This window comes from Hippoglossus stenolepis, chromosome 8 (genome assembly GCF_022539355.2).
Source record: "Hippoglossus stenolepis isolate QCI-W04-F060 chromosome 8, HSTE1.2, whole genome shotgun sequence".
Lineage (NCBI taxonomy): Eukaryota > Metazoa > Chordata > Actinopteri > Pleuronectiformes > Pleuronectidae > Hippoglossus > Hippoglossus stenolepis.
In genome coordinates, this window is record NC_061490.1 from 11,021,207 (window position 1) to 11,143,102 (window position 121,896).

Below are 121,896 nucleotides of genomic sequence, written 5' to 3' on the forward strand. Positions count from 1 at the left end.
ATTGATATGCTGTTCACCGACAACACAAAGGATGCCACACACATTCCTTCATAAACAATTTAACTGTATCTCCCATATAACATGCTCCTCAGTTATTCCGCACCATATGCTTGTCCCATTTACTTACGGTGGCGCATGCGAGCAGTGCTGTGACTATAATTTAAGAATAATTTGTTCTTGCTGTTTCATATGCCGGGCGTCTTATTGGTACCCATATGGCCGAGCACTGTGGCATTCAGTTTACATCCAGTGCGCTTCTATTTCCAACATCTCCATCAGATAACATTCAGCACAATCACACTGGATATTGGACTGGCTATTCTCTCTCTCATAGCACGATGTTTTCCTGATTACCATCATAGGCGATATGGGGCACAGCAATTCACTTGCAAATGCGGCATGTATAAGGCCGCATTATGCTTTCATTGGCGACTGAAAACATTTCTAATATAAGGGCAGACACAGGGGGAGGAATAAGGAGGCACTGTGCTGGGTGCAGCCTTCAGTAATACAATTTCAGCAATACAAGACTCCCTCCTGTGTCGCACATACACTGCACTGGCCTGTCACGCAGGTTTTTATTATGAGAGACAGAGAGGGGGAGAGTATCTGAGACAGCAACAAAAAATTACAGTATTATTTGGGGTTCGATTATTTCCTGCCACCCTGTGTGTGTGTGTTTATGGGAACATGAAAGCAAGTGTGCGTGTGTGTGCGGTGGCGTTTGTCCTGTGTCTTTTTCCACATATTCTTCTTGGTTCCCTCAGATAACAAACAGGAAATGCTTGTGTTTCCGACAGTATTTCTTCGCAATTGTTTTTTATTTATTATCTATTGGATATTTTGCCTGTATTCTACCGAAGGTGATCTACACTAACTTTGACCCTATTTATCTCTGTATCACATTCATGTGATGTGAAGTCTGAGCCAATGGTGGTGACTATACTCTGTGCTTCAATAATCTAATCTTTGCTAATTGTGTTGGCATTCATTGTAACCATATAGGCCTCGATTTATAAGGGCTTATTCATTCCCACTTAACCTACTTTGAAACATCACTTTTTTGAGTATAATATTATGCCGCAAGTAACAATATAACATCAACACAAATATATAAACTCTATTTTTAAGGTCCCTCAAATAGACCATAGACTTAGAAAAAACTGACCTTTTATATGTGCTTGATTTCAGCTAATGGATTATAATGACAAATATTGAAGTGAAGCCCAGAATTTTACAATAGGAGCAATTGCACTGAAGTAAATATATATATATTTTTCCAATTTGGAATTGGCCTTTAAATTAATGAGGAATTCCCCAGCAAAGTGCCTGTTGGCTGTGGATCAGCCAGGTCCTTTCAGGTCAAGCTAGTCTGGTCAGTGGATTCCTTTTTGTATTGGCTGCCATCAGGGACGTGTTCCAAGAAGCAGAGTTTACTGAGTTGTCTGGTACTTTACTGAGTAAATGCAGGAAGATGGCTTTCCACATCTGTCCATATTCCAGATGTGAGGGGGTTAAAAATTATATTTAGAAAAGTTATTGGGATATCTCGGTACACCTGCTTGTTAGAACAGGCCACAGGTTTTGGAACAACTGCTGAGCTCTGATTGTCACGATCAGTGAGTGATGCTGGAGCGGCTGTCAACAGCGTGTAACTGATTGCTTTGAAACAATAGAACAAGAAGGTGACAGTCACCACCTGCAAGATGAATATAAGAGTTAATATTACCTCCATCGAGGCTCAACATTCCCCTTATGCAACCAAATTGAGATTCACTTGCTCTGTATTTTTCTTTGCATCTGCACAGACTCAGAAAATCAACTATAAGAAATCAACGGAAATGTTGAACAATCTTGCAATGTTAAAGAAAGTGGGGGAAAGAAATCCTTGATTCCCCCACTGATACGTAACCGCACCCACATTTAATGGGTTCTACCTTGGGTTATGGCCCACCACTCCACAAAATGCCATGGAAATCGGTTGAGTGGGATAGATTTTGCGCAATAATGCTCATTTACAAGCAAGCAAACAAACACGGATGAAACCGTCACCTCCTTAGCAAAGGTTATAACGACCTCAACATAGAGGCCCCACTGTCAGAGAGGTTTATGATGTGATCGTGGCCTAAAACCACCTCCAGGATCTAACTGTGCTCTGCAACCTTTAAAAAAAAGACGTGTTAATAGCTACACGCGGTATGCAGTTGTACACAAAATTAGCTTCCCTAATTTGGAACGCTCCCTCAGTGTATCACCATGTTGACAAGGTATTAACGGGGCGGCCTCTACTTTGACAGCGGTGTTAGATGTTATAAGCAGCACAGTTGTTGACACAGAGCTGTGGCTGCTGGTAGGAGAGAGCAGCGAGGGACTGGGAAGGTGCATGGGGCTAATAAGAAATAATGAGCTGCTTCTGATGCCTGTGTGGGAGCTATAAGCTATTTATATCTTTGGATCTTTTCAGGTTAAGATGACCCTGCTTCATATCAATGAAGTTTACCTGGACTTTCTGGACAACAAACAGCAAGGGAACTCTGAAGCATGATTGGCTGTCTGTGTTACTATGCTGACAAGTTTAAAAACACAATGGTTTAAATGGCATAAAAGCAAAACTCCTGTCAAACATGCCACGGTTACTATATTGTGATTATTACTACATATGTGAATATATCACATACTGGATATTCCATTTTTGAGCATTTCCATTTATCAAGGCTATAATAGATAGATAAATGAGCCAAAAACATTAATGTTCCTTAAAGCTAGCGTTGGTAATCCTGGAAAAGCAAGATGAGGCTACACTTTGAAAAAACTGCAACTGATACATCATTCATTCCCATCGGCCCTCTCATCACAGCTATGCCTCCAAAACACATGAACGTGCACTGACTGACACCTGCTAGAAGCCGACTTATCTGCGCCTCGCTCGCTAACTTCTGGTTATCGGCTCTGCTTCAGCGGTGTATGTCTCCCTGGCTGGAGACTCAGACTCTGAGAGCACAGACAGGGTGCGCAGGCAGGCAGGCAGGTCAATTAGTGAGAGACAGGTACGCCAGACAATCGTTTTATTTGGACCAAGTGAAATGATTGGTTTTGTTTATTACAGTCCCAAAAGGGCCACAGACAACGACTAACCCTTTTTATTTCAGACAACTTTATTTATTGATGGCTGGCAGGATGTGAATAGTATTTCAAAAAATAATATGAAACCTGCTTCGGAAATCACTAACAGCCCTGACTTTAATGTCATTTTCATGTACCGGTGCTTAAAGGTGTTTACATGTAGGCTTTATGCATATTTCATTCTCTCATTTGACTTTCTTACAAATGCTTTCCTATTTCTTCATAGTTCCCCCAAAACATCTTTCTCACCTTTATAACAATCCAATGATCACCATGGGTAAAACTGTCAAGCACATTCATGACACTGAAGAGTTCACTATCCCAGATGTAAGTCAATGGGAAGTAATTTGCCGAGCTCCAGACAGTTTTTAGGCTGTGACACGTTGTTGGATATTTTGACTCCCTGCTGTTATTACTTTACTGAATATGAAATGACTCAGTAATTATGAGGTAAGAGACTGGCAGCTTTAATTAAAGGTTATATTCAGTCATATGGAGTGCACAATTAAATAACTACTGTCATTTCATATCCAGGATAATTAAAACATTGAACAATGTGTCACTGTCCAAATACTCAGAATACAGAGAATCACAGAGAATACACTAAAGAATGAGCTTCAATGGGAAATGGCTTCTTTTCCCTGTGAAATTCAGAGTGCCATTAATATTCTGAACTGGTGACATGTTGACTGAGGCTGTGATGCATTACGGCACAAAGTGTAAGTAGTGGTCAAGTCATTATTACATCATTTCAAAGGCCTTTTAAGAAAACCCAGCACAGTCACCACTTCCAGTGATCTTGCATGATTTGATGTGACATGGTATTACATGACACGTCATGTTGATCTGAAGGAAGGCAGCTTACCTTGACAAGAATCAGTGGAACATTAACAAGATAATTGGCTCATCAAAGGATGAAATTAGGTGTGTGAATTGAAGACGACGATAGAGAAAAAAAAGAAAGAAAGAAAGAAATATTGCCCTGCAAAATCCTGACATATAGGGTTACCTTAAGAACGGCTCGAAAGAATCCTTGTAAATTTGGCACATATGTTCACTTGGACTGATTAGATTTGGGTGGTCGAATGTTAAGGTCATGGGGGTCTCACAAAACATGATTTTGACCTCTTGAACATGATATCTCAGGTCTGCCTTTTGGGAATACATCTTTCTCTTCTTCAAATGTTTTCGTCACTTGGACTCAAAAAACTGCTGGATCAAAAATGACTTTGTTCCTTGGTGGCGTGCACCTTTTAATGGAAATATGAACAAAGGCAATGTTTCAATTTCTCCAGTGTTGTGATCACACTAGTAAAATCAATCATTCAATCAGGAATCAAATTTCAAAAGGCTCATTTCTGGCTTTTTGGTTGCTGTTAAACATTGTTTCTTCTACTTTATTCTACTTTCAGAAACAATATGACATTTCAGTTTTATTATAACATATTTGGATTCAACTTCGATTTGAATAGAACAACAAAAATTGCTCTCTCTAACTTTACTACAATACTGTCACTAAGCAGCAGCTGGTTGTTCAGCAGATTAAATACACTGTGCAATCTTCACTCTTGGCCTCCAGCTTCTTCTCCACTCTTTGCAAGAGCTGTCCTGTCATTACTCACTTCTCACTGGTATATTTATAACACCACGTTCTAGCAGATTGGAAGCACACGTATGAAGAGGGCCAAGCGGAGCTGGAGGCGGCCCAGACGGAGGCTGGATCTGTGAGCTCTTGAAAATGAAGAACTCTTATGAGAAGACTGTAGGTCAATTAGAGACATTGAGAAGGGAGAAGAAGAAGACGGGTACATCAAGCATGTTCTTCCAGAGGTTAACACACAAACTGCAATTGCAACATACTTGAATTCAATTCCTGCATCACCCTCTAACTAAACTGACTCAATGGAAGTTGTCAAAGAAACTACATGTGTTCTCTGTTGGTTACTGAGTAATATCAAGTCAGATCAATATATAGAGAAATAATTATCTAGTCATTAAGCAGCAGGATTATGAATCCGGGAATTGGGGGGTTTATCATCTTTTGGACTAAAATGTTTGTATTAATTTGAGTCTGTCTGCTGGGAAATATTAATAAGATGTATATGCTTTATTAAAGCATGACTGCATGAAAATGGTTATTTTACCCTCCATCAGTAACCCACAAATTATAGTTTCCTTTCTATTATTTGGAGAGCAACCATGCAGGACAGAAAGAGAATAAAAAGGTACCCTTGAAAAATGAATTTCATAGTCTTGTCATTTGAGCAAAACATTATGTCGGAGGAAAACACTTTGAACAAGTATCATCACATCGGAACTCCCAGAACTTCTTATGGGAGAAATGGGAATATAGTGGCTTTACAGTAACTGTAACATTTATTGTACTATTACAACTATCAAATCAAATGCATTTAATAAGTACAGTAATAATATTTCACCCGACTTCATCTTCATTTTTGTTAAATTAATAATAGCACATAGTAACATAGCTAAATTCAGTTTCAATCAAATGTCATTGCTAATTTAAGACATGCTAATGCGCTAGTCAACACACTTGTACATCGATGTAGAGCAGAAAGCATATGTGAACATATATCACTGTGTTTACACCAAACTAACGGCCTGTGAGTTTCCTGAATTTTCCTCTGAAGTGAAAATATCAGACTTGATTGAAGCAAGTCCTTAAAAACGCGGAGCCGAGCGATGAGCTCGAAAAGGCTAAAAAGGCAAAGAGTACTGAGTTCCAAGGAGCCAAACCAGGCTGCCCTGCAATTTACAACCAAAAATAACTTTGTATACATATAAAAATGCAGAGAATAATAACATTTGAACTGCATGTACGCTGTGATATCACCTCCCTAATGCATTTCATCCGATCAATTTATCGAATGGGTTTGTGATATTTAAAGTTCCTTAATGAGGCGCACGAGGAGTCACAAATCCTTGGTGTTGAGCTTGAGCATGGAAGTCAAGAGTGAGTCTGACAGGAAGTTGGCAGAGAACGATAAGGAGGATGGAGGATGGAACAAATCAGGAGGAATAGCCAAAGGGTGATTGACTCCATGCAGAGCATCCTGAACTCTGTGGAGAGAAGAGGGAAGGATGCTGTTTGGATCAAGAAGAAGACAGCGGGAGAAGTGAATGAGCCGGAGCTTCAACATGAGCAGAGCCAATCGCCAGGCTGTGAAGGGCCAGGAACAGCTCAGAGATGTCCAGGAACAGCTCAGAGTGGTTCAGAAGAGCCCGAGCCAAAAAGACTGGTCAAGGTATCATACATATTAATGCACTTTCCAATAGAGAAAAGTGATATATGTTATTTTTTTTCTTTTCTGAAGGGCTACCTATCTCTATCGAACCAAATGGATAGTCACTGTATAGTAAATTTCCAGATTCTTACAAGGCCTTTATCTTTGACCACTGAAATCTAATCAGTTAGTCTTTGAGTCCAAGTGACAACTGGTCAAAATTTGAAGAAACTCCCTAAAGGCAAATTTGCAATATCGTGTACGACATGTTTTGTGAGACCACCGTGACCTTGATCGTTCTTAAGATAAACGGTTCACAAGGCAAAAAAGAGTTTGGTGGGGTCAAGTGACTTGACCTTTGACTTTCGACCACCAAAATATTATCAGTTGAACCCCGGAATTAGCATTTATACCAAATTTGGAGAAATTTCCCCAAGGGGTTCTTGAGATATTGTGTTCACAAGAGTAAGATGGATGAACACCCTAAAAAAAACAACTCTGGCCACTGACTCGCCAGCGCAGAGGCATATCAAATGACTGATTGTATTTGTGAATGTCATTAGCAATATTCCTCTGAATAATCAGCTATGAATCTGACTGATCACATTGGCTGTTGACTGCAGATGCCAAATGAACTCTGGAGATTTTAAAAATTACACAACAAAAACAACTCCAAAACACCTTCGACGTGTCGTTATTTCAGGAGGAGCCGGCAGACATTTATGTGTGCAGGTTCAGGGAGGTGCATCCTGAGCTGGAGGCGGTTCAGAAGTTAGCAAACATCACGGGGTCAAAGGTCAACAAGCTGTTGGCCAAAGGTGGAGAGGTGGTGTCCTGGACAAGTACCTTTTAAAATGTTATGCTTTGCCTCCAGGCTCTAAATCCATTAGGCACCAAACAGAGACATGTTCATTTGATGTCATATATCAACATTTACATCCAATTACAATCATTTGGCAGATGATTTGTATAAAGCAACTTGTAAGTACATTTGGACATATGGTTTAAGCAGGTGTGAATCATGTACCAGTGTTTTACCTTGTACCTTCCTTATATCGACAGCTCGTTCTTCGGTTTTTAGTTCCGTTACATTCGGGAGTGAGGCAGATGGATACCGACAGAACACCCAGATGGGCATTTCAACTGTGCTGATAAAATTGCCATTTTATTCACTGTTCTCGTTACTGTGCACTGTGGACAAAGTACTCCCCTGGAGGCAGAGAGGGGATTTTGATGCCAATCTTCTTGTCACACACTGGGTGACCAATGGGCCCAAATCCCCCAAAAAGCAGTGCAATCATCTAATGGTAGTAGAGCTTTTCATTGTTAACAGTGAAATCCGAGCCACAGCGGTGGCACTAAACTGCACAGGCCGATTTTTGGCCTGACTTTGAATTTTCACGACTTCAGCTAAGTGGAGTGATTTACAGGATCTTGACTCTCCAAGCCCAAATTTCTGCATTATGGCAGGAACGAGGCACAATGGACATGTGCAACACAGAGGCAGTGATGGAAATTGCCTTCGGGCTGCGCTGTTGGAGTGAACAACAGAGGAAAGGAACTATTCTGTATGTGCATCAGTGGCAGGTACACAGACACCCACACGTGTACAGTGCACAAAAATACTGACATTGATTTATACACATGCGCAGAGACTCGTGCACACACCGCTCAATAGGTGGTCTGACAGAAGTGGTTTATTGTGCATGAATGCTCCCCAAATTTCACTGTGTTGCATCAGCCAGCCAACTGTGTTTTTGCTAAATTAGCTGCCCTTGTTTCCTAGAACAAATGCAATACCAGAGTGTGCAGTGTAAATGGAACTTAGATCACACATTTAAAATGAAACATTCCCACTCTGTCTTGTTTTGTCTGTTATATTTGTCATAACGTCAGAGCATACCGTATAAGAGCTGCATATATACAACTTGACTAATGGATTGTTAAGGTAGAATTAGAGCACATTTATCACAATGTGCCTAAAAGGACAAATTGTATCTTTTTTGCACAACAGAGTTTATTTGATATGTTGCTCACCGCATTTACAGCTTTTGATAAAAACTGCTGCTATATGACCATAACAATGCACGGTACAGTTTGGACTAATTACTTTATGATTAGATCAGAATTTTATGGCATGTTCATTGAGTCACTTTGTGGTTGATTTTTTTATTTTACTTTTAAAAATGATTTCTCCAGTTACAGGTTCATTTCTTACATTTGTTTTATTGGTATTTTTTTCAATTGCAATATTAACATAAAATACACATTTCAGAACCATCAGCAGACATTTAATTGATTTCGGCAAGAATCCACATTAATGCATACATACATTTAGATTCCCAAAAAAAAAAGTATCTTCATCTGAAATATATATTCTTTATTAATTTAGTACTGATTTGTGATCGTGTCACGAAGTATGGAAAACTTCATTCTGATGAAAATACACGCTGGATGTTTAAAAGTGAGGTGGAACCTTTCAGAAAACAGTCTGATTATGCAGATATGGTGATGAGGCCTCGGAGCACTGTCAGTCTCTGACATTCACTTGGTTTGTTAAACTAATTGAATGATTAATCATTTCATTACTTATTCATTTATTTGTTCATATATTTACTCATTTCATCAGTCATTCACTGAATCACATAATGTGATACAAACACTGTAACACCTTCATACATTAATTATATTGTTCAGGCATAATAACTCAACAGTTAATGTTATGACATTTTGTTATATTTTCATTCTTCATATGTCACCACAGGTTTGTTTGTCAGTGCTCAACCAATAGCACGAGGGATATTGTCTGTCTCTCTCTTTCCCTGATGACAAAAGGTCAGATCTGCAGACAGAGAGAAACATTTATACATTTGACTCGGTCCTTTTAATGGTGCTAAGGCAAAATAAATGTGTTTACAGACGGAAACATGAGTAAACACAAGGGAGGGCCGTGCATACTGGTCGTCTGACATCTTTTATTCAGGTGTGTAAAGGCATCAGAGGCTGCGACAGCATTAGAGATGTGTTCTTGTTTCACCAACGTGTCAAGCAGCCACATCATGAGTGAGCAGTTCAAATGACCCAGCAGGAGAGTAAATGAAAATGTGATTGACAACTGCAATATTCATGATATATTAACTCTCTTGAGCAGTTCCAGTGGAATGCAGCATTCTGTGTACATTTATCTGTATACATCCTGAGGTGTGAAAAATACTAAGTAACATTTAAGCAACACAAAGCAAATAAAACACAAGTAAAGTTTTTTTTTGTGTCTACTGCAGCCGTGTCTTGTAAGTGTTGTGTTTGTATCTGTGTAAGTCATCAAAACGTTCTCATTCTTGGGCGTAGGTGATAACTGACATTGTAAATGTTTCATCATTCTTCCTGCCTCTTTTTTCTCAATACATAAAAAAATATTGTTCTTTTAAAAAAAATTCAGGAAGCGAAAAATCAGCTGCTTGTGTGCGCGCTGTGACACATGAGCAACATGCACAAACATCCAGATGTGCACACACTGCTGTCAGGTCTGGTTTCGGCAGTGAATTTACCAACTTTGTCTTTAATCACAGTGCAGAGAATGGGTGCAGGGCATAGTGACAGTTTCCCCAACACAGCCACTAAATAAACTCGAGGCCTGATGGTATTTTTAGCTATGGGATAAGATTTTTTTTTTTTTTTACATAAAAAACTGATAGTTTGGGTGGTGCTGTTTTCGTATTGTCTTAAATTTAGTTTCACATATTGTACTGAGCGATTTGTCCAAGTCTGGTCTTGTTTGCAATGTTTTGATCTAGATTATTTTCTATTCTATTCTGTTCTACAGCAGCACAAAGGAAAGTATGTACCTCATATCGTTATAGTTACACATCCAGTGCCACAATTCAACCTCCACCCCTTTGTGGATATTTTTAATTCTCTGATAGTTTTTCCAAAACAAACTGTCTCCGACAGAGTGATGGTAACAGTTGTGGCTGTACATTGTGTTGTGTTGTGTTCCACTTGTGTATTATATCTCTGCGTTGTCTATTTTAGGTTTTTATTTTGTATTCCATTTCACCCTGATATGCTCTGCCATGTTCTTCTTCTTTTTCGTGCTCCCCGTTGTACCGCATTTGTCTGTTTCTCTCCTATTCCGTTTTGACCTTCATGCTATCTGATGCATTTTTAGTATCAGGTGCAGTGAGTGACAGTTATTGGTCTGGTGTCAGTGGCTAAGGCTCAGGCGTTACCTCTCTTTAAGGCTGATCTCATTTCCTGCACACTTCCTCTGCGGGGTTAACGGCTGGCAGGCTCATGCACACTCTGGCTGAGGTGCACATAGCAAGGAAAACAAAATAGCAACCATTGCTGTCATGGGAGTTAGCAAGTAGAATATAATATCTGTATACTGACATTTCATCATGTGTTTCCCTCGAAAATCCAATTACTTAAATATATATGTTAGATGTGTCCATATAAACAAGTATGATGATAAAAATGTATTTAGTTTTCCCTCAGAATCTGTCACATCTATATGCAGTATACTCCTAAGCCTTAGCTGAGCACAAGAACGGCAAATAACATAATATTTTCTGGTTGAAAGTTTTTATTTAACCTTACATTCAAGCATCTCATGGAGTGAACTTGTGGAGCAGAGTATTTGAAACTTGAACAGAACAAGTGCATTTTGAGGTAGGTTTTAGAGTCCCAAAATTGATCATTAATCAAATGACTTCCACCAGAAAGTTGAAAACTAGGAACCAAAAAGCCTTATTTTGTTTGCACTGTCTAATGGCTTGAGAGGCCTCAGCCCGTGTCAAATTAGTCTATTGTTATATGTTGTTTTGCACAGTAAATAGCCTGTGTAGTGTAGAAGCAGGGGAAATGAAAGTGAAAAGCATAAGGATGCTGTTTTACCAAGAACGAAAAACATGAAGTAGTGGATGTTATATTTTTCAAAAGCACTTCAGCTCAAAAATATAACTGTATCTTAGATTTAGTGTGTTCTACAAAGAAATATATTCTGTAAGGATCTTTTTTTTTTCTTTTACTCCAGAGAAAAAGTTATAGAAAACATATATTGTGTTAATACACTATTCTGCAACTTATAGTTTGTCCTACTTTGAATGAAGTATTACGTCTTACATGTAATACTTGAAATCATTAATAAGTCAGGAACAGGGGAGCAAGGGGATCTGCAGTCATATCTCAGCATGCATGTTATGTAAATATCTGCTCTTTATTCATTCACAAATAATGATGGTCCTATTTTTTTTCTTGAACCTGATTTTATGTTACATAAACTCTTGTTGGAGATGGATTAAGTAGCAGCTTGTGGAAATAAGGCCAGTTGTTGGACAGAGCTGAAGGCAGAGGTGGTTGTGTTTAATTTGTTACATCGTATGAAACCAGTTTCTCAGTGTCAGACACAGAGTTTGACCAACTGGCCAAGAAATTGAACAAAATTAAAAATTGTATTCCATTTACATCTATACTACACAATGACAAATCAACTACTGTAGATCACAAATGATTAATCAAATGCTTTAAGTTAAATCGCAATCAAATAAAATGCATATACATTCAAGTAAATTCTATTCTCACTCACTTCCAACAATACAATGTGTACTGCACATGTTCCCTCGTGGGGGCCGTTATAGGGAAACTTAGCTCCTGGTTTGTATTCATTTGTGAAACTTCTCAGTTATATATCATCGGCACATTGTACAGACATGAAGCCTTCCCTTTAAGGGTATGTCCCAATGTCCTTGATTTTCCTGTCTGGTAGACTGACTGGGGGCCGAGGCAAAGGAAATGTGATAATTTGTCCATGGAAAACATAGGGGCCCCTATCTGACCACTTTGGCTAGCAACCAGAGACAAAGATGGAAGGAGGCAGATATAAAGAACTGATCCCAGCAGTGTGACAGGGCTAACCTAACTAATTAATAGTAATTTGGATGTCTAACACTTGCTGAAATATGTTTTTCTTACATAAAGAATTTTTTCAATTACAAATTATTTATGACTAATCCAAACAGTTAAAGCCATTAATGAGATTTTCAAACAAAATCAAACATCATTATTAAATGACTTAAGGGTAAAAGTTATTTAAAAAATTGTAAGTTTTGTCATGAATATATTATTACTATATCTTACTGCTGAAAGCTTTCCATCATTACAGGTAAAACAGGAAGATGGAGGATGTAAGTAAATCACGAACATATCGTAGCAGGAGGCTTTATTTCATCTGTGATGCGATGCTTTGGAAGTGCAACATTACAACTCAGCATTACATTACCAAGTTTCTTTACAATATTCATGAATAATCTATGTTGCAGTGATAAAAGTGAAACGCCTTACATGTGCTTTCACATGAGGACACCGCAGTCTGGGCATGTTCCTCCGCGGGGCTTTACATATTGTATGAGTACATGTCCTTAATGTTGTCTTTGCTCCCCTGTGACCGTCATTATTTCCTCACAGACACCGTGCACATACAACTGTAGCAGAAACCGGGTTTGTCAAAGCTCTTGTATCAGTACGACGCCTCAGACGCATGCAATGTTCTGACCACATGTTTTCATGTATGAAAAGCATTAGGGAGACACTGAAGACTAATGTCCTGTAAAGAAGAGCATTTATTATAATGCAGAATCAAATATAGACTGTGAATAAACAGGAGACAGGACAATCTAGGAAACACTATTAAGACAATCCTGAATATTTAATTCATAAAAAACGTCATTAACACCGAATTACATAATTGCTTTGAAAAACATGATCAAACTTTGCGTCAATAGCTGATTTTATTTACATCCCTGCATAAGGATTGTGTAACTTCTTGACAGTCAGCGACATCCTGTGAAAAGTAACACTTGAGAACCACTGGTTGTTGCACATTTAAAACGTATCACTCCTCCTCCAAAGCCACCAGATGTTGCTGTACGCTGAAAATAAAACACTGAAGCTGCGGAGGAAGGAGGTGACAATGGAGATGACAACCATCCGATTCTTTAAGTGACACATATACATTATATACCACTTCCACATACGCAGCAAGAGGCAAATGTCCTAACTTCCCTTTTCTTTTTTTCACCAGGCCGTTGTCCTCTTCAGCTTTCTTCAGAATTTCCATATAGATCACTTTCCACATCTGCATCACACACACAAATAAAGTGTATAAATATAAGCAAACCTTTTTTGAAAGAGAATACAGAAACATATGTATATAAAGGTAATGTATAACCTGGTCTAGCAGAAGTAGACTATGCATAAAGGAATTGTTCATAGTGAACACAAGCTTTCTTCTTTGCTAATTCCATTGCAATGTCTCATATGTTGTGTGATTCATATGTCCACCAAGGTGGTTACGTTTTCACCCCTGTTAGTTTGTTTGTTGGTTGTTGGAAAGTTAACTCAAACACTTCTGGATGAATTTGCATGAAACATGGTGGAAGGATGTGGTTTGATAAGAGCCCATTTCGTTTGGTGCAGTTCGGAATCAGGAGGCCGATCCAAGATTTGTATTACTTTCTGGAACATTGCGACATAGGGCATTGTTTGAGTTTGTATGGACCTTGATGAAGGCATATTAAGAGAACTGATATCTTTGAGTGTGTGTACTTTCACTACTGGTCCTTGGCGAGGGTATGAGTCCCACTGAGTGCTATTGTAGTCTCTCACTTGCAGTCAGTGTTACAATATGTACAAATGACCACGTCTTCATAGTCTATCAAATATATTACAGTTTAATTAGACCTAAAAGCTTTCAACAGAGGGTCTTGACCTTCAACAGGACCACTTGGCCTGTTGGGATTTTGATAACATGGTATCTGTCTCAGGTCCCACATGTCCCCTTCACTGTATGAACACACATTTTAGCCCATTTGCTTTGACCATTATCTATCAACATTCAACTAAATTTTATTCATATAGCAGCTAATCATAACAGAGGTTTAGAGACCGCATAACCTCATTACACGAGGTTCACTCTTGTCAGGAACCCAACATGGGCTCTTCACTCAGCATTTTGGGTGGAATAAACTGAGGCCTTACTCTAAATCATATCTAAAGTGTGTCTATGTGAAAAAAGGGCCTCACAAATCACCACTCTTTAAAATACTATATCATTAAGCAGGAACTGACACATAAATCTTGAGCAGTATATATTATCCCTAGGGGGTATATATATGTATGTTTAGCACTGTCTGGCTGTCTGTCTCCCATCATGTCAGCCTGGCAGACTTCACATCCGGATGACTATTATTATGGAAAACATAACATTTAACAGGGTATCATATGTTAGGCACCATAATATAATATCCTAAATTGAAAGTCACTGTGTTTTCAAGAGAGGCCTAATGTCTACATGTACAGTGTGTTCGTAGATCTGAGAACATACAAGGCACAAGTGTAACAAGGTGGTTATACAATCTATGAATTGACTTGTATCTAAAAACTCTATCAGCCAAGTGAGGAGAACGTATTAAAACTATGTCACCACAGCTTGAACTAAAACAAGCCAATGAACAAATGGACTTGTAAAAGAGGATATTATGGTTATTATGGATTATGCTTAGAACAGCAGATAGATAAAATTACCCAGACTGTCTGTATCGCTCATATGTCAAACATTCAGACAGTCCAACTATATCTGTGTGTCATCTGGGGATCTTCTCAGTTGTGACTCACCGTGACAAATCTGAGCGCGCACACACACACACACACACACACACACACACACACACACACACACACACACACACACACACACACACACACACACACACACAGTTGTACATCTTATTGAAGACACTCATTGGCACAATGCAGTCCCTAGCCCCTTACACTCACATTAACCATCAAAACAAAATGCCTAACCCTAAAACCAAGCCTTAACTCTGAAACAACACACACACACACACACACACACACACTATATATCAGGCAGTGCTAACATAACATTTTTATATTGTAATATATGTTTCATTTCATAATGATGTCATCATGCCATCATTTATACTTTATGATGCCACGTGATTGGTTGATAAACTGTAGCTTTTGTCTCTAATCATGTTGCTTGCAAAAGTTAATGTTACACTACACTGCATGACATCATATCCTGACTTCATAGTGATGTCATTACGATGTCATTCCCACCTATCATAAATTGTGATTCTTTTTATCTACTTTTTTTAACTACATAAGCTTTAGGTGGTGTCTATAATCTCACACAATGCAGAGACACGATGAAAATTTCATTGTTGAATTATGCATGATGTCATTTTCTGGCTCCCTCTCCTGTATGAAGTTGCTTATCATATGACATCATGTGATGGGTAATAATTTCCTGATAGATGTAGATAGTCCTATTATCGGTTGAGATATCTTGGGAAATGTGTATATCTGGCCATTTAATTACCTTGGCCTTTACCCGATCAGCTCTGAGAGTTAAACATCTGCAGTAATAATCCCACCAAGTTTGGGGGAAATCTGCCCATGTGTTATTGAGTTATTTTGTCCACATAAACACACAAATGGGCGAAAACAATACTATGCTTCCAGCTAAGAAGGACACAAATGGACAATCGTCCACAGTACATTGTAATAGCCTTATCTCACCGAATGTATAATCCTCAGCCTTCTCTGAGATGCTAATGTGACACAACAATATGGTGGAGGGAATGTTATTTTCCCGAATTTGCGTGCATGGTCGTCTCTGTACAGTCCGTGTCATCTTCCCGATGGTCACGCAAGACCCGAAAATAGCTTTCTTTCTTTTCTTTATATTGAAAACATGAACACATGGTTTCTTACTCACATGAGACCAAACAAGCCAAAACTAAATTGGTCACCGATCAGCACAACGAACAATTCAGCTCATACAAAGATGATGTTGAGGGAGGAGAGGACAGAAGAAGGGATGGAAAAAAAAGAAGCATTGTAACAGGAGAAAATAGAGAAAAGACCCTAACGAAATTAAATTACATCCCTTTCCTGTCTCCCCCTTCTCACTCTTGTCTTCCTCTGCCTCCTATTTTCCTCTCCCTTGTTCTGCTCTTTCTTTTTCAACTCATTTTGCTGCCTCACTTTCTTGTCAGCCCTCCCCCCCTCCATTCATTGTGTCAGTCTCTGTCTCTCTCTGTCTCTCTCTCTCTCCCTCCCCATGAGCAGACAGGCAGAGACAGGGAGGTTGTTGTTGTGCTTGCAGTCTGACACTATCGGCTCATAAATTTGTGTCAACAGCTTGTATGTCTCCTCTCCTCGCCTCGTCTCTTCTGTCCTCGCCTCTTCTCTCCTTTCCTCTCTCCTCTCTCCCTCCACTGGTGAAGGAGTGCAGGAACCCATTGACCTAGTGAGAGGGTGACTGGCACAAGCAAACTCATAAACACACACCCAAACACGTGTATATATAGACAGACAGACAGACAGAGAGACAGACAGACAGAGAGACAGATAGATAGCCACTCAGCATTTTCAAGCTGCATTTCTATGACACCCCCTTCATCTGTCTCCCTCCCTCTCTCCTTCCCTCCCTGTCTTTCTTTCCCTCTGGCGATTTTTGCCGGCAGACAGTCGTCACTGACAAGCGCTTCCTGTGGTTGGGGGTAAACACCTGGGTAATGAGGCCACAGTGCACAACAACCACAAAAAAATAAAAAAGAAACCCAACCGAGGTTCACAGCCTCACTCCGTGTGGATATATACTGTCGACACTCAACCAGGTCATACCATCTCGTACGGGCACATATAGTCACGTATACAGACACTTGCACACAATCCTGAAGAAAGACAAGCTCCGACAGGCAATGCATGCACCACACACACACACACACACACACACACACACACACACACACACACACACACACACACACACACACACAAATGCATACTGGATGCTTGGCTCAGACTGCTAAACAAGCACCGAGCCAGCCCAGCTACAGTATGTCAGCCAAAACTCAATACCCAGACTCAGTTGAGGTGAGGGGGAACGAACCGAAGTCAGGCTTCTTCTGTTCCTCCACCATAACTAATAGTTTATTCTCCAAACTTGGAAACAAATCCCACTCCGACTGTTGTCAGTGAGAAAGTCGGTTTGAACAATTTGCAGCACGTCCAAAGATGCTGACTGACTGCAGTGCAAAGTTGTGCTCTGGTGAAGTGCCGGGGAGCGACTGCACTGAAGTGTAGAGCTGTCAGTCTGACTGCAGTGTTACTAACACTTCATGTCACTGGTGGAGTTTTTCCTCTGTCGAACTGATGAGCCATTTAACGGGTGTTTCACTGATCAATCTTGCCTTCTGCACATGCCACTCATGACAGTGTTAATCAATGATTGATGGGTCTGATGATCTTGTAAAAAAATAAATAAAGCAATTTGTGCAAAGCTGCTTGCCTCTGCATGCAGTGGCAGGACCAGTTCGTTTTCCAGACCTTGGAACCGTTCAAACTGAACTCATTGTGTAAATAAGAGTTTTGGAAAGTAATAGAAAGTGTATTTCATTGATTGAGCTCCTCTTTGAGGTATATGAAAGGGTAAATACACCCTGGATCTATCTGTGCAATGGAGATGATACCATAAACATATTTTTAAAGTGATTATGGATTCTGGAGAAACACAACAACTCATTTTATCAATCTTGTTCTCTTATTCTTCTTTCATTTTTGGAGAAAACGTTAAAGCTGAGAGTCTCGGCCTGTAAGGCAACTTAAGATAATCACTTTGAGGCAAAAAGAACAAGAGACAAAAAATGCCCAATTTACCCAACAACTGCAACCAATAGTACATTTTCATGCCACTCTCGTTCCATACCATGCACTCTTATCCAAATAGATTTTGTCACAACAGAATTGCATATTTCTGCTTCACCGCCTCATAATATTGAGTACACATCAAAGTCTCAAGGATGTTCCGTGTCAAAAGCGCAAGAGTACAAGTGATTCACTCAAGAATCATCTTATTGTGTTATCTCCGGACAGTATGGCGCTGCCTGCATCTCATGTGTCACTGGAACAACAGGGAAGCCTGCGGTGAATCATCAACTCTGCCAGACGAGCAAAACTGGAAAAGCCTTTGAGCTGTTTTAGTTTCGAGGAGGTTTTGTTGCTCAAAGGACATCATGCAAAGCTTTTGTGTTAAGTGTTGGCACTCTGCATACTGTGTTCAGTATTTGTGCAAACTGTATATACGTGTGTACATGTGGCAGTGACTGGCTCTGCGTGTTTGTGTGTGTGTGTGTGTGTGTTTGTCTGTGTGTGTGTGTGTGGCCATATGTGTCTTTGTGTGCAAAGGAAATGGCTGACAGTGAAAAATGTGACCAATTCTAATTTTAATTGCCAATGAAGAAAGGCCTCAATATTTATGGGTTCTGTCCAAATGAACAGAGGAGTAGGGTTTAAGCATGAAAGCATATTCCTTATCACAATTAAAAAGTGCTTTAACATGACTGCAACCACTTGAAGTTAGATTAGTAGCAGTATTGGAGAGATCGGCCCTGGCTTCCAACAATGGAAACTGAATGGGCAAAAAGGAAATTATTTAACAGAGCCAAAGGTAATGCTTTGTTTCGTCTTTGAATTAGCCTCATGCTATTTTTTTTGATAGATTTCCTTGTGTGGAACCGCTAATTTTTTCTTTCTTTTGAAATAAAATTACGTGCACATGAAAAAAATATGCTTGGAGTGGGACCTAGTGACTTGATTGAAGGGACCACAGAAGAAAAGAAAGGAGTAATAATTTGACGGCACAGTTTGAGATCCTTTTTTTAATCATTACAGCTTGGGCTGACAGTAAAAAAAATAAAAAAAATCTTCCCAGTTATACATAAGTCATAGCTGCAAAAGAAGTGTAATTACAACGACATAACTGACTTGATAGTAAGGATTTGAAACTGGATTGGAGCCTTTTAAACATACACAGAGAAAGATTTACGTCCCCACACAAACACTCGAACAAGCAAGTGTGGACGTCGGAGTTCAAATTCCCATCATTACAGAAAGAGAAATGTAATTCAGCCAGTTCTTACATAAAGAAAGACAAACCCATGGGAAGACACAGGGCTGCAACTGAGATCTGTGTAATTAGAGAGAAAGAGCATAACCCCAGGCAGAGAAACCAAAAGAGAGAGAGAGAGAGAGAGAGAGAGAGAGAGAGAGAGAGAGAGAGAGGGGCAACCAGAGGGACAAGGTTGAGAAAATCATCCCGTGTTAACCTGAAAGAGAAAAGAGCGAGCGGAGCAAGGAGGGCGACGCGGGCAAACAGAGAGCAGCTGCTGAGGATTTACATGCTGTAAATTATTCATGTAATCAGCTGTAGGACGACAGAGGGAGATGAAGACACAGACAACAAGAGAGAACAAATCTGGGCCGCAGAAGAAAGAGAGACTGACAGAAACAGAGAGAGAAGTGCGGAGACACACAGGTATTGTGCACTGTAACAGACAACAAAGAGAGAGTGTAACACTTACCCCAACAGTCCTGTCTAGACGGGACCCGGTCATTCCCTCTGGCACACCTGTGAGATAGAATAACCCTGTTTACATACGTGCCTTATTCTCCACTTGCACTAAACAGCTAAACATTAGGACTTCTGCACGTTGCAAAACAAAGTGAGCCAAAGAAAGAGCATTAATAAGGTATTCACTGTGTATATACATATGCTGATTAAAAGCATCCCTGCAGGCAGTATTCTGAATCTTAACACCAGAGTTGAACTAATACAGAGTTCAAAACCCAACAGCCAACATATTTCATATACAACAGCAAAGTACACCCTGTTTGAGTGGAGTTTTATTTTAGCGTTTATGTTGATTAAATGTGTAGTGAGAAACTCTAGAGACCTGCGTGCGAGTGATAGAATGAAAATAAAAGCAAACAAAATAAATATGCATGATATGCATGTATAATTAATTCAGTGAGATGATGAGTGATTCATAAAATGCCATTCCACAGACACAATTTAATACATTCTGAAAAGATTTTTTTTCCTCCAACATGATGATGGTTATTTAGTGTCGGACTGCCTCTTAAATTATGTCATCTCTTGTCTTCCCCTCTTTCCCCGTCACCCACTGCTATAAAATATGTTACGCAGAATACATCAGAAAATACCACATAAAAAATAATGACCTCTCTGCACTCGCCGCACTCTCTCTCTGTGCTCAGTTACACACTCTCCGACGCCCAGGAGCTTTTTGAGAAGATGCTGATCCACAAATTCCCATGGGGTTTTGGCGGAGTGGACCGGAGCCAGTGGAAATTGCAAACAAACACTGGAGCTGCTGTGTCTGATGCGAGCACAAACAACCTCAAAGCCCTCATTCTCACACGTCACATCTGTGTGTGTGTGTGTGTGTGTGTGTGTGTGTGTGTGTGTGTGTGTGTGTGTGTGTGTGTGTGTGTGTTTATGCGTTCAGTGTACGTGAGGGTACGTGAGAAAAAGTGTGAGAGAGCCACTCTGTGTGTGTGTGTGTGTGTGTGTGTGTGTGTGTGTGTGTGTGTGTGTGTGTGTGTGTGTGTGTGTGGTGCGTGCGTGTGCTTGATCGAAACGTCTAAGAGGAAAATTCGAAGGCATTAGGGCATTAGATTTATGAGGACATTCTCAGTGACACAGGCAATAAAGCAAAGATCCCAGCTCCTGTCAAAAGTTCATATTAGGTCTTATTGTGGCGAGAGAGAACGAGCGCGTGAGAGCGGACGGACGGAGGGCAGAGAGAGAGGTGAGACTGGGGGGACAAGAGAGAAACAGAGTGACTTTGAGAAAAAAGAGCCGGAGAGCAGAGACAACAAAATGGAAAACAATTTCAAAAACAGGGAGAGAGGGAGAAACCTCTCATGACAGGGCCAAAGGCGAGAAAAAGGCCACAGCCAACAATTCAAAGAGCACCCGAGAGAAACAGTCACAAGCACCCCCACCCCACCCCTCCTGTCTCTCCACCCCATGGCTCTGGTGGCCAAGCCCACACCACATTATGGGTCCCTGGGTTTTTTATAATGGCTGGGTGTGTTCTGATCCCGCGCTAAAGTCATCTGCAGTTAAAACCCATTCCTAATTAGTGGTGGGAACCAGAATGAGAAAAAAAAGGGAACAAACAGATTGGTAGAGGAACAATTAAGCTTCGCTGAGGGGAAACAATATTTTCAAACAATATTTCACATCGTGGGGTGTTATGGTGCCACATGAGGCACACAGCATGCAATCATGATGCTATAGATTTCAACAAATGACTGACAATATGTCACACGCACAGATGACACAGCATCGGGAGCAGCTGGGGGTTCCACATCTTGCTCCAAGACAATTTGGAAGAGCAACAGATCAAATCAGGAACCTTTTATTCACTTGTTGGCCGTTTTACCTCTTGATCCGTATGCCCACATACGCTATAGCAATATCGCGTGTACGTCAATGAATGGCGTCAACTGAAAAACAGCTTTGTTTTTCTATACAGCTGTCTAGAGGAAGTTTAGAGGACAACAATTTTAACAACAAAATAAGTAGGGATGTGTGAACAAAAAGCTCTATTTGGCATTTTTTTTATTGAATGGCTTTGCACCAAGAAGGGAATGCCGTTGACCACTTTGTACAGAATGTCCCGTTGAAAACACACTGTTTAATGAGTAAATAAAGACACATATCTGAATTACTGCTAGCGCTGGAAGTAGATCGCTAACACATGTATGTGGTGTGCACTGCGATGTGGAGGTTTAAGTCTAAAACTGCAACGTGCTGAAAACACAATGTAGAATAAAATAATAATATGAGACCATGCAATATATATATATTGTTTGCATGTCGTGATGTCAAATGGGATTCTTGTCAGTTGGTTCTTTGTTCACATTGCACTTTTGCTAAGAGGCATGGGGAACGTCACTGGTTAAATGCCCAGCAGTCAGACAATAGATGGCATCATTGATAGAGCCTTCAAGCTGAATAGAGTTTAAATGCAGCCTCACACTGATCAATCTGATCAACAGCCACCCAGCAACATCAGCCCCCTTGTCCCTCTCCTCTGACCAGGTAAGGAGGGTGCTGAATAGACTCCACCTGACAAAGGCTACTGGTCTTGACGGCATAGCCTCAAGAGAAGAGAACTAAAGGCCTGTGCCCCAATTTGTGTGTCACACTCCAGCACCCCTTTAACCTCGGGCACATCTGAAGAAGAACATTGAGGTGTGGAAGGCCCCCTGTCTGTTTCCTGTACTGAAGAAGGCCCACCCAGGGCCGACAGCCTATAGGCCCTGGAGGGGTGGGGTGGGGTAAGGGTGAAGAAAAGAAGAAAAGACTCCTTTTGTCATTAGGGTTGCGAGAAAGGAGATAGTGTGGGGATTCTACAGGAGAAAGAATACATAGGTGTCCATGGACAGCACATTGAACTGGACCAGGAACTGCAGCTCACTACAATAAGGGCTAGAGTTTGCTCTTTTTCCTGTGGAGGCTCCTGTCCTTCAATGTCCATTTTGTACTCTGTGGTTTGCTTTGGCAGAAGCTTGAGGATGGCGAAAAACCACCAGACCCAAGAACCTGATTCAGAAGGCTGAGTCAGTCCTGGTGAGCTGGACTTGTAGTTGTCTCCATTATGGAACATTTCTCCCATCCTTGACAAAGTGTTATGTCTGACCAGAGGAGCAAGTTCAGCCAGAGACTCTGAATGACTAAGTGCTCTGCTGAACACCACAGGAGGTTCTTCCTTCCTCTGGCCATGCAGATATACAATTCCTCTTTCTGCTGAAGATGAACATTTTTTTATAACTTCCAGAATCTATTCCCACTACTGCTAACTGCTAATTTACTTGTCCACATCTGGACCACAATTGATCCACATTTCACTTTTCATTCAGTTAATGCACATTACGGTTGATTTTAATAAATTTTGTTTAATCTATGTATGTTTAAACTTTCCCACTCTTATGATTTAACCTTAACCTTACTTTTACACTACTTCACATTCCGTACATGTAGTACAATTATTTCTCTTCCCTAACTTCCTGAGTTGAGTAATTGTAGCAGAGACATTTTCCCTGTGGTTATCAATTTGCAGCTTAATAAATTGACATTTGTTCTGGTCAAATGAAAGCACAAATATAAACAATACATTCTTCTGGTTGCACTTTAAGATTTGCCCTCTGAGCCTCAAAGACTAACATCACTCGCAAGGGAAACTCTTTTGACAGCGCGTCTGTGCTCTGTCTATGATACCCCACTTTCTCTGAGTGCTGAGAAGCTTCTCCGACTTTGAGATACAACCCAGACTTGCATATTTCTTTGCGCATTATTTCTTCATAAGCTGCGCTCTATCACTGAAAAATGTCGTCATCCTGTAAATCGAACTTTTAACTTTTGTGGGCTGCATCAACCTATGACAAAAGAGACTTTAAAGCTCATGAAACTCGGTAAAACTGCTGCATGTGTCAACTCAGGAGAATGTTGAACTCCTAAAGTAATGGAAATGTAATTACAGATCACATCACTGCTGTTGCAGGTCAAATGGTTTTGGGATGTGCACGGGATTGATTTGAGCAAGATGCTACAATATTATCTCACTGTTCAGCCCTGTGCCTCCCTCTATACCATGTGTTTCTCTGTAAATGTGTGCAAGAGTTCACTGCGAGGAACAGAAAGCTGCACACGGTGTAAATCTCATGTGACACAATCACAACATTAGGATCTTGTGAAACAGTGCAAAGACTAAGCTAAGATGTGGCAGACTGGTCCATTCAATCCATTATCAGCCTACAGAAAACAGACTTTAACAGGGAGTTAACGTGTTAATGGATCAATGTAAGCGTTCGGCTACATCCAGTAGTTTTAGAGCCGCTCAAACGGAGAAGTTTGAAAACACTGCTGGTCCCCAAGTTTGAGTCTGAACGGGCAGAAACGAGATGTCACTACTTTGCCTTCGCTGACTCTTTGTAAGGCTCCTATCACGTAAGAATAAAACCCCTGAAATTAGTCTCATCAACCTGTGTAGAACTCAACATGGAAACTCAATTCAGAGCATTGCTGACTTTTTTTGTCTTCACTAGCAGCTGTTGTGCATTTCACAATGATACAACTGTTTACATGTTTAGGAGAAGTTAAGTGGTTTTCAGGCATGTTAGTATGGACAGGGATTAAAACTGATAAGGAGGCAAAAAGCTTGTGTGGACAGAGATAATATTATGGATGTAGCCTCAGTTTTAACTGTGATTTACTGTTGTTAGCGCCTAATTTGAATTACACAATTTGAAAAACTTCAAAAACTAAAAAATGTTGTGTAAAGTTTTGTCCGATTCCCATATTTTCACTTTTACCTCTGCCCCAATGCCTCTCTCTCTCTCTCTCTCTCTCTCTCTCTCTCTCTCTCTCCATGAGGTGCTTTTCTAGTCAACAAGGTTGTTTTTTTTTTGTGTCAGTGTTATGTTGGAAGCCAAATGTGCTGACTCGCAGCATGGACATGATGTCAACACACTGGAATGCACCTCCACCTCTCAGGGGGCGGAATGGCGAGTTTATATTTGATTGACAGACGGTGAGTCGGGCCACTGAGTGCGGAATGTGTGCTGAAGGAGATTAAAACTGACTGACTGTACCTACTGAGCAATTAGGAGTGAAATTAATTGGTTCGTTGTCCCTTCATTGGACTGTTATTAGCCAAGGTGCTCCTCACTGGAAACCATTTAAATTTGAGCTAATTGACGTAATTGCTCTGAAGATGACAGAACTCCTGTGGCACGACAGAACGCAGTACGCTGTTCCTCTGTGGGTTAACAATGAACTGAATGGTAATTGACAAAATGTTGCAATTCAGAGAGAGGAGGCAGCTGTGAGAGAGAGAGATGAAAGACGCCAGGAAGGGAGGACGACAGTGTGTGTGTGTGTGTTTGAGTGCGTGTGTGTATCTGTATGTGTGTAAGCGTGTGCGTGTTTTGACAGCATGGAGTTGAGGTCATGGAAACTTAACCGCCTGTGTGCTTTGGCCTGTGGATTAGCCAGGACATGCCTCCACTCTGGCAGGAATGCTTCTTTATCACACAAACACACAGACACAGACTTACTGTACACACACAAACACACACATAGACAAGGTCAGGCTTGGAAATTAGAGCAGTGTTTGACATGACCTTGAAAGGCCACTTCTACAAACTGGTTAAAAAGTTTATACGATGTATAAATTATCTATCTAAAGCATAGATAAAAACACATATCCCATAAGATATTCTCTAAGCTCAGACACATTGTGTATTTATGATCTCACTAACTCATACACTTCAAATGTTGATGTATTTTTTTTTATATTTGAACGAGTGGTAAATGTTTGATTATTTCTGTATAATTAATCCGACACTTACTGCATCATCGTAAAAAGAAAACTTGAGCATGTATTTTTAAACCTCCCTATCTGTATATTTTTAACTTGATAGATCACTTATGCTGCATGTGCAACATGCATATCACTGTAGAAGATCAGGAGGAGTCAGCTTGCAAAATAAGATGTCATCAGCAGCCTTCGGGATTCTGCCCGAGTTTGGAATATCGTTCATTAAAAAGACATCAAATTATGTGACAAAGTGACAGGGAACCATACATTTTTTAAGAGATATGATATAAACCAATTAGGAACAGTGTCTTTCCTCGCATGATCTCCGAGATGATCGGTCTGATAAACAAGTATTCACTTACATCTGCGGCTGAGGAACGTTTCATAGCTTCAAGTGAAGCAGCTTCTGCGCTGTGTTCGCAACCAGCAGCCAGATCTCCAGATGATCTGAAGAAGTGGCTGCATGGGTGCAGATATATGAGGTGTTTTATCTGAGGGGAACCAGAAAAGTGCTAAAATAGAGCTTGTTTGTGTTCAGCTTCATGTTCAGCTCTCACTTCTTGTCACACGGGTCCACAGAACAGGTGCATAGGAAATGAAAAGGCTCGAGTCAAGTTGACTTTACGCTGAGTGTCATATGTCTGTAATTACATGACCCTAAAGCTGCCATATTGTATCAATAAACTGGATTACCAAGTTGAATTATGTCCATGAATGTTTTACATGTTATCACCAAATCCTGTGTTTCATCTTGACCCAATTGGAAATATTTGAATCCGCAAACCAGGATGTTTCTTTTACACAATACATATGTTATTATGTTATAGTAAAAGATTGTATACATTTTCAAAGAAATTCAACCAATGACAGCAAGTGTTTAACTCGAAATTGATGACCGTGCTTCCTGTTGAATACTGTACATTCTCCAGCAAGATAAAAATCCACCCACCACCTGGAAAGTGTTACAGTAAGTCACAGTTGGGGCATATCATTCCCTCGGCGAACAGGAAATGGCTTATTTCTCCTGAGTAGGCCCGTCCCGGCGAGGGAAGTGGCTAACCACATGAAGCTGCAGCGATCCAGTCTGTTTACACACAGTAATTTGCACAGGTGAGAGGATGGGCTGCTGCATGGGATGAACACAGCACAGCCTTGTGAAGTGCTCACCGCGAAAGGAATGGAGGTCATTTGGAGAAGTCATGAATTCATTTCATTCATCAATCCCAGACTAAGATTTGCTCAGGCTTTAGAACACATATGTAGAACAAATATTTTTTTAAACGAGTTTGAGAAATGGTCAAATAGTGTGATTTCAAAGTGGGAGTGTCCCTGCAACATCAGCAATGGGTACGGCGATTAAATAGTGTGATATCTGTATTTAATTCTAATTAACCTGAATAAATAAGTTATAAACACACCGTACAGTGTACACACACACACACACACACACACACACACACACACACACACACACACACACACACACACACACACACACACACACACATACCATACATACATACATACATACATACATACACACACACAGGAGTTGAATCTAACATGGTCCTGGAATCCAAGTGCTAAAAGTGACTTTACAATAACAAACTCGAGGAAAAACACCACACCTACGCAGTTAACACTACTCCCACCTTGTTCTACAAGTGAAACGCTTGAAGTGGCTCAGCTGCTCAGTGGTTGGCATCGTCAGGGAATTTTTTTAAATAAAGTGTATTTTCTTTTCACATGCCTTTTTTTTTTTTTTAACATATGTTTGTGTAGCTTTGAACCAGGTCGCTTTCCTCCAGTTCAAAAAACATATCAGGTGAATTGGACTGGAAAGGAACTTCCGCATAGCAGGCAAGGCTGGGCTCTAGATTTACTTCAAGTGAATAAATCACATGCGCACTTTAAAAAATACCCAGTTTTTGCTTAGGTTTAGGTTTTAAATGAGCCTATTTCAATCTAACATCTGCACTAGCCTGCCCCATTTTCCTGCTTCTCCTCTGGACAAGTGGCCGAGTGTGTTCATCCGGCCTGTTATGTTGACTGCAAGTCTTGTGACATTGTTGTGGAGCTGTCTCTGGCAGGGCAGAGATACAGAAGAGTGTCACTACAGGGCCCATGTGACTCCTCATCACGTGTAAACACTGACATCCCTCCTGCAGTTCTCAATCATTCCTTTACTTACTCTAGCCTCTTTTCCAGCTGACAAAAAACCCCACAAACATCTGGCTTTTGTCTGCAATGAGAATGGAATACAATCGACACTCACACCCGGGTGGAATGACTCGGCAGTAGGCACGAGGTTTTATGAACTCCGGCTCTGATCGGCAGTGATGGAAACATGACACCCGGGTGAACGCGCATATTTCTTTTTCTTCAGTTTGGCAGTCTAGATACTGATGCTGGAAATTTGCTGACGCAATTTTCTGATGTGCATTGATTTTCTGGGTGTTGCCACTAAAAGAAGCCATGAACGTTGATGTACTTATTGTTTTATACATCTGAGGAACGAAATGCAAAAGGGATTTTTTTTTTTTCTTCATATGGTGTAAGTTGCAAGCGATCTACAATCACTCAGTCACCATTGAGTTTGAAAGAGGGACTGCAGTAGAAGATATAAAAGTCTAACTACCGTGATATTGTCACTGGTCTCCATGGTGCTTTCTTCTGCTGTGTGTTGTGATTCCCCTTCTGATGTGTTAGTTTCCAGTGCGTTCATGATGTTGAATATGACTCACGGGGGGAAAGAAAAGCAGAAAGGTAAACTCCTTTATGGGAAAGGAATCAATCGCCTTTTTAGCAGGTTCTCCTTCATTTAAAAACCTGCGTATACCTGCTAATTTTGGTGTCAAAGGTGTATGAGACAGCAATGCCTGACAAAGAAAGACATAACTAACATGGTCTCAGCACACAAAGGCCTCAATGAAACGATTCTGTTTAATCTTGCATTTCTTAAACATCACCTCTGTGACCTCCATCCTTCCTTCCACTCTCTTGAATCCATTTCATTAACTTGCTGAGGATCGTAGTCGTTTTTCTCACTCACTCTTTCATTCATTTCCTCCTCTTCTCTCACCAAGGTCATTGAAGGAGGTTACTTTTCCCTTTACTTTCCTCTATCTTTCGCATAACGACCATCCACCCCTCCTCCAGTGGTTTTGCCTCTCATGTGAGGTTATTCAGACTTGTTTACAGCTCTCCCGCCCTCTTTTCTCCTCCAATCACTCACTCATCCATCACCACCGCTCATCATCCATCACTTATACGGTCGTTCCTCCGTCTTTATCATCCGTCTTTAGCCGTGGCTGTTTACGTGAGTGCCCGACTCTTTGCCGCGCTGCTTACTGACCGTCCTTGCTTTTTCGGGCTACCCACCTTCAACTTTTAGCCTTTCCTATTTAATATAACTTAATTCATCCTTTCCCTTCCATCCATCCATCCATCACAGTTTTTGAAGTAAGTCATGTATAAAAATCACCACTTTCTCTTTCTTTCCATCCCTCCATCCAGCTCTCACCTTTACTGAAAGTCAAGTCCTATTTGTCGCCACCTCTTTCCTCACCACCACACCTCCTCTCTCTCTCTCTCCCTCTCGCTCTCTCCCTCCGAGAAGTTATCTGAAGTTATTTGAGGTTTGTTTATCAAACATTTACCGTCTTCTTATCCTCCCTCCTTCGCTGGCCGTCCACTTCTCCAACTCATTCCCTCTCTAGCCCGCCGCGGTACAAGAGTTGTTTCACTCGCAGTCTTGGTGTTTCTAAGATCACATACAGACAAATGTTGCTGTAGATGCTCACTGGCATGAAAGGCAATGGAAGAAGAAAGAAAGAATCACAAATATCTGACCAAAACAAACCAGACCAGGCAGTCGACACCATCCCACACGATGGTACTGCGTGTGTGTGTGTGTGTGTGAGAGAGCGAGAGAGAGGCAAGCATATGCCCACAAACACACACAAACCCTGTTGGATGTCCATCTCATACTTCAGAATGCATTTATTTTGTTCCTCCTTTATTTATGCCGCAATCCCCTCTCAAATCCAACTCACACCCGTTCCTCTGACTGACCGGCTGCCCTCTGTTTCTTTTCAAAGTGCAGAATTTCACAGACCTTGAATGGAAGAATGGGTGAGAGGGAGGAAGAAGAAACACAGCAAAGGTAATAACCTGATTTTGCCTCTGTTGGATCTGATTTAAGAAAGGAAGAGTGTGTCAGAAAAAAAAAAAAAACAGCGGGCGCTCTCCTGTCTCGATTTCATGCCAGATTTTTATTTTTATTTTTTTGAAGAGGGAGAGCGAGAGAGGGATCGAGAAACGGAATGAAAGGAGAGACAAACTGAACAAAGAGAGATAGAGACAGTGAATCACACCCCATGCCAATGAAATGAAGTGAACTGGCACAAAGAGACAGAGATACCATTGAGAAAATGAGTGCGCTGCTGGGTGAGGGAGCTGGAGAAGGACGAGTGGGAGGGTATTACCAATGAATGAATTTTTAATAGCTCTGAAATCAGCCATTCCACGTGCACAAAAATGAAATAAATACCTTGCCTCTGTAATTTCAGCCCTTTTTTTTTTTTATGAAATTGCAGCAAACAGTGTGTTTATTTTTTTTTCTCCCAGCATAATTCGTAATAAGTCAGCAAACATGACAGTGCCTGACACCAGATAGCCAGGGAGTCAACCAGACAGGCAGGGACAGAGGGGCTTATGGGTAAACACAGCCTCGCATGCCACTCACACCACACACACAGCCAGTTGATTACCCCAGGTGTCTGTATTCACACATGAGGAGCATTTGAATTTTAAACTGCTCAGAAAACATGTGTCAGGCCTCGCCCGTGTGTCTGTCACCCTGTAACGCCCTGACAATAGCTCGAGCACAATTCATGTAAAGCTGGAAGAATGTGCCAATTTACCCCAATTTCCTGCTCACAGCATCAGACTCCACTTCCAAATGTGTATTTTTTAGCATAATACATGAGGCGTGCCATTTTCCTCGCCAAAAGCATCTCCATATCAACGAGGATGTCCCAATTTGCCGATCTTGAAGCACATCCCAATTTAGTGCTTTAAACATTACAGTGTTAGCAGCTATATTCAAATGTATGTCTCCACATGAGGGACGGCTACTCGGCTACTGCATTTTGCCACTTATGTTTTTATGCAGCTCTTGTGTTTTTCACCTTGTATATTCAAAATAAGCTTTACATAATTATCCCCCCAGCAAAGACATCCTGGTATGATAAAACATATCTGTAGACGTATTATTTGTGGAAGGACATTTGTTTTCTATCAAAGTTGCAACTTAAGTGTTATTTTTTCTGTTGTCATTTGCTCAGGCAGAGGATTCAAGGAGCATGCGGTCAATATTTCTGTTTACAAGTGGTTGTGTTCAGCTTTGTTTGCTTGTATGTATGTAAACAGAAATATCATCGACAAGTTACATTTACAAAGATTAAGGGGACGATTTCAAAAACTTTAGTTTTGTTACAATGCCACTCCATCTTAACCTGACTCACTGAAAATATACAATGTTAATCAAATGACAATCCACTCCTTATAAAATATTAAGACATTTCTCCCTGTCTGGTGCTATAGGTTATGCTCATTTGTAACCGTCATCCCTGCCTCATGAATCCATGTAATTATATCTTGTTTAACAATTATATCAACAAGAATGAAAATAATAATAATAATGGCTTGCATTTATATAGCACCTTTCATGGAACCAAAGGACATGATGCATGCAGCTAGAGCTTTAAACAGTTATTTCAATGTGGTGTTGCTTATTGCTTTCTGTGAAGCTGATGCTCAACAAGTGAGGGGTTCAAAATTACCATTTTCAATTCCACAAAGTTAATTTTGTATTACTCCCTTTACATGATTGTTAGTGTCATGAGCAGGGTATTGTTTCACCTGTGTGTGTGTGTGTGTTAACTTTTGGAGCTGATCTAACAGATGGAGGCAACACACAGAGCATTCTTCCACACCAGGGCCGCTGTTAAGCCAAGGTCTGTCTGTCTGTCCGTTTGAACATTGTGTGATCATGTTAAGTGAAAAAAGTTTATTCTGAATCCTACCTGCAGAGGATGATAAAACCTTTATGGATGTTTCTACTGACACAGGCTGGATTTGCACCGGTGCTGACGGTCAGTCTGACTGTGACCAAAGGCCAATATGTCAACGGGTTTGTGAGAGAGAAAGACACAGAGAGCGAGTGACAGTGTGGCAAAGAGTGCTGCATATCTGCAAAGATATGTTATGTTGTGTAAAGAAAACTGTGTAATTACGAAACTATGGCAGGAGAGGTATATTATATAGTATGTACAGTAATGTATATATAATATTACGGCTACAACATGCTCGCAGGGTATGCATTGCCCCATCTCTTCTTTTGATTCACATTCATTCATATTTGTTAAGCATCACGGAATAAAAGAGAGCTTGTAAGGATTCAGCAGTGATTGTCTATTTGAACTAAATGAGACCAGAGTGAAGCAGAATGAAGGCACAATGACACAGGTGTTGTTATTTTATGTCACTTAAGGAATTCAAATCGTTTCCCAACCTCTGAATTGGATACAGACGCGGGAAATCATCAACATTCAGATCCTCCTCTGCTGTTTGAGACATCTGCAGAGTTTTCAATTTTATTTTTTAATGCAAGGGATTGATTAGAATTCCAGCAGCACTTTCGGAAAGCTATTCCAGTTTTGAAGGGCAACGTTTAATAAGGTTTTATTGAGTCGAATGGATCAACGACCACTGAGATTTTAGTGTTTCTTTGTTCTATTCTCTTTCCCATTGAGATGAAATCATAATGCACCAGACTGGCCTTGTGCAAAATGTGATTAATCCAACTTGATTAAATTAACGCACAACTTTTCACTTTATTTTTGTTCTGTGCTTATACGGCTCCTGCTGTATTTTCTCACACAAAGAGGCAGATGTGATGAGAACAGCTGTCAGGTTTCTGGTAGGATAAAGACAGAGAGGAAGAAGACAAGAGGAGAATGACTCAAGGAAAAGTGCAGTGTTATTGTCTAAGCCTGCCTTTGTTTACACTTGTTTATGATTAAATCCATGGTTTTATTGTTGCCTTTAGGAATGGTAAGCAGCTCCCATTTCCACTCCCTCCTTCTATCCAGTCATCCATCTATTCATCAAGCTTTCTTCACCCTGCTGGAAATGATCTTTGGGCCAGACTGTGTTTTTTCTGACTGTCTGTTGGCTTCTTCTCCTCCTTTTGTCTCTTTTTCTGTCTGCTTTCGCCTGACTGTATAGCGGTCACTTGTATCCCCTTGTGTGTGTGTGTGTGTTTCAGCGCACATGCACTATACCATAACTGCATATAGCAAACTACGTTGTATGTCATTTGGCTCCTTGCCTGCTGGTTTTATCTAAATTGCTTTAAGTCTTCATTCTGATGACTACGAAGAAAATAAAACTATGATTATGGTTGTAAAAATTATAGCGGCAGTAATATAATCATAACGGCATGAGAATGAACATCATGACATAGTGGATGTTGGGTATTTGAGGAGCTCGTCTTGCCGAACCTGTTTACTTGAACTAGCAATGTTCATGAGGGATCATTTCTAATATATTCAGACTAGAGCTTTTAATAACAAGTATGTGTTTACTACAAAGTCGAGCACAGTTAACCTGCAGTCAACAAGTAGGCTGATTTTACACGACAACATTTTCCAAACATTACAGTAAAGTTAGTTTAGTTGTAGTAATATTGCGACTAGATAATGTAGCTGTACTGTAGTTGGTTTCACCGTCTTACAAAGCTGAACGCTCATCTTCACTTACACAAAAAATAGGACACACACACACACACACACACACACAGAGAGTCACAGTGATTGCAGGAGCTGAAATGTGCAGTTGTAGCACATTTAACTATATCATATGGAAGCGGCCCTATTCTTTCCTGCACATATTCTTATTATCAAGGGCTCTTACAATGACTCAAATTAAAACTCCTATTAATCCAACAGTGTAATCCCTCCATTGCATGGAGCAGTCTTTTCAGCTTGAGTGTGGATTAGAGAACAGTGAGACCCTGTGTTGGTGGTCACTGGTGTATAACACCTCATAAAGATAATATGCCGTGTGTGTGCATGCGTGTGTGTTTCCTGCTGTGCTGGTGGTCAGCTTTGTATAGCACAGAAAGCGTGTCTATGTGTGTGTGTGTGTGTGTGTGTGTGTGTGTGTGTGTGTGTTCGGGGGTATGTTGTACATGTGGATAATGTGCTTCTTTTCTTCCTTTGTGGTTACCTGGTGAAGGGGAAAATCCCTATGAGGTGGTCTTCTTGCAATGTGGACTACAAAGAAGGGGGCCTTTAACAGAGGAAACAGTGAATTAATAAAATAAGCCCCCTGAGTTGAAGACTCTCGCTAGGCTGAGGCCTCAGAAATGGCATGGAAGGAAGAGTTTGGATGCAAAAAGCAGAAATGAGGAAGACAGAATTTAGTATTAAGTGAACCTTGATGCATGCTGATTTCATACTTTATCCTCTACTGAATTGAAGAGCCAGCGTGTTCCCCGTGCCCTCACTCAATCAGAGGCCTAATTGGGGGTCTGCACCTTAAATAAGCTTCTTTGCTAAATTATCTTTTTCTAAGCAACAACTCTGACTTAAAATCAGCATTTTCCTTTCAAATTAATCCAGGTTGCAGGACCCTTTTTGTTAATCTCCCTCCCTCCTCACCCTCTCAGGCAACACATCTCATTGCTAACACCGTGTCCCTTATTTGGATGTATATTATCTCTAAGTATCTATAAAACCTTAATTCCAACCCTCATAGCGAAAGAGAGAGCTAATGCACCTCTTGACCCTTCTGCATCTCATTCCCTGAGATCATTTGCGAAACCCAAATTGGAACTTGTCGGCTAAACAAAAAACCCAGATAGTGAATGGGAAATTGAAACAGCAATAATAATAATAATAAAAAAAAAACGTTTTTATCCCTTTGCTGCTGCTGTATGGGAAAATCTATACTGTACAGGCTTCACACAATCATGAAAAGATATTGGTCAGAGAGATGCACGGCTGCACAGCTCTCACCGGAGCTTGGAATGAATGTATTCATCACGCACTGTTGTTGCAACCCAAATGGGGACAATCTTAAAAGGTGGTCCTAAACATAAAAACAGTTTATCTTCATTTGAAGCAATGATGCATGTGTGTGTGTGTGTGTGTGTGTGTGTGTGTGTGTGTGTGTGTGTGTGTGTGTGTGTGTGTGTGTGTGTGCGTGTGTGCGCGCATGTGCATGCATATGTGGAGAGATACAGCATGTATATATTCATGGATGACTTTTATAGCCATGAAAACAAGCCCCACTAGTCCACAGTGGCAACCAAGCACATATTATTACGTTTTACCATCACCATGAGCTCATAGCATAGTAAAATGACAAATAATGTGCCATGTATGTATGTTCACAACTTACTGTAAGGCTGTGCACACTTTATTTTGCCGGTGGTGGTTGTTATTAATAGATAATGTTCTCCAGCTCTTCGACTTCTTGTTCTCTGAGAAACAGAGTTAAAGGTAGGGTTGGTAATCCTGTCAAAGCTAGCAGGAGCAGGCACTTTGAAACAATACAACCGATACATCCCATCGGCCCTCATGCAAAGCTACGCCCCCAAAAACCCATCAACGTGCACTGACAGACAACTGTTAGAATCCGACTTTTCCATGACTGACTCGCTAACTTCTGTCTGTCGTCTCTGCTTCAGCAGTGTGTGTCTCACAGGCTTGGTCATGTGCAGCGAGAGCTCAGGCGGGGTCAGTTTGTGACAGACAGGTATGCCGGCCAATCATTTTAACTTTATTTATTGATGGCTATCTGGACTCGAATAACTTTTCAAATAAGATAGAAAAGTGTTTCAGAAAAAATGGCCAACCCTACCATTAAGATAATCAAAATGAAATAACTTTTTGCTGTATAAGGCTCACTCACTTTTTAAGCTGTTGTTGGATCCTTTGGATCCGCAGCTTCTTCTTCTTCTACTATGATTGTCCCATTATATCAGCACTTGTGATACTGGTGTCATTTTCTACTGCAGGCCTGATGAAGTGTTTACCCCAGCCCACCGACCAATTACTCTTTTTCTTATGAAAATATTGCTGTATTAATGCCGGATAGATGTGCTGCGGTTGTTCTGTGGGTTAGCACGCACAGAGTGTCAGGTACAGTGCAGAACAAAAATCTCCTAATCCCCTAACTCTTTGCTACTCATTATTATTTCACAGGGCAGCCGTCCCAAATACATAAGGCCCTTACCCTGCTCAGCCCAGTCTGCCAAGCTCCGACTCTGGGTTTGATGTTCCTCCAACATCCAACAGACTATGATTATTTCATTCCTTTTTTTTTTAACATAACCCATCAATTATTCAACCTTTGCTGGAGCAGATTTGATTTTTTTGATTTAACAAAAATAAGTGCGTGTGTGTGTCCACCCATCTAAGGGGGGAGACTGAATATGAAACGTTCCGCAAAGATAATACATCATGCCTTAGATGAGTGATGGATGGTGAAGGGGTGGCGTAGAAGGGGAATAAAAAGGCATGTGCTCCAGAATAAATGATAACTGCATTAGCATAGGATCGCAAATGCTCCCTTCGCTCTACAATAAATTGCCTCCCATCCTCACGGTGAACCACACAACAAGTGTAACTGTGACAGTAGTGAGAGAGAGAGAGAGTGTGTGTGTGTGTGTGTGTGCGTGTGTGTGTGTGTGTGTGTGTGTGTGTGTGTGTGTGTGTGTGTGTGTGTGTGTGTGTGCTGGTGACTTTTCTTGCAACAAGCATAAAAAGATTATAATAATATACATTGACACAAATCCATTACCTCCAGGTTTTGCATTGCAATTAAGTCAATACCCACTGGGCATGGATAGCAAACCTTTACTGTATCATTGTGACAAAGTCCTAAAAGTTAAAACTTTTCCCTTAAGCATTTCATTGTTAAATTAATTAGCTGGTGATGCACACGTCCCTCATTAATTCATACCTTTACAAAAACCCTCCCTTTATCCTTTAGCCTCATTTCCTTACTCTCACTCCCCCTTTCCCTCTCTCTCTCTCTCTCTCTCTCTCTCTCTCTCTCTCTCTCTGTGCTGCCATTCCTCTCCTCTCCTTACATCCTCATCTCGGCTAATGAGCCCACTTAAATGTATGCCAAAACACAAACAGCAAGAGAAGAAGAAGTAGGTGCAGTGCTTACTGGAAGATCCTGTTTGTTAAAGGATTCATCATGTGAACTGTTTTCAATAAATAATAAATGCAAACGCTGACTTTTGTCTGCAGACGAGACTCCGGCACATGAATTATGCATTGTTATTCCTGGATAGGGCAATGCAGGGACAGAGTGGCAGTATGTTGCATGTGTGCATGAGTTTGTGCATGTGGCAGATCCCTGGGACACACTGAGTACAGTTTGTGAGGCTTACAATCAAGGCCCCTGTGTGGGCACAACTCACTGCGATTACAACATTGCTTTGTGTGCAAATACATCTGTGGCCTGAACCTGAAGCACCTGGAAGTTCATTTTGACTTTGACTTTCAATCTCAACTCAAAGGGATGAAAAACTGAGCCGATTAATTATAGCTTATCAAGTCTCTTGATTGGCTGAATGATGAAAAGCAGGATGTGTGTGTTCTCGCTCTGCTCTCCTGTGTGTGTGTGGGGGTGCCCTCCCAGCACATTTGTGTTTTACAGTATTTTTTCCATTTGATCTCTCGCTCTCTTTCCCTTCGCTCCTCTCTTTCCCAGCTTTCTCCTGCTCCGAAATCATTACGACAACAAAGGCAGCTGAGTTCCCGCTAGACAGTGCAAAGGTTCCACTGGCAATGCTAAAATGGATGTGTGTTTTTCTTTTTCTCGTCTCTTGTCACCGGGGGAAACATGAGTGGAAAAACTTGATTGAAAATCAGGAAAACAGGGAATAATTACAAAGAGGAGGAAAGGCACCCATCCACCCATGACAGCAATCATCACTGATCTCTGCTGTCATTTCACTCTGCGGTAAATAATTCATCAAAAGAAACAAAGGGGAAACAAATATGCAAATAAACCCCAAAAAGGCCACTAACACTGGCCTACTGCCACATGGGAAGAATAGTCGCGGATTATTATCATGGCAGGTTATGGCTGTGATGAATCTGAATTTCTCTTGTTTCATCTACCTTGACAGTACTGAAGTCACACATGCACGGAGAAAGGGAAAAAAACGTGAAGGGATTTGAGGGTTTGATTGAGGAGGGAAGGGAAGGAGGGAGGGAGGGAGGGATTAAGGACAAGGGGAATGGAAGGATTGAGAAAGGGGGGGGAGGAAAAGGCAGGGAAGAGGGGCAGTCGACATCGGAGGGGAGAAGAAAGAGATTTGGGAGGGGATGGGAGGAAAGGAGGGAGGGAAGCTTTTGAGGGTGTATTCGACAGTACTGTGAAAGGTAGCCATCAAGGGCTTTGATGAAAAGTGCAGGCCTTCTAAAGCTTAGAAGTGACAGCATATGATTTGGTCAAAGCATGAAGCTTTTCAAAGGTAGACATTCTCACTCCCATTCATCTCTCCCGGGTTTGACTATAACTTTTTGGGGCTGAGCTCGAGCAAAATTCTGAATTGCTTTGACAGATTGACTGCATGTGGTATTGTCCCGGTGACTTACAGACAGGAGGCTGGCTGGAAATGTAGACATCCTGAAATGAAGGGGGATTACATGTAATGTTTCACAAAACCGTCCAAGATCAGCGGCTATGCAGAACGCCGAATTTTTTTTATCGAGGAAGTGACATTAAGATGCCTAAGTCTGTATGCCAAAGAGAAACCTCATTATCTTTGTCCTTGGTGCTTTAATGGCACCCATATGAAAGTGTTTAATCGAAGTATAGCTGCTATGAATGGAATTATTTGTGAGCGTGTTTGATTGACCAAAAACATGTCTCGTTAAAACATTCAGCTGCCCTGAAAAACTCACCTCAAGAAACGCAATCCATAATTTGCGGTGCATTAAATGCAGCTTTTTGTCTCTTCGTTCATGCTACAAACACACTTCTTATGGATACTGCATGTGTATTCTACATATTGTAGCACCTTCACACGTGGACACTGCTGTGCAATTGGCCACATATTTTTCTTGGAGTGGTGCTCGAGGCTTATTAGCAGTTTGGCTCGCGAACAGCAATATGGACAGGCGTTCTGAGCCAACAGTCGTTAAAATTGAGGGTTGGGGTTTACAGTCCGAGGTCAGTGGTAACAGGCAACAAGCCTGACAGATGATACTGGTGTGTCGTTTTTCACACACACACACACATGCACACATGCCCGTGTGCACACACACACAGCACACACACACACACACACACACACACACACACACACACACAAACACATAGATTATGCTGGAAATAGCATGCAATTTAACACTTACACACCTGCGATACTGCTCCAAACGTGTAAAAAGAAGCATGTGCTCAAAATTGAACACGCATGCCTATGAGGCCCTTGTCTAATCATGGTGTCTATTTTTCTCTGTCTCTCTTTCTCTCTCTCACTGAATGCACACACACACACACATACACATGCTCACTCACTCCCTCACACACACACACACACACAGATAATAGTGTCTAATTTAGACCCTCATATCTGTAGAGTTCTCCAGAGGACTAGACCTCATCAGGAATATATTGGTGACCTACATACTAGGAACACACAGACACACATGAACACACACACACACGCATTATAGCTGCACATGCTTTGGCACTGGCACACAGACATGTACGGTGCTTACAGGCATCTGCAGTGCATGCCTGCCATACAAGACACGTGCACAGAAACATGCCCGTGCACCCTGGGTATAGCTGTGCCCACACATTCAGAAGCAGAAACGCACAGAGATGCAGACGTGTAATCCTGTCTATATGTCTGTGTCCGCCCACTCCCTGAACATACACAGATATAGTGTGTGCGGAAACAGATAAACTCCCACTTCTTCTTGAAAAGGTCAGAAATGTTATTGTAACACAAAAACAAGAGCAAACACTCATAATGTCTGTAAAAGTATGAAATGATGGATGGGAATGTGGTGATGCTGGTGAAGTATAGAGTCAGAGGCACACTATATAGCAGCTTGGTGCTTTAAGTAGACTGGATTACGGGTTCAAATCAACTTTTATAAGTTTGTTAGAGTTAAAAACTTTACAAGTCAACAGGTTCAAATCAGGAATTTTCATTCATTCAAAGGTATTGTTCACATCATAAGATATTAAATGTCAAGAAATAGCCAAGTTTGGCATGGCCTCCACATGGAGACATTATTTCATGTTTTAGAGAAAGTTACATCATCTGTTTCTTTACAGTGTAATTGAAGTCTCGCCAGCTCAGTCTTTTTAAAGCTGCCTCACAGAAATATTTGATCTACTGCTATAACTGGATGGTTTAGGATTCCAGGAAAAGAGACAACATACCTGAATGCCGTGTCAAACAGAAGCACTTTTCGGCTGAGTGGTAGATCTGCCGGTGATGCGGTAACCGTGCCATGTTTCTGCTGGGAAGAGCTGGAATCGCTGTATCCATGCTGTATTATGCATTCTGTTGGCACCAGACAGACCTCCAGTCATCATTCATCATTCATGGGCATCGTCTGTCAGCTTCACAGTCTACTAAACGGCCGAGAGGACCTGACACGGAGCAGGAGAGAGAGAAAGGGAGACAATCTCAACAAAGCATACAGGAAGGCCTGACTCATGCACAGTTATCACCACTGCAAACTCCTAGACAGAGTGTGTGTCTGAGACGCTGACCAAATAAGTGATGAGAGAGTGGGGTGAGATACGAGATGGCATTAACAAGAGAGAATATAAAGGAGATTATTATCATCACTCTTCTCATACAGCTCCTAATATCTTTTAACGACCTGGTGTCATGGAAAGAGTCAAACTGCTTCCAGTGGTAGGTTAAAGAGAGGTTTGGAACCCCTGCTGCAGGATATCTGCCAATGTGTGGAGACGTAGGCAGACGTTTGTGGGTGACTGTCTGCTCAGCACCGTGTTTATAGAAGAACCTGACTCATGCACTGCATTGAAGGCTGTGTTTGAAGAAGATGAGGTTAGGGCCACAACTGGTGCAGAAATAGCACATGACCGACATGGAAACACATTAACTTTTTTCACATTTATGGCTGGTGAGAGGGACTCTGACTCGTACGGTACGTAGTCATGGCTTCACTTAGCACCGCAGAAGCATTTCAACCGCCCCATCTATAGTCTTTACAATGAATATCAGAGTATATAGACGGAAGACATGCTCCACTTCCTCCCACTAACCAGAAATGAAGCCATAGTATTGCCGGATACGTTCGCTGCCACCTTGCACATATGGAGTCTGCGCAGTGGTGATTATGACTTTTTAGTTTGGTCCACATCCCATCCACTAACATGGGAAAGGTGGGATTTATGACCTATACTGCAGCCTGCCACCAAGTGTCGAACAAAATACTTTGGCTTCACTTTTGAGGACCTGTAATGTCGTCCATCTTTACATACAGTCAAATACGGATTGTGTTTGAATCAAAGTCCGTCAATAAAGAGCATTATAGGAGTTGTCTGAATGTAACAATACAATCATCGGATGTTTATGACCAGATATTAACCTCTTCAGCCAACCAGAGTACGTATCTCACGTGCAGCGTCTTCCAGAGGTGTCTCACAAAACTTCAGTTTCTCAGTGTGAACTGTCGCTGGAGACGACACAGCAGAAAAGCTGATCCTCCCTCGCCCAGAGAATCCGCCTAGAAGGCAGTCCCAGTTACAGATTGTCTAATTATCTGTTGCCTCAGTAAATCAGACCCTAATTACAGGCAGATTGTACGAGCAAATTGACTGGAATTTGAGCCGTGCCTTCTCTTATGTAAATCTGGCCCTTGGAGTCAAAAGACTGATGTAGTTTATTTCATTAATGGCAGGAAGTTGTTTGAGGCAGAAGAGTTGAAACTCTGAACCCAGTAAGTTGATCAGGATGTTAATTAAAAGTCAGACAGACTGACACCAGGGAGCGACTAGAGCTGCCCTGAAGGAGGACCAAATTAATACCTGCTGCAGTAACTGTAGACAAATTCATAAAAGGGTGACATAAAAGTCACGTCTCATCTCATGTTACTGCAGAAACATATAGCACAACAGCAGGATTAGAAAGGTTGACACAGCAGTCTGTGAGTTGTACTTGGGACCAAATAAAACACGGATACACTATCTCTATGTGCATCCCAAAAACGGTGCGAATAAAATATGACTAAAGTTTTGAAAAAGTTACTACAAGCCTCACGACCTTGCCAGAAAATAAAAAGGCTTCCTCTCTCTGTTCAGGGAAAACAGAAGTATGGCAAGATAGTTTGTCTCCTGCTGCCTCTAGGCAAGACAGAAAGAAGACGAATCATCTATGCACTTGCACCCACTGCCTCACTGCTATATACGGTATAGATTGATACTTTAAGGTGAAATAAAGAGGAGATCTTTCTAGGATTTAGCTCTTCTTCATTGTGCGTTTGCTCTGATGCAGATTTATAAACCTTCATTCTGAACATCACAAATTTAATCTGTGATCTCTGAGTGCTTTCTCTTTGCTCCGTATTTATTTTTTTATTGAATGTGTGCACTTATTTATTTGCTGATCACTATCATTTAATTTTGCCAGATGTCTTTCTTTTAATTTATCTATTATTTCATTCTGTGGATGCAATTACATCACAAACAAGAAGGGTACTCGGACAGTGCATACCTTCGCTAAGGCTAACACCCTGTCTGGCCATGTCAAAGAAAGTGGAAAAAACTCTGTTTGTCCATTTATCTACTTCTGCTCCAAAATGTAATGGGTTCTTTCTTGAATCATGTTCTACCCCTTCACAGAATTTCATGAAAATTCGTTTAGAAGTTTTTGAGTAATTGTGCTAACAAACTGGTGAAAACCTTAGAAGGGGACTCGCGCATACCTCAACAAGGCCCAACCTGCCCCTTATGAAGTCACATTTAAACTCGCTATTCCAGATTCTGGATTTTATGGCCCAAACATGCCTGTTTTTTATCATCAAGATCCATTAATTATTGTCGGGAAAAATCTACGAAAATGTTGAAAACACCCTACTTCGCAGTGGATCAGCCCCTGATCCAGATCTGCACCAAAATTTAATGGGCTCTTTTCCAACCCATACTGCATCTTTTCACCAAGTTTTGTGGTAATCTGCCCAGTATAGTTGTTGGATAATTCTGCTAACAACAAACAAATGCAATTATAGGATAACCTCCTTGGCAGAAGTAATGAAACATGTCCTGACCATGAAGCAAGTTAGATCTGAAAAAAAGGGGGGTAGAGGGTTCAGTGTGATGGAGATATGTCTCGATCGCATGATGTTATTTTCATGAAATGTGACAGAAAGCAAACTAGAGGCAAATTTAAAGGGGCAGAGAATGAGAGAGAGACTGACAGACAGACAGAGTAAGAGTACGCTGAGTGGAACAGACAGCATTTTGTAATCATACATTCAGCGTGCGCTACCAAAGAGCTGAGCCACTGTTATGTAAACCAGAATGAAACATTCATGAGCGAACCATGGTCTCGCTCGCAACCTATCAGGATAGTGCATGAATGGCCCATATGGTGGGTTGGCTTCTATCTGAAACCCATCTATAGCGAATGGACGAGAGAAGATGAAGGGCAGAAACAGGGGTGTGCGCAGGGAGGAGGAGAGGAACGAGTGGAGAGACAGGGATTAGGCAATAAAAAGACAGATGAGATCAAGAGACAGCTCCGACACGCTCAGGCAGCGTATGCCTTCTGTGAGCCTGGGAGCTAACCACACGCGCACACACACGCACACACACGCACCCATGCACGCACACACGCACACACACACACACACACACACACACACACACACACACATGCACAGACTCTGTGATGTGGTTAGCTGTGACTTTGTCCCTGACTGGGTGTATAGATGGGATGTTTAGAAAAGGGCTGCACTCTCCGAAGTTGTGCCAGGTCTCCCACCACACCACACCCCACCATCGTAAGGAGAAGGGGACTTAGTGGGCTTATGGCTTCTGTTGTGGTTTCTTGAATTCTCCCCCTCTCTACTCCTTCTCTCTATGACTCTCACTCTATCTCTGCCCTCGGTGTCTGTCTGTTTCGCGGTCCGACGCTCCGGTTCCCTTCGGCTGTTTCTCCGCATTTTCCTCTCCCCTACATCCATCGATCCTGCTCTCATCTTGAACCCAGTCACCTCACTCATTTTCTAATACACAAACCATGAATAACATTTGCAGTGATACGACAACACATCTGAATGGAACCCTTTAAATAGGCAGTGTAAACTCAGCAATCTGAGCTCTGACAAGGAAAGAAGAGAGGACCTTTGAGAGCTTTGTGAGAGAATTAAAACGCTGGGGCACTGGGACACTATGAAAGTATTAGTGTCAGGAAAAAGGCGCAGATTGATTCCACAAGTAAGAACCTGATCTTTGGGGCATGTGTAGACCTAAGTGCTGTAACATGAACACAGGAGGAGTTTAGATTAAAACTCTAATAAGTATAGGAGCCTGAACTGCACCGTTCTGTGATCATAAGGTGGTGGACTTTGTTGAGGTTTAGGGCTTCTGTTGTGGTTGCTTTGTACTTCAGTGCTATTGCTTTTTTTTTTTTTTTTTCATTATTATCATTATTATCATGACATTCATTCACCATTTCTCCATCACTCAGCCTCTGTCTTTCTCTCCCACCCCCAATCGTTTTCTGTTTCACACTCTCCTACAAAGTGTAACTTCAATATCCTTTAATGGATAAGATATTACTTGTACATTAACCCGCGCTACAGTTTATCCTTTGATTCACGTATACTTGCTTTTGTAGTTTCTTCTCCCTCCTCTCTTCTTTTTTTCTCTTTGCTCTTATATAACCCCTCGCTTTGTCTGGGAGGAAAAAGACCTATACCCAATCAAAAAAGAAATAACTTGCCTTCTGTGTCGCCAGGCACCGTGGCTGGAGCACGACTCTAGAGGTCTGAGTAATACCAAACTCAAATGTATAACACATTTCTACACAAATGCACGCAATGCTACTCGCGCACAAATAAAGATGAAGCCACGGGTGCACTTACACATACAAAGTCTGACAATCAGATTTTCTGTCTATATAAACGCACACATGCACACACAAGCACACTCTTCCATCATCCTCCCATAGATCCTTTCTTCCCGTTTCCTAAACCTCAAACACCCACACACTGTGTCTTGATTCAATTAAAGCACAGTCAAGTCTGGATTGTGACATATACCCCATGAAGTGGGAGGTGTGTGTGCGTGCGTGCGTGCGTGCGTGCGTGTGTGTGTGTGTGTGTGTGTGTGTGTGTGTGTGTGTGTGTGTGTGTGTGTGTCTGTGTGTGTCTGTGTGTGGGTGTGGGTGTGTGTGTCTGTGTGTGTCTTTTTTCTGTGAATCAGAAAACGTCATGACCTCCTTTGCCATGGCCCTTCCTGCTCATTGTGGTAATGGATGTGTGACCTTTGACCCCTTACTACATTCTGTGCCTGCCTTCCTCTGCTGCTGTCTGTCTTTCTTTCTCTCCATCAACTATTTTTGTTTTGTTTTGTTCTTTCTCTCCCTTCCTGTCTGTCCGTCTCACTCTCAATCTCTCTTACCTAATGAGACAGGGACTGTCCTCCTGTGGGGAAAGAGGTCACTGCCCCTGACACACATGCACACACATGCACACACACACACATTTACACATGCGGAGATAAACATACAGACATAGTCTCCACACATGCATACACATGCAGACATGCACACATCTATGCCGATAAAAGGACAAACCCCCACCACCACAGCCACACACACACACACACACACACACACACACACACACACACACACACACACACACACACACACACACTGACCCAGAAATCCCATCTCTATTATGCAGAACATCAGTTAGCTGATGGTGGAGCTGATTATGCAGCTACCCTCAGCAAGCCCACAACTCCCTGGTGGATATCTGCCTTTAAAACCCCGATCCCAAATGTCTTCTTAGCATATCAATAGAGAATGATATATTCCTAAACAGTAGGACTACCATACAGCGTTTCACAACTTCCTCATCCCGTCATGTCACAGGGATGACCCTGTTTGGAAGAAGACACGTTTAGGTAAACATTTCACACGTAAAGCATCAAAAAGTAGCATTTAATCGTCCCACTTATAATAACATCACAGAGGTTCACCATCATGAGTTGTTTGTTTGTTCATTAATATATTTTATAGTTCAGTTTGCCAAAAAAAAACGTATTACATGTAAAACTTGATCATTCCATGGCCATATACATTGTAGTTTGTGATTAAGCAATCCACCAAACTTGGTGACATTTGGACATTTGTTTGTCAACTCCACTAACAGATGATGGAAACTCAGACACAATGAATTGGTCCAGTTTTCTACGCCCAGACTTTTGCACAAACCATATTCAATGACTGACTGGGAATAGAAGTTGGAGCAGCTTTAGATAAAGAATCTTACAGGAGTGAGCATTGGAACTTTCCAACACTTGAATGGACACATGAAACAACCGGTAACTGGTTTAATTTCTGTTGGACATGGGGGAGCCTGAGGCTCAGATGGTAGCGTGGGTCACTAATCACAGGGTCGACGGTTCAATTCTTGTCCATGTGTCTCAGTGTCCCTGGGCTATTGAAACTGGATACTCTGATCTGATGGTCACTCCAGCGCCTTGCAAAGTAGCTTCTTTGTGTGTTTGCAGTGTGTATGAATGGCCCAATGAGAGATACACATATAAAGCACCATATAAACTTGCAGTATAATACATACCTAACATTATGTGCAGAAAATGTTGGGTAAAGAACTGGAATAAATAGTTTAGAATTCTGGAAACAATGTTGATCAATTCAGTAACTATGATGGTTTAGTTTGTTCCTCATTGCAGTGACAAAGTATCACCGCATATTTCTGTGCTACTAAAAGAAAACCATGTATGATCCGTAATTATATCATAGCGTGATAGAGCTGTGAAAATATCAGAAATACAACCTTGTTTTTATATTCAGTAACACTATAGTTTACTTTGAAAGCAAACTTTTAAATGTGTTTATATAATACTTCTAGACCTTTTAGTCTTCACTTTTTTTCACTTTTCACTCTCCATTGGCAAATCATAATTATTAAAATATCAGTTTTCTTAGTTTGAATTTTGCTAGTTTCCTCTATCAGCTAACATAGCAGGAAGAGTCATCAAGGCAAAATCCGAGAAGAAATGTCCCGATGTATGAGTTGATCGTTTCACCATCAAAGACCAGACAGTCGCTTTTCGCTGCATACTGCATTCATCTTTTATTTTTTGTGTCCAAGTCAGCAGCCACACAGAACCAAACTTCAGATCACTCTACAAATACCTTGGCTTGAGTGGGTCCCGCAGGACTGGCTTTATAGATTGGTGCAGTGCAGGGGTGAGTCGTGGTGACCCCGGCAAAGATTGCTTGCTAAGCAAATAAGCAAAGTAATCTGTGCCTGTGTGTGCGCGCACATGTGTGTGCTCATACGTGCGTGCGAGTGTGTGCATGTACGCCATATGCTTGTGTGTTTGTCTGCATATGTGCCTGAATGTGTCTGCAAATGGTTGTGTGTGTGTGCGCGAGCTGGTGGCCTGCTTACTCATGAGGAGCTGAGAATGTGGTGGTCCCACTAGCATGTTCATTGATAATGCCATGCATTGCCATTCTGCATGTTTTAGCTTGGTAATTGAAAGGCCATCTGTGGTCTACTGGGGAGCTTTAGTAAAGGGTAAACTACGAGGCTCATTATTTTAGGAGGATGAAGCCCTCTGAGGCCTAAACCAATTAGTTTGTGTCCAGTTTAACCTTCAGAAAACTCAATTACAGTATATAAGGTGTTTGCATGCGCACTAATCATGGATGTTGTTTGGGGTCTTATGCACATGCGGTAATAAAACAAAGTCAAGTTGACCTGAAGTTCTGGGCCGATAAAACCAGCAACTACTTTGTCAAACAGTGTTGTCCTCGCCACAACTTTGTCCGACAGAGCATATAGAAAAGAAAATTGGTTACACATATTGAGTGTGTGTCTGCTCTCCTGCCTTTGTAAGTCTGCCGGGTCCATAAACATGGAAACAGACATGACCTGCATGTCTCAGCAGTTTCCTGTGTAAGCTGAGCCCTCTGTGTGTGTGTGTGTGTGTGTGTGTGTGTGTCCATGGTTCTCCTGTCACTCCTCAGGCCTGCAGACCAACACTTTCCACACTATTAGTGTGTCCCAGTGTCTGCGCACCAGCACACGTGTGTGTCAGCCTTTACATGTATGTGTTTTTTCATCTGTCTCCCGTCACCACCAGTCCCTCTCTGCGCCATTAGGACCTGTTAAGATCAAGGGTCATTCCTCCAAGGGTCAAAGTTCACCCTCCCAAAGGGGAAAAGTCACCCGGGTCAGGTTTGCTGTGAGGTGACATTGAACAAGTACACATCTGCAGCCTCGACAACGAACACCTCTGGGAACTTGGAGCACATCCCAAGTGGCCGGCATTCAGCGCAATCAATACAAATCCATACCACTTTATACGCTGATGGGTAAACTGACATGGGAACATATTGTGACGCAGAAGTGGTAACTCAACAAAAAAGCAACATAAAAACTAAAGAATAACAGAGTTAAATCATGAAAGAACGTTGCCAAGATGAATTGAATGCCCCTTAGTGTTAGTGTTCAACATTTCTGACTTCAGCAAATCCAGTGACAGAAAGCAATTTGTACTATATGTCCAAACCCCTCCACAATGTGAAAAAACAATGTGAACAATGTAAAAATGCAGTGGAGTAGAAGGTACAGACATTTGCTGATATATGTAGCGGAGTAAACGTGAAAAGAACCTGAAATTAGATCTATTAAAGTAAATGTACTTTGTTACCTCCCACCGCTGCTTGAATCCAAGTTCAAACCATCTGTGAAACATATTAAACTGCAGTTGCTGCATTGGCTTCTTAATATAGAGTCATGTTATAAGAACAATAAACTTCACAGGAAAGCCGAGCTGGCTTAGAGGTGACTAATTTAACAATGTCTTGGGTCAGTCTGGGCTGTACAGACGACTTGAAAAGGGAGGAAGTCCAAGTTCATCCTGGAATCAGGATAGGGGCTCAGACATCCGCACACAAACACACCCGCACCCTCACTGTGACACACACGGTCCAAACAAACATCTCGCCCAAGCACCGAGTCAACCCATTCACCCGGCCCCAGCAGTTAAAAACAAAGTTTTCCCCCTGCAGCTAAACCCAGGCCTGACCATAATTGAGTCTGCCCTTTCAAGTGATTTTATTGAATTCCACTTCAGTGCTGTATTGTTTTTTTTATTTTGTTTTCTATGCTGCTGCATTCTGTTTTATTGTGTGAAGTGTTTGATAACTCAGGAGGACTAGGGGAAATAAATGTCATCACGGGCCAATACATTCCTTTTCCTTATGTTTTACTTTGAAGCATCTTGGGATGATGGATATTTTGCAATTATAGGATATGGATGCAGCCATGAGGCTTATGAAGACATCAAAATCCAACCAGAGCAAAACCATGACATTAACCTGGTTAACCAACGATTCACTCATAACCGTGAAGATACGTGCTGTACCTCAACTAAACCATCATCAGTGGCTGTAACTGCACATTCAGGGGTCAAGGAGTTGGTGAGCACACTGGAAAGAATGTGACTCAGAGATGAGATAAGAGCTAATTGACAGTCATTAATGTGCAATAAAGAAAAGAAACTTGTATCTTCTGACACACATATATATTTTACACACTGCAAATGGACATAAGAGCCCATGCATACACAGCATGACAAACTCTATATGCCATGTTTGAACCCAAATACCCAATAAACTTGGACACATGTGACTGCCCAGAGCCAAGAGGGACATTATGAAGGCTAATGTGAGGTTCTTAGTAGATGTTATCACAAGAACAAAGTAATGTAACCCAGCAGGGAAAGAGCCCCGAGCGACTGTTTTTCCTTCTCCTTTAATTTACTGGCGGGAAATGGACTTCAGGTTCCAGCAGGGTGATACTTTGGACTATTTGGGACAATTTTATTGCATGAAATAAAAAATGCCCAGTTTAAGTAGGATAAATAAATAGCAATGACAATGTTAACCATCAGAAAGCTTTCAATAATAAGTCGACTTCATTCTCGATTTTTCAGATCGTCCGTTTTTCCTTCTTTTGTCTGGCTATCTAGGACCAAAACGTTTTTGTTCCTATTGTTAAAAAGGTATAAAATAAATGCAGACAAATGCTGAAGCTATTGCAATAAAGCCAAACATCAGCTCTATCTCCTTAATGTGTGTGTGATTATCCCTGAAATACGTTAGATCAATTCCGCGCACATTCCTTGATAGTCCACTCATGTTTTTCTCCCCTAAACTACTCACGTTACTGAAAAATCACTAAACCCCGAATTTACTTCCAGCCCACACAAACATAAATCCCCTAAACCCAGAGTGTGTGTGACTGAGTGCATCTGTGTGTGTGTCTGTGTGTGTGAGGGTGGATGGGTGTGCATATGCATGAATGTGTGTCCATCTTCTCCCAGGTTGAACAGGATGTGGGAGGTCAGGGGAGGGGGTCAAAGGTCAAAGCCTGACTAAATAATTACCAGATACTCTTTCCGATGACACACACACACACTCGCACTCACACACAGACACACACATAAAATCAAGCACACAGCTTCACGACTATATGGGTTGTTATTTCTGAGATGTCTGGACTCTGTCTTCCTCTGTGACCCCCTAAGCTTGTGCACACACCTTCTCACACACACACACACACACACACACTTGAACGTACTCCCATTCCCCGCCTGTCTCGGCGGTGCTCACACACTCCCCCACCCATCGTCACACATACACACACACACATATTGTGCTCGCCTGAAAACTTGTCCCACTGACAGGCTATCAGTCAGGAAACAGAGGGGAGAAAAGGAGACAAGAGCGGGAGAGAGCGAGAGGCAGGGTGGCTAGATTTAGCCTGTCAGTCACAAAAGGTCAGGGGTCACGCTGAAAGCCCACTGACATGTATGCACACACATGCATGCGTGCACTCACACACACACACACACACATACAACGGTGTTCATCAAAACAAGGTCAAAAGTGGAGGGCAGACAGCTGGCTAAGTTTACAGAGAGAAAGAGGGAGAGCAGACAGCTGGGTAGTTTTACTAGCGTCTGCCCTTTAAATAGAGCCTGGAAGAAAGTTTAAAGAGGGCACAAGTGAATGTTTACTGCAGGGCAAAGAGGTGCAAGCACTTATTTCAATTGTTCTGAATGAACTTAATCAGTAAATTGTTCCGAGTGCACGTAATCAGTAACTTGCAACCAAGAATTCATTGGCACATTTTAAAGGAATAACAGTAATTCGGTCTTCCAAAAGGTACCGTTAAAGATGTCCTATGCAAGTGCATCACACAAACTACAAGCCTTTGCTTTTGATATTTTGCCATATAACCTTGGCCCTCGTTTTCTGGAATCCATTGTAAACTGTTAAAACAGAGGGAGGAAGCAGGTAAAACAAAAACACCCCTCGTGCCAAATGCTCTGTTTTTCGCTCCATGCCGCTGTGGCAAACCTTCTAAACATCCACATCAGTCTACACACGCCGATTCTCCTCCTGTCTCTCTGCACTGGAAGAAAAAAAGCCCCCGTCCTTTTAAGTCCACACACAGGTAATTAAAGCCTTGATGAGAGGACATGGGCAAAGAGACCTGGACAGGAATACACGCTCATACTCAAAAGACAAATGGGTATTGCTGCACATTCAATCACACGAACTGCACAAGTTCACAAACACAAACAATGTCGGACATTCAGACAGGTAAGGTCATGCACACAGACAGCCACTTCCTCTAGACTCTCACCCACCGTATGGCCAGCAGGTCGGGTATTTGCAGCCACAAGCTCCAGCCAAATCAAATCATTTGTTTATTGTCTTTGACTACTGGGGAATGTGACCATGAAAGGAGAGGGAACAAAGCTGAGATCAGGCGGAGAGAGGATGGGGCAACAGGGTCGTGCAGTGGTTAGCAGGGGCTCCTCACCGCAAGGTTCCCGGTTTGAATCCCAATGCGGCCAGGGTCTTTCTGTGTGGAGTTTGCATGTTCTCCTGTTGTGTGCGTGGGTTTTCTCTGGGTACGCTGGCTTCCTCTCACAGTCCAAAGACATGCAGATTGGGGTTAATGGAAGACTCTACCTGTCCAAAAATAATTAAATCTACTGCGGTAACAGGGGTGCACGTGCACGCTCATGAAGGTGACTTTCTGGTGCAGTAGATTCTGAGTGACAGGTACACAGACTAACAAGTGAAAGATAAGTTCTCACATGAAAGAAAGAACTGAATTGCATGAAACAACTGCAGCTGATACTATGAGGTATTACTGTTTGCCTGGACAATAACAAAATTATGAACTATAGCACAAACACGTGGTAATAGCACTGCTCACACCTAGTTAGAGATCTCTTATTTATTATGAGAAGAGCAAAGAAAATAGTTTCAGATAAATAAGAACACGGTGAGATCATCATAGATCATTTTGGATTAATTGGAAACACTTCTGTAGGTGTGAACTTGAGCATGAATGTTTGTTTTTCTCTGTAGGTTGGCGACCTGTCCGGAGTGGACCCCGCCTCTTGCCCACTGGCCAATGGGATTATCCCCTTCCTCGTATTCACCTCAAAGTATAAGCAGTATACATATGAAGGATTTTGTGGATGTGTCTGATAGTGATGGGGGTAATACTCATTCACATTCAAATATAAAAACCAGACACTTTCAAGGTTTCGGATTTCTTTGTCACTCTGGTGGTTGTACTGTGACATTGCTTCCTTTCTTTTCAGTTGGAGTCTGTCATTGGACTCTCTTTAGGTGGTGTCCTTTACCAGTGAAGTTGAATATCTGGGGTTATGCGATGGTTCCCAGATCTACATCTGCTGACAGAGATTCCAGAAAGAAATTGCTTGGCACAAAAAAATGTTTGTCTTGCAGGCCTCTTTACATTTGTTTATTTTTCTCAGTAGGTTTTCATTTCATGGACTACAGCTTTTACCTGCAGGGACCCCAGATGAGGCCCTCAAGCCCCTAAATAATGTGAGCATTCAGTGAAATACAAAAGCCAGACAGAACAACATGGGTGGTCAAGGTAGAGCAGCCAGTTGGGGTTAAAAGGAGGAGCGGAGGACAAAAAGAACCGAGTGGAGCATGTGGTCAACACAGCGGGAAACCCAGTGGTCATTTCACCCATGGACACACACACACACACACACACACACACACACACACACACACACACACATCAATGATAGTCACACTGATAAAGTGAAAGATGCATGGTTAGCCAAACATGAAGACAAATGGCGAGACAGCTCAGAGAGCCAGATGAACACATAAGGATGCATGCAAGGCGACAGCGGCACGCAGAGACAAACTGGTAAACCTGATGAAACAGGTCGAGGTTTGCTTTGCCTGTGGGGATGACCAACGGATACGCCCGGGACACACGGTGATCCGTCTCATTAATGTTGTGCTACCTGGGTCATAGAAATCAGCCCAACTCATGTAAGAGTAACGCTCTGCTTGTGATTTTATATTATCACCTAATCTCCCGGGCCACCATTGATCATGTGTGTGTGTCCAGGACAGGTGAATAATAAGAGAAGGTTTGTGTGTTTAAAAATTCAGCGAAACACCACACTATATAAAAGTCACCGCGTTTGATGCAATATAGGGAAAGCGTAGTGAGGCAATGCTAGGGTTAATATTTCATTTGCAAGATCATTTATATTTTTTATAAGGCCGTGTCAACTACACTACTAAAACCATCCATCTTTACAAGAAATTTCATCTCACATTCAGCCTTTGTCAGAGGTCTGTGTGGGACTGTATCCAGTGTTGTGCCTGCCTGCCTGCAACTCAGTATCTAATAAAACACAGCCCCATCCCACAGGACAAATAAGACACATATTGCCCTTATGGATCTTTTTAATCCCCAAAAAATGCAATTACAGCATCTCAGCTGTTTACTGAGCAATGTTTTGAAGATCTATCAGAGGCCCATGAAAATGATTATGCATCCTGTCCTCGTTTATTCGATAGTGTGTATGTGCTTTGCATTAGCGATAGAATCAACCCACATGTTAGAATATCAGATTTAGGTTTACTGTTATTTTTTTTTATTAAACCAGCAGTGAGCGAATCAGCTTTGGGATTATAACATTTGTGGAAAACAATGCATGATTAGTTCAATTAATTATTGTAATAACTAATGCGGTGCCCAATCTAACCGTGCCTGTCTGGAGTGGGCTGTTTGCTTGGCCTGGGTCGATGCTGGTTGCAGTTTTCTTTCTGCCGTGGCGAGTAAAGACCGGCTGCTTCACCGCCGCTGCCACACGAGGAGCTGTTCACCTGTTTATTCAAAGTTCAGTGAAACGTGACTCAAAATGCAGAAACCGCACTGGAGAGTCAGTTGTCTTGAATGTGCCCGTCGTGGTGAAAACTCACTCGGGTTGATGAGTCCCAGCCGACGCTGTTAAAGAACGCTGGTCGCCTGTTTATTCAAAGTTGATTAATATCGAACGCCTTGCTTTTTCCAAATCACACCAAATTGGACACTGCACTTCCTTTGGCCCTAAACAATTTACATGCCAGGTCTGAGATATAAGGACAGATAGAGGTTTCTGGAATTATTTGACTCACAGATGTAAGTAGGAGTATAACATTTTATACAAAACCTCCAAAGATGACAGGGATGTTGACAGCGTACTGCTCCATTAAACCTGCACACAGACACCTTTGCATTCACAGGGTTACTAACATTAAGCTAATGCCTGTGTACAGTTGATACAGTGGCTGTTAAGGACAAAAAGTCCAATTTCCCTCGCTCTGTGTAATGAAGTGTCGCGCGTTCTTCTCAAACCACTTAAATTGGACTATGTCTTCAAGTGTATTCATCCATTGTGTCTATTTATGGCTGTGTGTTTGCAAAAGCATCCATAATAATAGAATAGTTTTTAAATGATTGCTAGTTTGCATATGTACTGAACATCAGAATAGTCTCAGTGTACTTGCGTGTGTGTAGCGGCTTCACAGTCTTTCTGATTTCACCCAACACTGCAGCTATGATATATTTTCGCACAACTGCGCCATCTAAAAAGAAATACAAAATATCAAAACTACAGCACCAGAGCAAAAATGGCCACAAGAAATGAAGAACTTTGTTATGGCCACTGGCTAGAACTCTGCTCTCTGTGTATTGATGTTCATCTGAGACAGACTACAATAGTGCCTTGCTACAACGTGGTGTTACAATCCAATCTGATGGCAGTGAAAACTTCACCCAACCACACTGGGAGGGGAGAGATTGCATGCATCTCTTGCTAAATAAGGCGACGGGAAATGCCACATTGCACAATGGCTGTGTTGTATTATTAGGCCCTCAGAGGAAGCTCCAATTGTCGGATCAGACCCCCCTCCCCCCTCCAAAAAAAGTAAAGTAAGTCTGGGAAAATATCAGCTTCCTGCCCATGTCTTCAGGGTTTAGCCTGAGTATTTGCCTCTGCCTTTCTCACTGGTTCATACAGTTTCTGACCCACCCCCCCCATCCCTCGCACTTCACAGTTATTTGGCTGACTCCTTGTTTACCCAGATCAAGCTTGTCAGGGAAAACCAAGTGAATCTAAAAAACACACACACGCACAAACAGACACACAGCGATCAGAATTAGCTGGCATCAAGGCTCCACAGCACATCGCTGCTAGAACTGAATCAGTATCTGATTCTCACCGCAGATTATTGCTGTAATTTATGCTGACATAAATAAATCATTCAAACCTGGGTCAGTGTGCGTGTGTGTGTGTGTGTGTGTGTGTGTGTGTGTGCGTGGGAGATGAGATGCAGAGAAGATGAGGAGGGCTGGAAAGAAATGAGAGACAGTATTTCATGTATTGTTATTATTACTGTTATTATTATTTGCTCTAATGGTCGGATCTGGTTTCCCGTGAGCTCTTCTAAGCCTCCGAAGCTCGGCGGAGGCAGCAGGCTCTCAGAAAACTAGGAGCAAGACGGGACATGTCCTTCCAGCTTATCTGGTCGGTAGCCAGTGTGTATCTCCCCGGGGCAGCGCACACTGTCTGTCTGACCTCAACTGAACTCAGCTCAGCTGCAACCGTCGACTCTCTGCTGATGATGTGGAGTTGCGAGAGAGGGGGTTTGAAGCTGAAGAGAGCGGTGGAGGGAGGAGACCAGAGGGAGGGAGAGAAGCGAGAGAACTTTACATGTTCCTGGCAAAGAAGCAAAGCCCCAGTCATCCCCTGCATTAAATTGCTGCCCCATTAAATTACTGGGCTGATTTAATATTCAAAACCCAGTAAAAACCATGTGCTTTTCATCTGCCTCATATTCAGCACGATGAAAAAATGAAGTTCCAGAAAATACTTGATTGGAAATGCATACTGGCGAAATGTATTAACTAAATTATGGGTGAAACAGACACATTGTAACTTAGTAACTCTTTAACTGCAATAATATGCTTATTGAAACACAATACAATAAAAACCTCTCATTTAAATACACTAACTAGGTTAAATAACAACTGCCAAGTCCAAACAGTCCCCGTAAATTCAATCAAGCTGCACCAAAGTTCACATACTCAGATATTAGTTCCTCAAACATGCCTGATTTTGTTTTTTTGTTCTTTTCACCAAGATCCATGAATTATTCCCTCGGAAACTGGTGAAAATGTTGAAAAAATGATCTACCCCCCTGATCTGGATCCGCACCAAAATTGAATGGGCTCTTCTCTGACCCATTCCGCATCCTGCCACAGAGATTCATGGAAATCTGTTTAGTTGTTTTTGTGTAATTTTGCTTACAAACAAACCAACAAACAAATGGACCGGTGAAAACATAACCATCTTAGTGGACTTAAATATGAAGATATCTATTCCTTTAAAGAAGAATTGAAATCTTATTTTGTATATTTACAGTTTCTAAAGTGTATTATTTAAAGCATATTCGACTTGTTTTTTCATAATGTGAGAGAAGAGAACTACAGTACACAGACAATTAAATGTTTCTACTTGGTTTTATTTCTGTTATAGAACTCCTGTCTTTTCTTTCTTGTACTCCGTCAATCACCATGAGTTGTGTTCCTTCGGCCAGAGGTGTCCCATTAAAACTTTTACTATTGTCCAACAGCTCGTCTCGCTCAGTTTCATGGGATGTTTTACTAAGTTCTACCACTCAGCTGCTCATCTTCAGGGGTGAGACAACATCCTCGTGCGAGTGTGTCTGACACAATCCAAGACAGGACCAATTTTTGTTGAGTTTCAAACCAAGGCTGTTGTAAAGTAAGAAAACAAGGCATTTTCTGTCAAAGGTCATTTTAATCAATTAACAAAATAGATACATTTTTAATCACACTTAGAAAGATCAGAAGTTGAACCGGCAGCTCTGGAGTGACTCATTCGTACTAGTCAAGTCTGTCAAGTGACGCTGGCGGCCGCAGCAACTCCAGCCACTTGACTCCAGCAGCAGGGCAGAGGCTAAAAATACTATGTGTACATCAACAAGCAGACATGGAAAAACACATCTGCCCGTATTACCAACAGCTGGACAAAAGACAAACACCCTAACTTCTCCACATCTGGATGCACTATCTGTTGTTAGATCTAGTAGTCGTGAGTCTAGATTTTTTTTTTTTTTAGTTTTAATCACATTGAGTCAACCTCAATCTTGTTTTTTGTTCAATTTGTTGCCAACTCTTCTCTCTGTCAAAGAGGGACCAACATTTTAGTCTTTTTGTAACCAAAACCAAAAGTCAAACTTCATCCAACTGAGCGGAACAAATAGGTCGAGAAAGATTAAACATTTCAAAATCCAACGCTGTCTCACTCTTGTAATGTAATATAATATAATATAATATAATATAATATAATATAACATTTAGTGGTTGTTCTTCTTTCCAGGGACATTTACTTGCTTGGTAGCAGTTGGCATTGTTCAGTAATCATTTTTGTAGTCTGTTTTTTGTTGGGTGTACTGATATTGTCTGTGGTTATGTCAGTCGACAAGTTTTTGGGGACCCACCAGGAAAAAGTAAAACAAAACAATTTTTAAAAATCAAAATATATCTTAAAGGGCCCATATTGTGTATTATACTGAACCTGTTTCTGTGGAGGGATGCAAGGAAGACAATGTGTAGGTGTACATTCCTGCTAAGAACGTCACTGTTCGAGACCAGCGGTTACGCTTCATCTCTTCTGACGTGCCGTGTCGCTGTGTATTGAAACTCCGTACTGTAACTCGGGACGTTACTCCTACATTGGCCGACTGTCCTGCTAAAACTTGACCAAACATGAGGACGGTGTTACTAACAGTTCAGAAACATCCTTTTGTAACCAACTGTAAATATGTGGCTGGTCTTCTACAGATGTATCCAAACATAATGTGACTTTCAGCTGTGTTTACAGCCAGGGATCGTCAAATGCGCCAGAATGAGAACGGTGATGGGCCTGGTCGCATGTCACAAAGTGCAGTCAGCCAATCAGAGGAGGGGCTCAAGAGGCCGGGCGAAAACAGCCTGTTCTGTCTGCATCTCCAGAGAGAGGCAGAAGAGAGGACATGGAAATACACATTGCAGCAGTTTTTTCGACTTTAAACCACTGATATATCATCTTAGGGGACCAATACCTCAAATTAAATCCCAGAAAGGTGTAAAATGTGGGGCCTTTAAGATGAAAGAGACTGAGAGACACAGAAAAGGCAATACAAGAGAAATGCATGCTGTAAAGAAAATGGAAACATTGAGTTGAGATCCATTGTTGCTAATGGAAGTTGGGAGTAGAGAATGAAAAGAGGGAAGAACAGTAGGGAAAAAATGAAAGAGAGGGGAGAAGATAAGGAAAGAAGAAAAGGAGAGTGGGTGTTCGTAAGTCAAAGATGTAGTGAGGGAAATGATGGAGCTGGCACCGGGGAGTAAAGGTAGAGGAAGGGAGTGATGAGTTTGGAGGAAGAGTTCAGCAAAGGCCTTGGATCCAATCAAAAGACTGTTTTTGATTATGTTTTTCATTTCACCTTAAATAATGTTTCAATAGTCACTTCCTCATAGCCGAGCACTAACCTTGGTCTTTGAATGGGGACTCGTTTTGAGCAACACACTTCTCCGTGGCCTTGGACGAACTGCTGAAGCTCAATGCAGCTGCAGTTTGGGCTGCCGAGCTTTGTGGGATTAGCTAACCTTGGTTCGCTCTGGCAACCGCATGACGAATTATTCAGTCTTTTCCGAGATGTAGTTTAGAGCAGAAAACCTGATTGTTTAAGATTGCCTGAGATATTTTAACCCCAAAGGTGACTGAGCAGAACTGGGTCTGATTGCATGGATGGAAAAAAAGTAAAATTATTTGTGAATTGACTGATATGATCTTTAAACTGGAAAAGTAAAGAGAATTGTATTGTTGTAGGGACAATAGTCTTTAACCATAACTACAGGTGTGCTGATCTGTCAAATGACGTAATGCATGTAATGGTGTGTGTGTGTGTGTGTGTGCAGTACTTGTGCAGTTGTCTTTGTGAGGACCAGACCATAATTTTGAGCCTTGACATTTTGGCCGGACCTCACTTTCTGATCAGTCAGGGGTTAAGACTTAGTTTTAGCGTTAGGGTTAGATTTAAGTTAAAGTTAAGGAAAGCATTAAGGTAAAGCATTCTGTGGTGATGGTTAAGGTTAGTGTTAGGGACAAGGGAATCGGTTATGCCAATGAGTGTCTTCACTAAGGTGCAAAATACAAGTTTACACAGTAATGTTATGGGAACTTGTTTTCCTTGTGGGCACGAAAAGCAAGACCCATATCATAAATCCTTCACTTTTACAGGGAAGACAAGCTTTAAGATAAGGTTTGGAAGAGGTTAGCTTTAGATGATGTTTAGGTTAAGGTAAGGGTAAGTGGTAGAGTTAGGGAAGTCGTAACTTTTGTTAAGGTTACAGGAAGTCTGCAAGAAATCAATGTAATGTCCTCTGAAGTCATGAAGACACAACCGTGTGTTTGTGTGTGTGTGTGTGTGTGTGTGTGATTTCAATTGTTATTGAAATCTACAGTTAGTACCAGCCCTGTAGATCTATTGTGGAGGGATGGAGACAGGGTACAGTATGGTATTTTCTTTACATCACTTTTATCCACACAAGATACATATTCAAACCCTGAAAATGCTCATGAAATTTTAATTTTTCAGAAAAAAGAACAACATACTTTGAGAGCTCATTGCTATGGGACACTGCTGGAAAGAGCCAAGTGTCATAAATATATGATACATTACTGCAACAAATTATAACTCGAATTTTAGCTCGGTACACACAAATTCTCAGAAGGAATAAAATATTGACTACGATCGATACAGAGGAGTTGTGAGTGGTCCAAAAAAAAATGAAAAAAGTTTACAAACTGCATACGGTCTCAGTGGTTGTGGTGTTTACGAGAAGCGAGTGAGAAGAACTTGCAAAAACAAACTGTACACACATACAGTAGTGTGCGGTCTCACTTCATTACAAGTACATACAGAAGTGTCTCACAAGCCCAGATGGTCACATCAAATGCACAAAGTGGAACAACAAGCATATGTGTAAAATCCCTCAGAGACAAACTTATTTTTCCCGTTAAAAATATACTCAACGGTAACTAAGTGTACACATTTTCTGTGAAGACACAAAAAAACATGCATAACTTTCTCTCACACAAAAACAAACACAATGTGAAGTCTCTCAAAAGCACAAACTTGTAAATACAAATGAAGCGTCTAACAAGTGCATAACAAAACCTGCATGTGTGGAGCCCTTCACAGGCTCATGCATATATGTATAAAGGTTCTCACATGCACACGTGCAGCGCCGCTGCCTGCCTCCCGCGTGTGTGGTGTTCGTGACGCATAGGAAAAGTCATTAGACCCGCACTTCCTCTCCAAACACAAGAGAAAGAAGAAAAGCCTGTCTTACATGAAACGCACAGGAAATGTGTGGGTGACTGTCTGTATATAATGTGCGTCTGTGTTAGTTTGTGTGTTTGTCAGTGCATGTGTGCGCGCGTATGTTTCCCAGTCTGAAGTTGAGCCCCCAGGGCTGGCGACCAAGATCTTGTAATTGCTTGCCTTTGATTGCTTTCATTGAGCAGACTACAGAAACAATTACAGCTAATTAAAACACGCAGCCAAGGCCTGACTTGCTCAGCAGACAAAGTTGAATACCATGTTCATGTGGGTTCAGCATTAGTCCAACATCTCAGCCCCTATTTCCCAGATCTTGACTTATCTGAGTTGTATTAAACTAAGATTATTTATCTAAGCAAATACTTATTTTTACAATAATCACTCTTATTTATAATAATCATCATTATCAATGGTGGACAGACATTATAACATTCATTCAAAGTGTCACAAACGTACAGTTAGTCGATATTAAGCATTCCTGATTCAAATTAAAATCATAGCAACAGTTTTGGCTGATCATCCCAAATGTTTACAAACTTTAAACTAATATGTTCTTGTTAACAATAGATTTCACAAGTTTCATTTCTCCCTATACATAAGAAAAAGGAGCAGTTAGTGCTTCTGCTTTTTAATGGTTATAATTGTGTAAGTAAGCAGCTGACATGTAACGGTGAGAAACCGTGTGGGTGTGTGTTTCTCTTCTATCATCCTAAAAGGTTAGATTTTGCATATCGTGCTAACCAACACTTCCTTGTCTTTCTGACTGTGCAAAGGTACATGCATGTTTATCTGCACCGTACTTAGTAAACATCAACAGTCTGTGGTGTGTGTGCAGGCATGTGTGTGGTTTTTCCCAAAGAGGTTAGTGATCCGGTTTTGATTAGGTGTGTTTTCCTGCAAATTGTTGCAAAGTCAGTAAGAATAAATGAACCGCTGCCTCAGTTTGAAAAATGAAGGCGACAAGGAGAAAAGAAAGAATATAGCAGTGCAAGAGGAGCTCAAAGATATGTGACACAACAACTAAAACAGAGAAGACACAGGGATGCAAAGGGTGGATTCTGGGGTTTGGACATCTGCTGAAGCCTTGGGAAACTCGAATCACTTCATGGCTGAAGGTGGAAGTCTTTGCTGCCAGCACTAAATCATGGCAGCACACACACAACACACACACACACACACACACACACACACACACACACACAATGCCGTGAAGACAGCACAGACAGTTGAAGGGCAGCTTGTCTGACTTCCATGGAGAAGAGTACTCCTCCTCACACACCAGTGGATTAATTTGGACATCGCGTCTCATCCATGCCTACCTCTGCCATGAACATCTGTCACCTCAGCAGGGACCAAACTACTAATAAACATGCAACCGCATGCTCGTGCGCACACACACACACACACACACTCACAGACACACACACACACACACACTCACAGACACACACACACACACACACACACACACAACCACTCACACGAAAACATCTTCTTCCAAACACATGGCTAAATTTGGCCTCGTCTCCATGTGTTACTGTTGCAGTAACTTATCCCTGTCAGTCTGCATACACTCCTGCACCTGCATCCAACCAGCATTGCTAAGACTTGCACATTTGGTTTGTGTCATATAATACCATTTAAGTCCCATTGATCCTCATGCAGTAAGAAGCTGAATTATGTTGAAAGAACTGAGGCATGCAAGGTAAAACTTTCTTCTGTGCTGAGAGCAAACAGTCTTTCAGGTGCTGGTTATTGGCACATGAAAAGAGAGGAAGGTCTGTGCATGTAAGGTTCACCTCTGAATATTCACATGCAGAGTTGGAAATCCCCCCCGACAGCAGACTCACTAAAACATGCAGGTGCTACAAACTGTAATCTAGCGTTTGAGCTTTAGGGTGTTCACTGCACTGTTCAAAGGGAAGGTTTTTGTGTGTGTGTGTGTGTGTGTGTGTGTGTGTGTGTGTGTGTGTGTGTGTGTGTGTGTGTGTGTGTTTGCCCCTTTGATTCTTGCATATATTGCTATCTACTATTTGCTGTGTTGCAGTTTCTTCCTGTTCAACCACCTTAAATTCAACCTTTCCCGGAATATTTGTTTCAAAAAATGTACAACATGTAATCCACAAAACTTGTATTTTTGAACTATGTAACATCCTCACACTGACATACTTTTGGTTTTGAGGTGAAGGCAGTGACACAAACAAAACGTTAATTTGAAAGTGTAGACCAATGAAGCAGATAGAGAAACTGTGTTCTAAACTTAAACCCTTTAGAAATGTCAAAGACTTCCAACACTATAATGTCGCATGTGCTTATGAATGATTATTTGTCAAACATGCTGACACTTCAGGGTGAGTGAGAGTGAGAGTCTCAAACTGTGCTCAGTTATATCATACTCACACATTCAGGATTATTAAATTAATGTCACCACTTTTTTTTTTCTCATCTGCAAACAATGTACACTAATGATGTGACAGAACCATTTTGAACTTTCAGACACTTGTTAAATATGAGTGTCTGAGAACCGCACAGGGTCAAATGCATAATGACGCGTCTGCAGAGGTAACTCACTGTTGCAATTTCCCTACTGTCAGTTACATTTAACAGTTTTATATCTTCTTTTCCAGTATATTCAGTAGCTCTTCACCTTTGCTCCTTATTTCCTATGGTGGAGTCTGATAAAAAAAAAAGAAGAAAAAGCTGTAAAAGATGCACTAACATTAAATTAAACCAGTGTTTTTCATTATCAGCCATTTCTCTAAAACACGGCAAAATTACATGTATATTACTAATTTTTGTATGTTTTTACACATTCAGTATTACCATCTAATTACATCATAAATACAACAGCACCCAGTAGCTGTAATTTAACAGGTTATTAGTGTATGTTGCCAGTAAAAAACACATTAGCTTAGTGCCTTACCTTGGCAATCCAATTCCCCCGAACATTCCCATCGCCGAGGTCTGGAGCCGGTGAGGATTCCTCCAGTGTTAATTAAACTGTCTGTCTTAGAGAGAATTAAGGTCGTGATCTCCCAGACCTCACTGCTCCCGCACTCCCTGAGAAGAAAGGAGAGAAGAAAAGAGACTTAATGAAGGAATAAAAGGATGAAATGACTTAATGAACTGCCTAACGAGGCCTGTGGCCGTTTAATAAGGGCTTATTAAAGCTTAATTAGAGCAATAATCCGGCTTGTTTGGAGTCACTCAGTGTTGACTTGTGGCTGATTGTGTTTTTATGGTAACTGGATAAACAAGGAAGCGTTGGCATGGTACAGGAAGGAAGACGGGTGACGGCATGTGCGTGTGTGCGTGTGTGTGTGTGTGTGTATGTTGCCACAAAGATAGACAGGTGAGCCAAATCAATAGCCATGAAGGTCTGTGGCTGTTCACCCAACTCACTGGATTTTCAGCATCTTAGCGGCACTCAGCTAAAACTTTGTCATGTAATACCCTCACATCCCTATGGAAGTGCTGCAGCTCAAAGCACCAGACATGCACACCCTCAGACATTCACTTACTGTTTAGGGACAAACTAATTCACTGAGTATTTACATAACTCTCTCATCTATTAGATCTGACTGTCAGATTGTTCTTCAGAATCAGATACACAGAACTCGCTTCATGGCAAATGAATCACGTGGTTTTGTATCATGATTCATCTGGCAAACTCCTTCCCTCACTGATTTACACACAATACCCAGTGTTTCCTCTATAGACATCAGCGTGACTCACGTGAGTCAGAAACCAGGCCGCATTGTGCCGGAGGGACACATCTAAAGAGAGTGTAAGGTATACACAGCACTCCAGGCTTCACATTTTTATTATTCAGACAGTGATGCCATCACCCCACAGAGGACTGAGTCAACCTCACGCTTTATCCTGCTGGTGTGTGGATGCCAAGCTCTGCTCTCATTACTATGGTTTGTGATTCATTTTATATCAGTGATTCAGATTGTTAATACCCACAGGCCTTTATATGGAGTTACCGAAGTCCTGAGGTCCCAACAATGAAAGGAGTTACTCATCCTTCTTTTCCCGATCGTGAGAACCCCAGATGACACCGCTTAACTACGATAGTACATCCTGAGCCACACTGAGTGTTTATGGCCTGTTGTTTGAAATGAATTCCATTTTTGGTTTGGGTATATGTGCTTCACACAAAAAGGCAGAGGATCTCAATAGCAAATATTGTAATGTTATACTTAGAAATGGTGTATTGGAAAGAAAACCAGTGACATCCCAAAGTAAGTCGTTAGTTGTTAGTAGCATAAATAACATCATAAAAAGTGCTGAAAAAAGGGGAGGGGGCTGATTGGAACAGCACAGCTGCCAGTAATAGGCTGAGACTCCTCGTCAATCAAGCTTACAACCAAACCTCTCTTTAAGCTTTAATATCTTTTTTTTTATATTACTACATATTTCTTTCAAACCTCCACCAACATTAGAGGAAATTAAATCAGCCAGGGAGACGATGTGATGTGACTTTGCATATCGAGACAGAAGCAGAGATCCTTCAGGAGACTGACGATTTGCTTCCACTCGGCGTCTAATGGTCATTAGGAGGAGGCGCGGAAGAGAGTGAAATGAGCAATTAGCCCGATACAGTGTGTGAGAGTGTGTGAGAGTGACTCTGATACACTAATACACAAACAAGACAAACTCACACACTGATACTAACACGTTGAGTATGCTGAAGTTTGTGTACGTTATTTAAGTGGAAGTTAGTTTTGTACTTTCAGGATAAAATGAAAAGCATTGGAAGGACGATACATAACCTGCATATTCTGTATATACCCAAGTCAGGGAATGCTATACTTTTTTATATTGTAATAATACTAATAACATTTTCTTTTCTTTTAATCATTCTCTCTCTTCTATCTCCTATCTTTCCATCCAACCTCCCCCACCCCCAAAAAAATACTCCTCTCCATCATAGACCCCCAAACAGATGCACCCCCACCACCACCACATACACCTATGCACAACTGTTTGTGAAAATTTCTTCTTGTCTTTCATGTACTGTATAATAATAATACCAGGACATAATGACGTCATCATGATGTCACCGTATGATGATGAATGATTGGTTAATCTATCATGTCTCCAATTGTATTGGTTGCAATGCATTACTCCACCATATGATGTCATTTTCATTCATGATGATGTCATCACTTGATTTTTTTTTTTTCTTCCGATTTATAGAAAAATAGACATACCTTTAAAAAATGATGTCATTTTCTATGTCACTTTTCATATGATATTCCCACAACTTTTGTGAAAATCCATCCATGCCCTGAGCTATCTTGCCTGTGTGCAGGGTCATTAATTTAAGACTTCTTAACATACAGCCACTGTAGCAGTGTGTACACAGTCCTCACACACACACCACATGCTGACACATTAACTAATGCATATGGCTGGAGCTTGATGACATCACCTCGCTGTTAGCTCTGCGTGAACACACGCCCCATTGCTCTGCAGTAGTCATGTGTGTGTGTCAGTGCACACACAAATGTGTCCGTGGCATTTGGCTTTTTCCCTGCAGTGCATCATCTACCACAAATACACGCACACACTTTCTCCTTAGGAAACCGCTGACAGAGAGCGAGCACACACACGTTTCTAGCGCTGTGGTCATCATTTGCCACCATGATGTCACTTTCATGTTGCTTATTCACCCGAGCAGGTCTACACATGGCTATTTAAGTCAGGTTGCAGTTACCCAGTCCGAATTGAATTCATTCTGCTGGTTTGGTTTTAGTTGAACTCAGCTGAATCATTCCCTCAAGCACTTACCGCAGATGAACCCCTGCGTCTTACTTAACTTCTAATTTATTCATAATCTTTCGGAGTGTGGAGGAGGCTTAAGACTCTCGATCAAAACACGTCGGGTTTTACGTTTTTAACCTTGAGCTCTCCAACATGACTTTTCAAATGCTTTCCACCTTTTTGTTCCCCCACTTTTATGTCAGTTTCGAGTGTTACACTGTGCTGCCAATGTCTGGGAATTATGTCATTTAGCCTGAGGGGCAGACTGAAGTCAAACCCGAGAGGGTTATTAAATGATTTTAGACATCACAGTGTAGATATAGACTTGGAACATTGCACAGAGTTGTGTGACAGCATTTCACGAGGAAGGTCTGAACCCCTACAGTCACAGTTCACGGACCGTGTCTCTGGCAAGTCCTGCTGCTCTGCTGCTAAAACACTTCAGTCCCCCCTCCATTTATTTCCAGAACGCCAAACAGCTGACGATTCCCACAGAAGGGCCAGTGAGTCCCCGCCCCCCCCTCTTCCTTCCACACATATGTCAATTTTATGTCAGAGGATAAGGGATGCCAATTATTGTTCTGCAGCATGGGAATGATGTCAACTTTCCTACGGGGCCCTTTTTCTGAGAGATGTAGACGACGCAGCTGACAATTTCGGCAAAGATGCCAACACATCACATCATTTACAAAACTGCTTCCCTGCTCTTCGGCTCGTCAGTCGCACGCTGGAGAGTTAGAGAGAGGAAGGTGGGGGGGAAAAAATGATGTCATGTTTCCAACAGAGTTTTCATTTAGTGCTCTGAGAGATGATGATGATGATGATGATGATGATGATGATGATGATGATGATGATGATGATGGCGCTGGTCAGTGCAGTGGTCACAGTGGTGATGACAGTGATGTACTAATCTTCCCTCAAGCTTTTTCAACAGCAGTAATGGTTTACCACTTCTCTTTTGTTAGAGCTGCGGAGGAAGAACCAATGTTGACATGACTGCAGCGTCTTCATTAATGTGCCTATTAATATTAATATCTTTCATGTACTGTAAATTGAAGGGGAAATTAAGTTTGCTTTGAGTTATTACTTGATATCTCGCTCTTTCGGTGTTCACCAGAAAATCATACCCTACTATTAAGTTTCTGATCATTTTAAACACCCTCATATTATAATAAAATTGTCATAGAATCTGAATGGGTGAAATAATTTGGAAGTTGATCATATAATAAATCTCACATTGTCAACTGTCGAAGCTTTTAATTTTCCTCTTCACATATTTTGCTTTGTGACTGTTAATACAGCTAAGCTACATTTTTAATTTTTTGGCATCTTACAGCCGTTTTTACACCATTACAGGTTTTCTGTGGGTTTCAACAAGTTAAACTTGGGACTTTTCAAGACCACATTGGATTAGATTTAAGTCCTATGTCAAGTGGCAAAGATAATAAAGGAATATCACGGTCCCGGGATTACTTACCCATAGCACCACATTATCTTGCAGATTACAGGCAGTGACAGACGGTATGTTTGTGCTTGTACTTTCATTACAGTATGCTGATATCTAATATCGTTGAGAAAGAAACTATACAATGCCGCCAAAACATTTAAAAAATAATTTCATGTTTGATGGAAGTATTTTAAATGAACGTCATTATAATCAAGACTTACTTTAACATATTAAGTAGAAGTCATATTTTTACTTTTTAAGCCACATGGAAACCCTGCATTAACTAAAGCTTCCCTCTTGTGACAAGGCAGTTGCTATTATTCTGTTATCAGTTTGAATGGAGGCCATCCTCCAGTAAAGTCTAAACTGTGGAGACTCCTCTTCTGGAGCAGCCCATTGTCTATTGCCCGACGCAGTGACGATGACACACTGCGCTCACTGTTTGTTTTCTCGTCAAAAGCAATTACTTCAACATGCTGAAATTCCTAATGCGAGTCAATTACAGTATATCATCATCCCCTGCTCCGGAAAAAATGTGGCCGTCATTATTTCCATTGTTGTCAATCTTTTTAAATGTTCACTTATTCGAGAGATTCCTCTGCCATTTTCCAGTTCCACCCCAGTGTGCTCGTTCTAAACCATAAATTACAGTCACTCTGCCACTGGGCTTCTTGCTCATTATGACTTAACTGATAACACATGCAGAGGAGTTCAAGTCAAAAGATCTCAATGCTGAATGGTTGAGTATGGAAGAGCTTTTAAAGGGCTGGCACATGTAAAAATCAATCTGAAGCTAAAAATCCATTTCTTAAGCCATCTACTAGTAAAACACATCAATAAAGGGCCAGAATGTCAACATTACTTTCATACTGGAAAGGTTGCTGCTGTTGCGAGTGTGAGAAGTTCAAAGCTCTTGCTGGAATTCAAATCCAAGCCCACAGTAAAGTTCAGATATTGGTGTTATCACCCCAGTTTTGGTCTCTAACAGATCAAACCAACAAAGTGGTAGTTTTGACCCGTTCCAAATGGTGCCCTGGAAAAATCCGGAGCTAACACTCACACTCTAACAGTTAGTGGGCATCTTTTATCTGTTTCTTTCCACTGGTTTCAGTTGTTTTCAACGATCTCTCCCGTTTCCTACATTTTCCCCCAGTTACACCCCTGTGTGTTAAAACCATATCTAGTTTTACACAGGGCGTGATGTCATCCATGCCTGCGGGGCTTTCCCACATTCATGGCTCAGCTGATAACACATGTGGTGGAGAGCTATTAAAACACATGGGCGTGTGTGAGTTTTAAACTCCTAACCCATATCAACCCTCGCTGAGAAACAGAGCGAGGAAGGGGTTTGGCAAAAGAAAACAGGGCCCCCTTTTCCCCCAGCATGCAGCAGCTTTATTGCTCATCGAGATTGTGATTACCTTGGCTGAACGCGGTGACCCGGCCTGTGTTGACGCAGACAGGCTACACCTGTGCCTCACTTCATTAAAAAATATAATCTCACAGTGTAGTCATTCCCTTCACCTTTCTGTTTAGCTGGAATAAAAACTTGACTTGAATAAATGTACAGGAGTTCAGGCTCTTTTAAAATGGTCACAGAAAGTGAAGAGGTGAATAACACATTTAGTAGAGCAGATGTTTTTTTTGTTTTTTTTCTTAAATCTGCATTGTGGTTGCAAACTTGATCCACTCTACTGTCAAAATAAAAGCCTACTTCATTTAAATCCTATAGTGAAACGTGAAAAGTGAAACTGTTGTGTGAGTCAGAGAAACTAGAGTGGGTTAAAGCAACATCTGACTCACCAACCAGGGCTTTGTGGTGCTGCAGTGCACCAGTAACCTTTTTTTTTATTAAAGCTGGGGTTGGTAATCCTGGAATAGCAAGAGCTGGCTACACTTTGAAAAAGTGAAACCAATACATCCGACCCCCTCCCATCAGCCTTCTCTACAAAGCTACGCCCCCAAAACCCATGAACACGCACTGTGGGGAAACTCAATGACTCTATCGTTGACTTCTCGCTTGTAAACACATGTGCAGTGAGAGCACGGGCAGGTGCGCACAGGCAGGTAGGTTGGGTCGACTCAGTGACAGGTATGTCAGACCACACCGGCTGCGTGTACAGGGCGTGATGGCGGCGCTGCTGTTATGGCTTATATAATCAACTAAATGCCAGGACTGTACGGTGTGATACTCCGGCCCTGTGATTACGATAAAAAAACTTGTTAAAACTAACGAATGGATTCAGTCACACAGAAACACAAGAGTGCTTTTACTTTGAAACTGCAACAGAAACGGTGGTAAAGATAATTTTCTCTGTCTACTTTGTTGTGAAGAGCAGAGAAAATCGGTGCGGTCCGACTCGCTAGAAGAGCAGCGCGGCTCATGTGGGCAGTGTGGCTGCTCTGACCTGATCAAATGAAAAGCAAGACGTTCTGAGACGCACAAGAAACGCTTTTTTTCCCCAGACAACTTTATTTATTGATGGCTATCGGGGCTGAGGATTTTAACAAATAAGGAAAAAAAAGTGTTTCAGCAAAATACTTTCTCACCACCCTTAAACTGTCAATCTGACTATGGTCTAATGCAGAGTTAAACAGATTCGCTGCATATGGGGATGGGTCTAATGAACTTAAATCCCACGGGGGCATTCACAGGATAAGCTCAGCTGATATGGACCCTCCAGAGGAAGCTTGACTTGTTTATGAAGGAAATGACATCACCGGGCCCGGTTCAGACAATGAGCTCATGCTGACAAGATAATGGCTGAGAGCGAAGGAGAGAGGGAGACAGAGAGAGCAGTGTTTGCTTTGGCCGCAGGAGTCAGGGCCTCAGATAAAAAGGTGAACAATCGCACAGTGGTTATTTTAAACTTCAAAGACGGGAGCTTAATAGGTTTGCTAAATAGCTGCAGAGCAACAATGGCTGATTGTAATTTGACAGTGTTGGGTTTTCTCATGATTTAAGGTCAGACAAATATCCAGTGTGATAATAATGTCGGCCACACAGAAAGAATGTGAGGAATTTTGCTGCTATTACAAATTTCACGCTGTGTAGTTTGAAGCCCACACTTACATGACGTTGGATGATGGATTATAAAACAGGAAAGTAAATTTAGCTTACATGCATACATGCAACAGGTGGTAAAGATTTATTAGCACAGCGTGATACTGAGCACCCTACATGTGTCAGAGCCTCAGATCTCTGATGTTACTTGTGGATCAAATCGACATAATGAGCTCAGGCAATGGAAAGATGAAAATGCTGCATATTCTATTCACATTTCACGTTTTTTGAATAAGATCTGATGAGGAATTTCAATGAATGTCTGTGGAGAACATGTAATTTCCTTGGTCCACCTCAACTCCTGCGGGTTTTGGATAAACAACATTTTATGCTGAGTAAAAATTATTAAAAGATAAGCAACCTATTTTTGCTTCTGCATTATACAAAGCAATTTTTTTTTGTCCGAGCCTATTCATTCACACAAGGGACTAGCGCAACTTTTCCAAAACAACATTCTGTTGCTGTGCACTTTCTATAAACTGCTCTGGTACGACCTCTAATTGTCCCGGGGATTGGGACAGCATGATTGAAAATAAAAACCCTTCACAGCAAAAAACAAAAAAAATATAACTAGAGGGGGTTTGGAGGAGCTGTTGGACCTCCCAAGAGCAGAGCTGGACTAAAGCCCAAAACAAAGCTTGTTTCTGGGTTAAAGATCTCAGAATATGCCCTGAATTCTGGAACCAGAGAGCCAGAACATGCCCGGGGACAGTGGTGGAAAACTAATACTGATTTTGGCTGAAGTGGGATACTGTTTCTTTTCAAAGGGACAGCTTGTTCGGTGTTGTTGGGATAATGACAGCAGTCAGGGGATAAAAATAATAGATTTTCGCAGGAGGGGGCTTTGCTGTTAGTTAGTTTATGGTGCGGACAGCTGTTTCCTTAGTTTATATCTGTTTTATTGTCATTATTTATATTTTAAACTGCCTTAATGAGGAGGTGCTCGTAAGCGTTTACACGTACTTTTGGCTACAGCGTAGCATGTTTTACAAGAGACGGTAGGAAATAGTGTGAGCAAGTACCTTTTGGGCATTAGGTTTATAAGATTTCATTACAGTAATGGCCACTGTGGGGACCGGCAGTAAACAGTACATTCTTAAGGCCACGCACAAGCAAGGAAGGTTCAGGGAAGTGGATCAGCTGAAAAATTAATTACTACACTTAATCATGTAATAAACCCTGGAATGTGCTGCACATCACAGACTAATGTTCGAACTACGAGGGTATATCTAAGGGTATATCTAAGGCTGTCTTTTTTAAGTTGTGTCATTCTGTATTAATGTTTGAGCCAATATCTTTCACACAAATACTGTTTGTAATGAAAACCTTTTCAAAGGCCTGTCAAGGATTATCTCTCCAGGTCTCCACGACAAAGAGGTAGAGGGAGTTGATTTACGCAAACAGAATGGTCCCATCTGGCCTGATTAACATACTACATCGCTAATGCTAACTTTTAATGGTGTGATCATCTCACACACTCATTTTCACTGAATCTTTAATGCAACATTAGCATATTAGAACAACATATTGTCTCTCACTAGCTCAGGGGCCTGATGCAAGGTGGTGTCAGATTCCATTTTTGTCTTTTGCTTCACTTCATCTGCACCAAAATTAAATCATATATATATATAATGTAAACACGCGTGTCCTTGAACATGAATGTAATTTGATTTATTACCTGTTTTTACAAGATGTCGAACAGAATTGTCATTCAAGCCAGTGATGAGTTTCCGAGGTTCACTTCCCGTTCAGGATACACTTAGAGTAAACACAGCTGCTGTCATTAATGTGCATCCAGGTCAGTTAATTTCAGTGCCTCTAGCGCCAAAATGAACTTTAAATAAATTATAGTCAGTTTTGCTATTTTTTTTTCATAAAAGAATCATGGGTCATATTTGCTCAAGCACAAACCATTTTCCCTTTTTCTCAAAAGCACAGAACTTTCGAGGAAAAGTAAGACGTACGATTTCCAATCTAATCATTGAAATGCGTGTTGCACAGACTGCGGTCTCGCTGATCCGCCCCCTACACACCCACCTGCCCCTCCGCACACATCAAAACACTGTCCTCTGCAGAATCTGTCGCACTAATAAGTCACGGAGTCTCTTCATGCATGGAAGAGGAAACATAAAATAAAAATGCAAACGCCGGCAACAGCCTTTTAATGTTGCTATAAATCAAGGAGGACCATCAAAGGTAGCTGGTAGCAGCGGTGGAATAACTCCCTCTGTTAGTGTACACACACACACACACACATTGACATAGATAGATAGATAGATAGATAGATAGATAGATAGATAGATAGATAGATAGGGTGTAACGATTCATCAATCCAGATCGATATTTTGAAATGTCTGTGCGTCCTCAATCGTTACCGCCTCCCTCGCATTAAAGTTGCAAGCACTCAATGAAGTCCTATCCATTGTCACTACTGAGAAACATACTGCCGGAAAAAGGCAAACAAAAACAAAACAAGCAGTGGTGCGTGTCTTCCGCTTTGGGCTTGTCCGCACTTCTGTGCACTGAAAGGTTTCCAACAGTCCCGCTCTGTAATCTCCATCCAGGAGCCATCTGACGATCTCTATGCTCCTTAATTAAAAGCATTAATGATGGATCATACGTGTGTTAGTAGAGACAGACCTGTTGGGCTAGCTGAGAACGGTGCACGCTAAGTTAAAAAAGTTTGGTTGTACTCAATCTGCCAGTGGACATCACTTTTGGCATCAGCAAGGACTGAAGAAACTGTACCTGCTTCTCTGTACTAATCGTTGTAGATGTGAAATGGACGTCAACAAAAAAAAAGGTGGTGCAATGAGGGAAAGAATAAAAAAGGCCCTCGCTACAGACGCAGTTGGAAGCTGCAATATAAGCATCATGTTTTTTTATTTAAATTCTGTTGAAGTCAAGACTTAAGTCAAATCCTAAAGTCATGGTTGTAACGTGGGCTTTCAATCTTATTTCATCTCGATCGCAGGCCCCTGAATCGACTTAAATCGTATTGTGACAGATTTTGTGATATCGGCAAAAAGTCTTGTCCAAAGAATTGATATTATTTCGTATAGTGATGAAGCTGCTAATTTACACCCTTAGTTGGTAGATAGATATGATTATCATTAGGGTTAGGGTTAGTGTGGGGTTAAGGTTTCTGACCACCAGCGAAGCCAATAATACCTGTGGCTACCAAAGCAGAGACAGGCTTTCTTTTCAGAGGAGAAAGAGAGAGGGGAGCAGAAGACAGGTGGAGAGATGGAGAGAGGAGGAGGGAGGGAGGGATCCTACATATTTCACCTCCATTCACCTGCTGACACGGCCTCTCAAAGAAACCTTTCATAAGACCTTCAGAAGAGTCGGCTCAGTCGGCCCGATGCCGTCAATTTAGTTGTCATATTACACTGGGCTCACTCTCTGCTCTTTCATCTGAGGGATTTTTTTTTCATCTCATGATTTTCATACGGCAGGATTGGCAAAAGAGGTGCACGTGGGGGTAAAAGCCTCAGAAGTCGAAGCATCTAATTCACCGGTTAAGTGATATAAGGTTCGCCTGGTTAACCTGCACACACCTGAATCCACCCTCACTGGGAAATAAGAGCGCCTAAGGAGGTAACACCTTAAAAGAGTCTTTCAGCTCTTCACCCCTCCGTGTTTGCATTACTCTAGCTTTTATCGTTCTTTCTTATTTGATCAAATATAATCTGTTCCTCTTGACAAAACAGCTTACGACTCTTGGGTTTCCCCACCCAAAGTTCATTACAGTTTTGGATATATATTTTTTTGGGGGGGGGGATTGGGGCGAGGCTCGGCTAAATCACTCTTGGCTGTTTGGCCTCTGTGGCAGATATGTGCGGCTCACATATGGGATTTCAATGGGTCCTTTCAGAAGGTGATCATTTAGTCTGCCAGCACCTCTTTTAAATCATTAACTTTGGGGGAGAGTTAGCCAAGCCAGGTTATTTTTTCACATAGTTGTGCAGTGAGACGAGCGCTCAAAGCATAAACACACATACAGAGAGAGAAAGAGTGTAAGAGAGGAATAGATACAGAGCGAGAGTGTGTCTCTCTCAAAGCTCTCACCTTTGAAAAATACAGCACATCAATAACATTCTGACGTTGATTTAGGACTTGAGAGGATTGGCTGATTTTACTTTCCGCAGATCAAGCCCAAACTACCCTCCTGTCTCTCGCAAAAAAAGTTTTAGGCCACCCACCGATCATATAGAGACCCCTCTATATACTAAAGGGTGGTGTCAGCAGCTTCTCATACCATCCCGCTGCCGCTCTCTCCTTCTTTTTTTCCCCCCTTCACCCTGTCTGCACCCTGACCTTAAGAGTTTTCATTACTTTAGCTCATGTTCTCATTACATAGTTATTAATGAAACACAACGAAACCGCCTACGCACACAAACCAATTCACGGGGTGTGCAACGCAGCTATTAAAAATATTTATATCCGAGCTCTCTCTTTTTTTATTTCCTCTATTCCTTAACCTAAATGGCAGACTTCAGTTTTATAAAGAGCCTCCCACCTGTGACCAATTTCAACCAAGAATTCCTGGACAAAGTGGGCCTAGCATATCAAGAAAGGGAGGGGGAAAGAGTGAGGGGACAAGGCACACCCGCTATTTGCATGCACCAAACCACACAGACTTGCTGAACTGTTTTTATTCAAACTGAACGGAGTTGACAACCCAGAGACGCCATAAAACTTCCCTGCCCCACTGTTTTTGCTGAGCTCTGGTTTGCACAAGTATCAAAGCTTTTGACTGCCACTACTGAACAACTTTGCTCACAGAGGCCCGGCTGAAACTGCTAAGTCAACTAACTGTTGTTCAATAGTGAAAGCGTTCAACAGACAGAAGTGTGTGTTTCACAACTGTTATCAAAGACTCCCAAGCTGTGTCTCAATTTAGGGGCGGCATCCTTCAGAGACCGGTTGCGTTACAGCAGCGCGACTAGGCTGTCCCATTTCAAAGGCTCCTTCAAATGCGTCCGACAACTGCTGGATTCATCCCAGCCCAACCTATCCTGGGGTTGATTTGGCTCCGGTGACAAACCAGAGGTAAAACAAAGAGGTAATGGAACCAGCAAGCGATGAGACTCTCAATGCTTGAGTATCACGCTTCAACTCAACTGAACAGCTAACAGAAAAATATCTATAGATCACGGAAAAATATCTGTAGACTAGATTGTTTAATTTTGGTTCGGCCTTCACTGTCTATGTGGCCTGCGAAGACCGCCCTCTTCGGCCGACACGGTCTAAACGACCCACGGAGGAGTTGGTCTTCATGGACCATGCACACCCGAACCAAAATGATACGGACAATTAGGTCCCTGAATTGGGACACATGGCTACTATCACATCACCTTAGCGGTCTAAACAACAGGATGCAAGCTAAAAGATCTGGAAAAGATTAGTTTTTTTTAACTCAGTAACTTTTCCCAAATCCCATGTCTGTGGCCTTGTTATTCCTGGAAATGGGGCAAGGTTGCAGCATCTCAATTATGGCGAGTGGTTTTAATCATGGGCTTGAATAAATAACACCATACTTGTGGTCACAGCAGGAGAGCAAAATCAAAACTCAATCCCAATTGTTTATTAGCCGTGCAGAGATAATGTTGAACAGCAGAAGGCAATGAAGGGTGCTGCTGTGGGGTTATTCTGTGGCTAAGATTGACCTCTGACCTCAATAAAAACCATTACATGTCCACACAAGGATCAAATCAAAGCCATATTTTGACTTCGACAATGTGTTTAAACATGAGACTTGAAAGTTGAATAGATTGCTGAGCAATGCCGTTCAGAGTATTTTAGGGTTTGACCAACTTTCTCTTTTATTCAAAGGCTTTGGTAAAGATGTGACATAAAGATCACGGATCCATCACCCGCTAATGTGTTTTCCTTTGCATCCTTTCCTTGTATGCGATTTCCATTAGACTTATAGATTTTAGTCTCCCTGCAATTTCCACTAACGGGTCTGTCTTCTATCAAAGCTGCTGAGCTAAAACTGCTGCATCAGCACTGCATCTGCCAAACACACCTAAACTACTTGGCACAGCAGAGGGACGTGCCGGCAAGGGCAGTCTTGACATTTCTCCAAGTATCATGCAGTGATGTCATTTGTTTCTGTTTAGTTCGAAACGTGCGGCCACCCTGAGCTAAAAACAAGCACAATCATGGTTGCGAGGGTTCCCAGCGTAGCCGCGAAACTACACACTCTCACAGACAGTCATCCACGGAAACAGACAAACAAAAAACCAACACACACAGGCGAACACACACACGCAGACAGACACGCATAAGCGCACTCTGTGTGGCCACCCAGGACGAGAGACAGAGCAAATGAGAGAGAGAGAGAGAGAGAGAGAGAGAGAGAGAGAGAGAGAGAGAGAGAGAGAGAGGAGAGAGATGGAAACTTTAACTGTGTTTATAACCTAACTCTGGATTATAGGGTAGACTGAGAGAGGGGGGTTCAGCTGTAAATAATTAAACTGCAGCCCTCCCCTTCTCTCTCTCTCTCTCTCTCTCTCTCTCTCTCTCTCTCTCTCTCTCTCTCTGAGCACACACACCCACATACACACTGACCTCGATTATCTTTATTATAACTTCCCTTCCTGATATATATTAGTAGTCGATTTTACAGAGAACAAGCGCAGCAGGACAATCTTGTTAAAACTCAAGGTGTGTGCATGTGCTTGCGTGCTCGTGCGTGCATGTGTGTGTGTGTGTGTGTGTGTGCGTGTGTGTGTGTGTGTGTGTGTGTCGCGTGTGACTGAGCTACTGTATGTCAGGTAGAAAGGAATGTCTCCCATAGCAGGTTCTACAACTACCGGTAAAAACACTCACAGGCTGTTACACACTAATCATTCTCTCTAACAATAATTAGAAAAATCTGCCAGTATTTATTTTTATTTATCTCTCAATAAACTCACAAACGTTAAAAAGTTACAGCTCAGTTTTTGAAAGTAAAAGACATCCATATGACTACTTTATTATTTTTGATCTCTCAACCAGACCAAATTCTTTTGCTTTTGCCTTTAAAAAGTCGGCTCCTGGTCCAAGACTCCTGCTAAAACTTTAAAAGACTGTATCGGTTTTCAAAGGTGACATTTGAGGCTAAAAATGGCTACATTAATTACTTTGGAAAATAAATTCCACCCACAGTAACATGCAGGGTGATTCCAGCAGAGCATGCCCAACCTCTGAAGTCGTAGACACAGAGCAGGGTGACTGACACACACTGTAGGATTACAGGTCAGTGACCTTTCACCACTAATTCATTTTTGGCTGCAACAAAAATCATTTTGAAAAGTTTAAAAGCCACTGTGCGTTAAAAAAAAAAAAAAGTCAGCTGCAAACCATTTAGTGTGGAGGCTGCAGACGAGCTGCCAAGTCTTAAACAGCATGTCTTATTGGCAGAGCTAACACAGCTGAAAGCCTTATAGATGAAAGACTCATACTGTACAATCCCCTAGGCTCTATAAAAGCATTTATAGTGTGAACAGGCATGGGGGGGGGTACTTTTTGGAATGTAATCTACAGATAACAGATTACCTACTCAAAAACCTGTAATCAGGGAGGCATTTCTTTGGAGCTACTTTGCAACTTTGAAGATAAACAGACACAAACTATGGGAGTGGACCACGAAAAGAGCCCACTCATGGAATGAAATGATTCTCCACATGAAGAGCACTGACAGGGCCAGGATGAGGGGAACAGAAGTGATGCACATGTAGAGCAGGGATTGCATCAGTTTGTATTAGGATCAAAAAACAATAGTCCACAGAAGCATCAAGTCTCTGAAGCCGTCTCTCCCCTTTGAGTGAAAGACTCAAAACAAGAAACAAGTTAGTGAATAGTTTACATGTTGATCTTTTAGTATTTTATATATCAATATTTCATCGTGGCCTCGCTCTGCTGCAAGAGTTTTCAATTTTTTAAAAGGCAAAAAAACCTCAACTCAACCAACCACACACATACACCTCTCCCACACACCTAGCAATTACACACACACACAGGAAGACGCACACACAGGCAATCACGCATACACAAACACTTGCTGTTTCCTGAGTGTCCTGCCAAGCAACGCAGATCTTCAGCCAAGGATTTGCACGGCGAGGGGTTAAGGGTTCAGTGCATGTGAAATGTGCAACGTTAACACACACACACACACTAACACACAGTCGTGTCTCCATGACTCAGAGGGCATTATGTTGACTTACATTTATTTCCTAGAGACTTACACTGTTATAACCTTAATCATAATTACTACTTGCCCAACCATAACCCTTACACTAACCTTAACCTAAAACCATGTCTTTACCTTAAAAAGTAATTATTTTCATAGTGGGAACTTGATTTTTGTCTCCACAAGGAAGAGAAGTCCCCATTATGTGACTGTACACAGATTTTGGGCCTTACAAAATGAATAATAGACCACACACACACACATACACACTAACCCTTACTGGAAATTACCTCAAACAATGGAGAAGAAAAGTTTTCACAGTTATCCTTAAGATTTTGCTTTTACTTGCATTCATTGTGAACAGCCTAACCAAAACCTTAACCATTACACATCTTACCACTAACTCACTAACCTCAACCAGGACTCAGAAATGAAGGTTTGGTCCCCATGAGGTCAACTGGTCCTGACAAAGTCAGCGTTTATGCTAGAAAAGGTCGTAAAGAGGTAACAAACGCACACACATACACAAATAGTGTCATGAAACCTCAAAGTTGAACAGACTTGATCACTGTGTACTCTACCCTAGGATTATTATATCCATCTGTTGTATCTAACATTCATTTCCTGTCCACTGTATTTTTAGTCTTCTTCCTCTTCCCCGCAATAAATCTCCCAACAAGTACATGGAAAAACTTTCTTGTGACTGGAAGAAAAATCTGCAGTTCATGTACAGTATTGTTCCCCACCGTCTTCTTTCTCTTTTTGCTTGCAATTTTCCTCAACTGTTGTTCTGATTCTTCATTCCTCTTTTCCCTTCCATGTCCCCTGTCCATGTCCCTTCTCTTCTTCTTCCACTTTCTGTTCTTCTCATTTCCTCCCGTTCCTTTAAGTACACCCTGTTCCTTCTCTAACAGCCCTCTTCAAATGTGAAACACCTCTAATCAATGACATGGAGACCAGAGAAATCCAGCCAGCAAACTTCAAACAAACATAAACATAAATTATCGGAACTTGCTAGATTTCCCCAACACACAACCGAAGCGGAAAGCTAAATATCCTAAAGTTTGAAAAAAAAAACTTGCACACCAGGCAGCGCTTTCAATAAAACTCTTGTGCACATTTCGAAAAACCTCAGTCAGCTATTTTGAAATGTATTTTGGCATAAAAAGAACCATCTCAAACAAAACACGCCAAACACAATTCTGTCAGATGTCACTGCAGCATTTCATCCATCATCTGTTATTACCACATAAAAACCAGTAACCCAACTCCTAACATTACAAGGCTGTTTGGTGACAGGGATAAAACCCTGAGAGTCACCCTAAAGTGAAGACAGACAACACAGAGGGAGGACATACTGCGTCCACAGAAATAAATTGAGTGGTGGACTCAATACAAAATTAACAGAAGACCCTATTTTACTTACTGCCCTGTGGTTTTATGCCTTTGCCCAACATTGCAGTTTCAGTCTAGATATATTTCTTTTTCCAGACTATTTGAGGTCAACATGACCTTTGACCATTGACCACTGAAATCTAATCAATTCATCTTTGAGTCCAAGTGACAACTGGTGAACTTTTGAAGAAATCCCTTGAAGGCAGACTTGAGATATCGCCTGAATTCCAATCAGTTAATGTGTGAGTCTGTGTGAATATTTGTGCCAAATTTGAAAGGATTCTCTCAAGGTATTCTTAAAGTAACACATTCACGAGGCTTAAAAGGTTTTATAAGGTCACCGTGACCTTGACATTTGACCACCAAAAGTTAATCAGTGAATCTTTGAGTCCAAATGAACATTTGTAGCTTATTTTAATAAATTTGCACAAAGAGTTCTTGAGATGTTCCGTTCACAAGATCAAAAACATGTTGTGTAAGGGTCCCATAGATGTTGACCTTTGACCACCAAATTCGAATCAATTCATTGGGAAATACAAGTGAACGTTTGTACTAAAGTTAAAGAAATTCCCTCAAGGTATTCTTGACATATCCTGTTCACAAGGCAAAGAATGTGCTCAGTGAGGACACAGTGACCTTTGACCACCATAATCAAATCAGCAAGTTCTAGTGAATGTTTGTACCAAATTTGAAGAAATTCTTTCAAAGCGTTTCTGGAGATATTGTGATCACAAAGCAAAAAATGTTCTTTGTGAAGTCACGACGATCTTGACATTGGAAAACCAAAATCTAATCCATTAATCCTTGAGTCCAACTGAATGTTTGAACAAAATATGAAGAAATTCCCTCAAGGCGTTGTTGAAATATTGTGTTCACAAGAATGGGACAGACGGACAGATGTACAGGGAGACAACCCAAAAACATCATGAAAATCGTTCCTCGATGTATTCTTTGCAACGTGTAGTTTGCTCAGTGCAACACTGTGTGGAAAATACGAACCGTGGGAGGGAGTCAGTAAGAGGTTAGGCGGGGGTGAGGGAAAGATGACAGGAGAGAGCAGGAGAGGACAGGGTGGGAGGAGAATTTTAGGGGAGGTAAAGGAGTGAGGCGTCTTGCCAGCGCTTCATCTTGAGAGCCTACTTTACATAGAGAGATAGAGAGAGACCCTGTGGACAGGTCAGTTCACTGTATCAAATGACTGACCTTCCTGAGACCTCTCAGAGCAACCTGACCAGGTCTTTCTCACTGTCAGCTCCCAACCTCCAGCTCTCCCTTACTCTCCCCTCCCTCGACTTCCTCCCTTATTTCCTTCTCCATTTCTCCATCATCTCCTCCCCCTCCACCTTCGTTCCTCCCATCCATCTATCTCTATCCACACCCCTCCTTTCTTTTCCTTGCTTCACTCTTACCATAACTCTAACCTTTGCAATGTCAAGTCCTTACTTTTTCATTTAGGGTAGACAATAGACCCCCGTGCCCATTTTACTCTTTGTCAGCCACAACCTTAATGATTACAATCTCAATCTCCTAAATGTCCTCATGCAGGAAATACTCAATTTCATTTATAACCTTTATTTTCCCTCTCCATCGCCATAACCTTTCATTTTGTCCACAACAAAAGGACCGTTATGTTCATACTGGCCTGGCAAGGATTTATAATGGAACTTACCATTACAAATAATGGAAATGCTTCACTATGCCCCTGTACTGTATTTCATAGTGATAATAATTATGATTAAAAACATCTTTGAAAACCAGGCAATTCACGGCTTTATATGAAGAAAGTACTTGAGGTGGACAACTGGTAGATTTAAGTGTGGTTTAGCAGCTCCTTAATCCACCATGAAACAACAGTGCATAATTCCAAAGTGCATTTCTAAATATAGGAACCATTAATAATAAGAAATCTTCTGTTCACTAAAATACAAATAAATGTTGTATTCACAGACATTTTACCAAAGGAAACTGTACTAATTAAAGGGCAAGAGTTTAATTAACGTAAATAAACGAATACGATACAAGCATATACCTATATATAAGGTGCTGTGTTGTGTGTCAATGTATGAGAATGTTAAGTTCTTGTATAGCTCTGGGGTATAGCTGCCCTTAAATCTTTTTTTCTATGCGGAGATGAAAAGAAATTAACTTTAAAAACAAATTCATGTCAGAACATGAAATTTTGAATGCACAGGGATACAGGATACTAATATCACCAAAGATGTTCCGATACCTGGGCTTTAAATATCGGCCTAAATATCAGCTTATACTACACAACAGCTGTATGATACTTACTCTGCATTGAAGTAATGATTTGTAACATTGTTGTATGGCCTGGTTCAGGTAAAACCACTTTGAAAAACAAATACATACAGACAATGAATACCATTTATTATCTAGTTTGACAGTCATAACTGAAAAACAGTAATACCAACAATTACTTCCTTTAAAAAAAAATACCTGAGTATTGACTGAAATCTTGCATACTGTACAAGTTGCCATTTTACAATGACTTTTTAGATAGCTCTGGCTCACACTACTACAGAAACGGTTCTTTCCAGTCGCAGTGCAGTGCAAATGCTGTTTTTGAGCAGCGAAGATGTGATTTGCGGGGAAAGAAGATTGTAGTAATATTGTGTCTGGGTGAAACTAATATACTTTAAAGATGAGATATTGGTATCAGTACACAGATTTGCGTCTATCAGGGGCCTTTCCGATCCTGGTTTTAGTATCAGAACATCTCTGAATGTCATTACATAAAAGATATGAACAGTGCAAACAAGGTCCTACGCCCAAATGGTCTTGTGGTAAATCTGCCATATCTGTGTCTATTAGGGACTGAGGGTCATCTGAAAACAAAACTATCATTTCTTTACTTTCGTTTTAAGAAAAATCTACTTGTAGATTATTAATTCAATGAAGATTAAGTTGCTTGAGGCATCTTTCTTATATGATCATATTCAACTTGGTTCTCCTTTTTTTAATGCTATGGACAATTGCTTTCAGTTACAAGTGTAGGAATCCATACACTCGCAGGGATCTCATGGGCTGTTTCAGGGTGCACTTTCACAGTAAGAGGTGTTTAAAGTGTGACCAAATGAATCATTATAACAGTCTGTGACACCTCTCGCCACGTCTGACCAAAACAAAGCCTCTCTGCGCACCCCCTTATCTCCGCCGTAGCTGCTCTTATCTCATAAATGGGCCTCATGCAGACACACACACAATCATCATATACATCAATGGGGGACCGAGGTGGACAAACACGCACAAAGCTCACATATCACACACGTTAATGGCGCTGGACTTGATCTTTTTACTGCCGTCCATTTGCGGTGAAAGACACGACACATAAAAAAAAAAAAGCGGGGAGAGGGAGAGACCCTTTTTTCGCAGATGAAATGAAAGGCCTGTGTTGCAGCGATCTGTCAAAGCTAGCAAAAGTTCAACGGTGGGTCACACTACCGGGGGATTTTTTTTTTCACTGTTCCCTCTTGAATTACATGCTAGAGGAGAGGGAGGCGGTCATACTAGACAGCTGAGGTACAGAGAGAAGGAATGTTTACAGAGACCCACAGAAACAAAGAGAGAGGATTCCAAAAAGTTATATATTTGCCAAACTCAGCGTGCATTCTTTTGCTGCAAAATATGTGGACTTAAGGGGTCGTTAGGCAACAGGGCTAAATGGAGCATGACACTCTAAAGAGACTAATACAGAGTTCAAAAGAAAAGACACAGGAAGGAAATAAGTAAGGACCAGGAGGGTAGAAGGTCAGTGGGGCAGAATCAACATCTAGCTGTACAATTCTCCATCGCTGCTTTCTCTTGTTCAACTCTCCTCCTGTTTCTCTCTATTGCTTCGTCCTCCTCACTGGATCTTTGCTGTCTTTGCCATCCCTGCTCCAAACACACACACACACGACGTAAGCACACACACACGCTACAGAGCCAGCACATTCAGCAACTGAAAATTACCGCAGGCAACTGAGGAAGAAAGGGAACGATATTGTGCGAGAGGTAGGGAGAGGTAATGAGACAGAGAAAGAGAGGTGGGGAGGGGAGGGCTCAGCCGTGTGTGTGACAGGCGTAGGAGAGAGCGAATGAGAAAGAGGAGACGGACGCAGAGGGGGGACCCCCTCGTCCAATGAAATCTGGGGTTAAAAAGTCGCAGGCATCATAAGCGTCAAAGGCAGAATACAGAGGCCATTCTTTCAGCTGTCTGTTCTGTCTTCTCTTTTCAGATACAAGGCTATAGTGTTAGACTGAAATATGGTTCGTTTCTACACAGTGAAGATGTTTCTCTTGTATGAGCTGAGCGATGGGCGACAGCCACCGAGCAGCACTTCTGAAGGAAAACCAAATTTGAAAAATCCTTTTAATATTCACCCGTGCAAATGTGTGGCTTCAAATGCATTGTTCTAATGTGTTGTAATGCTTTACCCCTTTATTCATTTGAGCAGAACTGAGCTACTACCTCAACAAAATGTGTATGGAAATAATCACTGGTATGAATCAGCTTGTTGCCTGAAGTTCTGACTGAGTGATGCAGGTTTAAAATGTACCGATACACAGATATAACAACATTAGCATCAACACACCGGCCCGAACGTTACCACAAAACAGTTTTGCCTTTTGTTATTGCATCAATATATTACCACAGTTTTATCCAAGCAATGAGCTGTGGTTGTGCTTCGCATTTTTTTCTTTTTGGAGCATGAGAGCTGTTGTTATGACACAAGGAGCTTACATCCAATAATATACGTATTCAATTTACTTAATCACAAAAAAAGTGGTTTCTTTTCCTTGAATGTGATATCCAGGAGCATTTTCACCACGGCAGCACAAATCAAAGGGTGAGAAAAAGAAGTAAAAGATATGTAACCACAGCTTAAAACCATTACCACGGGGAAAATACAGAGAAAAGCTTTTCCCATTTTACCTATCACTTCTCGCTATATAACATCTGACAAAACTGAACTGCCATAAAAATAATCTAGGGTGAAATAAAAAAGTGTGCCAGAGAACCATGAAAACGAGTGCGCTCCTCTCTGCGCTGTTACTCTGGGAAAATGAGTCATGATAGGGAAGTGGCACATTTAGGAGTTATAAACAACTCACATAGAGATCACAGAGATTTCACAGACAAACCCAGAACAGCTGAGGGAAGAAATCACAGAGAGCGACCAGGAAGAAAATAAAAAAGATGAGAAGCTGAGAAAAAACAAAGTGAGGGAGAAAAAAAATAACAAGATCCAGCTTCGAAATAGACGAGAAGATCGAAGGAGAAAAAAAACACAGGAGCTGGGATGAGAGGATGTAACTGACACGGAGAGAAGGAGATGCAAACGACACGCTGAGAGGGGGAGAGCCCAGTTAAATAAGGGAAACAATGCACGAGCGGGGGGGAAACAGAAGTGTGATGAAGTAAGAATGAGGGCTGCTTGTTTATGTGCGCTTCTTCACTGCAATGAAATTACAGCCGTTTATCTCTCCAATCGTCCCTGCACTTTGAGAATATGTACCAACAGACAGGAAACACATTGGGTTCAAAATAATCAAGTCCTGTTTATTATGTTTTTTTAACTGGATTATATGGTAGCTTTTGTTAATCAGGCTAATAATTTGATTGAGCAGAATTTGATTGCTGTGGCGCCACATCAGCATATTGAACTCTGTCGATTTTTCCTTATGCTATTATGGCCTTGTATACACCACTGCAAAAAAATTACTATGAACACTTGCCAGGCCAGCAAGTGGAGATAAAGTTTACATCAACGATCAGTCAAGTACCAGAGAAGAATGCTGTGGTCCAAGTAGTATTGCATGGGGCAGACACCTGTGAATGCTGCTAATGCTAATGTAATGCAGTAATGCCAAATTTAGCTGCAAACTTGTAATCAGTCCTAGTCATGCTAACCAACCCTAGAGAAACCGCTATATAGCCGCCCGCCATTGTCGTTTCTGCCTCACGCTCATCACACAAAGCAAAAGCGGGCATGTGCCAGGTTAGCTGTGATGTCATTGTTTCCCAAATACTTATATGTCCACAGAACCTGGAGGTTTTTGAAAATATCCACTTTAGAAGGCGTTTGTAGGAGTCTGCTTTAGTGATTCATGATAAGTGTGCCGCGTGCAATGAGCCAAGTCAGCTCCAAATGCTGTTTGATGTCTGTGTGGCACTTGAAAGACATTTGCCGGAGAACGGGATCGCCTGTGCAGCAGAGGCAGACATCAAATATCAGCTGCATCCTTATTTGAAAGCAGCACAGGGCAGATTGTGACTTGCATGTGGTCACACTCTGGAGTTAAGTTGAAGACATATGAGAGATGTAAAGGGAGTAGGAAGATAATTGTCTTGTCAACGGGTGTGTGATTCAGTGGGGAGATGGGTCTGTAAACTCAGTGTCCGTGTGTGTGTTCATCTGTTTGTCGATACAGTTTATCTTCACTGGAGGTTCATTTATGCTGCCTTTATGTACAAATAGAAATACGTCCATTTCAAACCATGTATCAGCGGCCACATACGTCCATGCGTCCTCATGTTGGCATGGTTGTTAAGCAGTACATCCACTAGAGGGCAGAGCAGAGTCAAAAGTTGCTGACAATAACAAACATGTCGACAGGGGTTGTCGTAAGAAAGAGGCAAAAGCAGCTGTTTGTCCCTGTGCGTGGGTGAAGTAACATCCTATAGATAGATACCTGTAGTTTCTTAATTGACAAAGTCTCAGCTTACAAAGTTCCGCAGTTGTTGGAATTTCCTGCTTATGTCCTATGATCATATCGCTTAAAGGGATAGTTCACAGAAAATTAGCTCATTATCTACTCACCACTATGCCGATGGAGGGGTGGGTGAAGTGTTTGAGTCCACAAGACACTTTTGGAGTTTAAGGGGCGTCCAAGTGTCCTTAAGCCCCGACATTCAAATTCGACTCGAAACGGCATAATTTACACCGTGTTTTAAGACTAAATGTCCTCTGATTTCTTCCTACGAGGTGCATTCACGGACCCTCGGACACACCATCGTGTGGCTATGGCCGCTAGCTTAACCACTTCCTGTGGACATTTAGGCTTTAATCATGGTGTAAATGCCCTGTTTTCGATTCAAATATGAATGTTGGGGCTTGCGGACACTTGCATGACACCACACGAGCAGTATGGAGGCATGTTGTGTTTTTTTTTTTGTTTTATCACATCTGGAGAAGGACCATTGACTTCAATTGTATTGGATTCTGCTGCAACAAAGTTTACCCCTGTAACTCCAGAAAAAACAATTCAGTGGGTACTAATTTTTCTGTTTAAATGTAGAAAATGAACTAGTCAGTTACTGTTGTTACTGTGATATAATTATGGTCTTACAACCAGCTTCAACAAGTTGTCAGTCGTTGTAGTCAATGCCCCAAATGTACACCCTCATTGTTCAAACATTATATTCGACAAACACTTTAAGTCATCTTGCGAGCCTGGGCACCACTGTTTCTGCAGAGACCTGTAAGGCCTCCACTTCTTTTTCTTCTTCTATTCTCTCATCTTCTTGCAATTGGTCCGAAAGTCAAAACTATCAAAGGACACAAGGTTGTAACACTGCAAACAAACCGAACCCAGGTTCAGTTCTACCAGGACCAAGACCACCTCTTTCTGTTGGACAAAATGTTGGTCTTTTTGTCCAGACCTTGGTTCTAGATGCCTTTCACACCTGCTACTTTGGTTGGGTCAAAACAAAGTAGGTATGAAAGTTCACTAAGAAGATAGAGAAGCCTTCATGATCTGCAGAATAACACTACCACTGATTATATGTATTTTACTTTTGAGCTGATTGTAGGACTGTATTCATTCTCAGTCTTTCATCCCTCCACTGTAAGACTGAACTGAACCAAACCTCATAGTTTTGACACTCGTTTCTTCACATGTCTTCTTTCCATGTAAGGATTTCTAGTAACACATCAACCTCTATCGTACGCTACAGTAAGCCATTACACGTAAACAGACGTAGAACCTTCCTGTTAATTAGAAGAAACACTTTCATTCTCACCTACAATCTAGCACCCCCCCTTAGAGGACAGAAAAAATAAGTAAAAGCAGAAATGAAGAGAGGTGAGAGAGAATATCCCGCTTGAGATTTGCAGTTATTTTCACCGAGATTTGTTCTGTTGTGTTTCTCCAATAGGCTGTTGAGTGCTGTAGCAGGGGGATAGTCACGCTAGAGCTGCTTTGTATGAATAACATTTCATGTGCAATAATCTGTGGCTTTCTTGTCACAAAATTACACACACACACACACACACACACACACACACAGAGGAATGGACTCAACCATGGACACAAGTGCACATTCTGTCTTTGTGTATTTCCCCTCTCTCTCTCTCTCTCTCTCTCTCTCTCTCTCTCGCTCTCTCTCTCTCTCTCTCTCTCTCTCTCTCTCTCTCTCTCTCTCTCACACACACACACACACACACACACACACACACACATCCCTGACGTCGCACAGAGAGGCAAAGAGAGACAGATGTAAATTAAAGAACATGGGTTCACCAGAGGAACTGGTTGACCCAACCAAAACACATGCTCGGAGTAATAATCGGTGGCAATTCCTATAAATGAATGTCTGTTTTGATAGACTGTCCTTGCTTTGTTTTTTCTCCGTCGTGCACATGAGTTTTGTTCTGTCAGAAAATGCACTAAATGAGATTCTCTGACAGTCTTAATGAAACAAAATTGAGTTTCATGACTTTTGTCAGTTCCTCGTTCTGTCTCCCCACTCTCCTCCGTCCCTCTGCTCCCGTCACTCTGTCTCTTGTGTGAAATGAGTGGATGAGCATTCGTCTTTGAGTCTGTCAAAAATCTTTATTAAAGTAAGAGCTTGTGACATTTTGATATAAATAAATCTCAGTTTAGAGACTTGGTGTTGCTGATGGATCGCAGGTATGATCACTCCATACGTGTGTAATATTCACTTCTTGAATGTGTTTCAAGTTTAATAACTGTAAACTGTGGCGGTTCGTGTCGAGAGAGGAGAACAGTCGCAGAGGGAGAAGTGAAGTCCGAGAAGAAGAAAGCTCGACACACAGAGGGAGGAGAGGAAGCCCCAGAGTGAGCTGCAGAGGTGACTCGGGGCAGACGCATTGGATTTGCGGATGCATTACAAAGAGAAAGACGCTTTTATTCAATTCACCTCTATTTGCCGAACTGTCTGCTTCTCCTGTTTCATTTACACTTGGATGTATAACTAACCCGTGAAACAAACACTAGGCTGTGATTGTACAAGTTCTGCGTGTGTGTGTGTGTGTGTGTGTGTGTGTGTGTGTGTGTGTGTGTGTGTGTGTGTGTGTGTGTGTGATCATGGCGAAATGTGGTCCTGAAAGCCCTTATATAAAGTAAACAAAGTCGTTTTTACACTCTGGTTTGTTCATGAATCAGGAATAAAGGCTGCATCCACACTATTACAATTTAGTTTTAAAGCTCATCCCTTTTTTCTCTGTTTACAACTGGCATCCACACAGCTGAGTTTTCAAGCCCCTACAAGAGAGACTTCTGGAAACGCTACAGGCCCATTTCCAGTTTGAAAACCCTGAGGTTGCATTTAAATCTGGATTGACAGAAACTGAGGCTTTTCTGCTCTCTCGCTCTCTCGCTCTATCTCTCTCTCTCTCTCTCTCTTTCTCTCTCTCTCACAGCTGCTTTTTAGCTGCAGTGCCAGTGACTGGTCATGTGTTTCCAGGTGTGCATGTATGGACGCTGATTATTTTTGATACGTAACCAAAGGTACACACATAAACGTCAATGACTCAGACTCTAAGTTGTGTCAATGATCTAATGGATAATATTAATTTAATTTTACTAAATTAAAATACTTTGCTGTTTAAAGGGTCTCATAGACATTCTCATGCTCTAGTGAAACTGAGAGCGATGAGTCATTTTTCAAGCCGTAAAAAGTTATTACATCATATCAAACGTTTCTCTCCTCACAACTCATTTCCACTTAGAAATGTAACAAGACAACAATTTTCTGCATTCAATTAGAGATTTCCTCACAGTCATTTAGCTTCACCCCCTGTGCAGCTGGATGAACAATGCGATTTCTCAGTGGCTCCTTAATGCATTTGCACATCCCTGCAACAACAGAACAAACATGCTGTCAAGGCAGCACCTCCTTTCCTCTATAGTTTACAATGTGCGAGATGGATGAGTTCCAGCAATTAATAAATGACAAATCATAACAGATAAATACAAATAAATCTCACAGTGGAGCTTTAATTTAATTAAAAACGCGACAGAGCCCCGACAGTTCGATTGTGCATGTGTAGTTTGTGTGTCTGCATGGGTAAGTGGGTGAGTTAGCGTACTGCGGTGATTTCCACGTACTCCCAAGTAATAGTCATAGCTGGAAAAAGGTAATTACAAAGCTAAATGGGAGACTTGAAGTCATGCTGAGACGCACGTTCTGCCACTAACTCAAAATGATACGTGAACGCGGAGGCTTTGTCGACCCATCAGTCCACACGACAGCTCAAAATATGGACCCGCTGTGACAATTAAATGTCATATAAGCTTTTATTGAATGATGTAAACTGTTTCTATATTGGAAGATATTGTTGGGTAGTCAGAGTGATACAAGGAGCGTCAGTGCATGACTAAAAGAAAAGGAAGGATTACTATTAATAATTTAACGTAATTAGAATTCGCTGATATTAAATAAGGCTGGTGATTTATTCAAAGATAAAAGAGACGGAAAAATAATCAGATCTAGAGAAAGTAGAGAGCACAAGTAAGATGACAGACACACGACTGAAAGGACTTACAAAGCAGTGAAAAGAGTCAGAGAGTGCAGAGGTAAAAGTGTTTGTTAAAGAATATGCGTGTCCTTTATAATCTGCGATTTAATCTATGATTATGTGATATGATGTGTTGTGTAACTTGAACATTAAATGGATTGTGAAACGCAGTCAAGTGATTTTTTACTTCCTAACCAGTAAGAGGCACGCACATCCTGTTGGTTTGTCAGCACAGAGCATAACATCAGCTGAGACATGCCCAGATCAGACACAACACACACACACACACACAAACATATCCACCTGTCCATTGACGCTATCGCTGCTCTGAAAGTTCTTCACACCTTGTCAAAATCTACCTGATTAGCAGTTTGCGCAACTTTGCCGTCACATCAGATCATACCGATGAGCTGTGATTTGTTAACGTCACTGGAGATGCAAAATCCAACAAAAAACAAACAACAAAACTGCACAACATCAGATTAGGTTTACATGTCCTAACTTGATGGTTAAAACGAAAAAAGTCCAAATCTCTGCATCATCAAATTGTCTTTAAAATGAACTTAGTATTGAGTATTTTAAACCTTCCTTCAATCCTATCTACCTTCCTTCCATCCTTCTCTCCTTCATCAACCAATCAATCAAGGTGTGACATCCTGTGCCCTAAATCCTCGACTAGAGTGAGAACAGAGAAAAACAACTTTTCAGAAAGAGTCATGAGTGAGGGGCCCCTTTCCCAGGACGGACAGAAACAGTGTTTACAACATTCATGAACAAAAGTCAGTGTCTAACATAAAAGGAGAGATTTACACAAAAGTAAATGCCCTTTTCTCCTCCCTTCCGTCTTTCCTTCCTCAGATTGTTAGAGGTGATGTCAGCATTTGAGGATGAGGGGACATTGGGTGTCCAGAATGTTACCCCTGAGCCACATAAAGCTTTTCATCCACACATATGGCTCTATTTACACAGAACAGGTGGCAGGTCAGTGAAGACTGAAGAGTCTGACAAACACACACGCACACACACACACACACACTGTCTCATTATCTCTGCCTCAGTTAATTCATGGTCTCAGATCAAACATTACAAAATGATATACCCCGCACTCAACCACATATCACAGAACTAAAGAACAGAGATGGATGAGGACTGACGAACAGCTGTCTTGTAATTTACAGTTCTGTCATCGCTGCAGATTATACAAAACAAAAAAACACATGGAAAACGGTGTGACGGCCACATACGGCGTGATGTTACCACGCGGCGCAGATGCAGCCGTGAAAACAAAAAAAAAGAAAGACGGAGGACAGAGTTTCTCACAGCTGTCGCTTTATGACTTATAATTATTGTCATAACCATAACTGTCATTCAGCACCGCACAGTGTCATTGGTGTGCGTGCGCTCACCGCACCGTCACACAGCGTCTCCGTGCTGCACTTTGTTTTGTTGCTTTTTCTTTGTTTGTTTCACATGTGGTGAGTCACGCTCCTCCCCTGTCCTGTCACCCCTGAAAAGAAAAATAATGAATAGTTCTTTTTTGACGCATGAATCGATGAACGCACAGATTGTCTATTTTATCACATTTCATGTTCTTTTTCTTTTTTCCTAATCACCACTCCTTCCTTCCTCACTGTCTCCCGCTCCTTCCTCTTTCCATTCCAACACCTTTAAAATCAATACAAATCGAACCAAAATGTAAAAACAAGCGTGCGGCGAATGCATATTTCAACAATGTCATTTGCCTCTTATTTACGCCACTGCGAAGCCGACGCCGCCACAGGACTGACAACCCTTGTTGGGATTCTGTCGCATCAAGCCAGCAGATTTGAATGCTAAACCCATTAGCCAAGCATCACTCACAGTCAGAGCCGGCGATGATAAATAACCCAACCAGAGAAATCTGATTAGGAGAGACGGAGGCAGGGGATCTGAGGGAATGAGCAGCAGCGACGTCGGCTTTATCGGGCCCCAGTCAGATTGGAAATCACACACCGAGAAAACGTGAAATGTTCATCTGCGTTGGGTTGTGTCGGCTGTTTTGCTAAAACATGGGTTGGGAGCTGAAATTGGGTTCTCTGGTGGCACGCAATTAAAGGAAGGCTGAACTTTGCGTGAGCGTTGCTCAGCTCTGACACACCAGGAGACAGCGATCTGCACAACACACACAGGCTGGTTAACAACAGGTAGATCTTAACCTCCGAGAGAGAGAGAGAGAGAGAGAGAGAGAGAGAGACGGAGGGAGTTTCTGGGTGGAACTGCTGCCTGGAGGGTGAGGCAGCAGATGAGTGAATCATTCACGTTCACCTGGCAGACGACCACGTACATGCTGACACAAATACACTGTCTGTGCACCGTCTTCAACACCGGCTCTGTTGACTGTCTTCAACCAGCGCACAAATCCTCCACAAACACAAAAAGGTGTTCGCTCCACTTTTGACCTTTCGCTTGTTTACTTATTTCGGTGCACCGGGGGCGAGTGTGAATATTTCAAACTACAAGCTGCGGCTCTAACTGACACCGGCATGATGCTATTTGTTATCGCGTAACCAACTGTGCTCTTTTGTCGTTCGCCCTCTGGGTTTGTTCACGTCAGACAGTCACGCTTCACTGGTTTTACAAGGACTGCCATCAGGTGTGTTTCGTCGCTCCGCGCTGCCAGTCTCTCACCAGAGATGACAGGTTACCAAAAAACAAGCCACTTGTGAGTTCTTGTCATGTTTATAACTCCAGATATTAGTCTTTTACACAAAGAGTTTCGAGAAATTACGTTGTTGTTCTAAGGGATGGGCTCATTTTTTAAACTGCATCCTAATCTCCTAATAAAATATTTTGCTTGTGTGTGAAATACTTGTTTACTTTCCTGCCAAGACGTAGATGAGAAGATAAATACCACCATCACGTCGAGACTGTCTCCGGCACATCGAGCCAGTGGGTCGTCCTCTTATTACAACCCATAGTTAAGTTTTATTGTTGAAACCTCTAAAAACTCACTGTGGTGTTTATTCTTTACGCAAACAGAAATGTAAAATGGATAATTTGGGGGTGTCGGTGGGTTTATGTGCTGTAACTGTTTTATGTTTAATTCTTGAAACTTCTTCAAATGTTGGGCCTGGCAAACTCACAGTGACAACCGAGGTGCAGGAGGTCACAGTGCGAATGGCCACTGTTGTCCAGGAAATAGACACATGCATGTAACTCCCCATGAAACCACCATTTGACACTTTTATTTTAAGACAGTTAATGAGCCCTATAATAAATAAGGACCATTATGAAGCAACAATGCTGCGCCCAGTGTAAAAAAAATGGAAAAACAATATTAACAAACAACATATTTAGTGGGGCCATAATAACATTTTAGAGTTTGAGTCCACTTTGTGGCCATCATCTCATTATGGGCTATTATCTGGTGTCTCTCTGCAGGATGTTTTCCACATGCACGAAAGAAAAAAAGGGGCCATCAGTTTTTTCTGTTCTTTCAGAGCCACATTTCTGAGCACTATCGCACTAAAAAGGTCAGTGTGGACTCAGCATGCAACATCTCATTGAGACAATCGATTCAAACCCCCCCGAACCTGGTCACTCAGGTCAGGCATATACATTTACAATCATTATAATGACCCTTAAAGGTCAAACGGAATTGAATTACAAAATTTATCTCTGTACAGCAATTAAAGCCATGACCAAGCTGATTCTGTGTAAAGGTGTTTTTTTTTATCATAACTTCATTTAAGAGTAAAAATCTATATTATATGTGGCCACTAGCTACACATAAATTCAACTAGCAGAGCAGGGGGGTTACGTTAATCCAGCAGCGACTGCACAGCAAAGGACACACATCATGACACGCAGTGCATTTGATTGCATATTATCATTAGCCTGCAGCCAGGACAAACAAATGCACTGTAACATCAAACCATTAGTCCTGGTTAATTATTAAGAGCAAATTCAATTTGCCCTCACCAGTTCACTGACAAGCCCATATACCTCCTATACAGAACCACTTATAGGCTGCATAAGCATTCCCGTGGCAAACAATTACACACACACACACACATGCACACACACATACATCGATTGACCTTTCCCACTGAGCATTATTAATACATGCAGGTCGTATTAGGAAAGGTTAACGAGCAGGAAGGCCTGCATCGCTCACATGGAATGCAAACAGGAGCAGTAGAGGCCTACGCCGACACAGGTGAGGGTGATGGTCACATGACTCTGATACCTTTTAAAGGTGTTCATGTAATGACAATAACCACACATTACACATGATATTATTAAGTGACAACAGGAGGAGTTAATGGTTTAGAGAAGCCCTTGCTTCCTGTCTCTCTCTCTCTGGACTATCAACTTCTTGTTTTTCACTTCCCCCCTTGTGGCCATGTGAATAATGACGCCCAGAGGCAAAACATAGTGACATGTGACGTAATTTAACAAGAGGTTTTAAAAACCTTTTTCTGTTGTCGTTTAAAGTCTCGAGCCAGTTTCTCCACAGGCCACACCCTTCATCTCTGGTGGCTGCGGTCGGACGTGGTCAGACTTTTGCTTTGTTGCTCCTGTAACCGCACCCAGTAGTGACGTCACGGGGTTCCCGGAGTACAACTGGAGGTCAGCAAAAACAAGATTTTCAGGGGGTATTAACTTTTTCTTTGAAATACCACAAAAGCCGTCAGGGTGGATAGCTTGGCATAAAAGACTGTCCTAACTTTGGCACGAAAGACAAAAGAACTAATTCTGTTTTCTACAAACAGTCAGCTGTGATTTCTTTCCCTAATCTGGACGAAGCAGCTTTAGCTGCCAAAACTTAAACAAACCTGGTGGCGGACCAGTTATATGGGTTGTTTTAGAGGGCAATGACAGTCTGGTCATCCTGACAGGAAAAATAAGATAAGATCACAATCACAACAGTTGCTTGAATGTCAAAAAGAAGGCCGGCACAGAACTTCCATGCAAAGCAAAGATCTTGTGTCATAGGAAAGTACAGCAAAGGGGAAAGCTATGTGGTTGCACATAGAATATACAATATACATCAATGTTCTATAGCTTCTTTCTTTGTTTCTTGCATATCCAGAAAAATGTCTAATCATTGACTACATACATCCTAAATGACCTGAAATATACATCCTACTTCCCACATCAAAGCGTTGCCTCTTTAAAAGCTTAATGGTCTTGGAAACTACTGTAAAAAGTGCAGGGTCACAAAAATAAATGTAAGTCACAAATGACTTTTCTCTCTCTCTCTCTCTCTCTCTCTCTCTCTCTCTCTCTCTCATGCTACATCTCATGCTCATACATCTCATGCTACTCTCAATGACTCTCTCTCTCTCTCTCTCTCTCTCTCTCTCTCTCTCTCTCTCTCTCTCTCTCTCTCTCTAAGTGGGTCAGTGTGATCATGGTGTCAGTGTCTGGACTCAGCAGCAGCATATTTGCATCAGTCATCCCAACTAGACCGTGAAGAGAAGGATTTCCCTGCTCAGCTGTGCCAGTGAGTCAGTGAAATATACCCTCATAAAACCCTGAAAGGGGGCCTGAGGATAACTTGGATCCATTTAATGGGCTGAACTTCACTTTGAACTTTGCTTTTGGCAATGTAGATACGTTGTAAGCGCAAAGCAATATCACATGAGACCAATATTTCACATGATGAAGGTTAAAAGACGCATAGAAAGGATAGTTATGGTGTTTTATTGGTGTGTTTTGTGACGGACGGATTTATTTATTTAGCATCTTCTCTGTCTAAAGATCGCTATCGCCATTGTTAACCTATGGAGCTCTGCAGGATGGTTCCGGAAAGTAAAAATGTCCTTCATAGAGAATTTGAGTATCAGCCATAATATTTTAACCTTCCAAGGTAGACTTACCACAAGCTACAAGGCTGTGAAGCAACAATGTGCTCCTGTAGAAGAACCTGTCCATCAACTGCATTTTAAGAAAAACACGTTTTATTTGCGAGGTCAAGGAGAAGTACTACACTACCCACAATCCTCAAGTGTAATAGAGACATCTCTGATTGGTGGAGCTGGTGGAGAATTCCCATGATTGTAGTTGGGAATGAAGCACTCTACCTTTTCCCTGACAACGCTAACGTTACAATACCAGGTTTCTATATATGATAGGCTTCATGAAATGTTATATACGTATATATGCAAGACCCAAACTATGACATATTCCAACAGTATATTAACAACAAGGTTCAATTCAAGAAGAGGCACACTGGGTTCATTGGCAATGGTTTCTGGGATGCATAGATCCTTTACTCTTAAAATGATGTACACAGTCTTGTACCTTTGCTCTTTCTAACCCTAAATAAAGCACTTATTAAACCATTAAAGCACATTTTACTCAAACTATGTACAAGATTGGTGTTTAACATCTGTACCTTTTATTTCCATTTTGCCCTGCTCTTTTCAAACGCATTAAAAATATTTTTGTAGCATGAAATGAAGAGCAGCAGGAAAAAAAAAAACATTCAAGGCTGTAAGCGGCATCAACACTTATGATGGAATGCATTTAATTCTGCTGAGACACAGAGACAGCCCTCTGGTGCGCTTTAAGGTTGGATAAAAACTCAGTGGTGCAGCCAAAAAGCTTTGCAACCAAATGCAACTTCTAATTAGGCCTGCCCGTCCAGATTTAGAAGGCTGTGGTGAAACATTTCCATGATATAAGCAGCCTCGGGACGTCCCTTCACTTGAAATTTTGGCTGTGATGGCAACTTTCGGGATTAATTAATTGAACAGTCAGGCTTGTTGGGTCATATCAAAATAGCGTGGGACAGATAATGTTAGAAAACTGTGATGTGGCTGAGATGTGGTTAATTAAAGAGCTGAGCATAACTCGCATGATGCATATTCAGATACAGGCAGCAATCTTGGTTCCTTGTCTCACCTTTCTGACAATGACTATGTTTGGTGACACCAATATTCCAATAATTAAGCCAATAATCTGAATAAGACACGTAAATGTAAACAGCATTTTCTCACCTTCACCCAAATAAGGTTTTACTAGGAATAAGCAATAATCAAATAAAGATGAGGAGTATTTCAACCTAAGTCACAGTATACATACATGTACACGTCATACTCGCGTTATAACATCTTATTAGAGTTTTCAAAGCATTTTGCGACATCGACATACGGCAGTTACCATTTGCTGATGACTCGTGTCCTGGTTGTAAACTAGACAGAACAATAACAAGGAGTTGTAGCTTTTGCAAAATTTTAAGGAAGGGTAGGTGTATTAAAATTGGCGGAATAACATTGGATGTACTGCTGTGAGTCAAAATCTGTCTATGGTCTGTACCATGTAAAAGGGAATATGATGAAAATTCTACTAGCAACTCAAGTAAACACTATAATGAAAAGAATGTATTATTCTGAACAAGGTTGATCTTCAAAATATTATTGTCTAGTAAATGTAGTCAGTGAAGTCAAGTATTGTGCTTATTCTCTCAGTTTGCATGATGGAAAAGTTTGACAAAACAAAATGTGATGACTCCAATTCTGAATTGCAAAAGTATTTTTTCATTTGTGGTTACTGTTTTGTCAGCGCTGCTTTTCTGCAAAGTTTACAGTATGACAAAGGTTGACAGAAAAACACAGGAGACGAGGGATGGGTACACACATTAAGTCAGAGATAAAGTTGCTTCGACTCATCACTTCAGAGCTTCAACCTCTCTCTGAACCCCCACGTCTGATATCGACGTGTTTTTGTTTTCTTTTAGTTTTTAGGTCAGCTGAGTGCCAGCTGGCTGGGAGGTGATCTGAAGATATATCTCAGGTAAACTTTCAACACGAAAACACCCCATTGCCACTTTCAACTCTTTGTTTCTCTGCTCTCCTCTTCCCCCTCCTCCTCTTCCTCCTCTTCGCTGCAAAAGTGCGTTGTTGATAAACCCACTTTAGGGTTCACCGGGCCATCAGAAGTTCTTGCTTACCTCCTCGTTCTATTTGAGCAAAGCAGATTCACGTTGTTGGTGCGTACGAATTAGTTTGTGTGTGCGATGTTTGAATGACACGCTGATATCAGATCTCAGACGCAGTCGCAAAAACACGTTTGATCAGTGGTACCACTAGCTGTGCAAAAAAAGGACAGTTCCTGTGCCAAGGCAGCATGCTGTTTGGCGAGCGCTGCGATGGGGCAGAGAGAGGCTGTCGCTGAGTCTCCTGCTCACTTAGCACTTCACACACAGTCTGTCGTGCTCGGTGTTACTCACTCAGCAAAAGCATGAAGTGGGTGTGAGTCCAAAAAATACACAGAAAAACTGATTCTGAAGTTTTGAGGATTAGTTGGTGGAAGCGCAGCGTTTTTGAATGAGCTCAGCCTGAAGCCACAGGGAGAGAGAATCACATTAAGAGGCCGCTTGATAACTGATAAATAAACCCTGCAGGTAACACAACACTTCAGCTGCACATATTCACTCCATAAGTGGATAAAGTGTTGTGTAGAGTTAGCCACAAGGGGGCCGCTAATACAATGTGAACACCTTTTTATCGCCTTATCGGCAACACACAGGTAGTGTTTGGATTTTCCCCCTTTTATTTTTTCTACAAAAAAAAACTGTCCATGTGTGAAAAGAGAAACACACACACACACACACACACACAAAGCAAACACGCTCACATATGCTCAGACATCCTTTACTTCCTCTCTCCTCTTCCTCCATGTTGATTGTGCTGACACAAACACACCCCTCACCCACTGTCACCCTCACATATGCACACATACATCAAACATCACTTCTTCTGGCATGCACACAAAGAGACACAAATACTACCTCCCTCTCTGTCACCTGTACACCCCACACCCATACACACACACACACACATCACCCACAACTTTCCATATGAGAGAAACACCTGATGTTGGCCATCTACAGTCGACTACTGAGAGGTGTTAGTTTCTGGTGCCTGCAGTACATCATGCAGTGTGTGTGTGTGTGTTCCTGTACTTATGTCTTTGTGAGGACCATTTCAAGCATAGTCCCTACAGGGTGAGGACATTTTTGGAAAGTGAGGACATTTTGACCGGTCCTGACTTTTTCAATGGGCTGTTTGGTTTTAGGGTTAGGGTTAGAATTAGGGTTCGGGCATTTAGTTTGGATGGTTAAGGTCAGGGTAAGGGGCTAGGGAATGCATCGTGTCAATCAGTGTCCTCACAAAAATAGAAGTACAAAGTGTGTGTGTGCTTGGGTGTGTGTGTGTGTGTGCCTGTGTGAAAGTCAGAGAAAGCGTGAGAAAGAGTGTATAATTGGGCAAAATGCTAAACCGATGATCCAGTCTTTCTCTCACACTCTATCGTTTCATTGAGCTTGCAGGAGTGCCAGCAGTCAAGGGCAAAACACACACACATACAAACACACACAATACTCAGTGTGACATCAGCACCTCACACTGCTCAGCACTGCCTCTCTCTCTCTCTCAGGCTTCAGGTGGGTGACGACAGTGTGTGTGTGTGTTTGTTAGTGCAGTCACTATTGACACACTGCTAATACTTTTACAACATTCATTCCTTTAATCTGATCACAATAAACCACAATCCTGCTTCTGAATGAATGTTCTCTGATTTGGGGTAATTTCGATAGCTAACCCACTGTGTTACATGTGTATCACATGTGTATAGAGTCTGGAGGCTACTGACAAGATTTTGGGGCCCGAAGCTTTCTGCTTTCCATTTGTAGTTTGACCAATCACATTGGAGCAGGCTTTAGTGGCGTGCAGGAAACCCGTTTGTGTGGAGAGCAATCAGCTATCGCCTTTTTAGTTTATCTCCATTCACTTACAAAAAGACGGGAATAGGGCAAAGCCACAATGATGCTTGTTGTGAAAAAAATCTGGTCGTAGATATCATCGCTTAACTCCAACTCTATTCTTGCTTCTCTCGTTGCTGGTAGGACTGTAAACAGTAGATGATGGAGTCTTGGCCCAGATGTCCGCTTTCTACACTGAATGCCCCAAAATATTGTCTGTTGCCCCCCAGAGGCTGATCCGATGTGCTCTGTGATTGCATCTCTATAAATTATAGTTGTGAAGACCAGATAAGCATCATCAAAGTTCTAATGGAGAATAATGTGTTTCCCTTTTTTAGGCCTTTCACATTAAACATGATGAGATAATTTGAAAGATGACGATTGGAACCCTGATAAAAAATTTCAATCAGGGTCATTATTCGTGAAAACAAAACAAAATAAGTCAACTTTAAGCTGTCAATTGTTGTTGTTTATATATATTTAATATACACAGTGAAAAATGGCTGAAAACACAAATCCCCATGCGGGCAGCTTAGACCCCGAGATTAAGTGCTTATGGGCTTTCATGGAAATTTGCACATTGAAAAGTCAAAATATTTCACCACAATGAGTCGCTGTAAGAATTAAGCATTGTTCTATCTGCTGATTTGTTTGTTTTGTATCTTTTTAATAACCAATGAGCTTGACACACACACACACACACACACACACAGATACAAAGATGAACTGACTGACTCTCGTCACTTTCCGGCCCCAACGCAGCCACATGTAGTGCGACAAAAAGATCCAGTTGCTCTTTGTCATGATTATCACATCAACAACCGGGTGCAATGTTTGCAATCCCTCACTTTTAACTACTCTGGTGGGGGAGCTACCGCCATTCCTCGTGTCATGTGAGTTTATGTGTTAGTGTTTATGCCTGTGTGTGCTTAAACTTCTGGTGCATGCTTGTTTTTTTATGTTGCTACATGTGATTAATCTCTGTGACGCCCATATATTGACAGTGAACTGCGATCGTAAGGGGATGCTTAAGACTGGATGAGGAAGCTGAATTGTGTGCGAGGTAGACAAAACAAATAACCATCCGATACAGAACACTGATTCTGAGGGAAATATAAATGCAACACTAAACACAGTCACATATTAGATACCAAATGTTTAGATGCATGTCAATTACATTACCTCCTGGATCACATAGAAAAAAAATAAAATAAAAGACAGCTTTGGCTCAATACGTTATCCTCAAGTCAAAGTTGACGAAAGGGTAAATACATATGGAAAAATGTACATAAAAAGCTGCTCGATTCCCAGCTGTGATTAATGAAGCGAGAGTCTCAGTCGACCCCTCTGACCTGCACCAAGGCCGTATAGGACTGGAGATATGGAGCCCTGAGGCGGCAGAGGTGTGTGTGTATGTGTGTGTGTGTGTGTGTGTGTGTGTAGCCACGTCTGTTTTTCGAGTGTGTTTATGCATATGCATACTTTCGTACATCTGCACATCTGTGTGTGTGCATGTGTGTCTTGTTTGTGTGTGTGTGTGTGTGTGTGTGTGTGTGTGTGTGTGTGTGTGTGTGTGTGTGTGGGCACTCGGGCAACATACCCCGAGGCTGTGACAGACGGACTCTAAACTATGTTACCCACACAACTCACTGCTTCACTTAATAGTGCATGAGATAAGAAAATTTGGACTTCAACATGCCACCACCCCCCTCCTCCTCCTCCTCCTTCTCCTCCTCCTCCTCCTTCTTTTCTCCTCCTCCTCCTCCTCCTCCTCCTCCTCCTCCTCCTCCTCTTTCTCCTCCATGGGAAATTGAGTTTTACGGCTCCTCAGTTTGAGACAATGGCTCCAAGAGGATCGTAGAAAAAAGAAATCCCATGTCAACGACAGGAGACGATGTCTCATGCGGGTTGACTGGGTCGATGGTTTGACTAATATTAACAGACGCACTCAGAAGGACAGTATATGGGGGATATTGTGCACGCTCTGTAAACACAGTGGCGAGCACATCATTTGTAAGTACACACACACACACACACACTGATGAAGCCAGAAGAACACAGACATGTACATAAAAAGACGTACACAAGCAGATACAGTGAACACCCAGGGACACAAGCTGGTAAAGATAAAGTAAAACTATTATGTTCAGACCTGATGTGAACATCCTCCTGTGAGATCCGATCACAAGTGGTCAGCGTTAGGTACATGTGTTCACACCTGGTATTAAAATGCATCCTTAATGTGTCTCCTGTGACCACTTGTGATCCCACTTCCCCGCTCTATATGCACATAATCCCGTAAATCATTTCTGTTCTAAAAGACCACATTGTGTGTTTATCCAGTCTGAGTTTACGGATGTGTCTGATCACATTGTGTGTATGTGTGTTGGCGCGAGAGAAAGAGAAAGAGAAAGAGAGTCTGGAGGGACCGAAAGAATGAATGTGTGCACCTATGCATTGAAAATGTTCTCATTTAAGAAAAGCATCATTCTTTATGCGGCGATCAGTGTTGATATTGTGGCGGTGGCTACAAACAAATCAACATATGGACCCTGAGAAGTGTAAAAATGTGTTTAAACTGTAGGGGGGTCAGACGATGTCAGCTGAGTGTGCAGTTCTTCATATCTGGCCCAAGATGCATTTGTTGTAACAGTGAAAAGATTGTGGCATCATGCGTCCCAGACCATCACACATTTGGGTGCGTTCAGACCTGAACACAGCTCTGACCTCTTGTGATAACATCATGCAGCACAGATGTGAATACCAGGTCTGAACAGGGTCTGCATCACTGATCTTTGCTCAACATTTACTTCTTACAAAACATCAGGTTCCGTCAGCCATAACATGAACTGATCAGGTGTGGTCTGTCTGAGAAACTGAAAAGACCAGAAAAGATTCCTACATGTTTAACACTATAAGCATATTCTATTCCCAACAGTGTTGAAATTACAGCAGGACTATTTCTTGTGCAGCTGAAGGTCAAAGTCAGCAAACTGCACCTTTGCAAATTATGTGTTTAAAATTACAACGTGCAACGGACTACATGACAATTAAAGTACCCTTCCCAACTCTGGAATCTCGGTTTAATCGTCCTCTGGCGTAAGTGGTGAAGTTAAACAAGCACGGCAACCTGAGGAACGAGCAAAGTAATCCAAAACCCGCTGGAAAAGTTATAATTCATCATCCTTCCACTGCAAGGCTGAGGTAATGTGAGGAGTGAAACCTTCCGAAGCAGGAAACTCTCACAGAGATCAGATGATCGCGTCACTCAGAAAGACAGTGACTTAGTCAGTGAGAGAAACAGAGGAAGCATAGAGCAGCCAAAAGAACAAGAAGGCCTGATCAACAAACTATTATAGATGTTGAAAACTGTAGTGGATCACAGGAGGAAGTGGAAAGAAGGGAGTGTTAGAGGCTCTTGAGAAAAATACATCTCTTGGTAAGAATATATTTGAGCGCATTAACGCTCAGATGCTGTAATGCAGAGGTGGCGAGTGGGTGGAAGAGGCAGACAAAGAGATACTGGCAGAAACATGCAAAGGGAGAGAAATAGAAACAGACAGGCAGGCAGCCAGAGAGGCAGCCCGAGATCAAGAGAAATAGTGAGGAAGAGAGGAAAAGACAGACAGGCTTCCCGACTGTGACAGGCGGACCGCATTGGCGAAAGGAAACTTAAAGTGCAAATACTGAAAGACAGCGATGCATATCAGCATGAAACAGAGAGAGAGAGAGGCGGGAGGGAAGGAAGGGGAAAAAAAGTCAAAGTGTAACTGGAGGGGAGAGGAAAAAGTGACAGAGAAGGTAGCACCAGTGGGAGCCTGAGATGATGAGATGGACAAACACAAAGACTGATGGAGTGAGGAACTCGGCAGGGAATCGAGCATGCGCGTCTAAGGGGCACAGTCCAAAAGAGAAAAAAACAAATTCCACACATGACAAGGACAACTCGTCTTTTCCACCACTCTCTCTTTAGCCTGTGAATCAGGCTGTAAACCGGCCTGTCAGCCAACCAGCCTACCAGCCATGCACGCTGTAAAAGATGACTGCAGCAACTTTGTTGGATTAATAAAGTTTATTTTTCTACAAGGACATTATAATTATATTATTTCTGTGGCTGTGTCCAAAATCGCCCACTTATCCACTAACTTCTATTTAGAGGACTATATAATGAGCTCATCTGCAAAAGAGAAAAACGCTTTCGGACACTACTTGGCACATTTTCTTCTGCGCCGGTAATTTCGTCATAATTCTAAATATTTATTTTACCCTTTCATATTAATACTTTTAGGTTAAAAGCACATTGCATGACCATATTTAAATGTAGAAATAAATGAGTTTGCCGCAGTTTGTTCTGTGATACACTTTTATTCACATTTGTACGACAGGTGCAACTGTTCCTGCCGCCCAACTACAAAATGGCGAACTCATTATATAGTGGACTATATGGTGATTAGTGTGATTTTGGACACAGCCTATACCTTCTGCTGAGGACGTTTGTCCCAGAATGCACTTTCTTCTGTAACAAAAGTAATGATGCTACTTAGTTTGGTACTGTCATCAAATCAAATGTGGCGTTTTGTGCTCTCACAAGGTCTGACACGATACTTTTAGATCGTTCGGAAACTCCTGAAGCAGATGAATCAGCAGAAAGTGGCAGCGTATTAACAGTCTAACACTCCGAACTCCTCCGAGACAAGAATAACACAGTCCCTTGTCTAAAAGTCTGGAACTACACTTTCAAGTGAATCCAAATTGGTACCTGAAGTTTTGAGGCGTAATGTTAACATTGGTGGCTGGCACCGCCGCTGTCATTGTCAAAAATTTGCATTTCTGTCAGCATCATTTCTGTCAGTGTGGAGCGGCATGAACTGGCGGTGAACTGAAGAGGGGGCTGGCTCCGTGCTCTCACTGTCTACTGAGGCCCAGCAGCATCTCACTGTGCGTCTGTGAGATAGAGAGAGAGAGAGAGAGAAAAATCAGACAGAAAATTTAAGTCAGAGGGAGAGATAAAGAGGCAGGGAGGACGGGAAGGCAGGGGGGCGAGGAGAAATGGAATAAATTAGAGGGAGGAGCAAAAAAGATAATGAGAGAGAGATGGGGAGAGAGAGCGGAGGGGGCGCGCACACACACACTGGATATCTGCATGTCTGAGCGGCCACAGTTCACTGTGTCAGTAGCTCTCATTACCACACACAGCTGAGGACATCAGAGAGCTTACTAAGTAGCTGGTGAAGCCGCCTCTCTCTGTCTGCGTGCAAACATCAGCAGCACAAACACAAACAGCAGGGGAAGAAAGAGGCTCACAATTGAACAGAGAATCACGTTAAACACTCGCACACTCGCACATATCTATTCTGTCCAGGATGGAAGTGGATTATGCGCCCCGGCCCGACTGAAATGTAGCCTGATCGCCGCGCAGGGATTAACTTTGTGTGTGCACGAATATTCAAATGAATCTGAATTTAATTTTAGCCAGAATTGGGCCAGTCAGGTTCCTGGAGGCTGCCTGAGGTGTTGATGCGAAGGCAGGTAATTTGGAATAAAAGTATGTATGAGTCATATTAATGGACAATTAGGTTGCATGTGAACATCTTTAAATCCCTCAAGGCCAATAAAGGTGTTTACATGGGGCCACTTTAATTTGGAAAGAGAGCAAATTAGTCCTGCTAGCAAGATATTAGCCTGAAAGTAACATATTCTGGTAACAGCAGTCACACCAGAGGGATAGAGATGGGAACATGAAAGGCAAATTCATACACTGGAAAAAGAAAATTGTTTACCAACGTAGAAAATATATTTAATCGGTAACACACAAATTAATGAATTGGTTCAGATGAATGTTAACATGTTATTTTACGCTTGATAACTTTGATTTTAATAAAACGTATTAATTTCTGTGTCATCAATTAAAGTCGTTTTTTTAAGTTGGTAAACAAATCTTTTTTCAGTGTGATTTCCACATCCGTCCGTCCACTAGGGTCCGCTATGGTCCTCGTGACATTAATGTTGTCATCCACCCATGTCCGCTATGGTACGCACATCGGTGTGCAGCCCAGAATCTGTAACCGCGCTGACATATGCATTGACTGTGCATGCTCCAAGTGCAACATATGTTTGTTTGTTTGCAAATAAAAGAAGAAGATGAACAACATGGACACTGGTTTTAAAAAGAAGCTGCATGAGGAGATCCTCCGATACCCATGATTGAACAACCAATCTATGAAGGAGTATAAGAACACGCACACGGGGTGAACTCCTGGAGAGAAGTCACAGCTATACGCTTGGTCGGGATGAGGACTTCCTGATGGAAGTTCTTGATTTAAACGGAGGTTGACAAACAACCTTATTGCGCATTACCCCACCTACTGGAATGGAATGGAATGTGGGATCACGTACGCATGCGAGCAATGCCAGACCGACGCAGACCGTCATTTTAGTACGAATGGAACTGTGGGCATATACGTGTGACCGGAACAAGTACATAAATCTCACTGATGTGGAAAGTAGCTGTAGTAGTAGAAAGTCAGATTGATTAGTTTTAATTAATTCAGATTAGTTATAACTGTTTGTTTATTCGAGAGTGTTCAGTTTTTCGATTGGTTTTCTCACCATTTTCTGGTTTTTCAAGAAAAGACAGCATGGCAACAGATTACAGGGTCACCTGTAAGTCTAGCCTCTCTTGACTGCTATCTGAAAGCAAACACTGCCTGTCCGTCAGGCTGATGCATAATTGAAAGCATGACTCATTCCTACTCAGCTCGTTTCTCGGCCAAAGATGAAGCCTTGACCTTGTCTGGCAGCAAATTTGCGTCCAACGTGATTCAGTGCTGGTTTGTTAGTGTTACTGAGAGACGCGGCTTAATGACGAGGTGTTGTGAACATTGCTACAGGCTGTACACCAAACACCGTGTGTGAGCAGGGTATGCATGTATGCTTGTGTGTGTGTGTGCGTGTGTGTGCGTGTGTGTGTGTGCGTGTGTGTGCATTTGTGATATTTCCTGTGCCCATGACTGTCAGCAGTTCACACACACACACATATAGTACACACAGTTTGAGTCACAGTCTAATTTTATTCAGCAAGGACATTTACAAGTACCATGAATTTGACCTTGTGAACTGGCGCTGGCTGCACAGCACAGCACAGAATCGCTAACGGCTGACGCATAATAATTAGATGCATAATAATAAGAGCAGGGCATGACTTGGCCTTATTCAGCCACATTTCCACCAGAGATTACACATTGACCTCATGTGAAAAGACCTCATGTCAGCCTTTATTCTTCACTGGATCTTTTATATTGTCTATTAAAGACTCAGCTTTAGATTGCAATCTGTTTTTTTTTTGTTTTTTTTCACATTAGAGGGGATTACAGCAGGTGAAAGTACAGATTTATTGAGCTCGCTTCATGCTAACATATGCATATTTATTTGTGCGCTCATTATTTTAAAATGCTTTCATATTTAATGTAAATTCCTTCGTAACTGCTGTGTGCAATTCCATGTTTTAAAAGAAATTGGGCTCGTATCCAAATGTATCCCGGGCAGACGCAGTTTTTTGCATTGGAGCTGCTACATTATTTAGAGCGGGGCATTTACTTGGGCTTATTCATCCCATTTCCAGGCACTCAGATTATGCCTCGCACTGGACTGGAAAATCGTGTCAGTGCAGATACTGTTACAGGAAGGCTTTCATGCTCGGAGGCATAATCTGCCTCCAGGAAACCCGACTTTTTACATCAACCATCACATGGCTACAAATGGCCCTCCCCGCATGTACACGCACACGCACACACACACACACAAAGATTCCCAGACATGAGTGATCTCTCATGCAGATCATGAAAAAAGTTAAGCAATCACTGACAGAATCTGAGTCATCCCACAGATTTATATATTTAACAAGGTGTCTGAAATGTTTACGTCTGTAATATGAATTTGGATAGGAGGATAAAGGGAAGATGGATAGATACTTATGGACATGCATAAAAAAATATTCTGACGCAAATAGACAGTGTGATTTAGTTGTTTTTTTCACAGGTTTTACATATTACTTCAATAATTTTGAAGCTGCCTGTGATAAACCTTCAATAACAAAATCAAAGGTCTACTGTGCATACACTAGTATGTTAAGTATACACAGCTTTCACTGGACTAGAAGAAAAATAGAAACTAAACTACAATGAATATCAAAATAAATCCTGGTCCAGAGGCCATGTTGTTGTGTAAGGCTTTTACCACTAGCTGTCTACATGTGATCTGTTATCTCTCCATGAGACTGATACCGCACAGAGCTGCAGGAGGCAGAGATCAGTAATCTGAGAATAAAAAAAGTTGTTTGCATGCATTTACAGAGGAAGAACGGGTGTGTTCCATCCACAAAAGGCAGAGACGGGGGCAGTTTAAACTCTGATACTGTATCTCAGCCAGTGTTACAGGATATAATCAGATTTATATGCATTTATACATCCGGCTAGGATCAGAGATATCTCCATCACAACAGATCTGATCCAGCAGTAGTACACAGTCCTGACAAGGTGTTACGCAGCAAAGAGAAGATACAACACGAGATAATATTTTGGATTAGCCTGCTCAACTATCACTGGCCCAACTGTAGGAACTGCATGCACTGCCTTACATAAACTTTCACACACACACACACACACACACACACACACACACACACACACACACACACACACACACACACACACAGGAGATATTATTCTCGATATTCAGGTCCAAATACTTCCTGTTTAATATGTCACCCAACTCTAATCTGACAGCTACCTGAATCTGAACAAGATTACAACTCTTCCCAGTATCCCCATGGAAATAGCACTAAACTCTGAAAAAGCATGATGACTGTGGATTAGCATCATAGTAGAAGGACAATACAATATCAAATTTAAGCACCTGCTTTATATTTAATTTTGCAATTTAAGCCTCTAAATGGAGCACAAGCTGTTAAAAGGTAAAGGCATTCATTATGTGCTCAGGGCTGCTTAATATATATATATATATATATATATATGACCTTTAAGTCACTGCAAGTCAAATATAAAGTTGCTGTGATATGCAAACCTTCAACTTCAGATCTAGAAACACTCTAGATCAAACGCTCTGCTCACACCTGGCACAGAGCACGTCTCCATTAACCACGGGGTCATATGTGGCCCAGCCCACACCAGATGTGGTCTGGTTAGTCAGCTCTCAATGTGTCCTGTGTATCTCGTGTGAATTCACATCTGTTCTGACAAATCTGATCCATAAACTTGTGCGCGGCTCATGCAAGACGCACTTATCTCGCTAAGTGCAGAGGAAAATGTGGCATGGGGTCTAACCTGGGATTTCCCTTTGTTTGCGTTAGCTTGACCTGGCTTGGCTTATTGGAATTAATTGCGTTGCCAATGTTTGGAGAAGTTTCAAGGGAGAGAAACAAAATATTGGTGGAACTCATGGCTGCATTCGTTTTTGTAGTACAGATCGCAGCATTTTTTGTAATCCAAAAGTATTCAGATTACATGGAATGAAAAGGAATATGCAACTTTGCAGAAAATGCTTTGTAATATGTGTTCAGTAAGAAATCCAACCCAACCCTGTTTGTATGATATGATTCAATAAGTCAAGAGAAAAAACAAGAGATTGTATCGTACCATCTAAAAAAAGAGGGAAAGAAAAGTGACGCTTCCAGGGCAGGAGGACTGGAGTTTGTGCTCATTCATTGCATTCCCTTATGGCATCAGATATTCTGTTGTGCTTTCATCACTTCATGAAATATTTGCTACTTTGCTGTGATCTTTTTTTTTGTTTTGCAAAGTAAATATGTTGAAATAATTACTGTCAAAATGTTGCAAGTTCTCTGGAAATCAGACGATGGCAGTTTCAAACAAACTGCAGGGTGGAATTCTCCTTTGAGTTTACACACTAGGTTTCTGTGTAATGTAGAGACACGCCACTTTCTGGCTGACAGAGCGAGTGTACAGAGCAAAATATGGAAAAAAATGACTATGTTTTCTTTTTTTACTCGATGAAAGAGGAGCTGGCTTCTGGAAAATTAAACGTCAATACTTTGTGTCCTCGTGTTTTTTCTTGGTACATAAGGGATAAATGTGTATGGAGAGGAGCAGTGACATAGCCGGGTCGTGTTCAGCCATATAAGACTGAGCACCGAGCACAGAGGACAGTCTACCCGTTCACTTATTGTGGGCCTTAGTCTCCTCCGAGGTATCCATCATCAGCAACTGTGCTGTCTGTAACCCCCATGCAGAGCGCTGGCTTTTCCTCACTCGCTGTGGTCTGGCAGCGCTACGGCTCAATTAGCCCGTGACAGATGTCATCGCAATTGGCTGCATAATACAATACATGACTGTGAGTTCTCTTCTTCACTCAGGCACAGCATCCACCCGACTGGATCAGTGCTCCTCTCACTGGGTCAGTATCCCTCGCTTTTGATTATCAAACTGATAAATATGGCAGACGCTCAGGTAAAACAGCTGCATATTTGCCCAGGACTATCGATAGCAGAAAGAAACGGAGACAGACTGTGCAGCTGCAACGTTCAATGACTGGTATTGTATCTGAGGCGGGTCAATCGATTCTCGGATGATACTCTTAGACGTTTTTTTGTAAATCTCATGAAAGCTGAGCCTGCGTGGCTTTACAAGGTCAGCAAAACGCTGCTGGGGGGGGGGTTGCATGATAATTTTCTAAATTGCTGTATGGACCATTTGCCACACACAAACCAAATTGCTATTTTGGCAGAATCATTTATGGAAATCTTTTGCAGAGATTCAGAAATCACTGATGGAAAGTGATGGGGGGGGTGGAGGAAAATCGTGTCGCGTTCTTGCATAACAAGGTGGACCATTTGGGTTACACCTCGGTTAACAGTAACAACATATGATAGAATTAGATAACTACCTTCGCTGATCTTGTGAACCCCTTTGTTCTTCTGTAGCACATTGTAAACTTAGTGGATCATATGATCACAAAAACACAGTTTCATGTGTTGTTTATGCTTAATTTACTTGTGCTCATCATAGAAGTTTCTGGCTCATTGTACCTCTTTTTTCTCCAACTCCGACATTTCGTTTTCGGTTTTACGTACGCAAATTTTGAGAAGCAATAAACGCCATGAAGACTGCACTACTGCTACTGCTGCTGCTACTGCTACTGTGAGTGAAAAGGACATGTATTATATCAGAGTAATGAAAAAAAAGAAATAAGTCCATACAATAAAAGCTGTCATCAAAGTGATTTGCTGAGTCTTTATCATCGTATTAAAACCACAGTCAGTCACAGTATTAAAGCTCCCGGTCCTGATATCACTTCACTGCACTGTGCCTTCAGCCAGTGAGCATCATCCTCTAATGATACATGGGTGTGTGTGTGTTTGTGTGTATAAAATCACTGCTTCATAATCTCCTAACTACCAGACAATAACAGATTTGTCTGTGATAAAATCCCAGTCTTTACACCCGTGTCTGTCTGTCTAGCAGCTTCGTGTGTGTCTACGCATATAGTCTGTGTGACTGTGTGTGTGTGTGTGTGTGTGTGTGTTCCCATGTGGGTATTCCTGATGCATGCCTGTCCATGTGTGTGTGTGTGAGTGTGTGTGTGTGTGTGTGTGTGAGAGGAGCAGATTTAGCTTTGATAAAACCCCAGTCTTTAGAGGGATTATCAGTCCATCCCCAGACAGCAACATGCTGTGCATTTATGGAGGTAATAAGTTTGACCTGTAATAGACAGACAACTGGCTAAAGCTGTTATTGGAAATTGCATCCCTATATCTGTATACCTGGGCCGGGACGGAGGAGGAGCAGCAGAAAAAGCAATATCTACGGGGGCAGTTTAGACCTGCTGCGCCACGCAAGCTCTCATCCATTGAATTTTGATTTGACGCTTACAGTTATTATGTGTTTTCCGATTGATTTGTCACGCTATTGTCTGCGGTTTGGTTCTGACTTCACGAAAATCCCGGAGGGCAAATGTGCAGCAGGCAGAAAAATATATTTAGAAAAACACAATGTAGCACAAAACAAGGAATTGACATTTAAACCCAAGCATAAAATAACTAAATAGTAATCTGCATCACATAGTCCTGTCTTGGTTCTCCCTCGGAGGACAGCGGCTCTTAAAAACTGTTTCATTTTCACACTAGACATCATAGAGTGAATGTGCTTTAGATTGATTTCACTCATTGCATCATTTTTTAACCTCCAAATTCTCACTGGAGGATTTGGATATTTCTTATTATACCACAATCCCGCAAAAGGTCACGATGGTGGATAAGGATAAGGACTAGTTTTCAGGTCAAAGCAGGAAGAATAAAACTTGTGTTGTTGCCAAGCTTGTAGGAACAAATGTAAAAGCCTCTCAGGTATCCATATTACTGGCTGTAAAGAATAATGAAGCACTGGAAGTCCATGTTTTTTCATCAACTCAGCCTCAGTCAGAAATAAAACTCCACTCCACGCTGTCAGGGTGAGAGATTTACTACACACTTAAGACAGGTGGATATAAAGAACACTATAACAGCTCTGTCTGTCTTATTCCTCTCCTTTTCCTCTCTTTTTCTTGCTCTTTCTTTTTAGCTTCCATCTCAATCTGTTTCTCTCTTTTCCCTCCTTTCGTCCCTGCCCATCACTCCTCTCCCTGTGTTCCCCCTCTCGGTCTCTCCCCTCCCCTCCTTCAAACACTTTGCCTCGTGCGCAGTCATAAAGAAATAATTAATTCTGTCCCCGCAGAGCCGGTATAGTATTAGCATGCCAGCAGAGCACGTTAACTTATCTCGCGGCTACAGGCACCGAATGGTAAAGCTAAGCTCTGATAGTGTGCAACAGGATGACCACAGAATGCCTGTAGCTCGGAGAATTAGGACTGTCGTCACGATTAGTGATGGTGGGCCCTAATATTTTACTGCACTGTATTGTACTGTACTCTACCCTCCTGACTCACTGTAATTCAGCTAGAGAGAGAGAATTAAACATTATTATTAGTATAACTGTGCTTCCTCATTTTCACCAATTTAGTCTCTCCCTTTTTTTTAGGCACACAGCACATGACATGTTCAAAATCTGTCTGAGCGGCTGTTCCTCTTTTAAGATCCAGCTCAAAATGTATTAGTCCATCTGTCACCATTTGTATCAGTGCATCAGAAATTACACTTCAGAGTGAAAAAAAATTGTCTGAATTCATTAAAAGCATAGTGTGCGCAGACACAGTAGATGAGCAAGAGTCTTTCATCGATCTACTTATGCCACAAATATGTCTGTCTGTCTGTCTGTATGTGGAACACATATCTCGAGAACCGTTCAGTTTATCAGCTTCACACTTGGTATGTGGATTGTTAAGAGCCCAAAGAAGCGCTGTGTCGAATTTGGTGCGATTTGGAACTTCAATAATAGTAAAAATCTGAACAAACGATAGCAATAATATCTGGCTCACCATGTCATTTTCATCATTTCATTACTTTTGTACTGACACCAGCATTCTTGGGTGTCATGGATGCTGATCTCCGTCATGGCAGCAACATGCATAGAATCACTTCCTCTTTAGAAATTTGTAAAAGTAAAAGCACACAGCTTTTATGTGAAAAGTTGAGAACTTTGTGGCAATGGCTTAACAGACCTCTAATATAGCCAACGTTCAAGCGTATGTATAAGCTACACATGTGAACAGTAAAGCAAATTCAGATTAATTTAATACACAATACAGAATACAATTGATCATGGAGGCACAACCGCTTCATTGCAGATAAACCAGGTAGGATAAATGAAAACAGCCCATTCCAACCAGTCATGTTTGGAGCGGTCTCTGCAATAGTGTATCAAATAAATGATACTATAAAAACATAACAATTAATTAATTGAAGTTAATTGAACATTAACTGGTCCACACATATATACACATATATGTATTATATTGATTTCTATGAGGGACCTCAAGCTGCAGTGCCCACATGCAAGGAATTGGTACAACTAAACCTGATAGCATCCCTGAGGCTCACCACAGCATGTCTACGAGAATTAGGCTTATGCCAGTGATAAGTTATTCTAGGCCTAATGTTGTATTCTGGTCTAATGCAGTTTGCATAACATCAGTCCGGCTCACAGACGTGTTGTGCATAACAGTATTAAAACTGGATGAGAATGATGCACATTTAAACGTGGTTCAGTCGGCGGAGTTGGTGTCACTGAGCCTAAAGGTGCACGCCGCCGTGCTCCAGAAGAGCGAAATGCCTCCTCATCTGTCTTCATCAGAAACAGAATAAAGTACTTTATATTAGTGTTATAGCAAATACAGATGGATGGAAGATTACAGTGACACAGATTTAGTTGCACATATGCTGCAGAGAAAGAGATGGTGTGAAGCCACTGCCCATTTTAATGAGCACGCCAGCTTAGAGGGATATTGAGACTTGAGAGCTGGAAGATGCCACAGATTGCTGTGCTAATGTTGTCCCCTGTAACTCGGTGGATTAGGTTTAGAAGCTCCACTCCCACTGGGACATTTATAAACACACAAAAAAAGTGTGCTCGCATAAAGCGTCCACCAAATGGCCAATGTGGTGAAAACTGCACTGTACTTGATAATAGCATTACAGATAAGCAATGTAATTAGGCGGCACACAGTGGGGCGTACTGTATTGTAGCGGAGAGCATGCCTGGGCCATGCCTATTAAGAGCTCAGTGCTGGGCATGTCAAAATGATTAGTTTTGCTAAACCTGATGTTTCTGTTTTACTCGGAAGTTCACTAAACGGGTTCTGGGATTGAGTTTACACACTCAGTAATCCACAGTTTCACAGATGGAAGAAGGGACGCATAGGTGGAGCGCTCCAAATGTTATAACGAGAATTAGTTCTGCAGAGCATCAGATCTTCTCACAAATCTTAGCTACAAAATAGGGGTTAGGGTTAGGGTCCATCAGTCCATCCGTCCGTCTGTCCACAAGTCAATTTTCTCAACAACTTCTCACCCAATCAACTTCAAACGGTCAGTATATCTCTGACAACCCAACGAAGGGCAGCTTTCTACTGTGAACTTTTTTGGATGAGCTGTTGTCGATACCCTAACCCTCCATTTATTTAAAATTTCATTGAATATTACCATTGTAACTATGTTTAAAGGGATAGTTCACCGATAAAAATGAAAATTCACTCATTATCTACACAGCACTATGCCGATGGAGGAGTGTTTGAGTCCATAAAACACTTTTGGAGTTTCAGGGGTAAACAGCGTTGCAGCTAAATCCAATACAATTGAAGTAACTGGTGACCCCTTCTTAAAAATACAACAGAAAAAAAAACTGAAGTCCTCTTATAACTTCCTCTGGAGCCGTGTTCACGTTCTCACGCACACACTGCACACAAGCTTTCGCCCAAGGGTAAGCGTGGGTTGTGCGGTAGCATTGCTACTTCCGGTAGTGGACATTTGGGATTGTTTTGTTTAAGAATCGGCCCCCAGTTTCTTCAACTGCAAACTGCAAACACTTCACCCAGCCCTCCATCGACATAGTGTTGAGTAGATAATGAGTGAATTTTCATTTTTCTGGGAACTATCCCTTTAAGACACAATCATTTAATAATGTCAATGATGAAATCGAAGAATGTTGCTTTTTTCCCCCTGTAACAATGCCATACACACAACAGGCAGATTTTGAATGGGCAAAAGCAAGGTTCAAGGTAGGGTGGGTCATTTGTTTGTGAAACACCTTTTATAAATAAGTGAACATAATGTGGTCTTTGGGGAAAAAAAGAAGAAGGAAAGCCTGTGTCCGTGGCCCTTGCAGGACTGTAACAAACACAACCGAATGCGTACCTCGCTGTCACTAACAGACCTGCCTGCCTGTGTGGACCCTGCCTGCGCTCTCTCTGTGCAAGATTGAGTCTTTACAAGCCAGAGAGATAAACACCGCTGAAGTAGAGACGATAGAAGTTAGCGAGCGAGTCACAGAAAAGTCTTCTAACAGTTGCAAAAATTGTCAGGCAGTGAGCGTAGCTTTGACAAGACGGCTGGTGGGAGCGGCTGGGCTGTATCAGTTGCAGTTTTTTCAAAGTGTAGCCTGCTGTTGGTGGCTTTTCCAGGATTACCAACCCTAGCTTTAAAAGACGAGGCAAAGTTGAAAATGATTATTATGTAAAGCTACCATGCTTGCAGATGAAGGCAGAGAAATGTTGTGTTTAACAGTGCGGTACGTTCGACATACACAATTGCTAGAACGACAGGTGACTTTAAGGTTACGATCCCTGTGAGTCTGGTGGTTGGTTAAGTTGCGCTGCACACACTCCCCCTCTGTAACTGACCCGCCGTGTTTGTTCCTCCTCTCTTGCAGCCTCTGTGCCAGCTTATCGAAGATGCATGACTCATCAGCACCCACACTCCCCCACTGACCTATATCTGCCCCACCTGTGTGTCACAGTGCTGACTGACCCACATTCACACTGATCCAGTGATTTCCGGGCTGTGACCTGAGCATGTGCCACAAGAACAGGAAGAGGCAGGTCAATGCTTTTTTTTCCCAAAGTCTTTTAAGCGCTGGTGTTTATAAATGATGGCAAATTGTTGTTAAATTAAGATCGACGCTCACTTTTTTCTTTCTTTATGTTAAACTAAATGAATCCAGGTAATCTCAATAATTAATTGTCTATAATTTGAATCACCTCATGGCTCATTTATGTCAACAAACAATATACTCCTCACTCTTCAAATTGCATCCATGCGTCTGCTCACAATGATAAACAGGCGTTCTTGTGTAGTTTTTTTTATTTGCTTATTTTTTTCGAGCAGACACGGTGGCTCATCATCACAGCACACAGCCACAAGCAACATCTCTGTATCCCTGCCTCTCCTCTGCAGCAGAGTACCGCATGGTGAAAATGTGATGCTGCAAGACCATGTGGGCTGCCATGCACAAAGAGGCTGGAGGTGGAGCCTGGATGCTGACAAGTACCACTGCACGCTCTCATTGGCTCTCAATGACATCACTGAAAGAGGGGGCTGCAAAGAGAGTGAAAGGGGTGAGTCTACCTTTCCTCCTCTCCCTCACACACATACAGTATGAAGTGCAGGTTAAGAAGGCGGCTGACTTTTTCCAAGCTCTATCCGGTTTGCCTAATTGAACTGCTGCAGAAATAGGCAGAATACAAAAGCTCCATCTTAATTGTGAGACGCCCTCCCTCCCGCTCCGTCTCCTCAGTGAACAGAAGGGTTTCGAGGGAATATGTTTTTGAAACGGCTGCTCACAAAGAAAATAGAAACTGCACCACAGATCCGATGGCAATTCACTGCAGTACAGTCGATCATGGAGCACTGACATCACAGAACATCTCAAAGCAGACGTGAGAAAGAACTGATGATTGACAAATGAATTTGGCCCAACTGCAAATTTGAGTGTAAATCTGCAGAAACACAAACATTGCATGCAACACAATGAATTTGAATTGGTCTTGCCATTAATTAAAATAAAGGTTTATGAAGTAGAAGCATATAACACTGTGACTTATGAACAAATATGTGTATAATCTGTAATCGTCCACATATTTTAATTATTATAATACATACAAGTCATGCATGTTCATGAGGAGCTTTAGGCACTTTAATTGGCCATGTGTGATCAAGTAAACTGTGTAATCAAGTACATGGCAAGTGTGACGAGTAAACCCTGCATGTTGCCGTGTTTGTTTAACAAGCAAAGGATAGAGGAGAAATCATTTAGTTCGTTTTTTCCTAAAAGGAACTTTCATAAAGTTTTTCTTGAGTTCTGCTTGTACTGAATCCAACTCCTGCATAAGTTGCGACAAGCTGCAATTCGTAGGCATGTTTAAATGTTCGACCATAGCAACCAAACAGCCCCAGCAATAATTTGTGTGTGTGTTGTGTTAGTTGGGGTTTGGGCAGTCCGTACAAACAAGTGGCTGAACAAGTGGCACATCCCAGGACAAAGTAATCTTACCTACCCCGGCTGAGGGCCGACGATGGGGATCAGACATGATATATCCTGCTGTTCCAGTGACTCCGGCCCGCGACGTGTCTTGTGGAGACACGGCACATTTTTTTATAATCCTCAAAGTGTCTCCATGACTTTTCGATTTCCAAGTGTGCCGAGAACACATCCCGCCTGGCACTGCTGCTGCTGGAGTTTAAATCCCTGAATCTTCACCTTCTCCAGAAGAAAACAGCTCAGCCTCTTAATCCTCCTCCTCCTCCTCGTTTTAAAGGCTGCTTGATAGGTGACTCCATACATCTTCCATTTGATTTCCACATATTTGTATTTCCTTCACCTCCCATGGCAGAAAGCGCTCTGCTGGTTAATCTGGAGTTTGAATCCACCTACGGACAGATCCCAGAAAAAAAATCTGATTAAAAGAAGTGTAGTTAAAACTTCATGCAACAAATCTGCTTAGAACTGATGACATTTTAAAGAGGACAATTAAATAGTATATTATATGTTAACTAAGTCTTTAGGTAGAAATATAAGTAAAAGCATATACATAAAAGTTTGTATGAACAGTATGAATGAGTTGGAAAAAATGAGGGAAAACAAATGTGTCCAAAACCAAATGTTTTACAGGATTCAAAAGTAATTTTCTTTTATATACTAAATCAATCCTGCAAAGTAAATCTAAAGTTACGGGTAGGGCCACTGTACAATGGAATGCAGCAAATTCAAACAAGTTGTTTGGCCACACCTTCACATGACAAAGAAAGTTTTAAAATTATGAAAAATGGAACTCAATTTGTTATATTTTAGACATTAAATCAAAATCAAAAACTCTTAGAAAACTTCAGTCAGCAGCTTTTGTTCTGGAGGTGATCCGGCACTTTTTAAATATTTAAAAGAAGAAAAAAGGAAATAAAAGCTCATCCAGCACTTTGCAGATTTAATGAATATATTCTAAACATTTTCTATTCCGTGAAAATCAAATCAAGTTCTCAGAAAAAGTTGTTTCCTTGTGGATTTGCGCTCCTTCTGCTTTTCTTTGTATGGACAGAGAACAAAGGAGCTTTTACTGTAACAAAGAAGCTGCAGCGACTTATACCTGTTGCTCTCTTTCCAATGAACTATGACAAGTTTCTGAGTGATTTTCATAACTTATCTAATTTGTATTCCCCTCGTGGCATCTTTTCACCTCCACACTTTCATGCGTATTCGTGCAACAAGTTGAATTCTGTGCCACTGTTTTGTTTCTTGGAGAGTTTACACCTGATTGCATTGTTCTGAATTCCCACAGTGCGCTGGCAACTTCGTTAAGACCACGAAAGCCCCTGACATGAAACTACTCCACACAAATAAACTATTTTACAACTATTAATGAACTATTCCTCGTCACTTTGTCTTGTTCTGCAGCGTGCGTAAAAGCTCCTTTTCTCCGCAAACTTCTGACAGGCGGCTGCTTTGTCTTGCGCGTCGCAACATCCCCAAGAGACAAAAACACGGCAGCAGCACAAACTCCATCTCACCTACATTAGAGCTCAGTGTCAGGTAAATTCTCTTGTATCATATGTTGCGTATTAGTGCGCGTTGTGGAAGATGCGTGTCTGAGCATCCCCTCAAGTTCTCTCCTCAAAGCGCCCCGCATCAGACAAAGGAAAAGGGGACCGCTCCTCTCTCTCTCTCTCTCCCCGCTTGCCCGTGTTCCTCTAGGTCTCTCTCCCTCTCTCTCCTGCTTTGTGCTCAAGTTTGAGCGCTGACGCACCAACTGCAGCAGCAACTTTTAACTGGAAAAATAAGACTCCAAAAGATTCGGCTCCATGGGGCGCGAGGCGAAAGGCAGTATCCCGCTCGGAGGCAACTCACCTGGGGGGGCGGCTTGCTCTGCGCGCGTCGCCGTGCGTCGTGGAGGAGAAAAAAAAAGTTTTGAGAGGGCACATCCAGCTTTGTGTTGTGGAGTCCCCCTTTGTCTACACGTGTGATAGATGGATGGGGCTCCTTTTGGCCGCGCCTAGTTCATTTCGCTCTCCAAAGAGTCCCGCCCTCTCAAAGTCAAACAACTATGCACACAACAATATAGACGGGCCGAGTGTGTGTCTGAATACTCACTGTGATTCATGGTGTAGCACAAGTGTATGTATTTATATATTTAAACTCGCCAAATTCGCTCAATCAATTCATTTGCTTTCTCCAACCCATTTAATGAACTCTGTGACAACCTGTCATGAAAAATAATATTCATCTTAATATAGTACTTTTATTTAATTAATTACTTTAACATTTTACAACATTTTAACGTCTTTTTGTTTACAGAGTCGGGTCTTTGTTTGCCACCTGCCAGCAGCTTGTAGTCATATATCCATCCATCCATCTCCATCTTTCGATTCCTTGCTTAAACCTGTGGACTCCAGAAGTAACACTTGTCACATAAAAACACTCCTTGATTTACCTTTTCTAATATTTTTCAGATTTTATTTTATTTATGTGCACATATCCAACAGAAACTTTCCTGGCTGCACCGGTGCCTGGAGACCACCTTTGTGTCTGGACAGCAGCAGCAGCAGGGGAACAAAGGAGGAGACAAAAGAAAAAGGTCTCATTGTTTTGTAATGCACAGAGAAGCGCGTCAATATAGATAATGACTAAGATGAGCGCTGGTGCTGCTGCAAGGTGGAACCTTGTTAAGTGAAAAGCATCATTTGGAGTCATAAAGGCCTGTGATTATGAGAAAAACTCATTTACCTTACTGATTCATAGCTTATATCTTTTTTTATGTTTTTACATGGGACTGAAGTATTTAATAATATCCA

The 121,896-nt window shown here is 41.6% G+C and overlaps 1 long non-coding RNA gene across 1 annotated transcript; it reads right to left on the reverse strand.

The window, feature by feature from the left end:
- Nucleotides 1-12,968: 12,968 nt before the first annotated feature.
- On the reverse strand, nt 12,969-121,087 carry LOC124852283. The gene is made up of 8 exons (XR_007032897.1): nt 120,953-121,087; nt 119,112-119,484; nt 105,913-106,097; nt 92,809-92,909; nt 63,700-63,836; nt 40,148-40,360; nt 19,820-19,866; nt 12,969-13,503 (listed from the first exon to the last, which is right to left on the reverse strand). It is a non-coding gene; the product is annotated as an uncharacterized LOC124852283 (long non-coding RNA).
- Between the last annotated feature and the right edge of the window lie 809 nt (nt 121,088-121,896).